The 144,179-nt window shown below is 37.9% G+C and overlaps 1 protein-coding gene across 3 annotated transcripts; it reads right to left on the reverse strand.

Moving 5' to 3' along the window:
* Nucleotides 1-12,434: 12,434 nt before the first annotated feature.
* On the reverse strand, nucleotides 12,435-95,647 carry LOC120541484 (trichohyalin-like). 3 transcript variants are annotated; one of them, XM_039773173.1, is made up of 30 exons: nucleotides 95,572-95,647; nucleotides 85,445-85,824; nucleotides 80,845-80,978; nucleotides 79,947-80,262; nucleotides 75,727-75,824; nucleotides 74,508-74,670; nucleotides 62,668-62,814; nucleotides 62,116-62,235; nucleotides 59,885-59,989; nucleotides 57,344-57,532; nucleotides 53,469-53,707; nucleotides 50,710-50,920; nucleotides 50,251-50,324; nucleotides 44,726-44,789; nucleotides 43,204-43,308; nucleotides 42,289-42,356; nucleotides 42,066-42,124; nucleotides 40,489-40,531; nucleotides 35,202-35,319; nucleotides 33,685-33,726; nucleotides 30,930-31,061; nucleotides 30,043-30,116; nucleotides 28,357-28,408; nucleotides 26,578-26,674; nucleotides 24,025-24,098; nucleotides 21,189-21,281; nucleotides 19,055-19,171; nucleotides 16,952-17,107; nucleotides 16,558-16,618; nucleotides 12,435-15,243 (listed from the first exon to the last, which is right to left on the reverse strand). In XM_039773173.1, the coding sequence occupies exons 2-30, from the start codon at nucleotides 85,670-85,672 to the stop codon at nucleotides 14,759-14,761; spliced, it is 3,864 nt and encodes a 1,287-aa protein (XP_039629107.1). In that variant the 5' UTR covers nucleotides 85,673-85,824; nucleotides 95,572-95,647; the 3' UTR covers nucleotides 12,435-14,758. The 3 variants fall into 3 exon arrangements, with proteins under 3 accessions (XP_039629107.1, XP_039629106.1, XP_039629108.1); XM_039773172.1 differs by having other exon boundaries at nucleotides 95,512-95,597; XM_039773174.1 differs by lacking the exon at nucleotides 95,572-95,647 and adding an exon at nucleotides 91,068-91,136.
* Between the last annotated feature and the right edge of the window lie 48,532 nt (nucleotides 95,648-144,179).

A 144,179-nucleotide genomic window follows, 5' to 3' on the forward strand; every position in this document is an offset into this window, starting at 1 on the left:
TCTTTCTACTGACATATTCAAAGAGCTGTACACATTTACAGCCATAAACTGGAAAATAACATTCAGTAAAAATGCATTACAACGCAGCAAAGCACAAGTTAGTTATGCAATATGCATTAATGAATGCTTATACATACTTAATATTTTTATAAGCTGTCTCGATGTTTCAACCACAGACAGGTGAGCAACACTAATAAAACTGTCTACTGCCCACCTTTGCCCTTTTAATGTTCAGAGTCCATTGTTCTTGGATTGATTAATTTATGATGCTGATGCTTCAGTGACTTCTTACAACACCAGCTCCTCGACTCTGGAGTGACTTTTTGCACTGCATTTTTCTTTAAGATGATACCAAATGGGATGTAAATCCAGTGTATTTTTAATATATTTTTTTAACTTTATATATTTTCTGTATGATTAGTTTTATTTCTTATTTTGCTTTTACTCTTTGAGACTAAATGTGTATTAGAAAAATATCCTGTTTGTAAATTGTTACATTACTAATAAAGTTGTTGAAATTAAAATGTTCTGTTTTAATTGAAAGTCAGACTTGAAATATCTTGCATTCAGCCAAAGCATTTTTATTTTGTTAAAAATACCATCAAAGATTTGAATTTTGGAAGGAGAGACACATTTTAAAAGTACTTAGGTAAGGGAAAGTATTTCAAAAAATTGATCAAGTACAGCATGTTGTGAGAATGTTTTAAATTTCATTGATTTAAAAAGTTTGAATTTTTTCATAAATGGTAAAAATGACGTAGCAGCATTACTGTTTTGAAAAGACTAATAATAGACCCAACATAATAAGAAAACATGTGACATGTGGATTTTAAAAAATATTGTAAATATCTGTTATTTATATTTAGGGGACAAATGTCTCAGAAATGGAACTCTGTTAAGACGGTCGTTCCCTGAACCACCCAAGTGGCTATCTGAATCCCTTCGTGGCCGCCATATCTTTGGAGTTTGATTGGGTGAACTGGTCACCCTGATCTGGCCTGCTGTAGGTAAGTGGGGCTGTTTGCTGGGGCGTGCCTGCAGTGGACTTAACCACTTTGCTGAACCGACTCCTGCCTTAATGCCTACTTCTGTTAAAATGTGTTGTGGCTCCCTGTGCCACTAAATGGGAGTGAACAGAACTGATGCAAGTCATTTGTAGCTATTTCCTTCAGATTCGTCAGATAGAGTTAGTGCTAGGTAACTAAAATTAAAAAAATTCAGATCTTTGTGAGCCAGTGGACCACATTTCAGGCTACAGTCCACATTTCAGACACTGAGCTGTGGGCAATGCTGAGCTGGGCTGTGAACCTCTGAGTTTCAAATGAGAGCTCAAGCTTGTAACTCTTATTGGAAGCTAAATAATTAAAACTTTAAGAATCAGAAAAGGCAAATAGTCTTGAAGTGAATGTCAGTATATTTGAAAATTATTAAAATAAAAACAAGAGTGTTAAGAATGACACCTTACAACTGCTAAAGCTTTAGAAATAAAAAGAGCTTAGCTGCTCTAAAGTAGAAAGGGTTAACTAAAGCTTAAAAAAAATATTCACAATAATCAAAATTAATGAATGATCAACTGTGTTAACTTTAAAGTGAACCCTCAGTGCTACTTCAGTCTGAGTCTAATGAAGTGTAGATTCTTAGTAAGTATAAAACCACAAAGTTGAGGTGTTAAAATACAAGCTGTACAAAATGATGTATCAAGGTGTGCAGGCACAAAGAACTGCGGTTATTTGTGATAGGGAGGTGTGTGTATATGTATGTATGTATGTATGTAAATATAGTAATAAACAAACAGAATCGCATAAAAGTTTGAGGTTTTTAGCCCCGTATACCGTAAAATAACAAGTTCAAGGTCAGTAGTTCAAATAACTCAAAGACATAAAAGGAGGGGTAGATGGACAATTCATGGGGACGGACCAGAAATTAAACGGTGGGATGCTGGGAAAATCGTGGTGCTGGATGGGTAGCTGATGTCCTCACCGGGGGACCAGAGGGAAGAAAGGAACCTGGAAGTGCTGCGGCTCTTTGGATCGTCTGGGCGGTATTACAGCGGCGTGGAGCCTCTGTCTTTCTGAAGAAATAAAGAGACAGAGAGGTTAGTATGCTGCCGTTGTCCCCTGGCATGACTTGTCGCAGTGCGGGTTGGGTCCTTAAACTGCTCCCCTTGCGTGCATGCATGCATGACATGACCCCCCTTCAGCCCAGACCCATCGGGTTGAGCGGCCCGAACCAAGAGGTCATGAACCCGGGAGAGTGCATCAGCGTTGATCTGAAGGTTACCTCGACGATAAGTGACGGTGTACTTATACGGCTGCAGGTCCAAAAACCACCTGGTAACCCAAGGATTCGAGTCCCTGTGAAGGACCATCCACAGGAGGGCGGCATGGTAGCCCAGTAGGTAGTACTGCAGGTGAGTCACTGCCCACTTGATGGCCAAGGCTTCCCGTTCCACCGCTGCATACCTAGTCTCCCGGTCCAACAGTTTCCGGCTCAGGTAAATGATGGGGTGTTCGACACCGTTGACGCTTTTGGCTCAGCACGGCACCAAGACCTGTGTCCGAAGCATCGGACTGTGGGAGAAAAGGAAGTGCAAAATTAGGTGTTCTCAAAACCTGGTGCCATTGTGAGGGCCATGTTTAAGTCACTGAATGCCCGTTCCACTATGTTGTTCCATACCACATATAAAGGGGCCCTTTTCTTCGTCAACTCTGTCAAAGGGGCGGCCATCTCAGAAAACCAAGGTACAAACCGGCAGTAGTAACTCGCTAATCCCAAGAAAACTTGCACCTGTTTTTTGACTTATCGGATGTGGCCATTCCAAGATGTCTTTTACTTTGGAGCACTGTGGTTTCACCAGCCCTCCACCTACCAGGTAGTCCAAATATTTGGCTTTGTTCAACCCGAAGAAACACTTCTTGGGTTGATGCAATACATGTTCCTCCCAGGTGCCGAAAAGATGACCACAGCATCAAGGTAGGTGGCACAATACGACTGGTGGGGCCAAAGCACTTTATCTATCAGACGTTGGAAGTTTGCTGGTGCCCCGTGCAGCCCAAATGGAAGTACCTTGTACTGCCAGTGTCCACTAGGGGTTGCTGAATGCAGTTTTCTTTCTGGTGGATGCCGTTAAGGGAATTTGCCAGTAACCCTTTGTCATGTCAAGCGTAGGCAAGTAACGAGCTGTCCCCAGCCTCTCGAGGAGCTCATCTACTCGAGGCATGGGGTAAGCATCAAACATGGAGACCTGATTAAGACGTCTGAAGCCATTACAGAATCTCCATGAGATATGAGGACGATAGGACTGGACCAGGGGCTATGACTCTCTTCGATAATGCCCATGTCCAACATCCGTTGCACCTCCAGTTCCACTTCAGCATGTTCTACCTCCAGGGGGCGATGGGGCCGTTCCCTGACAACCAACCCCAGGTCTGTCACACTGTCATGCTGAATCAGTGAGGTCTGGCCTGGTGCTTCACTGATCACCTCCAGGACAGACAGGATCGCACTTTTGAGTTTCTGTTGCTGGTGGGAAGTCAAATTGTCACAGAGGTTAAGGGTGTACTTTGTGGAGAAAAGGAAGAGGGCAGGCCCGGAAAGCGGGTGTTCTTCCCTAGCTTTCCATGGCTTTAGTAAGTTAATGTGATACACCCTCTCGCTCGGTCGCCGGTTTGGCTGACTTACCAAATAATCAACGCCCTTTTCTCTCCTTCACCTCTTATGGACCCGGCCAACAATTTTGAGTGGAAGGTGGACACGAGCACCAATACACAATCTCCCGGCTGAAATTCACGCAGGGAGGAGTTTCGGTTGTAATTCCGGGCCTGCGCTACTTGAGCCCTGGACATGTGCTGTTTAAGTAAATGTTGGATTTTATCCAATCTATCGCGTAACTGCATGATATACTCTTAAGATGTTTGTGGAGGGAAGTGTCTCCCCTTCCCAACCTTTGAGTACATCCAAAATGCCCCAGGTTGGCGTCCATATAGGAGTTCAAAAGGGGAAAACCCAGTAGAGGCTTGTGGCACCTCCCGGTAAGCGAAAAGTACCAGGGGCAAAAGTTGGTCCCAGTTCCTACCGTCTACGCTGACTACCTTGTGGAGCATCTGTTTGAGGGTCAGATTTAACCTTTCAACCAGCCCGTCCGTCTGAGGGTGATACACGGACGTTTTAAGATGCTCAATACGGAGTAATTTGGCAACCTCCCTGAACGTATCAGAAGTAAAGGGCGTACCTTGGTCCATAAGGGAAGGGGGGGGGGAAAGCCCTACTATCTCTCGTGCGATGTTCTTAGAAGCGGCTCCCTTGCGAGCAGCTAATACTGAGTATCGAGTTGCATAATCCACCATGACCAGTATATACTTATGGCCTCGTGCTGAAGGTTCTAGGGGTTCTACGAGATCAATGCCTATCCTCTCAAAGGGAACATCTATAAGGGGAATCGGGACGAGAGGAGCGCAGTCCCTCCAGGGTATCTGACAGAAACGCCAGACCTCCTCATTGATCCCGGGCCAGTAAAATCTGAGCTTTATTCTCGCCAATGTTGCATGAGCTAATTCGCAAACCTGCCACCGGTAGGTCCATGGAACTAACAGCAATTTTCATGCCTCACCTTCATGCTCCACAACTCATTACAACAATTCATTATCCAAAACAAAGTAGGGTCCCAGTGGTGTGGAATCTAGCGACGAAATGTTGTCAGTGGACACGATGTCATTCTGGGCAAACTTCAGGGAATAATCGTTCCTCTATTCTCTTTTAAATGACGCCGGCGTAGAACGAAACTGACAAATCTATGCCGGCGAGCAGATAAGGCGGCTGGTCCGGGGTAGCGTCTGTCTGCCCCGGAACCCCACCCGGTTGCACTTCTGGGTCGAAGTCCATTGCCAAAGAGGGCCCCCCGGCCCTTCTGCGTTATCAATAGTTGCCAACAAGCTCGGCGTGGGAGCAGCTGGGAGGGCCTTTTGACCCTCCATAATCAGACCCAACTTAGATGTAGGAGTGGTGACAGCTCCACCGCATTTACTGCCCGACCAGTTTTGTCCCAATATAACTGGATAGGGCGGGTCGGGCGAGCAGTTTTTAGGACTCGCCTTCCATGTTATAAAACATTTATGGACCTGTAGGACCTGGTCTCCCCATGCACACGTTACGCTCGTTCTTTGGGAGAGCCGCTGTTGCAGTAGTACCTAGCAGTGAGCAACAATGGTGAAGTTACTCCTGGAGTCAAACAATGCCACAACCGAGTGCCCATTTAACAACACCACTCCCGTATTTGTGACCACCAGATGGTTCGATAGCGCACAGTACCTTTCTTCCCTTGTGAGGCTGCAGTCCATCGGCTCCACGTTGAGGGGACAGGTGGGAAGGATATGCCCCACCTCGCTGCACTTGAGGCGGGGCAGGCACCCAGTCTCTTGCTTTCGCTGGAGCCTCTGTAATGTGACAGGTGGGTTCATGGGTGGCAACAGTCCCTGTTGGACCCCGCAAGCTGGCTTCTCAGACCGTGTTGGTTCACTGCCAGTTGTCTCTCCCTAAGACCTCCAGAAGACCATTCATGTCTTTGAACGGGTGTCTTCGGACCTGCTGGGTGAGGTAGTCCGGCATCGCGTGGACCAACCACAGGCCACCTGCTCAATCACCTGGCAGGCCTGATGAACATCTGGCCATTGCCAGCGCCCGAGTTTGCCACAGTATTCAAATGCCTGGGCTTGAGTGGCAAGATCGAGGTCGAACCTCCACTGCCGCCATGCCCTCGCCTCCCGGCCAGAGGTTACACCATAGCGCTTATAGATCTTGGCCTTCAGGAGGTCGTATTGGGCGGCTTCCTCCTCAGGGAGGTCATGATAGGCCTGCTGCGCAGGGCCCTTTAGGTACAGAACCAAGATGGTCACCCACTCCGCCTGTGGCCATTGATTGTGAGCTGCTGTCCTCTTGAAAATGCTGTGGTACAACTCGAGATCGTCCTTCTCGAGGAAACCCGGCCTCCGGTTTCATGGCTTCCGCCGCCGCCAGCTGTCCCCATGTAATTTTGCTGATTTGAAAGCATGTCACTGCTCAGTACTGATTACTTGCAACACCAAATTGGTTGGATTAGCTCGTTAAGCCTTGAACTTCATAGACAGGTGTGTCCAATCATGTGAAAAGGTATTTAAGGTGGTCAATTGCAAGTTGTGCTTCCCTTTGACTCTCCTCTGAAGAGCGACAGACAGCATGGGATCCTTCAAGCAACTCTCAAAGGCCACAGGCACAGTTGCTGTTAAACCCAGCAGGTCTGACAGGCCAAGAAAAATACAGGAGCGGCATATGTGCAGGATTGTGAGAATGGCTACAGACAACACACAGATCACCTGCAAGAACATCTTGCTGCAGATGGTGTATCTGTACATCGTTCTACAATTCAGTGCAATTTGCACAAATAACATCTGTATGGCAGGGAGATGAGAAAGAAGCCCTTTCTGCACTCGCGCCACAAACAGAGTCACTTGTTGAATGCAAATGCTCATTTAGACAAGCCAGATTCATTTTGGAACAAAGTGCTTTGGACTGATGAGACAAAAATTGAGTTATTTGGTCATAACAAAAAGAGCTTTGCATGGCAGAAGAAGAATATTGCATTCCAAGAAAAACACCTGCTACCTACTGCCAAATTTGGTGGAGGTTCCATCATGCTGTGGGGCTTGTTCAGGGACTGGGGTCCTTGTTAAAGTCGAGGGTTGGATGAATTCAACCCAATATTAACAAATTCTTCAGGATAATGTTCAAGCATCAGTCACAAAGCTGAAGTTATGCAGGGGTTGGATATTCCAACAAGACAATGACCCAAAACACAGTTCGAAATCTCCAAAGGCATTCATGCAGAGGGAGAAGTACAATGTTCTGGAATGGCCGTCACAGTCCTCTGACTTGAATATCATCGAAAATCTATGGGACGATTTGAAGCAGGCTGTCCATGCTTGGCAGCCATCAAATTTAACTGAACTGGAGAGATTTTGTATGGAAGAATGGTCAAAAATACCTCCATCCAGACTCCAGACACTCATCAAAGGCTATAGGAGGCGTCTAGACCAGGGGTTCTCAATGTCAGTCCTGGGGGCTCACAATGGCTTCAGGTTTTTGTTCCAACCAGATTCATAATCAGTGACAACGCCTGATAACACTGATCTCAATTGATTACCTGGTATTTTTTTTTCCTCTTCTCTTATTCTTCATTCAGAAAGCACCACAGCATGATTTTTACATTTATAAGACATTTAGGAATATTCCCATTTAAATGCTTAACTACCTTTTGTTAATTTCATTATATTTTGCCCTTTCTCTGGGAAGTTTGCTCCCTTCATTGTATCTTAATAACGACAACCAGCAGAGCAGACAGCCAGGCAAACAGCACTGAATAATCAAAGGCTGCAACTACTTTAGTGTTAGACCCACCGATTAGAAAGTAATGAATTAATTAAACAATTAGAACACCTGGCAAAAAAATAGAATGAAAATATTGTTAAAAAGAAAAAAAAACATTCTCATAATACATTTTTGTATTATATACATTTTTTAACCCTAGTTTTCTTCTACATTTTTCCCAAAACACAGAATCTGGCAAATAACACATCACTTAATTAGCCAAGAAGTCCAATTAAAAATTAAAGCTGGTTGGAATAAAAACCTGCAGCCATCGTGAGCCCCCAGGACCGACATTGAGAACTCCTGGTCTAGAGGCTGTTAGATTTACAAATGGAGGCTTGTGGTATAGCGGGTCCACAGCTCGTTGAGTAAAGGCCATTCATTTTAAATAATCACCGCACCCGAGGCGGCTTCGTGAGTGGGGGGGGGCGATGTTGTAGCGAGCCGCGGGCGTCGATGTGGCGTTCTCACCGTGTGCACAGGTGAGGAACTGCCCACATTCGTGATTGCTCCCGTGGCTAATGCTACAGCTGTGATGGCCCCTCACGTTATAAAAAAGAAGCGCAAGTCGGTTGAAGGGGATGAAAAGAAAAAGGAAAGAAAGGAAAAGAGGACGGAGGTTACAGGGAGCGAGGAAGTATGCGGTGCAGGAGAGACAGACACGCGGTGCGTGCGTGTGGTGAGCGCACGATCGAGGGCAGCGGTAAGGAAGCTGGGTGTTAGGCCAACACCCAGACGTTTGAGTTGATGTTGCTCCCGCTGAGTGACCAGGTAGCGGGAGTGCCTAGAGGAAAGCGACGAGACACAGAAGGCCGCGGAAAGGCAGCGGAAGTCGGGAGGCTTGGTGGTGGAGTCCCCAGTGTGTGCGTCCTGGTCATTGGTGGACATCAAGTCTCGGGGACTGGGATGAGTGCCATACCGGAGCCAGGGATCGGGAGGTCTCCAGTCTCGCGAAAGTGTAGAGGAGGGCAGCTGCAGAGAGCATCTTGCCTGCTGCTTGGCCCAAACGGGATAAGCGGGTGAGACGCTAACAGAAACGTTACCCCGGATTTGTTTGTTGTTTTAAGACTGCTACCTAAAGAAGATTTTAACCTCGTTTTAAAAGGATTGTTTTTCCAATGGTTTTAACCTCCACGTTCACTTCTGTTTTTATGGATTATTTATTTATTTAATGAAGAACGTTTTGAATGAACTGCACCATTTATTTGAACACCTGTTTTGTTGGATTTTTAATAAAAGCACTGTTTTCACTTTTAACCATCCCCTTGCTAAGATGCTCAATTATTTGCCTTCACTGACTAGCTCACTCGGTAACATTATCGACGGTGTGGGGTTCAAGTGCTTCCAACAGCAATGGGAGTGTGGAGCCTGAACACACATCGTCACAAGGCTCAACTAAGTATTGATGTCATACCTCTGTTTAGGTGCCCAAATGTGTGCACCCGTCTCATTTTGTTACGATGCACATTGCATATTTTCTGTTCATTTACTTTGAAAGCTCAGCCAATGATAAACAAAAAGCCAAGGAATTAAGAGGGGCTCCCAGACGTTTTCATATGACTGTATAAGCTCAAGTGTTAAGGTGGGGTACCACCTTCGGGATCCGACAAGGCGGAAAATTTAGGGGACAGACTGAACAACAGCAGATAAGGTGCCACGGAGTAACCGAATCTTAGGAAGGAAGCTGGCAGACAGTTAGTGCCATCACTCAGAGAATGACAGTTGTGGTCCCTGAGGTGACGGGTTCTCCAGATGATAACCAAATTTCTGCTTGTAGTAGCTGTTGAAATTTTTCTATCAAATTGACATTTCCTAGTCCAGTAGCAGCCACTCTGATTCCACAGCACTCCCATGGCCAGTATCTTGCTGTATAAACACCTGAATTCAAGCCAAATCCATACAGGGAACGGCTCTTCCTTTTCAGTCCTTGCTGCCTTCACTACATTTTTATATCAGCCTTTTGGCTGAGTGAGTCGGACACTTTGGACTTGCAGTTGTAATTAATCTGATTTATGCTGGCTTCGGGCCTGTGCTTATTTTGTTGGCAGTTATTTTATTATTTGTCCATCTAATAGCTAAATGTTTTTAAAGGTATATACAGTGGTGTGAAAAACTATTTGCCCCCTTCCTGATTTCTTATTCTTTTGCATGTTTGTCACACAAAATGTTTCTGATCATCAAACACATTTAACCATTAGTCAAATATAACAGAAGTGAACACAAAATGCAGTTTTTAAATGATGGTTTTATTATTTAGGAGAAAAAATCCAAACCTACATGGCCCTGTGTGAAAAAGTAATTGCCCCTGAACCTAATAACTGGTTGGGCCACCCTTAGCAGCAATAACTGCAATCAAGCGTTTGCGATAACTTGCAATGAGTCTTTTACAGCGCTCTGGAGGAATTTTGGCCCACTCATCTTTGCAGAATTGTTGTAATTCAGCTTTATTTGAGGGTTTTCTAGCATGAACCGCCTTTTTAAGGTCATGCCATAGCATCTCAATTGGATTCAGGTCAGGACTTTGACTAGGCCACTCCAAAGTCTTCATTTTGTTTTTCTTCAGCCATTCAGAGGTGGATTTGCTGGTGTGTTTTGGGTCATTGTCCTGTTGCAGCACTCAAGATCGCTTCAGCTTGAGTTGACGAACAGATGGCCGGACATTCTCCTTCAGGATTTTTGGTAGACAGTAGAATTCATGGTTCCATCTATCACAGCAAGCCTTCCAGGTCCTGAAGCAGCAAAACAACCCCAGACCATCACACTACCACCACCATATTTTACTGTTGGTATGATGTTCTTTTTCTGAAATGCTGTGTTCCTTTTACGCCAGATGTAACGGACATTTGCCTTCCAAAAGTTCAACTTTTGTCTCATCAGTCCACAAGGTATTTTCCCAAAAGTCTTGGCAATCATTGAGATGTTTCTTAGCAAAATTGAGACGAGCCCTAATGTTCTTTTGCTTAACAGTGGTTTGCGTCTTGGAAATCTGCCATGCAGGCCGTTTTTGCCCAGTCTCTTTCTTATGGTGGAGTTGTGAACAGTGACCTTAATTGAGGCAAGTGAGGCCTGCAGTTCTTTAGACGTTGTCCTGGGGTCTTTTGTGACCTCTCAGATGAGTCGTCTCTGCGCTCTTGGGGTAATTTTGGTCAGTCGGCCACTCCTGGGAAGGTTCACCACTGTTCCATGTTTTTGCCATTTGTGGATAATGGCTCTCACTGTGGTTCGCTGGAGTCCCAAAGCTTTAGAAATGGCTTTATAACCTTTACCAGACTGATAGATCTCAATTACTTCTGTTCTCATTTGTTCCTGAATTTCTTTGGATCTTGGCATGATGTCTAGCTTTTGAGGTGCTTTTGGTCTACTTCTCTGTGTCAGGCAGCTCCTATTTAAGTGATTTCTTGATTGAAACAGGTGTGGCAGTAATCAGGCCTGGGGTGGCTAAAATTGAACTCAGGTGTGATACACCACAGTTAGGTTATTTTTAACAAGGGGCAATTACTTTTCACACAGGGCCATGTAGGTTTGGATTTTTTCTCCTAAATAATAAAAACCATCATTTAAAAACTGCATTTTGTGTTTACTTGTGTTATATTTGACTAATGGTTAAATGTGTTTGATGATCAGAAACATTTTGTGTGACAAACATGCAAAAGAATAAGAAATCAGGAAGGGGGCAAATAGTTTTTCACACCACTGTATAGCATTTGTCTAAATGCTTGGGAACTCATAGTAGTGAGTGATGAGCTAATGAACTGCAAGTCACTGTGGACAACAAGCTACTTTAAGCATCTTTGTCCAAAGAGTCAGTTTAAAACAGGGAATGTTGTGTGTAAAGCTGTCTAAAAGTGGCACCGCACACCACTAGATAACGTAATGTGATGCAGCTGTCGGGGAACAAACTACAAAGGGGGCGACAGGGAGGTGAACTTACCGATTATGACCATTCATTCCTAGCCAAGGTCAGGTTTGAACTTGAGTGTCCATCGATGCCGATTGTCTATTCATATTCAAAACCTGACCTTCATGTTTGTAGCGTGCTGCACAACACACCTAATTGTCTCCACTTCTCCTTAAATTCATCCATCATTCAGTGGAGAGCCATTTCCTTTTCTCCGAGTCATATTTCAAATGCAGTTCTTTTTGTCTCGAAGCTCTGAATATATACACAGGGTAAGCATTCAATGACTGTGTAGAAATCTGATCTTTGCCACATGCTTTGTCCATATTTAAGTTGAAAATTCAGCTCACATCTCACATGCCAATGACCAGCGGGATGCCTCATGGGCAGGCTGTGATCATGGATACACGGTGTTAAAGGACGTGTGGTTTTTCCCGTTCCCCATTATTCAATTCACAATAAAAGGATAAACGTCACGTTCTGAGTAGGTCAATAAAGTCTTTACTGTCACGTGTACAGACTACGTTAAAATTCTTCAACATGCAACATGTCGGCACTCTCTGGTGAAGATGGTGATGATGAGTGCCTAGAACTGTCTTCATTTGAGATCTCCATATTCCTTACCTGAAGTATCTCCAGTCACACTTGTCGCGTCAGATCGAGAGAGCCCGCTGATTTGATGAGAATCTATTTTAAAGCTGTAGCGACTGAGGGTGGGTGGCCTCACTTGGGCACCAGAACTAGAGACCCTGGCTCCGTTTTACCAAAGAGCTCATCAGTGCGAGTTTGTCCTGGCCAGGCTGCACAAACGTTTTCTGACATGGCAGGCGTCTTTCATCTCGAGAGCATTTCTTTAATCGCTCAGGCCTGGATAAATGAAATGGTTTCAACCAGGCTGGATTTATTTTATACCCTGAGCTGTGAAGTGCCATACGTGCAGTTGAATCTGAAGAACGACAGAAACGGCAGTCTAGTAGGAAATTCCAGCCACGTTTAAAGTTAGCTTTCTAATTTCATATTTCCTGTATATTTTAGTGCCAGACAATGTAATTCTCTGTTACAGATCTGAAGATTTGATTACTGTAACTTGTGTCAGATTTCTATCCTGTTACAAGATGTCATACACTCATGTGGCGAGTCGTGTTCAATTTTTTATTTAATTTTTGCACATATCACATACAAAAATATTGATATACAGTATGTTCAAATTCCATGACACATGAAAATGTCTCCGTTTTAACGGAAAGTTTGTGTTTAAGTTACCATTTGAGATTTCAGCTTTGTTTTTCTTAATCAGAATCTTATAAAAAGCACAAACATTAGGTAAAAAAAATTGCTTACAAGATAAAAAAATTAAACAATTTTATAAAGCATTTAAAAACTTTTAATGGAATCAGTTTATGTTAAGTAATCAAAAAATATATAATAAAAAAAACAACACTTTCAAACACAGCTTAGGCAATTCTAGATATAAAAGGAAAATCTTTTATTCACTTACAGAGAAAATCTACACTCAGTGTGCTGTTTGCACAGAACTTGAATTCAAATACTTTATAGAAAAATAACTTTTGAGTGTATAAAATACCTTTTTAAACCTTCTTAGAGATTTGTGTGTCACCTGAGCTTATTACAGTGGCCTGGTCACTCGTGTGTACCAATGTGTCTTAGTATTTGATTGGGCATTTGGTAGATTTGTGGACCCCTGACCCGCTCCTGCTCATGGCTTAGACTGGCACTACTATGAAGGAATTGGTGGGCAGCAGCTCAGCACACTTTAACAAGTCTGGCTGGCCAGCCCATTGTGTAGGTAACAATACACGGGCGTACAGTACATTGTCACTCTCGGACGTCTGGCACTTTCTACACGTACTCGTGTGTTTAATGTATGTTGTGCTGTAACTGAAGAGACACGACACACCAGACGTAATGTCTGCCTGCAGGAGCCTCTGTGTCTCTATGGTTCTAAAAGTGAAATGGGGTGGGGATCAGGTCTGTGTTTGTGTATAGAAATTTAATATTAATTAGATAGATACTTTTTTTAATCCCAAGGGGAAATTGCTTATAAATTATTATAAATGACTTATATTCACACACACAACTTCATTAAACCACAGGAATGAATGCTAAATATAATAAGCAAATTCTAAATACGTAACTAACGGTTTGATCTTGTTAGGTTAAACCAGACAGTCACCATTGACTCACCTGAGCATAGCCAGTGCTGGAGTGATAACTGGTGCACATCACGCTTCACTTCAGTTAACAAGATCGCGTCAGTGCTCCGTGTGGCAAAGCTATGCTCTGAATGGCCACTTTCCAAAGTTCACCATTAGGATGGCTTGTTGAATAGCACTGCAATTTTACATCTGGGTGTGTGAAAAAAAGGCTCAAGTTGAGAAACAGACGTGTGATTTTAACTTCCAAATGGATGTTCTCATATTCTCCTGCTTATTTTTTTTCCCCCCTAAGATTAGAGCTGGAAATACAAGGCTTTCATTTCTCTTTTTCTTACTTCCTTCTTCCTCTTGAGATACCAAGGGTGGATCTGGTTTGTAGTTATTTAGTTTGTCTGCCTCTTCTTAAAAAATAATCTGTGGCCCTCTTTACGACTGAAGTTAAACATTAAAAACAAAGAGTAAACAGGTTTGAGATGAGATCGCTCACCACGTTCAGAGGTGGTCAGAAACCGACGATGAGCACATCTAACACAGGTTTCAGTGAAGATGCCCTTTATATACGTACTGTACATAAACCAACCATGTAAGATGAAACTGATTTGCATTTTGTCTGGATATGATGCAGACCACTGGAGGTGCGTTTTCATGCCTGTTGAGTAAATATAATCTGGATACAATCTAAACGTGTGTAGTGCAGGTGTAAAGGGGTCCGTCCGTGTGAGACAATCACTATAGCCCATTCACCAGGCTCCAACGTTCCAGCTTTTCCTTTAATATTTGGCATCATTTATCGACGGAGTATATGAATTTGGCTGCAGTGTTTACACAATATATTCCTAATATACACAAAATCCAGATCTTAGTACTGCGCATGAAAAGGTTAATTAGTGTTTTTATTAAAGAAAGACAAATGAACAAAAGTTATTTTATGGTTACTTGCTTAATTCTAAATCTGTCTGTGTAATTGAGAATATTGTCACCTTAGGTGTGCGGTAGGCTGGCGCCCTGCCCGGGGTTTCTTTCCTGCCTTGTGCCCTATGTTGGCTGGGATTGGCTCCGGCAGACCCTGTAGTTAGGATATAGCGGGTTGGATGATGGATGGTCACCTTAGGTATCTTGAAATTAGAGGAACCCTTTACAATATTTGGATGTTAAATTATTGGGAGTAAATATTCAGTATCTTTTAAAAACTGAAAACTCTTTAATAAACGGTTTTAATCCACAGTTAGACTATAAAGTACAACATTGTGTGACACCGTTAAATGTCATGCTTTGCTTGTCCACTTCAGTTCTGTTTCTTAGGGAATTGTCCCTTGTAGGGCTTTGGTGACAACAAGAGAGAATGCTTGTCTGTTAGTGACTCCTGAGACCCTCCCCAGCTGCGTGGAGTCAGGGGGGACACATCTGATGTCTGTGTGCTTAAGAACATCTTGGCAGCTGGGCTTGTAACAAGGCTGTGGGTGTCAGAAAGTGAAGGGGTCTCTAGGTACACTGGGGTGGAAGACCTAGAACTGCCTGAAGTAATACAAGAATCGGCATATTTGGCAAAATGAACAGACTCATCTCCTAGGTGTCCAACACCTTCCTCCTCTTCAGTGTGGAGAGTAGAACTGTGGACTGGCAAAGATGGATCCCGGTTAAATTCTTCAACAAGCTTTGTTGTTTGTTGACTCCTTCCACTTTCTGTCGACACCTTTGGAGCTTCTTTTCTTCTGGTTTGCTGTCCTGTCTCACGGATATCTGAAATCTGTTGTTGGAGTTTTTCTCTCACTATAGAAACAATCGCTAAAATGTCAGAAATTAAAGCAGGGCAGCAGAGCAGCATGTATTTTAGATAATTTAAAAAGAATAAACGAATGGCCACCATTCTTATAAAGGAAATTCCAAATGTCTAACCTGATATTAAAGAGAGATTTTTCACTCACATGCCCTTCGCAATTAAAATAAAGTATGCAAAGCTGATACAAAAAGATATTAAATGGCATTCCTGAACTCTGTCAATTGACCGACCTGCTTTAGCCATTTTAAATGTAACATTTTGTAGCTACTGTATATTTACATCATTACAATACTAATTTAGTTTAATTAGCCTCATAAAATTAAAAAACAATGTCATATTACATGGCTTCTAGTGGAAGGATGACAAACTTGCCGACTGCAGTTGCTGATCTCATCCCCTCAACGTGACTACAAATGGTATTGTACATGACATAAATTGATTTTCAGCACAGTTTCTCATTTTCAAAGTACTGCTAGCTTGCCCCCTTTCTAACAGCAAATTACGTGCCCCCCGACAGAGCCGGCCGGCCGGTGCCTGTGCAAAGGCTTTACATGTATGGCGAGTTCAACCTCAGTCTCCCCCACCACCTTTTATTCTTCCCTTCATTCTTACCATTCTGCCATATTACATAAAACATGCAGTATCTTCTAGACAAGTCTTTCTTCAGTTTCTCAGTTCCGGTACCTCTGTGTTCCTTATTCCTCATTGCTGCATTATTTGCATTGAAATACTAGCTGAGCACTCGATGGTTGTCAGTGCTCGCTCGCACACAAGCCCTCCCATATAACTTAAAAAGCAAAATCAAACCACCAGGGCAAGTCGCACACTGGTTGGTCTAAGTAGTCAAGGATATCAGACTTATGTGACTGGCACTCATAGGAGCGCTCTATGACTGCCTCTGACTCACTAAGATTAAATGTGAATGAAGTTTGCACCTGCAAATCGACAGAAATGTGTCCTGTGACAGGGCCTTAAAGTTATTTACTTGAATCGTATTGTTTCAACAAGACCAGTAGTAGAGTACTGCCAAGGCATCACCTTAACTGAATGTAAACTGAAAGTGACCAGTGCTGGGTAACGCCTCATACTGGTGGTGTAGTGACTGGGTTACTTTAAACTCCACACACGTACGAGTACTGGGTTACCACCTTAACTCTACTCGTGTCAATCTGATGTGGGCAAATTAGATTTTTTTTTAGGGAGATCACTATTCAAATGCCAACATTTTATTAACATATACTAATCATGAAGAAGACAGTACTTCTTTAGGTTATCAAAAGAGAGAGACAAAAGGAAAAGCTTACTTTTTATCACATTTTCATTTCTGCCTTTCAGGTTTTCAATTTCATTACTCATGGATGACATCTATTTCAGAGAAATGCAAAAGTTCTTTATTTCTGTAGTTCATATAAACATTTATATTCAGAAACTACCATGTTATACAGAGGAAGTTTTCATTTTTTTAATCTCAAGCACGTATCTGTGAGAATTCTACAGATGAATGAAAGTTGTTAATTCAAATTTAAAGTGTAGTAGTGGTATTGTTTCATGTACAGTGAAATTTCTTACTTGTAAGTCTGACCAATAGTAGATATCTCACTTAGAATTACCACTGTTTTTCTTCTTCAGTGACTTAAAATGTGTTTTTAAAAAAATGATCAATTAACAATTCAGTGGAAAACAGACGGTGCTACTTACTTTGTTGGATTTGTGCTGAAGTTCATTTTGGAGTTTCTTGACCTTTTCTTGCAACTCGGTGTACTCTCTGAAATTAGGTGTTCCTTTCAGCCTTTCGTTCTCTTCTTCAAGTTCTTGTTTTTTCCTCTCTTGGTAGTGGATGGTATCCACTGCATTCTAAAGAGGATGCATATAAGTATACTTCGCCAGAGGAGCTGCTAACTTCAGTGTAACAGCTAAGTAATAAAAGTCAGTTTTCAACAGATGTTCATTTAACAAATGAATCCTAATGTGCTGACAGTGATGCTGACGCACAGAATGTGCAGTAGCTTGTTCCAAATTTCACTAACCTTCAATGGCATCTGGAAGTTGTATGGTAAGAAATGTTCATTTCCTCTGAAAGTTTCTTTGCGATAACTTGTTTTACAGTGGAAGAGTATCTACCTGCCTCCTTCCTTCATTAGTCAAGAGCACAATTAGTCATTGTGGGATTGACATCTTTTCTGGTTACTTTAAATGCTGCCTTTCCAGGAAGTAGCTTAATTATATTTTAACAAAAGATGCATACATTTTGCATCTTTTGATCATACAAATGGATATTGGATATGTACAATATGCAACACAAGTGTGAGAAGCTTTTTCTTTTTTCCACGGAAATTTTTCACATTTTTTGACATTGTCCTGAACTGGTCATCACAGGGTCCCACCGCGTTTAAATATTTTCTTTATGAAAATATGAGATTCAAATTTTTTCTCGACTCCCACTAAAAACTAAATGGGGTAGGTAACATTTAATTACAAAAAATAATTTGTGGGTTGAGTATTACTTTCAGCTCGACTCGGTGTGACGTGTAATGGTCCACTTTACACTGTCAAGACCAAATAACACTCGGTACAGTATTCTTCTGCCATCTAGTGGGTGAAATAGAAATGTTCCTGATTTTTTGCAGCCTATTGCTATGTATTCTGCCACTTTATGGTATGGCATAGTGACAGTATCAATATTCATGATTGGGGCAGAGCCTTCAACAAAAAACATAATGGTATGTAAACAAGAAGCGGTAAGGCCAGTTTTAGAAGAGCCTGAAACCTGAACCATTATTTGAATCAAGTGATAGCGAGGACAGTGTGAACTGGTCATCAAACATGGCACTGAATGACCAAACCACCAATGATATGCCTGGTGAATTTGGGCACCTGAAGGTTCACTGTTGTGCAAGTAGGTGCATAAGCCCTCTCTAGAAATCCACTCTTGAAGCCCCTTCTAAAAAGAGGCTCAATTGGGATGCTGTATAGGCATATAAACACGAAAAAGATTTGGTAATGGCTGAAGATTATTAAACTGGTAGCACTGCAGATTTGTATTAGAGATGAGAATGGCTGTCCTAGAACTAAGTTCTCAGCCAATTGTTACTATTAGTAGTCATTTCATAGTCGCTTTAAATGTAGCTGAAGAACACACATTTGAGCATAGTGGTGTTGTTTTGTTTTTTTTTGGACAAAATTATAATTAATTGTCATTTCAATAGTACTGGTAAACACCAGTGATCTGATTAAAATTTTACACTGAAAAATCACTTTTTGCACTCATTCTTCTGCTTAAATCTATAGAAAAGCATTTTCTGGTGATGATAAACTTTATATGTCCCCATATTTATTATTGCATGAAACGCCTAAAATTAGAAGCAGGTGTAAATAATTTAAACTTTATAATTTAAATTTAAGCATCAGATTCCTGTGGCGTTGTTTCTTCTTGATAGTTGAGGTGTATGGCTATATCATGCCAAAGTTAAAATAGCCCTCTGAGGTCCTGAGAACAAATATGGTTGACACATTTGAGTTTGGAAGAGATTGTAAAACCATTTAAAAGCTATTTGTAGTCCATCACTCCATTGTCTGAAAGATCATCTACAAATTAAAAATATTTCAAACCACTGGCAAATCTATCCAATCCAAGGCCGTCCCGCCAAATTCAAACGGAGCTAACTGAAAGGTCTTTTGGGACGTATCCAGAGTAGGTAGGTAGGTAGTGTATAAATGTAACATCTTTATAAACCATTTCTGAACTGAAAATTGAAAAAGAATCAGAAGTTGTTAAGCTGATTTTCTTCTTTAAATACTTACCTGGATTATTTGGGATTTGTTAACCCATCCTTCTAAAGGAGCCTTTCCTTTCCATGCACCAGAAAGCTTATTGTAAGCTTTGCCTAACTGTTCTCGTTCTTTGAAGAGAGTCTTTAACTGGTGAAGAAAAAGTGGGTAAAACTGCATTGGTTACATTGTTGTCAGGTATATAAAAGCAAAAACCTACTCAATATGTCTGTTCTTAGTGCAAATCCATTGTGTTCCTAACAGGGGTAGTGCATGCTGGGCTCATTACAGATCTGAAGCAAAAAACATGTCACTGATGATTAAGACGACGCACAGGATGTTGTCAGCATTTTAGTTTCAGGCACAAAAAGTAGGTGCTGTGCTGTTTTCATGAAAACACTGCACAACAAAGACATGCTGCAGGTAATGGATAAGCCAACTGCATCTTTTACAGCAAAGAGTTTATGGCCGGTGTGTGGCCCCAGTGTTTAAATAGTGTTAGGACCAAACTATTTCTTTTATACAGATGAAAAATTGGACACGTACATGTTGCAAATGCCCTTTGTGGTAGAAAGAAGCAATGCCAGGCAAGAACTTTCTAGAATGTTGCTATGCAGTCCACCACCACATATGTGGCCTTTCTCCTGCACTATAAAAATATTGTTATCTTGATCATTACTTTCAGTTGTCTTTACTTGTCAGTCTGTACATTTAAAGGGGGGCAGCACTAATTGCCTATTCCTTCCATGGAAAAAAACAACACAGGACAAAATAGGCAACACACAGACACTCGGGCATTAGAGAAAAACAGATTTAACATCTTGGAATAAACATCTGATAATGAACAGGAAAGCAGCACATAATTAAGAGACGAGTCTCTGGTATACCAGGATCATAGGCAGACTGTGGCAGAGTTACTGGCTCTCTAGCTTTGTTCAGATCAGGTCCAAATATTAAACAGCTAAATGAATTCCAGCTGGCCAGCAGTCAACGAAACAAGCAGCCATCAAGCAGCCATCAAGCAGCAGGGTGTAGTTCTTTATTCAGTCTGCTGATGAGGAGCACACTAATAATAATCATACTACATTTTATTTATACACTTCTTAATTTGAACAAATCTTTGGCTACTGCATTTCTTGATCAAACATCTTTCTTACATAATCTGTCTTCTGCACCTAAATACTGTAATTAAACTGATCAGATACCTTTCCAGTAAGTAAACTGCAAGCCATCATATCTGTTCTTTATTTATTCCACTTCTCTACATTGTGGCATTGAGAGTCATTCCAGCACAGTTTATAGCCCATTTCTTGTAGTTGCTATTATCATTTGCTCACTTGTAAATTTAATAGATTTTCATTTTTATGCCAACCTTTATTCCTACTGTATATTGATGTTTTCTAGTGCTTTTCTCCCAGGTGATCCCCTCAATACACTGAACAGTCATGGTGAGATACGATAACATTGCCAAACCCCTCTTCCAATGATACACGGACCTATTATTTCTATGCAAAGTCTCACCCGTGTTGTCTGTCCCATATACAGTGCTTACATCAGTTTTCTGTCTTTCCAGTCTATTCCTATATACTTTTAAGGCATGCATCAGTTTGACTCAACTTTGTTTAAATAGAACTTTATTTGACCACAGGGGGAAGTCTGGCTATTGACAGAAGCTTTTTAAATAAATAAATACATTAATGTACACACACACACACACAAACACACAATGGTCTGATCACACACCAGATTGACTAAAAAAAGGAGAATGTAAAAAGAAAGAAGACCTCTGACTTGAGTAAGTTAAAAGTTGAATAAGTTAAGTTGTGCAGATATATGACTCGCAGTATAATAGCCTGAAATGTTTTGATTATACCTTTGACATGCAAATGTGAAAATTGAGCAAAATTACTTTTATAAATAGATGGATTGCTATTTATTTAATGGCTCACCATTGGATCTAATTAATTAGTATGCATGAAGTGAAAGGCCCTACTTCCTTATTTGAGTCCGCTTTTAAAGACTACAAAATCAAACACTCCATTAATAAATTAGATCAGCTTCACTCAGGGCATCATGTACATTTTTAAAGGTTTTAGTTTCAAAATAGTAGTACATTCTACAGTAGTTTAAAGCTTTAAATATTAATATTTTAGTTATTAAAAGGTACCTGTTCTGTTACCAGCTGATGTTGCTTCTCATATGTGTTATTCTGCGTGGTAAAATCCTTTTTCATTGGTGAGTGTTCACCACATAGAGATTTCTAGAAGAAAAAGCCAGGTGGGAATACTATATATTTTTCTAGTTAATGTAAGAATTCACGAACCAGAACCTATCGTTAAAATAACACAAAAACACAATGTTATAGATCTATGAAAATACTTGTTTTGGCAGTCACTCTTGTATACGATGTATTTCATATACTGTAAACAATTTCAACATTAAAGTCAAAACCTGCGCAACTGTAAATGAGATGTATTCTGTGAAGGAGCCTTTCACTCTGATATAAAATATATGTATATTTCAGTCAATGCCTATTAAAAGTGAATTTTACACTGGTAACTTTTTTTTTTTTTTTACTTATTTGTGTTTTATTAATATAAAGAGCACTGTTTTAAAAAGAAATTGTCAAACACTCCTAATTCAGTCTTAGATTTGTGTGGGCTGAAGGCTGTCCTGGGGGCAAAGTAGGGAGTAACTGTGAACGTGTGTGGCAGTAAATGACAGGACACACTCTTGTATATACAAGCGCACATACATAAAGTACGCTGGATCATTGACTGATATTCCCCATCTCAATACCCCGTTAATAAGCTGATCATTCTTATATGGCTTTTGTTTTTTCTCCAACACAATTGTTGATCTTAGCAGCTAGCTGGATGACTAAGGCCTATCTGTTACTCTGTACAAATCCAGTAAACCCCTCTGCCTCCTTTCATCATTGGCAAAGTGTTTTTCAGTGATAGCACATTTTTAGTACAGCCATGCACAGAGAACCCATGTAGTTTTATTTGGGACAGTGCCACTAATACCTCTCTCATTTTATCCATTCTGCTTCTGAATTGTACACAGATTGTCTACCAACCCCAGCATACCTACTTTAACTAGCACTCTGATGCTGTCAGTAGCAGAGCATTCAAGTACACAAGAAAGGCAAGCGTGCCTCATGTGGCATCTCCGTGTATATGGAAAAGTTATCAATGAAGAATGATTTATATAAAAAAAGACCCTGTATTGGTAAAGTAATAGGTTGGAAAAGCTTTGTTAATGATTTTTTACAGGGAGCATATAAAGCATAGAAAGTATGTCAATGCATCTCCTCTCATTTTCAAACCAAACCACTTTTCCTGGTGATGGTTGCAACCAACTCAGTTGGTCAGGCCATTTTTCCTCATCCCGCTACAGTCTTCAGACGTTCCTGTAGAATCTCCGAGCACATGTACAGTATGTCAGGAGAAAGCGTGCCCAGGCTAAAGAGGACATCCAGTTGGCCTAAGTAATCAGAACTGACATAACTAACCATAATCCCCCAGGGGCTTCTTTTCTCTCGAAGTGCTCTCCCCAGTAATCAGCCATCCAGCCAGCTCTGTTTCAGTTATTTAAAATAATAATAATAATATTTTCAGAAACTACATGGCTTCAATCACAGCTACTTGCACCTTTTCTAGTTTTAACACCAGCTTACTGTATATTCTGTGTGTTGCCATATCTGGCTCTGGCTTTTTGTAATATTGAATGTGATGTAACAAGCAACAACAAATAATGGATGTTTGTTGCAGAACTGTGTTGATACACCTAAACTGAACTTTAAGAGATGTATAGTTTTATAGTGAAAAGAGTTCTTTAAATGTGATCATGTGGTTAAACACTACTTATAAGGGATTATAACTAACTCATTTATAATCTCCACCAATCTCACACTCCCAATAGTAGAAAAACTGACTTCAATAAAGGCGGTATGCCCTTTAAAATCAGCTCAGTCAAAATATAATAGTCTATAATGTTCTCTATTTGTAAAAAAAAAAAAAGCTACAGAACTGAAGAAGGTGTACTTACTGTATATATGATTTTGTTAAGTAATGACATTTTAAAGACAACACTTTTATGTTTAACAGTTCTAACAATGATGCACAGTTTCCTGTATTACACAGTGCTCTATTAAAACTCTTACAGTATAGGCTCAAGTTTTTGAACACAGTTTAATTTTGATATTAGAAGGACATTTAGGCATAAATTGTCAACTATTAAAAACATGTATTTATAACTGTACTCTTGGAATAATATATTTGCATCTATCTATCCATCTATCTGTCTATCTATTTATTGATGTCAGGAAAACAATATTTATTTCACATTTCTGAAAACCCAGTTTAAAACAAGTAAAATGTTAGTTAAATAAACATAAACCCGTTTTTCAAAGTGTGCCCTCTTGAAATGTTGACCTGTGTTCCTGATTGACATTTTAAGTGCTAGCAGGTTTGTCACCTGTCTTATGCTTTTAGGATATGTTTTATTTCCATTTGGCCCAAGTCAGAAAACACACAAGTAATTGTTCATTACTCACTTTTTGACTAATTGTTTTCATTGTAAACATATTTTAATAAAGTAAACTTCTAAATACTTATTTTAAAAAATCTAAATGAAAGTTAAGTTTTTTTTTCCTGATTGCTATTATTACTAACAACACTATCCTCCTCAAGATCTGAGTTTTTTACACCTTTTTCTACCTCCTAATTTAAATGTATTAGATTTACGGTTTTCTGAAATACCATCTATGTGTTTACATGTAATGCTGCACAGTTTATATACAGGGTACTTTACATTAAATGCTCAATTGCATAGAGCAAGTTCTTGCATTATGCAGTGGACATAAAATTAACTCCTAACCAAATCCAAACTCCCTCAGCTATAGAAATGTGTAATCCATATTTTAAAGCTAGTTAAAATTACTGTGCAATTTTCCAACACTGAATTAGAAGAGCAGAATGCTCTACAGTATACAATACCATCTGTGAAGGACCACTTGCTTCCATGGTTTTATCTTTTTCTCTCTTCTGCTCACTATATTGTTTTCTTAAATCTGAAACGTTCAAAAAAAATTATGATCAGTATTATTTTAAAATCAGACTACAGAATTAAGGGCAATAGATAAACGCAGTCATTTGCAAATTTGTTGATTATGTTTATACAGTGAACATAATAGATTTCGCAAATAACTGAAGGTCATTAGTCAATCAAGTTTAATTAGTTAACTAATAGATTGTCTCCGTTTCCTACATTGACTTTTTTTTCCCCAAAAGCATAATTAGTTTAAGTTGGCCGAGAGAGTGCTGCAGAAAAGAATCAGTGAGGATTTGTGAAATGTATGTTAAGATGTTTGCTAATGGAACAATAGAAACAACTTCAGTTATAAGGCAAACAAACAGAAGCATCGGGCAAAGGAAAAGACGCTGTGTTATACATTTGTAAATCAGAAGAAGACATGTAATGGAATGTGGCAGGAAGTGAGGCAGGCATTGAGGAAATCAGGTGTGGGTGACCAGTTGCCATATAAAGTGATAAGGAAGCACGAACAACATTAAGTTAGGGCAGATGGAACAAATGGGAAAGGTGGACCTTCAACACTGATGCATGTGTTTTGTCACAATAGAGATGCCCAAAGAGTTAGAAGAGTTTCATATTTTGTGTGAGAGGGGTTTCTGGGTGATGCTGAACAGAACAAGAAAATACTGAGATAGAAAATCCTTATGGAAGAGACGAGCAGGCACAGAAGAGATGGAAGAAGGCCATGCAGCTCAAGAATGTTAAGAATTCCTCTGCTCAGTACATATGTTACTGGATATAACAGATGCAGTGGTATGATGTGTAGTCTGTATCAAGTAAATATAAATCAACTTGGCAGCGTCTGCTTGTAGTTCATATTGGTAACATCTGCTGGAATTTATATCTGCATGAAGTTAATCGTCTCCCTGCACCACAGCACCACGACTGCCGCGAGAAAAAAAGCTTTAAAGCAAAAATTAAAATGTCTATTCTATTACAGCAGCATAGTGTCAATTTTAATGGAATTATTTACAGTAACAGACTGATATGATTTGATTCTTTACATTTGATCTGTGACATTTTGACACCGTGGTAGGTACATTTTGCACTGGATGATGCATTAATAGCTGTTCTTTGTTTCCTGTTCAGATGCACTGTCACATACACCTGTTAGTCAGCTCTGCCTGGCTGAACAGCTCATCCCATCCTCTCCAGTAATACTAGTTTATGACAGTAGTTATTAAAAAAAAGTTTGATTTTCATATGTTATTCTCTTGATTACTATTTGAAGAGCTCATGAAATGTGTTTTGTAAATGACATTATGAAACATTTTAAAGACTAACATTTTTATGACTGCTCTGTTTTACTGAGATCATATTTAGTGTGGAGTCTCTTAATTCCTGTGGGAAATTTCTTTCAGTTTTGATGCATTTTTCAGTGAGTGAGAGGGATTTCACCATGGCAGAACAGGACAAGGCTAAGTCAGTGCTGAAGACCTTCAGTACAGAGAATGAGCCACTGCAGGACTGGATATTCAGTGGTGGAGCATAGGAGGCTCAATTGCGAAGTACATGCTTTACATGAGCTGCATATGCCAAAACTGCAACAGGCAGAGGCTCAGATATGAGGTTGAGTTTGCAGATGCAGGGCTCCCCTGGGGTACTAATTTGTAGATGACCTAGTAGTTGGCAGTGCTGCCTGGAGTTCTGATTGAAAAGAAAGTCAAGCCAGGGAAGATATGCCAGAGGAGGTGGGACATACTACTAGAAGGCAAACTGTCCCAGAAAGGAGCACATGGGATTCTGCTGTCCCTTGAAATAAAGCAGGCTCTATGGGAACTACCATGGAGATTTTTTACTTATGAATATAGAAACTTCATGTGCCTGAAAAGAGCACAGTTGGGAAGAAAGTGAAGAAAATACTTAACAGGGGTAGTGAGGAGGGAAGAAATATTTAAGGATTGATACAGTGAAGAGTTAGTGGGAAAGCCACTCCAGCCAAATAGAGAAGGGTCTTACTGCCATTTAGGTAGGCCAGGGGAGGCTGGATGTTACTGTTTTACAATTGCTTATTTGTACAATGTGTTTCCCTTTGAGTTTATTCTCCTCTATTCTTATTCATGAACAAAATGAGTAGATACTTAAAACTGCTTCACTCAGGAGCATTGCTCCTTCCATATTTACACAGATTAAACCAATCTTTTCCAGGAATGAACCATGACCTTCATCATAGTTGTACCACACTCATCTTCTGGGTCAAGAATACTTTATTAAAATCAAAGGATAGAATTGCATATCTCAGATAATGAAGCCAGACACTTTCTAAGCCTTGGATGCACCTTGGTATCTTTTCAATAAAATGTTTGAACAGAACAGTGCACAGTCACCTGAAACAACTTGATTAAACGTAATGCAAAGAAGAAAAGCACAATAATTATTCCTGAAATAAAACACTATATAGCCCTAGAGGTGCATACTCCTGCAGCACCTCCTACAAAATACACAAGGGTACATACCTTCCACCTGAGAAGTTATCTTTTCCAAGTCATGGCAGGGAGGACATGTGCTTGATTCTAAAACTCCTTTGGTCTGCTGAGTTTCCAACACCACTGTCTGAAAAATATTTTTTTTTCTCATGATGGAAATAAATTTCATAATTTTTCTCTATAAACTACAAGTATATAAGTGGGATTTTCATTGTAATAAAAAAATCAATGTACACTTTTTATTTAAATAAGGTGGAAAGGTAGATGTTGCTTTTTTTTCTTGAACATAATTATTGAGTCCTTTGCCCATGAAACATGAATGGAAACAAAATGTTTAGTTTTAAAGAGGACCCCTCATATAGGTAATATAAGGACCACCCACCTCTGATAAATGGTCCTATGACAAGGAGTGGGACAACTGCGTACAGTCAGGCCCTACCAATATGAACTGATTGAGCACTATAGAATGGGATAGTTTCAAAAATGCCTTGCTAAAGATGGTCTATGTTCCAATTACCAGCAGCAGGGGTAAACAAAAAGTAGTACTTGGATGTAAAGGTATTTAGGTACTGTATTTGTTCAATTCTATACCAATTCAGTATAAGTTTTAAATGTTGGCAGTTAATAGAACAGGGGTGCCCACACGTTTTCGGCTTACGAGCTAATTTTAAAATGACCAGGTCGAAATGATCTACCTACATTAAAAATGCTATATATATATATATATATATATATATATATATCCATCCATCCATCCATTATCCAACCCGCTATATCCAAACTACAGGGTCACAGAGGTCTGCTGGAGTCAATCCCAGCTAACACAGGGCGCAAGGCAGGAAATAAACCCCGGGCAGGGCACCAGCTATATATAATGAGTATACTTTATACATAAAATATATGTTGTCGTACCTTGCATAACTGAATAACCTTTATGGCACAATAACAATTCAATACATTTATTGTCACTACAGTATTTGGATTTAATAATCTTCGTGTGGGGAAAAAGCCGACTCGCATAAATACGTAGCGCCAAATAATGCAGTCAAGGAGGTAGCTCTTGGAAGGACTTGTTATGCATAATGATTGAGTGACTCACATGGAACGATGCTTCGGTGTGTCTTCCATTGCTTTTGAATTCAGCCGAGTGAAAAATGACGGCTGTACAATAAACTGAGATTTTAGTTTCCTCTCCTTTCTCTTTCTCAGATCGCTTTTTGGAAGGAAGTCAGTTTTGTAGTTTTTATGAATAGTTCAAAAGTGCCTTTCCACATTTTTCTTCTTTGGAATAACAATGATAGATCTACAGATTAGACAAACGCACTTCGATTGTGACATTGTGAGAAAAAAAATCCTCTTCCAATTCCACATCCAGCCCATACCCTCCCCCAAACAATTTTTTTTTAAATCCCTTCTTTAGTCGATATAAATTGGAAGGCTAACTAGATCACAGCCAGAGTTTTGCAGTAGCTCGCGCGTTTGATCATGAGTGCAGGATGACCAGTGTGTTAGAAGAAAAGAGATCTCAAAATGGCCTCCCTGTATGTCAACCAAGTGACAAATGCCATAGGAAGGATATATGATAGACTAACATTAAACTTTTTTTTTTTTTAATGCAATGCGATCTACCGGTCGATCCCGATCGATACATTGGGCACCCCTGTAATAGAAAACTATTATGAATACAGTTAAAATACCCTCCAGTTTATGTTCAGAAAGAGCACTAGCCTGGAGCTGCACCAGGATCCTATAAGGTCATAATCCTCTTTTCTCGTATTGTCAGGTTTTTTAAAGGCAAGTTAACAATACCTTATCCATTGCTGCCTTCTGTTTTTCTTTAATTTCTTCCAACATTCGATCCCTTGAAATCAGAAACAATACAAAAAGAATACTTTAGATTCAGTATTTGTACAACATAGTAACTTGTGTAAGTAATGCAATCAAAACTACTGTACTTGATTTTCTAATCACCAGCTAGTTTTCAAACAATTGTTTATTTATTGAAGTGAGATTTCTTTACAGCACATCCCAAAATGATATTGCATACATAAATAAGTTAAAATATTTACCATGAATCCTGAAATATCCACTTATTTAGTTTATTACTGAACTTTGCTATTCTTCAAATAAGAAAAATGGTATCTGACTCACAGCAACATCATTTAAAACTGAGGGTAAAGCCAACAACATAAAATGTTTAACATAGACAACAAATATACAAAAAAAAATTAAGGGAACACTTAAATCATCACAGTCTAACACCAATTCAGTTAAGCTTCTAGGATATCAATCTGTCCAGTTAGGAAGCATAAGCGATTGTGAATCAACTTCATCCTTTTTATGATGCAAATGAAAGTGACACCAAAGAGGCAACATCAAGACAACCTCCAAAAAGAGAATGGTTTTGCAGGTGGTAGCCAGAGTCAATTGCTGTCTCCTTATCCTTCCTTAGTGATTCTTCTCTAGTTTTGAATTTTTCCTGTGTCCTTGTCACTTCTAGTAGCATGAGGCGGTACCTGCAGTCAAATCAGTTTGCACAGGTAGTCCATAATGGCACATCCATACGTGCTGTCACATGACGATTTGCAGTCTCCCAGTACAGTTTTAAGAGCATGGAGAAGATACTAGGAGACAGAAGATACTAGGCTGAGGAGAGCCAGACAGGGCAACAGTCCAGCAGCAGGACTGGTATCTGCTCCTTTGTGCCAGGAGGAACAGGAAGAACACTGACAGAGCCCTACAAAATGACCGCCAGCTGGCTACTGGTATGTACAGTATGTTTCTGACCAAAATGTAAGAAACAGACTCCATAAGGGCTTGATGTCCTCTAGTGGGACCTGTGCTCACAGCCCATCACTGTGCTGCTTGAATGCAGTTCACCAGATAATACTACAATTGGCATCTCCACTATTTGTTACCACTGAGTACATGTTACATACTGTATGTGAAAGAGTCTGGAGACACTGTGGTGAACTTTATGCAGCCTGCAACATAATCCAGCATGACCAGTTTGGTGGTGGTCAGTGGTAGACTGGGGAGACATAACACATGTTAGGCAACGGTACCCTGACTGCTGTCAGGTGCCAGGATGAAATTCTCAGAGCCATTGTCAGACTTTACAGTAGGGTGCAGTGGGCGCTGGGTTCCTCCTAGCGTAGAACAATGCCTTGTCTTGTGTGGCCAGAGTGTGTATGTAGGCAGTTCCTGGATGATGAAGGCACTGATACCACTGACTAGCCGGCACATTCCCCAGATCTGAATCCAATTAACAACCTTTGGGATGTTACATATTTTGCATCTAACGTTGCAAGGTAGTGCCACAGACTACTGTGGAGGAGTTCATTGATGCTCTGATCCAGGTCTGGGACACGATCCGCCAGGCCACCATCACTTAGTTTTATAAATTACTGTCTAACCCAATATGTATTCAGTTTATTAATCATGACATCTTAAGATCTGAATGGTGGGTACCATGGTGGAGACAATTTCACTTACCTGTGTGCTAGCTGCTGCCGGCAAATATTTAGCTCTTGCTTAATCTTCATCATCTCACTGTTGCATTCTGAAAACTAATACAAATTTTGTATTTCATTAATGTTTTCCTTTCAGATGGCCAAAAGAAGGGACATGTCTTTATGGCATTAGGCTGTTTTTAGCATCTTTTAGTAAAGATAATTTAGAACATAAAAACATAAGACATTTAACAAATGAGATGAGACCATTCAGTCCATCAGGCTCGTTTACTTAGCTAATACTGTAACTAAGCTGTCCCAATTACTCCTCCAGATTCATCTTAAAGGTTGTCTGCTTCAACTACATGCCTCACAATGGTGTTCCAGATTCCCATAACTTTCTGGCTTCAGTTTCTAAATGCACTTCCATATAATTTCCATTGGTGTCCTCAAGTATGTGATTCACCCTCAAGCTGAAAGAATTTTGGTGGATCTACTTTATCAATGCCTTTAAAGATTTTAAATATCTGGACTAGATCCCCATGGTGTCTCCTCTGCTCGAGACTAAACAAGTTTAATTCTCTGAGTCTGTCGCAGTATGACATGTCCTTATGTCCTGAAATTAACCTGGTTGCCCTCCTCTGCGCAGCTTCAAGTGCTGCTATGTCTTTCTTATAGTGTGGTGACCAGGACTTCAGCTGCAGTCTCACTAGTGCTTTATGTAGTTTAAGTATAATGTACCTCGATTTATATTCAACAGTTTTTAAGATATAATGTAACACTTAGTCAATAAAAATGTAAGATATTCTATCCCAGTATCCGTACATTACATTGATCTTTATTATATTCAATGTAAATATTACAGAAGTGAAATATTATTAATGAGAAAATATTATATACTGTATTATGAAAATTATTGAACTGTCTCACCTGTTCACGGATCAGTTGAAGCTCTTGCTGCTGTTCTTCAAATTCTGAATCTCGTACTTTCAGCATATCCCAGACCTTTTGTAATTCTTCTCGCACCTGGAACAGCTCACTGTCAACCTCATCCAAAGAGGCCTGTTAAAGAAGAGATTTTGGGGAAGACATACAATGGAGACTTAATAACAATCCTAATCTTAAATCATAATTTACACTTTTAACCTGCTGAATCCATCATGTACACAAAAAAGAGTTATGTTACGATATATAGCACTTTTTAACAAGAAGTATAACACTCTAAACAAGAAATCTGACAAATGAGAGGTGACCCACAGTCCATCAAGCTGGTTTGTTTAGATAATAGCCAAGCTTTCCCAATTTCTCATACAATGTCTCTCTTTAAATGCGTGTATTGTGATGCAGATGACATCTTGTTTTATTTTAGCATTTGCTTTGAAATTTGTGTTTTGCTACCATTTGGGCCATGCAGAACTTTTACAGCTATTTTCTTTTGAGGAGTTTTTTGTAACTTTATCTAAATAGGAACAAACATTTTATAAAACCCTTTTTGCCTGTTTGTTGGTAATCACATTAGGTGTTCTATGATACAAAATTAACAGGTGAGGAGAGAAAGGTAAATTAAAATCATGTTCAGTGGAGTAAACAGAAATATGTAAAAAGATTTTTTTTTTGTTAAAAAAAAGTTAATTTATACTGTATACACGGGCTGGACAGGCATCCTGGCCAGGAGAGGGATTAGACCTGGAAGGAAGGGCTGGAAAGGGTGGACGTTCAGCCCAATAAAAGGAGAAGTTGTTGCTGGAGGTTTTTTATTCCCCCAACACACTAGATGGCAGCAGCCCTGGAGATCAGTGCATAGTAAGAAGCCAGCAGGGCATGCCAGGATATGTAGTCCGGCAGAGCAGCCCTGCTGGGGTCACTGGGTGCCATGAGAGGGTGCTGCAGGAAGACAAGCTCCCTATTATGGACTTCCATGTGACCTGGAAGTACTTTCATCAGGCAGTTGCCCAGGCACCGGAAGTACTCCCAGGTCTGTAATAAAAGAGACCGCACTCCCTTATTCAAGCGAGTTGGAGCTGGGAGGTAGTGGAGGAGGGCAGTGTAGTAGGGAGAAAAACAGAGCAAGTGTGAGAGAGACCCATATTTGCTTGTGCTTATGTCACATTTGGAAATAGTTAAAATAAAAACTTTTGATTATTTGAACCTGGGACTGTACAAGTATGTTCATGTTAGGGTTTCGGGCTCACTGATGCCATGGGTTTATTACAATACATAGACAAGTTAAGTCAAATACAGCAGTTAAAGATACTGAGTGCAACAATGTACAATATTAAAGTGAGAAGGAGTTAAGATACAAAGCCATAATGAAAAATGAATCAAGGGACATAAACTTTGGAGGAAACAGGCAATCCCCAATTAATGCGCAGTCTGGCACTGAGAGGAGAACCAGAGGCATGTAAAAGCTTCTGTCTGTGATACTGTAGTACTAGGGTGTTGTACCGTGTTAGCTATTATGAATGTAGTGATAAGCCAAGCAGAATGACACCTTTTATTGGCTAACTAAAAAGATTACAATATGTAAGCTTTCAAGGAAACTCAGGCCCCTTCTTCAGGCAAGATGAAATATTTTTGTTATTTTGGGGGTATAACCTTATTTGATGAAATCTTGTCTGAGCTCTTGCAGTTGTTTATCCTGGTCTTTCGGGTCTGAGCAAATACGATTGTACCGTATTGCTTGTCTGAAAATAATGAAGCGCCTTATATGCTTGGGGTGGAAGCTATCACTTCTTAGGTAGGTCCGTCTGTCTGTTGGTTTGTGCTTGAAGAAGGGTCAAGCATACTCTACAATATTATCTATCGACTTTCAAAACCTTTCTTTAAATGTACATAAAGCAGGGAGATAAGGCCGAATGCAGAACATGCAGAATTTTCTTAAACACATAACGACAGAGGAGCTTTATCTAAGTTAAATATTTCAAGAGAGGCCATGCTAGTGTTAGTATCTGGTCCACTGCTCTTTAAAACCAAACAAGATGGTGTAAAAATTTAAACAAACAGGAAGTAAAAGAAGCATTTAAAATAAATTAAAAAAATCTCAGAAGTTCTGGTAGTCTTATCACTGTCTAGAATCAAGGGCAAAGGAAGCCAAAACAGGTTTTATAGAAATGGCATAATACTGGGCAACATCTAAAATACTGTGACCAATTTCGGATCTGAATACAGGGGCATAAAAGCATTAGATAAAGTCAGAAAAGGGAAACTGAACTACAAAAGGACAATAGGGAAGATTAAAGGAGAGAGAGTTTTAAGTCTTAGAAAATGGAGATTAATAGCATTCACAATAACTAATGTTAAAATTATGATTGGAATAAATATGGTTGATCATGTCTGTTGCCTGAATCTGGGAATGCAAAGGTTTGCTGTAGTAAAGAAACAATGTAAATTATGATAACGCAATGTTTGCTATAATTCCTACCTCAGACACATTTTTTTATTTTTTATTCATGTCAGACATTACAAATTTAAAAATAAGCAATATACTATGAACTATATCATAAATAGTAATAAAACTTCATTACAAGCACATATGTGGTTCAAGGCTCAGGGTTCACATCCTGTAATTGTATTTCTTTTGCAGAACATCTTGAGATTCTTATGTCAGCGGACAGCACAAAATGACAGAGTCTATTTATTTTATAAGAGATAAAAAACACTTTTATAATACTATTAATAAACTTACATTCAAATCTCCTGACTTCTTTAACTTTAACTCTTCTAGCTCCTGAAAAATAAATCATTCAATAAAAGTACAATTTAGTGCTTTGATGTAGTGCTGCAAGTAAATTTTAGATTTTGCAAATGGCAGTTTTTAAGTTGTACTTGCAAATGACTGCTCATATTTTGCCTCAATGGTATAACTTTGACTCCATACAATCATGGATAATAAGTAAAAAATGTATCTGGTACACCCTACAGTTTGATTTACTTTGAATTTTATTTTTTGAGAAAATGTGCCCTGAACGGTTCAGGGGTAGCAGGGCGAACTCGGCAAAAAGACAACTCGGAGACATCCTTAACCAGTTAGGTAATAGTTAGGTTCAAAGAGATTTTTAGTGATATTTAAATGACAAAGTAAAGTTCATTCATCAATTATATAAATTTATTTTCAACATTTTAAATCACGTTGTCATTTAAATATAATTAAAAAATCCGAGTTGTATTTCGCCAAGTTGTTTTTTCGCCAAATTGTCTTTTTGCCAGGTTGACTGTCGCCCAGTTGCCACTGAACCGCCCAGAACAACATTTGAAAAGATGTTTACATTATTTTAAAAAAAAAAAAAAAACAACTCCTGGAAGCATTTTAATTGGATAGAATAGTAATTTGTGAAGAAGAACAGAACAAGGTCATTCAAATGCAGATGCTTTTGTTCTTTTTCAGATTGTTGTGCACACAATCTATCACTTACGTCATCATGACAATGTAGCATAGCAGGCATGTTTTTAGAATTTGCCATAGTAAACTGTAAATATTACCTAATGATTAACTAATTAAATAGGACCCTTCTCAAAAACTGCTTGTTACATAAATATGCACTGACATAGTTTTAGTGTGTATGTTTTTCCTGTATTTATAACATTCTTCTCTTGTGTTGGCATTTTTGTGAATTTGGACACGTTTCACTATGAATAATCTAAAGCAAATCCTATAACTCTACAACATAAAAATAAAATATAGAAAAATGTTTTTCAAAATGTAAAAATGACTCATTCTCTGTGGTCTGAAAGAACCTATTCTAGGCATATTTTCTAACAACTTATTTCTTCTGAAAGTATTTCATAACTGATGAAAAAAATCTAGTCCAGAAAACTAAAAGCATTTGTGCAACTTGTAATTGTTTTGATGTGTTAATAGCACTGATACATTTTTTGACATTAATTACAAATGAGTTTGAATTTTTGCATGTTATGTTTTCTTTAAAGGGTAATTTTAAAAGCACACCTTTTGATACAGTGATAATACAAGATACACGTCTTTTAAAAAACCCGTGCAGAGTAAAAATGTGATGAATGTATTAATTAGATGATAGTTAAGATACTGTATCTCTGAAAATGAAATTGTATATTGGTATGCTGTTAGGTCTGTTTTTGGCAAACATACTGACAAATTAAACAAATGACCAAATCCACATTAAAATTCAATTTTTATATTGTTCATCTTTAAAAATAATCAGGTTACAAGTAATTGCATTTACCAACCTCTCGTAAGGACTGGATTTCATCCTGTTGTGTCTTCTGGACTGCACTAGCCTCTACTAGCTGTACATTAAGGGTATTGATTTCAGCCATCATCTCCTCTGTAGCTGGAACTTGCATACTAGAAAATCAAGAGTAGAGAAGGTGCATTATTAATCATTATTCTTGCTTGCAGCATATTGATAATGCTAATTGAAAGGGTTAATTAAAAATCTACTGTAATTCACAGAACCATAATGAAAAAATGACAACCTTGTGCAGGGGGAAACGGTTTATCTTACCAGATCCTAGTTAAAAAAAATGTGGTCCATAATAATGGGCAAAATTGATGTAAATTTTTCCTGCTTTGGATAATGCTCTAAGAGTCTCGCCCCTGGTCAGCGGTCTGTATGGATGTTTTTCTGTTTTCAACTGTATCTCTTAGATTATTATTTACTTATACAGATCAATCTTTTATCAATACTGCCAAGCACGGAGTGCTTTCTTCCTAATTTCAACTAAGACATCTATATCTTAGCGCCCCTTGCCAACAGGGAATTAACTATGAATGCAGAAGAAGGAGCAAGGATCTCTTGTGAGGTAGGACTCATTGTGTAGTGATATGTTTTACTTGAATTCAATGGCAATAGATGCCAAGGCTGAAATCTTAGGCAAACATGAAAGAGCTTTTCTACCTTTAATAAGAATTCTTATCCAAAAGTGCTTCTGATTTGCATTTCAAAATAAAAAGTGAATGTATTTTAATAACAATATGCCAAACTATAATTAATATACATGCATTCACTGAGGATAGGGCTTTCTTTTGCTGTCAAAACAGCCTCACTTCTTCCTGGCATGGATTCCACAACATGTTGGAAATATTCCTTTGAGATTCTGGTCCATGTTGACATGATTATATCATGCAGTTGCTGTAAATTTGCCAGCTGCACATTCATTCAACTAATTTCCTGAACTACCACATCACAAAGGTGTTCTACTGGATTCAGATCCTGTGACTGGGAACGCCACTGAAGGACACCAACCTCTAGTGTCAAATTGGTGTCAGAACATGACAATATTTTGCTTTGTGACATGGTGCATTATCATGCTGGAAGTGTAGAAGGAAATTTTTTTATATTAGCATAGAGAATAGCAAATTAACATAAAGAGCCATTAAAAGATATTAAAAGCTTCTAAAACATTAGATTAAGGATAAATTAGACTGTTAAGCAAATAAGACAGGTCAAGCAGATAGTTAACTAAAAATCAAGTTATTTTGCATTATTTTTAAGCTCACAGCAGAATTGCTAGTGCGAGAAAAGAACAGATAAGGAAAATAAGATTGAGAACACCTGTGTCAGAGATAGGAAGCTAAAATAATGATACCACAGAGAAAAGATGGCTCTAAAAGGCACGTACAAGGCCAGCTGAAATATTGAATCAGCAAAGATGGCAAAAAGGCATTGCTTCTAAGGTCAGGTGATGTAATGCAAGGAAAATGACAAAATATGTTCTATATATATTTAGAAAATTAGTAATACTAGCAGTTAACCTAAGTACTGGAATTGAATATAAATCAAGCATGCCATGCAAATGATTAAATAAAGGCACCTGCCATAGTTCAATTTTAATTAAAGCTTAAAGCTTTAGGCCCCTATTATAAAAAGTTTGGAAAGCTTAAAGGAAACCATTATATGGAGTTGAAGCCTCGGCCAGTTAGAGAAAATGGGAACAGCATAGAAAAATAAAAATACCAGGAGGGGGCCAGTGATAGGAAAGTAAGGAAATAAAAGGGTTCCCATCGGAACGCAAGGTTCGGCCGGATAGGAGTAGATGGGAGTCAGAGAAGATGAGCAAAAGAGCTCATTTGAGCGAAAAGATAGGAAATGACATAAGAAAAGCCCAAAGATGGTAAGAGGAAGCCATCTACCCAGTCTTAGACCAATCAAAATAAGCCGAACAGACACCAAGAGGAACAATGGACAGTAAAGCCAGGTGCAGAATGAGCTAATTGAGCAAGGACAAAGTGATAAGAAAATGATATATAAGTTTTGGATTTTGTACTGTTGAGGGCTCAGCTCAATTTGGCCGTATTGGGTTGAGTCCTTGTTGTTTTTTGTGCTGATTTATTGCAATAAAGCTTTAAAACTCTGTCTGTCTATCCCGAGTCCTAATAGCCTTTATTTTTAGGTAAAAAGCCTTCTGATGATGAATTTTTCACCACGACAGAAGTAGCCATTAGAAGATGTGTCAGTTGTGGATGCACAAGGTCAGCAACAATACTCAAACAGGCGATGGCATTCAAGAGATGACTGATTGCAATTAATGGGACCAAAATATGAAAAGACACAATTTCCCATGCTACTGCACCACTACCACCAGCCTGGACTGTTGACTCAAGGCAGGTTGAGTGCATGGATTCTTGTTGTTGCTGCCCAATTCTTAGAGAGAAATGGGGATTTATCAGACCAGGTTACATTTTTCCAGTTATCCACTGCGCAGTTTTGGTGAACTTGTGCTCACTGCAGCCTCCACTTTCTTGGCTGACAACTGTGGAATCCAACATGGTCTTCTATTGTTGTAGCTGATCTGAATCAGGTTTTGGCATGTTGTGCATTCTGACATACATTTCTGATCACCATAATTGTACAGAGTGGTTATCTGAGTTACTGTAGCCTTTCTGTCAGCTTAAATCAGTTTGGCCATTTTCCTCTGAACTCTCTCATTGATAAAATGTTTCCATCCTCAGAATTGCAGCTCACTGGATATTTTGTTTATCACATCATTTTGAGTAAATTCTAGAGACTGTTATGTGTAAAAATTCCAAGAGATAAACAGTTACAGAACTACACAAGGCAGTCCTGTCTGACACCAACAACTATGTCACAGTCAAAATCACTGAGATCACATTTGTTTTGTCTCGTCTGGTGTTTGATGTGAACATTAACAGACGCTCCTGACCTGTATCTGTATGATTTTTTGACTCCTGTGAGAATCAACTGCCTTTTCATTTCAGTTATTTTTCTCTTTAACAATCATTGAACATTAGTGTCCTCTGATGCCCCAACTTTTAAGTCTTTTTCATTTCCTTTGTCCCTTTTTATAATATAGTTTAACAAAAAGCTTGCATTTTTTGCCATTAGGCAATTAGTTTTTTTTTTGCAGCTACTTGTATTTTGTTTCATCATTCATTTTTGAAATACTTTAGTGATTAATGTTATAAAACAAATTTCTTAAGCTATCACTCTTCCTCCTTTCTACATATACTGTAAATATAAGCAACTTCTCAAATGTGTATTTTACACTTGTTTCAGTCACTATTTTATAATGGAAAATAAATAAGTTCTTAAAGATCTTCCAGCTATTTAAAGGTGACACAAATTGGGTCTAATGGTGGCACAGAGTTTACACCTGCTGCCTCATGGCTGATTCAAATCTTGTGCTCATTTCCTTCCTGTGTAAAGTTTACATATGCTCCCTGTGCCCTGTGTGGCTTTTCCTCTTGATACTTTTTTTTCCTCACACATCTCAAAGATGTGCATATTAAATCAAAAGATGATCATATATTTGCTGAGAGCTTGAGAGCGTGACAAATGCGGTGAGCATAAGTGGGTCCTCTGATGAACTAGCATCCCATCTAGATTTGCTTTCTACCTTCTGCTCCTGGCGTAGGCTTTGGCCCCAGAAAGTCTGAAGTGGATGAAGCATGTTGTTATGTATTATGGCACAAAATCATTAAATGTATTCTCTGAAAGCATAACCTGATTCCAAGCAAAGCATTGTGCAATTTGTTGCATGAAATATTTAATTCACTCGTAACAGAAGACAAGATAAATGGAACACTAGTACAAGGCTAAAAATAATGAATACCATTTTTTATTTCTCTCTCTCTCTCTCTCTAGAACCAATGCAGTTGAGGTCCCTTGAGTTGAGTTGATCCCTTCCACTATTCTATAATATTCAATGTTTCTTAAAATTTCTTTTTTCTTTGCTGATTATAGAGAATAGATGCTTTATATAGTTGTGTAGGTACGGGGTGCACCGAGTGCTGACTGATACTAAGGACATTTGGACAAGCACAATGAATACCCCTACACCCTTTTCCAAACCCGTCTTAATCCTCAACACTGTTATGGAGAGCTGAAGCAAGTCTGGACAGGGTTGGGTGCAAAGCAAGAAATAACAGTGGTTGGGACACACTTCCATGCAGAACATAATCTTTTATTGGTGTTTCACCTAATGTGTGCCCCAGACAAACCATGCAGACACAAAGTCCGCACAATGACTCAGTGTAGGATTTGAACCATGATGCCAACAGTGGTAAACGGGAATGCAACTGTTTACAGGTAAAATGTTGGTATGAGTTGGCCAGTCACTTCTACGAAGTGTAAATATGACTTTTTATAAGTATGCCTTTAACATTTTATTAATTAAGACTTGTATCAAATATGACTAAGGGATGCTTTTCTTTCTTTTCTCAATAAAAAGTCAAATAAAATTAACCGTTTACTAAGTATGCATATAGAGAATAAGGTCAATGCTAACCAATATACATAGTGCATGTAATAGGTTGTTTCATTTTTATGAAGAGGCTTTAATGATTATGTAGTGTCTGATATTTGCTGATTTACTTATTTGTGGGAGGTCTTGGACCTTAACCCCAGCAAAGAGCGACAGATGACTGTGTATGCAGAATAATAATCAGCAGCACTATGTCAGGGATCAAAAAAAACCCCAAAAACTGTTCATTCATTCATTCCAAGCAGCTAACATAGTTCACAAGGAATTCATGTTTGTTTTAAGAATTAAAATTTTTTCCCAAAAATGTTCTATCAAAACTATGTATCCGATCAAACAATCCATTATTAATATTCAATAAAAATTGCATTACACTTTATCATTTTCTAAAAAATAAAAATGACTTACAATACTGAAACATAAGGTTTCATACCATGTCCACAATAGCATATCTGTATTAACATGTGAATATGCAGTATTTTATATTTTACTTTCTGGAAGCATAATAAAATCTGTCTGTAGTCTTTGGTATTCTGAAATTCAAACTGATTACTTTGCCAATATCTCTTAAGGAAATAAAACCATCACCATTTCGGTCTTTCATGCATTTTTTTTAATGAGTTCACATATACGACTTGCTCCTGCACATTTATTTAACTGGGATATTAAAATCATTCCTACATAAGTACATCATTAATATTCTAAGCATTTCTGTATTCCTACATGTGGTGTCATGATAACTGCATTACACATTCTAGGAAAATTAAAAGCTGAGCCGTTTTAATTCTGTTACCTTATTGTTTCCACGTTCTTGGAATTGGGTGGCTCATTCATTCCTGAAACAAAAAAATTAACCAAATGAATAATTAATAATACAAGTGTACATTAAAAAAAGAGTATACTATAAAATTTTAGAAGCAAAGAAGAAAGAAAAACAGCAAGTGCTAATTTCATGCAACACTTGCATTGCTGTTACATATTTCCTATAGCGTCACATAGTATAGCTCTGGTTAGCACAGATATAACTCCATAGCTCAGGCCACTGGGTACAGCTCTAGGCTTAGGGCTAATGCCTCACACCTCCAGGTGCCTGCATTTCACTTCTGGCCCATTCTCTATCTGTTTAGAGGTTACAAGTTTTTTTTCAAATCTGTGTAGATATTTCTTGAGATACTCTCAAGTTTTAGCATTCCAAAGGCATGAAATTTAGGTTTCCTATAGATTCCAAATTGCCAAGGTATTATTGAGTGTGGATGTGTACATTATGTTTTTCCTATGATGGACCGGCTTCTGATGTTTCTAGTCAGGCAACACCCTAAAATAAGGCTTTTAGAAGTAAACGGATTAACGGTAGGTACATTATAATATCTGTCAGAAAACATCATAACCTAAAATACTGCTTCATTAGTAAGGTGCATTGATTCTGTTTTGTTGCACACAACTTCATGATATAAAATTTAGATTTTAAAAAAACATACGGTATAAATTTAACTTAGTCCTCCAGTATGATGCATTCTAAACTGCTGAAGGAGTCAACACATTCCTGTTTAACAGAAAAAAGCTCCATAAATTGCTCACATAATTTTAAACTCTTGTGTTATAGCTGTTGTTTAGAAAGACATAAAATTTTGAATAGGTGCTCGAAAATCACATACAGCATCTAATAACTAAATATTTAATAGTGGTTGAATTGTTGTCTTATTTTTATCTGCCACTTGTGGTTTTACATTTCCTTGATCTTTCTGATAAAGACCAAAAGCAGACATATTGTTCTGAAATAAGTTAATGAAATGAGTTACACAATCAAGTTAATGTGATTTATATGTATACAGTAATACAGACAGTGCTGTAAACAGAGGAAGTGATGATTAAGTAAAAAGAGCAAATAAATGATTTAATGCAAAGTACATATTTAATGCTGGACACTACACATAGCCTCTTGTCTTCTCCTCTTCATTACCTACAGATTTTACTGTTCTGCATCCCCCCCCCAAACAAATACCCACTTTTCACCTGTTTGCAGACCAATAAACCACTGAGGTACCTTTATAGATTCTATGTATTATGCTGTAAGCAGGTTAATAATTCTGACTATTTACATTTAGTTTTGAATATTTTTTATGCCTCCACCAAAGTTGTTTTGTTCAGTGATTCTAATAAAGAGTACAGCCTAACATTAAATTGAATAACTGGGTTCATGTAATAGATGGATGTTGAACTTTTTTTTATTATACACAAAGACAGATTTGTACTATAGGCACACAATTTTATTAAAGGATTTTAAGAAAATTAGACTATGTGGTGAATAGATTTAAAAGATCCCTTACAAATCAGACACTCGCCTAAAATAAGATAATAAACTGAATTTACCTAGAAATTCCTGGGCTGCCTTCTCACCGTGCAAGTCCTCCATTCCCTCCACAGATGAGCTAAAAGATGAAATCATAAAGAAACATTTAGGGATGACATTACTCCCATGCATACAGTATTACTAGTAAAGTTTACTGGGAAAATTAAACACCAAGAATTGTAAAGAATAGTGTTCAGTTTAAAAATTTTGTAGTGAAAAATGCTAGTTAATAATAGCTCTCACCTGTATTTCAAGCCATGATCTGATATTCCCACTTCACTTGGACTTCTTGTCATCTTACACGATTTACACTAAATACAATAATTATTAAAGTAAGTACAAATAAAGACAAGCCAATAAGCAACAACACTAACAAATATATATACATGTATACTGTATACAGTACTGTATAAGTAATATGATGAAATGTCAACATACAAAACGCTGCTTTTCTTTCCTTTTACACAGATACTCTAGTACTTTTACACAATACAGCAGCATGAAACAGTGGCTATACTCTGTTTAGTGAACAAAGTATTTTTTAAACCTATCCATATTATTTAATACAGTCCTGTAAAATGAACTTATTCGTGAGGTTTCTATAGAACATTCTCGGCTCTGCTAATTTTCTATGTTAAAATTGCTACTGCATGACACTCAAGAAATAAGATGGACCAAATGTTACCCATTTATTATATATCCAGTTTTAACATTAAAAGGAGTTTTAGGTTGTCTTTTCTTCCTAAAAATTATAAACATACAGCTAAAGACACTGTATCCTGTCATGAGAATGCACTTCAGTATGTCAGTTAAAAAGAAAGACAGTTTGAATTCCTATATCACTTACTTTAAATGGACGCTGCATAAAATCATTAGTTGCTCTTATTTTTGCGTTTCATTTGGTAAACATTATACAAATGCATTCAGAGTAGAAACAGCTTTCAGTCTTAGCATACTGATGCATATACTACAGAATACAAATTGTAAAACAGAATCATTAGTATGTTATCTAGCAATGAACTAATAATAATAATAGCCTAACCTACCAGATTGATTCTAAAAAATTAGAGATATATTCTACTGTTAATACTGTTTAAAGGTTCTTTGGCACAACATGAAAGGTATTAAATCATCCAAGGATTAAATGGAAGCACATACAATGTTGGAATTAAGCCTTTGCTGTAGTGATTGGCTATGGCTCCTTTCCAACTCCAATTGCTGCTTACACGCATCAAGCTGAATCTTCTTTATAGAAGAACTTTCCTGTTTCATTAAAAATAAAACATTGGAGTTTAACTTCAAACAGTGTACATTTACATGGAATGATCAAAGCAATAGGAATGAAATTGCATGCAAAGCTATAAGCATACTGATATATATTAATGCTAGACAGATCCCAAACTCTAAATGTACCTTTTTATTACTGCGTTTGCCATTATGCAGCAGCTATATCCCCTCTGGGTGAATATAATGGATGTTAATTTATTCAACAACCTGAGATATTAGATACAACATTCTCAAACAGTTTTATTATGTCTGGGGCATCCCGATACATACAGTGTTCAGGTTTCCATTTATGATTCAGTAAACATTCAGCTAACAAATATGTATTTATTGAAGTCAATCCTGATCTCATCCAAATATTTTTATAACCTGCTCTTTGGGAAGCCTGTGGTAATGGGCACATCTCACACACATACTCTGTCCTAAACAACTTTCAGATAGACAGCACTAAAACATACACAAATTTACAATGAGGCAATTTAAATTTTCCAGCCAAATATTTCACCTGAACAGAAAAATCTGCCCATAGTATATTTTGATTTTGATATAATTTTTTTAATCCCCAAGAGGAATCTGTCTTTTCAAATGACCTGTGGGGGTCAGAGCATAGGGTCAGGGATTATACAGCACCCCAGGATCAATTTTCAGGATAAGGGTATCTTGGACCAATGGATCAGGATACCTTCTGGTAGTAATGGGATTTGATACCAGCACAGATCTTTATTAATCTAACATAAACTGGAATATACATTTAAAGGAAATTTTAAGAAGTAGTTAATACGAAAATCTTTATTCCCTAATCTGAAATTAGAATCACACAATGACTTGGATAGAATTATTAATGTTATCCTTTCCATGAACCTGAATTAACCTGTTGAAGAATTAGGCACCTGCTCTTGACAGATCCTCTTCAGTATCATTAACAATTAAACATGCTTACAAATCCAATCTCGCCTCATATTAAGTAGTCTATTCCAGATTATCCATTTCTGAGACTGTGTGCAAAATGTTACGAATAAGAAAGAGTATGTGTAGTCAACACATTCGTTTTAATTCTGATGATGTTCTGCTCTATTTATTTATAAAACTTACTGATGCTCTTTATGTTATATTTATTTGAACTGGCAGAATCAAAGTCTCTCCAGTGTCATCGTGGCTATGACGATAGCTAACCCTAATATCTTTTCTTTCTCTAATTGGTCTTATAGGAGTCCATAAGCAACCCCTTTTAATCCTTGGAAGAGAGCCACACAGCACAGCACATCACAGCACAGTATATGCATCATCAGAAAATGATTGTTGCATTCAGGCAAATTCCAGATGGAAATATTCACTTTTGATAATACATTCAATGGTTTCTGGCCTTAACTGACATAATTTTTCTATGATACTTTACCTTACACTTCTGCAGCTCAGATTCAGCTTTAGCTTTTTCTTGCAAAAGATTCTGTATTTCATCTCTATAAAAGTCATGACAAAAGTAAACAGAAATAAGTAATTTTGTGAATCTTGTGACAAATATATAAGTAAATTCAGATATAATGATGTGAGGTTTTTTTTTTTTTTTTACACTTTCTACATAGCATTTTATATTTTGTAAATTTTTCAATTTCATTATAGTTAAACTTATCATACTGTGATAAAAACAGCACCCAAATATAACACTGAAATACACAAATAAAAAAAAATGTGATGTTGATTTCTGTAGCTAACCATGAACAAAGAAATTTGGGATGAGTAAATTGTTAATTGTACATTCCTGAAACCACTGTGATAACCACGCTGTCTTCCAGAGGAGTTCCAAACAATGCTCATGTAAATGTCAGAACTACAAAGTAGTACATGTATATCTCTTACAATAAACAAAGGCTGTATTTTGTTTAGGTTTATTGGCATATATTTCTTAGTTTTTTCTAGATTTTTAACTAAGGTTTTTTTTTTTTACCCATTTCACAACAGCTGTAGCAATTTAGAAATAGTGGTTATGTGCACACTAGTTGCAGTGTGCTAAAACTAAAACTGCATTGTTCAATGTACATTGTGTTACAAGGTACATTTTGACAAGATATATGAAGAGTGTTTTTTATTTTCTTAGTGTTGCAAGCCATATTCTGAATTTCAGCACAATTCTACTACCTACTCTTGTTTAGAATATTCTACATGGGGCTGGGCGGCAAAGGAGATTTGTGGTTACACATCAAACGTGCATCAAACCAGGATGCATTTTATTTTTATATATATTATTTATTTCAGTCTATGCAATATTTCATTTCTGAGTTTCAGTGACTCCAGTCAACTACTTTAATTGTAAATGTAAGGAAAAGTAACAAAAAATATTCACAAATCTGGAAATTAATGTAAGAGGATGGGAATTACAGAAGTGTGCTGCTAAATAACACTATAGCACTAACTGAATTCTGTTATTTTTTGAATATGACTCACTGTTACAAAATAGTTAATAAACAAAATTGTGATAACTGACTCCTAAATGAAGTAACTACAAAAAATGAAAATTCCCCAACTTTGAATTCAAGACCCCAAATGCACCACAATGTTACACCATGCATATATTTTCTTTAACTTATTCCTATTTGATCTATTTGATCAGTCATCCGGGAGGGGCTCAGAGTAGAGCCGCTGCTCCTCCGCATCGAGAGGAGTCAGATGAGGTGGCTCGGGCATCTGATAAGGATGCCTCCTGGACGCCTCCCTGGTAAGGTGTTCCGGGCACATCCAACCGGGAGGAGGCCCCGGGGAAGACTCAGGACACGCTGGAGGGACTATGTCTCCCGGCTGGCCTGGCAACACCTTGGGATTCTCCCGGAAGAGCTGGAAGAAGTGGCCGGGGAGAGGGAAGTCTGGGCTTCTCTGCTTAAGCTGCTACCCCCGTGACCCGACCTCGGATAAGCGGAAGAGGATGGATGGATGGATGGATGGATGGATATTTGATCCAGCCCGTTTAGTAATGTAGCTTGCTGAAGAAGGGAAAATGCTTGAGGTGCTTGCTGGTCTACATGGTGATGCATTCAAATTTCCTGTTCCAGACTACTGACTGTGCCAAAATCTGTTTTGGAGTTGCCAGCTCCAGATGCAAAGTCAATGGGACAATGCAATTATGTTAGGTTTATACTCTGAGACTCACCCCTGTGCTCACCTTTTTTATGTAGGCACTTCTATTTTCCATCTATTGCTAGGCAATGCTGACTGCACTGCAGTTGCATTGTAGAGGGGATAATTATAATAAAACTGGTAGCATAGCTAGAACTCTTTGTTTTAGCATTGAATCATTTTAACACAAAACTTAACATTCCCAAAATCAATTAGTACAACTCAAAAGTTAGGAGCTGGAGGCCCTTCTGGCAGGACTGGGTACCACTACATCACACAGCCTGCTTACACACAAGCTCACACTTGCAATCACACGGGGCCATTTGGAACTGCCAACCTGTTACATGTTTTTGGGGATGTGGAAGGAAAAAGACATTGAGATTTTAGAAGAAAATTGAACACAGAATGCTGAATCTTCAATGCATAAGTTCTACCCATTCCACTGTTTCAGTTTTGCTTCTCCTTTCTAAATAAATTAGATCTGTTTATATTAGACTCATCACCATTACTAGAATTTAGTCAGGTTTCTGTTACCCTTTGGTCCAGTTTATTTATTGAATTAGTGTCCAGGCTCCTGTTCTATGTGCATATCTGCTTTTCCACTTCAAATGTGGTATGAACGTCTAGCTGAGTAAATAGAGTTATCACTCTGGTCTTTTTCTGAATGTCTTTACCATGGAGACTGCAGTTAGGACTTTACACTGAGCACTCAACCATCTATGAAGGCACAATGTGAGCTTGCCATGGATTGCCCTAAAATGTCTTAACTGATACTACTCTGGAAACCAGTGTGGCTTAACTTGACAATTTCAATGTCAATCAACATTCAAATAAATGTTAAATGAGAATACAGTCATTCCTTGTTATATAACTCTAATCTGTTCCTGAAAATGGGTCAGAAAATTAAAACTCATTTTTCACTTAATCACTTTTTCATGATTACAAGGATATTTAGTGATAGTATTTACAAGAGTGTTGCAGTGAAGCAAACAAAGGCACTGGAATAACAGGAGGCAGCTGAGACAACAGCTAATAACAGTGTGCTGGTTTACACACGCATGCGACATGACAATCAAAATGTTTTTAAAAATGTGTCACATGAATTGTGCTTTATAGTGAAATAATGGTCTGAATACCAAATTTGTAGTATAAAAAAGTCACATATAGAAGAATGACCATAAATCCTTCTTTTAAATATGTGCTTTCACTATATTATCACTATAATCTTCTCTGTCCTTAGAGAAAAGACTTACTTGTTACTAAAGTCAATGTGAAGTAACCCAAGATAGCATAACAGTCTCAAATCCACTGTTCAATTCGGGGTTATGAGGGGCTGGAGCCTGTCCTACAGCCCAGGACAGGGCAGCAGTCTATCACAGGGGCAAAATCATACACACACACACACACACACACAAACACAACCTACCATGTGTGCTTTTGGAAGGAAAATCTACGTTGATAACATCTAGGCAAGCAATTGAAACAAAGGATGCTGGAGTCTGAAGTGCTATACAGAATGATCCTATAAATGTACCTGTCCTAATTCCTTGAAGCAACCATTTATAGGTGTGCTTTCTGTAGTCAGATATGAAGATGAACCACCTCACGTAGCTAAGTCTTAGTCATACAAAGGCAGCTAAATGCAGATTATAAACAACATAAGTACAAAAATGAATTAAAGTATAAATAAAAGACCAGGGTCCTCATGTATAACGCCTTGCCTAGAATTCACATTAAAACATGGAGTACGGACAAAACTAAAAATGTGTGTACACAAAAGAAAAACAGTTGCTTAAAACAGTGTGTAAGCTAATTTCTATGCACAATCTCCCTTTACAAATACCAATCAATTTGAAATTTAAACACACATGCACATGCCTAAGGCCTTACCCTGACTCCCCAAAGAATTTAGCCTATTTGAATGTGCAAATCGGTTCGGTGGCAAGTGGGCAACAGTCAACTTGGCGAAAGACAATTCAGGGAAGAAACAACTTGGTGAAATACAAGTCGGTGATATCCTTTACCAGTTAGGTAATAGGTTTAAAGAGATTTTTAAATTATATTTAAATGACAACGTGATTTAAAATAAATTTATATAATTGGCGAGCAAACTATATTCTGCAGATGGAACAAACTCTATCTTACATTATCTTCTGCAACCAAAATTGTATTGATTGTAATCGTAGGATAACGTTATTTAGAATACAAAAGGTGACCTGCGAGTAAGGCTTAAGGAATATCTTTACTCTCAACGTATTGGGACTCTCATAAAGCAGGCGATTCTGTGGATTTTCCAGTGCCCTACGTTGTCATTTAAATATCATTAAAAAATCTCTTTGAACCTAACTATTACCTAACTAGTAATGGATGTCACCGAGTTGTCTTTTTACCGAGTTGCTCCTGAACGGTACAAATCAATATAAATAGGCCTTATTTTTTTCAGTGTTATGTTAAAAGACAATGGCAAAAGCATGTAAAAAAAGAAGAATTTCAGCAAATGTGAAATGGTGGAAGCAAGGAGAAACGTACTATTTGGTGACTGAAGCACTGGTATAAACAGCAAAAGGAAATTAATGGAGTGGCACAGCATGGCGGAGATACTGAAAAGTTCTACTTCAGAAAGTCGTACAGTGCCCGGAATAAAAAAAGAAGTGGTCAGATATCAAAGTCGACGTGAAAGGCGAGTTGCAGCCCACCTTCTGAGTGCCAACACCACTGGAGGAGGTAGTGTAATCCCGAGGCTCACATTGTTTGAGTAGCAAGCTGCTGCAATTTTTGGCGAGATACTTATAACCAGCATTTTACCACTGCCTGAGTCTGTGAGTGGATGTCATTATAATGTCGCTCTTGTTCAGTCAGTGGGTTGGCGAGCGGGGTGAGAAGCCACGTCTTCAGCGGGTACCTGCTGTCACCTAAGTAATCGTGTTATATGGTTACATCCTTCAGATAACTTAACATTTTTACTAAGGGGGTAATATTAAATGTCTTATCTTGCAGAGAAACCAGCCATCACGCACAACACCATTTTCACGTTTGTTCCCAACACTGCTGTTTCTCAGAATGAATGAATAATTGTTTAGTTGAGCCAGATCATTTTACCACAAGATTAGTGAGATGCATTTTCACATCACAGATAATTTGCACATTAATAGTGTGGAAATAGTTTCTATTTATATAAGAAAATTCATTCTCTAAAGGTGCCTATAGCAATGTGCCTGCAGTTGACCGCCCCGATTACATTTTGAAAACCGGATGTTGCTGCGAAGATCACTTTGATGTTTGCCCATTCAACCACAGTGTAAGGAAATTTTATATATCTGGATGACATGCAGATAATATCATCCCATACAGCTGGCATTGCACGACTCAGTGGTAACTGTAAAATTCCCAAATGGTCAGCCAGTTTACGTTGAAAAGCTCCTGTGGTTAAAAACTCGAGAGTGGACTGAACTTGCAAAGGAGCAGGTAGAGCACTATTCCTTAAAGTCTGCCTTTGTAAAAGTGACCCCAGTTCAGCAGACAGCTCCAAAAGGATAGCTCTTTGAAATCTAAATCAACATGGAAGCCAGTCATCATCACGGGACAAGAAATCAGTATGATCTCTAAATATGTGCTCTCTTCTAATTCTTCCATTTGCAGTGTCTTCTAACAATTTTAAAGCAGCCATGGCAGTTGGAACAGTTTGGCCATTCTGTGCACCATTATACTGTTACAAATTCATTCATTGAATTCATTGTACCACATACATATTTTAATAAAACAAAACATATTCAAATGTTGTTTGATAAAATCATTATTGACAACAGTACTTACTGATTACTTTGAACGATAGACTGTAGCCTCTCCAGCTCTTCACCAAGCTGCTTAGTTTCTTCTTTTTCTGAAATCTTTTATCACAACACAATTTATGATGTTCTATTCAAGTTCTTTATAGCATGGTTACAAATCTAATTTGCCTCTATTCACTAAGCAATTTTAATTAGTAATTTTTTTCAATAATAAATTGACCCATTTTGCTTGCATAAACTGAAAGAAGATAAAACTGAAACTGCAAAACATATCATCTCAGCATCCGTTGGATACTAAAACTCATAACACTTATTAAAAAGATTTACTTTGAGACTATTCTTAACACTTCTTTAAGTTTACTGTATATAAATATGTATTATTATTATTATTATAGTACTAGTTAATACTGTGAGTCTTTTATAATATTTGTGCTTATGATTGGACAGTAATTAGTTTTCTGGTTATTGTTTATGTTTAGTGTACCTTATCCTCATCCTTTGTTTTGAGGGATAAAGCAGCTTCCTGCCACCTCTCTTTCCAATGCTGTGCTACGGTCTGCTGCTCTTCTATCTGATGTAAAAACTCTTCCTCCTTCTGATGAAGTTCCTCATTCTTGACACCAAGTTCTGTCCGTAGCTCCTTACAGCATGCTTGCAGGTGTTCCTGCTCTTTAAGCAGTCTTTCTTCAGAATCTCTAAAAGCACACAACTAAGAAGTCTACCTCAATTTACATTAATCTAATTTATACTTAAACTATGAAAGAACAATAAAACATTTGCTTAAAACTTGCAAAACACAAGTTTCACAGTGTAAACAGATCTGTTCCATTAAGTATTAGTTCTGAGTTTTCGGTTCACACACACACACATATATATATATATATATATATATATATATATATATATATATATATATATAGTGTGGCAGATGACCAGGACCAACGCTAGGACCGGGAGAGGGACAATACCTCCCCCAGGGGGGCCCGGACAGTTGTGAAACCCTGGAGGCCAGCACTTCCACCACACCCAGAGGTGCTGGAGGCAGGAATTCCAGGGACACCCGGAGTGCTCATGCAGCACTTCAGCCACACCAGGAAGTGCCGCCGGAAGTTCATCGGAGAGCACCTGGAGCAGGTCCGGGTGATTATAAAAGAGGCCACCTTCCTCAAGTGAGAAAGCAGAGTTAGGAAGAAGGAGGCAACGCTCGGCAGGAGAGGTGGAAAAGCAGAAGGAGAAGTCCGGAGAGGAGAGAAAGGGACTGACAAACGTGTTTGGTGCAGGGGCACTGTGTTGTGTGGTGGACTTTATAAAGTAAAGAGTGTTTTTTTGGAATATTGTGTCAGTGTCTGTGCAGAGGCTGAACTACCAATATATATATATATATATATATATATATATATATATATATATATATATATATATATATATAAAACAAGATGATTAAATAAGTAACAAGCTCATGAAGCTAAAATAGGTGTAAGGGCAGACAATGTTGAATCAACTGAATCATTGCAGAGAGAGCAGGATAGCAAATAGGCTAGAGGAAATTTCTGTCAGATTATATTTAACACAAGTAAATGTACATAGGGAGTAAACATGTTGATATGAATAAACAATGGGAACTTTAAAAAACTTGTAATACAAGTACATAGGAGCTGTAGAGGACTCTTTACTTTCTGCATTTACACAGTACAGAACACAGAAATTATTGAAAAGGCTAATACGATGTCAGGTTAAATAACAATAGCAACAGCATTTATTTCTATAGCACATCTTCATAGAAAGGATGTAACTCAAAGTACTTTACAACATGTCAAAGAAGTAGTTACACGCAAAGAAAAACAAATAAAATGTAGGTAATATATAGTATGCAAAACATAAATAAATAATACATATTTACATAAGAAATATATATAATTAAGAGAAAGTTTTGAGTTTCTAAGTGACAGTCAAATAAGGTCAGATGGCCAAGGGCAGATGGGGGGGAAAAAAAAACCAAAAAAACTCCAGTCAAACTGGAGAAAAAACAAAATCTGTGGGGTTTTCAAACCAAAAAGCCCTCCTCTATTCTGTTTCACCTCTTGGCATCTGGATATGGCACTTGGTGCCACTGCTGTACTGCCAGTCTGCTCTCCTGTGTATGGGAAGAGTCATCTTGGATTAAAGAACAAGGGAATCATTGGATGGAAAGAGTCTTTCATCTGACTGGATGGCCCACCCAGCACAGATTCCACTATACAAAGCCTGGAAGAAAGGGTTAGGCAGCTTGTTGGCCGAGGTCTCCAGGACTGTGACTGTGTCAAACTTTGCTTTTGACTTTCTCTTACACAATTTAAATTTCCCCCATTCTCAAATGGCCATAGTTTCATCAGATTCTACCTTCTTCTCCAAATGTTTTAACAAATCTGTATTTTTAAATGTATTAATTTTGTATTTAGCAATTACTATATCCTATACTTGTATAGAATTGTTCAGTTAAGAGCACTATACAAGAAAAAAGTTATATGGTGTTGTACTAGGCTAATTCTTGGACTTAGAGGTATAAGCTATGAAAAAACATTGATGGAGTTAAACGTTTTCGTTTAAGCAAATAGAGATTAAGTGGGGATATTATTTAAGTGTTTTAAAAATATGAAGGGAATTAGTTCAATGGATACTAGCTGCAACTTTAAAATTAATTATTCAATAAGAATGTAGCAACACACTTGGAAATTTGTTAAGGGCAAAATTTCACGTTTTTCTTTATACAAAGAACCACAAACACATGACATAAAATACCAAAAATATAGTAGACAGCATGGTTTAGGGAACTTCAACTCCTGACTCAATAATATTTTTGTGAAATTAGACAAATGGCACCGGTGAGATTGTGGGTTACTTATTGGCCCATTCTGTGACAGAGATTGTCACCGCACCTGTTCTTTTTATCTTTAGCCAAGCCTGAATTTTTGTTGTTTTTTTATAAATTCTAGTGGAGGTTGTTGTTGCTGTTTGATATAAAATCTACTTACTCATTGTTATTGTAAACAAGTAAATACCCCCTTGACACAAATGAAGCGGTATCAATCTGTCTTATGGAATTAATTATTTAATTTCTGAGTCATGCAAAAGCCAAAACTGTGAAGGAAATACAGCACATTTTCATAATTTGAGTTGTTTTTAGTATACAAAGCATGTTGAAGGATTGCAATTACCAAGGCCAAAATGCTTCAGTCATGCTTTTGATTACATCAGCTGACTCACCTAAGTGCCTGGCATTCTTCTTTTAGTTTCTGCATCTTATCTTCACAAACTTCCTCTGTCCCCATTGTTGCAGTCATCAGCACCTCCTTTTCTTCAATTAGCTGGCAGCGTTCCTTCTCTAGAGCAGTGATCTGGTTGATATGAATCACTTTTTCTGCCTCCAGCTCGTGCAACTGTTTCAAAACAATTTCTAACTTTTGCTTTGTGTCAGCTAGGTCAGCGGATATGTGCTCATTTACCTAAAAAATAATCCCCCAGAAAAAGGTACAAGAAAATGCATTGAATACTCTTCATACAACTTTAAGAGAATTTATGATTGCTGAAATTGTGTTTCAACTTTCATTTTTAATGTTTTCATTCCATGACTATAGAGTCAGAGTCAAAAATTTTACCAATTTTTTAGTGGAGTCAGATTCGCAAAATTCTTATCTGACTCCGACTCCAGCATTTGAATCTCAGTTGTTTTACTAAACAGGACTACAAAGTCAAATTTTGACATCAATATTCCAAATGTAAATTTGTTTAAACCTAATTCAAGAATGCTGACACCCGCACCAAGCTGAATGGAAGGGACTACAATAGAATGCCACCGTTATTTAAAACACACATTACAAGCAAAACATGCAAATAAAGTTACACTAGCCAACCCGCGGCGTACCATACGCCGCATAATCAGGCCGTTTTTTATTATTTTTAAGCACAGGGAGAAAATTAACATTTGAAAAATTGGTAATGTAATAAATCAGCAAGAAAAGCAACATTGTAACAATGCACGGAACGAACCAACACACAATCGTCCATGACTGAAAACTGGCGGACCGCAATCGCGCCTTCTCTTGCCAGACGGAGGGATGGGGGTGCACGGCGCGGAGTGTGGAACGGGAGGAGAGGAGAAGGACGTCCATTCAGCTCCCTCCGTCATGCTAGTCTGCTGAATTCTCGTTCAGTATGTACTGCCCGCTCATGTGCCCACCTCCAACTCGTCACTTGAGTCGTTGAGCTGCTTTTCTATATATAATCCACCAAGACACCCGACCATAGTAGTAGCAAGGTGGGAAGGGGGTGTGCACAAAGGGTAGGGACGCGTATAAGTCGCACTTAATGGGAATTTCACGGTTTGCAGCCCGAATGGGGTTCAACGGCGTACCCACGCCTCTCTGCGCCGGGCAGACACATGCTGAATCTCATGCATAATTATTTATTGAATGCTAAACACTTCTGGAAAGACACGGTTGTCTAAAACGGGTTGGTGTGAGAATACAACAGTAAGTGAATGAAAAGATGGAACTCTGGAGAGAGCAAAATACAACATAATAGTGAACCCGCAGCATAACAAAACACCGCATAATTATTTATTGATAGTTGAACACTTCTGGAAAGACACAGTTTTCTAAAAAGGGAGGGTCTGAGGATACAACAGAAAGTGAATGAAAAGATGGAACTCTGGAGAGAGCAACATATAATTGTCCGTGAGTGAAGAAGACGCATGTTTGTCGCGGATGCGAATTGCTGTATGTAGCGTGTAAAACAGTTTGCTATGGTGCACACGGTCGTGCGTCGTAACCGAAAACTCGGTTTTTAAAGACTGCTTACTTCATTGTGTTTTAACCTCAGTTGTAAAGGATTGTTTTAAAGATCCCATGGGATACCCCTCTCAAACTGTTTTACACGCTGCATATGGCGACTCACCTCCATGAGAAACATGCCTCTATAAACAGTCAAGGTGGCTCGGAGGTACATGTGGCCTCTACGACAGATGAATATAAATGACGCCATTCTTTCTGTGTTGTCACGCCCAAGTTGGTGAGCGTGGCTCTGCGAGTTGTCGTCGTATCCAATGGTCTTGGAGTTGGTGGGCGTGGCTCCTCCCTGCGTGCGCCATAGGTATCTTACTTGTCGGCGGCTTAGTGAATCCACGCCCCTTCCGCCGTGCTTTCCATGGGTGTCTTGCCTTAGTGAATTATATATATAGATGGTGAGAATCATTGTCAGTGCAGCTCCAGGATGTGCATATGTTTTATATACTTTGGAGCTGTGCATTAGTCTGTTTTTTAATCTGATTCCATCCACTGCACAGTTTTCTAATGAACTTGGTCCAAATCCCCCAAATAAACAAATAGATATCATTTGAAAATCTATTAACAGAAAAAATGTATTTAAATAAAAAGGATAGCAACACACTGGCTGCTTAGTCTTTAAAGAGAAACTTTAAAGCATTAAACTGGTGGATGAAATTGAAATCTCAAGAATGAATGTGTCAGGATGAGCTATACTATGAATGAAGCCCATACCCTAACTGCCATGTTGATTTTTGGTATTGTAGTTCTTCCACCAGCACAATACTAAACCAGTGATTTTACCAGTCTGCTCTTTTATGGCAATTTAAAAAAGATAGCTACATTATTTCACAGAGTTTTTTTTCCCAAAACCCTTGCATGAAGAATCACTTTTCAGTATTAAATGAGAAAAATGTAACTAATGCCCTCCAACAAGGACAGTCTGCTCTAGGTTGCTTAAAACACAGCAAGACAGATGATTGCCTTACACTACATGCTGGACAAATAGGCAAGGCTTGTGACGTTTTACTACATTTGAACACATTGGTCATTTAAACATTGTCTGGGGTAAACAACTACAAATCACAATAATATCCACATTTGTAGGGCTGCTGGGAATTTAATGATGATTTTTTTTTTTTTTATTTGATTATATTTTGGTGTGCATCACATTTAGAAGAATTATTCACACATGGATATCAAATTCTGTCATATTTCTTTGGGGTGTCAAGTAGATATTGAGCAAGCTTTTACCAGCTACACAATCTTATGGTTGAGTGTCGTCACGCACAAGGTCAACCTAATTCACTATTTTTTCTTGGTTAATGCTAGCAGGTGACATTATGCCACTCTCTGAAACACAACCTGGTTTTGCTGGGAAGCTTAAAACACTGTTAAGATAATTCAGCTCCTTTCCCTCTGTATGCCTGCTCCAAATGTCTGACTTTCTGGTATTTTTTTTTTTAACTGTGTTATTCTGTCCAAAGCACATCTGGCATTTGGAAATAATAATGATTGGATTTTTAATAAGGTCATGCTTTTCACTCACATTCAATGTAGTAGATATTGTTTAACATTCTACACAATTTGCCATACCGCATTTCTAAATGCCACATCTTCACTTGCTGGCACCCTCATTCTTATATTTTCATTACTTGAAATTTTACAATTACTGTTCAATCAGAATGTCCAATATAAAACCTACAGTTAGAAACTTGGCATATACTAAAGCTGGTGTCAGAGTCATACTTTTTAAGCTTTCTGGAGTTGGAATTTTTAGCTTTCTGGAAAGACTTCACCACCTTGTTTCATTATTTTCTTTTAATGTATTAGTATTTTGTTCTTTCTATAAAGTAAGGATTGGTTAAATGTTTTGTGTTGTATTAAATAAATTATATTATTTGCACATCAAAAGTGTTAGAAAACGAAGTTGTCTGATAAAGCCAAAAAAGTGGAAATGAAAGTGAAACCAAACATATAAAATCACCCTTCTCAAGGCCGTTAGCCCATTTGCTGAAGTAAAAGTGTTTACGTGCACTCAGTAACTTTGATAGTTACTGACGCCTGTAAGTAAAGTAAACCCATTAATGTGATTAACCACAATATTCCATGATATAGTGAAAGATAGGTGAAGCATTAGAAACTCTTCACTCTAATATTTACATGTGAGTCATATTTTTAATATGATAGTCTAATAATTTCTGATGACTCTTACATCTGATTTGAAAATCAATATGGTTCCATAATTTTACTTCTTTGTTTATCCCAATGTACACCCAAAATATATATTAAAAAAGAATTGTGCCTTGGAAAACAAACCTGCTTTACAGTCACCAGTTCTTCTTTCATCATAATCTTTTCTTGATCTTGCCTATTTGCCTGGGCTTTGGCATCTACAAGTTCTATGTGTAAATCACACACTTGGTCTGTGAAACCCTCCCTTCCCATCTGTGCACGCTGCAGTTCCATCTCCAGCTCCTTAACACGCTTGTGCAGCTGCAGCTTTTCCTATAAGAGGTTAAGACAGCTTTAAATCAAATAGCAAATTCATTAACAATTGAAAATAATTTCTTAATAACAGCAAATAAATGCACAAAAGTAGAAACATAAGCAAGAAGGATGAAAAATGTGGTTCATCTTTTAATTGGTACTGTAATGTGCTCCTCCTTCTCATTCTGAAATAATTCAAAATTTTTCAATTTAGGCTCTGCACAACATAGTGCAACACTCTCAAACCCATTTAATCTAATCCAGAACAATGGGATGCTGGCACATATCCCAGTAATATTGGGTGAAATGCAGGAATCAACCTTGCATGGAGTGAATTTATATAAGCATAAAAGGCACATTATTACAAACATATTACTGTGCCATAGCCAGTGAGTATTGCCCACATGAAAGGTGTACTTGCATTCACTGTAGAGGGAGTCAAATACTTTGTGTGGAAAAACGCCAATCAAAAATGCAAAGCATTCTACTCCCTCAGTCAGGACGGATATTTGAACTGCAGTTGAGAAGGATCTTTTGTAGATATACTTTATGTTGTGGGGAAAGGAAACATACTATACAGTATTTTCATTCCACAAATGCAATAATTGCATAGATATATAATTGTATAATTGGATTTTCAGTGTTTTGCTAAAAAAAGATTTTTTTTGAAAGTTTGAATGTATATAAACTCTTTCTTCCAGAGAGCTGAAGCCCATCCCAGCAGAAGAAAATATTTAAATTAATACCAGGTGAGTTGCCAGTCCTTACAGAGGGCATATTTCGCCCTGTATAAGTGGGTTTGGTTCAGAATGCAATTTAAAGCCTGAGTCCAGGAAATTAACTGAGTATACCCAATAAATAAGGGTTGAGATTAGTGTTGGGATTAGCATTGTTAGGTTTAGGGTTTGGCACCAGGGGTGGGGTAGGTTTAATGTTGATGTTAGGATTAGATTTGAGATTAGAATCAGGGTAAAGAAAATTCTGGCGTACAAGTATTTTCAATGGCTATAAGGATAGACAATCTTTGTACTTCCTCTATAGCGATAAATAATTTATATACAATTCCATAGATATATTACATAGACAAAAGTATTAGGATGTCTGACCATTACACCAACGGGAACTTTAATGACATTGCATTTAAATATGTTAATATGGAGTTGGCCCACCCTTTGCAGCTATAGCAGCTTCAACTCTTCTTGGAAGGGTTTCCACAAGATTTAAGAGTGTTTCTGTGGGGATTTATGCCCATTCATTCTGTAGAGCATTTATAAAGATCAGGCACTGATGTTGGATGAGAAGGCCTGGCTCAAAGTCTCTGTTCCAGTTCATCCCAAAGGTGTTCAATGGGGTTGAGGTGAGGGCTCTGTGCAGGCCAGTCAAGTTATTCCACACCAAACTCATCCAACCCTGTCTTTATGGACCTTGCTTTGTGCACTGGGGCACAGTCATGATGGAACAGAAAAGGGCCTTCCCCAAACTGTTTCCACAAAGTTGGAAGCATAGTGTTGTTCAAAATGTCTTGGTATGCTGAAGCATTAAGATTGCCCTTCACTGGAAATAAGGGGCAGAGCCCAAACCTTGAAAAACAGCCCCACACCATTATCCCTCCTCCACCAAACTTCATAGTTAGTTCTCCCGGGCATCCACCAAACCCAGACTCGCCCATTTGACTGCCAAACAGAGAAGTGTGATTCATCACTCCATAGAACATGTTTCCACTGCTCCACAATCCAGTGGTAGTGTGCTTTACACCGCTCCATCTGGTATTGGGCTTGGTGAGGTGAGGCTTGCATGCAGCTGCTTGGCCATGGAAACCCATTCCATGAAGTTTTTGTGCTATAGAATCAGCAGAGTGTTGGTGACTTTTACACACCATGCACCTTAGCAGTTGTTGATCCCACTCTGTGACTTTACATGATTTTCCACTTCATGGCCAAGTTGATTTTGTTCCTAAACACTTCCACTTTCCAATATTACCACTTACAGTTGAACCTGGAATATCCAGCAGGGATGAAATTTCACAAACTGTCTTACTGGAAAGGTGGCATCCTATCACAGTACCACGCTTGGAGCCACTGAGTTCTTCAGAACGACCCATTTTGCTTCACAAAGGTTTGTAAATGGAGACTGCTTGGCTAGGTACTTGATTTTATACACCTGTGGCAATGGGTCTGATTGAAACATCTGAATTCAATAATTAAGTGTGTCCCAATGCTTTTTGTCCATATAGTATTTGAAAACAATTGGTCTTACAAAATGTAGCACCAAGGGAGAGGATAACATTACTTAAAAAAATAATGAAATTCATTAGACAAAAAGGCCCTTACAGGTCCATTCATAAACCAACAAATTATTATATGGATTTACTTGCATAAAACGATCCTTATCTGCTACTGCTGCAGCCAGCTTCAACTTCAGATCAGTTACATTTTCCTCCAGTCTTACTACTTTTGACGACAACAGTTCTTTTTCCTAAACAGAAAATATTTTAATATACAGTACATATTTATTTAGTCCAAACAAAGCATGAATTTCTAGTCCTCTAGTTTGACAAAGTTTGAGTACACTAGCTCAACTAAGAAAAATAAATAGGTGCCACTAGTTAAAGACAGTCTTGTTGTGGTGTCAGATTAATAAAACTTTATGCACAAAAAAAGGCCCAAAATGTGAATAAAAAACTTTTCACACAAAAGCTGGGATCTAAAAGGAAAACATGATGGGAAAACGTGTATATTAACAGCAACTCTGAACCACCCATAAGTAAAACATTTCATAGAAAGTGGAAAATGATACCTTTAATAAAGCAGGGAAATGTTACAAAGCCAGCTAAATGATGACTCAAGTTTATCATTGTTCATATCACCAAGCCGTTATTATAATGTGCATTAATATGAAAGGTATAGTAAACCTCAACAGTGAAGAACATGATATAATCTACCGTAGATACCTTTTAGGTGGGCCAATGTCAATTTCCTGTTGACATTTTGCAGGATTGAAAACCAATGCAATCCCTTGTTTGCAATAATTGTATTAAGTAAAAACACAGTTGTGATTCACTCTCCACACACAAAATATCATTCAATACAGCCTTTTCATAGTCTATTAGCAGTAAGCATCGACATTCCATTAATGTACAAGTTATCTGTGATGCTAAGATGAAACTGACAAACACCATAGATAGATAGATAGATAGATAGATAGATAGATAGATAGATAGATAGATAGATAGATAGATAGATACTTTATTAATCCCAAGGGGATTCAAAGCTCAGTGTCCTGGGTTAACTCGTCTATCATATATTCTGAGGCAGAGTAGCTTTGGACAACAATTTGCTGATGGTTCTGTTTGTGTTGGCCGGCTTGTTAGTAAAGTAATTGGCTGAACCCTCAGTTTTTCATATGTCCTACACTATTCATTGTAACAGACATTATGCCATTACATGTGCCAGGAGATAGTGGCTGTATGGCAGCATGAGGATGTGATGCCTCATTTCTGAAATTAATAAAAGGTGCATAGGTACATTTTCTAACAAGATCTTTTTATGGCTCAGATATTTCTGTTAGTAACCACCCAATTTCACTGAGCTCCCAGCTGACCCAGCTCACCATGTCTGGATGCACCGATACACGTGGCATCGTCTATAAACGGTTGTTTCAAGGTTTGAGAAACATATGCACATTTACAAAGTTAATGTACTTTACAAAGGCATAATTACATAGAAAATGGCATATGCCAGGTTTTATAAATGAAGATTTTTTTTTTGGTGGGTGCATTTTCCTGTTTACAGTTAAGTTGCTTTCACAGTTGAATCCACACAAAGTGTTATAAATGTGACCCCGGTGAATATTATGTTAATGTTAAGTTAATTTCTCTTTATATATTTTAAGGTCAGATGTAATATTTTCAGTTGTATATTTTAGTCAGTTTCATTATCTCTACAAAGAACATTTTTATTCAACTCTTTGTGAAATGTGGATGTAATTTGAATACTTAGTTTGATACATATATTTTGTATAAAAAGAAATGTTTATTTCTATATTTTTTATATGTCTTACAGACATTCAAGCCGTTTATATGTTCTACTCCTCTTATAATGGGCAAATTAGCCCACAAGATCTTTTGGTAAAGATTGGCATCTGTTTATGTTAAATAAGACTTTTTCTGCATACATTATAAATAGAGAGAAATGTCAGAAGATAAATAGAAACGTTATATGTGCAGGCCAAGGTAAATTCGGGAGAATTGTACATTCCCCAAACAACCAACAAGTCTCTTTTTCTGCATTTTAAGTGACTGATGGATGCCCTCTTTCGATGGTTAAAATTTTGAATGCAGATCCTTTGGTGGGTTCCACTGCTGGGAATTTATTTCTTCAAATCAACATTGAAAATTATGTATTCAAGACAGAAGCCAAATTTCCTCACACAGATTTGTGGAATCAGAAACAAACGACAAAGTCATGTAGCTGAAATTTTGACAACTTTTTAAAATTATCAGCATTAAATATTATTAAACAATTATCAACAGAAAGGAATATATATTGTCCTAATTAACAAGAACCAGAGAAAAGATTATTGTAGTTACTTTTGTCACTTACCAAACTAACATTGCTAAAGTCTGTTCGAAGATCATTCAGTTCATCTTGAAGACTGTCTTGTGCTTGGACTGAGCCCCTTAGCATTTTGTTTTTCTCATTGTTCTGGATATACCTCTGTTGCTATAATTAACAAGGGCATGATATAAGAAATTTTTCCTTTAAAAACTTTTCTAACATTGACAGTTGCTTATTCATTTTACTAATGAGTTCCAAATTAAACTTCTGCCCCATTCTCCAAAATTTGTGTCTAGAGGTCTAGATTTTTCGGTCATCTACGGTCATATATCTAAATGTTAATGGCCTTGATTTTCACTTTGAGAGACCACTGACAGAGACAGGATGATGTGAAAAGGCACGCAAAATATTGTGTTTTCTGTTATTTTGCCCAAATTAAGTGGCTAAATGTCTAGAAGGCAATGAAAAATGTTTAGAATCGTGTTTGAACATTTCATATTGAATTGACTGTTCAGAGGGAGCTTCTATAAAGTGGAGTAGGGATTATTCTTTAACTAACTGACAACAAAATAATGACACAGAACTATGCAACATTACCTTCGCAATTTTTAGCTGATCCATCATACGTTCTTTTTCTGCCTCCAATATCCTTATTCTGTCTTGACTTTTACTCAGGTCTTCCAATGCATCATGCAACTCACGCTCTACCTTCTCTTTCTCCTTCTCCTTCTCCTTTTTCTTCTCCTGTGCACACACATTTTATTCAAGAAGGACTTGCAACATTTAGTTTTATTTTGTTTTTGTAGAAAATGTACAAAATCACACACCGTTTGTAAAGCACAAAGCATCTGTTTTAACACAAAATTCAGAGGATGGCATCTTGGCATAAACTATATAAGCTCGTAGTTGTTCTGTTTTAATTTTCACTCCATGATTGGATGCTTTGTGTGAATATGGCCATGTATGTTCCTCCTAAATTTATGTAGTTGTGGTATCTGCCTACAATCAAAAGACATTATGTCAAGTTGATTTAAAACTTTATAATATTCTTTTGAGTATGTGTCAGTCTTTGCAAAAATCAGTAATACATCAGCATCTTTTAAGTTTGTATATCTACCTTCTTAATGTAACAAGTTAGGGTCTGTTGCAATGCAACTCTGAATTAGGCTGATTAACTAATTGGTACGTGATACTCATATAGGTTTACTATCTTAACTTACCCAAACAAAAATTCTTTAAAATGAAAAGCCATACATTTCCATTTAAATCAAATTGGAGCAATTACCAGCACCTATTTTTTTGCTTTTCGCCCGCCCCCACCATAACCTATCGTCTATGTGGGTTTAGCGAAAGCTTTAGAATCATCAAAAACTTCGATCTATCTAGTATTCTACGTATCTCAGCATTTTAGGGTCTCCTGATACAGAAAATATTGATATCTCAATTATGGGTGTGTGTCTATCTGTGTGTCATAGTTTCTTGAGGGTTAAAATGGCTGGATGGAAAAATACCAAACTCGAAACTTAAGGCTGTTATGAGATGATGATGTGCTGATTAGTTTTTGAGCCAAACTGTGCAAGAGAAAGAGGCACTCTAGAGGAACTCTCAAATACTGTAATTCTACATTTAATAGTGAATTCTTCTCATAATCTCAATTGCTATCATAAGGACCTGTTTTATGATCAGAAAGATCAGCATCAATGTGGTAAATATTTACTGAAATGTTATAGAATACTTCGGGTAACTTGGTTCCTTGGTTGTAAAGCCTACTGACACTCCTCTCCGAATTTTTTTTATATATAGTTCCCTAATTTATTATAACCTGGCATCTATTCTCTGAACCAGCTTTTCCCATTAAAGGTTCATGGACAACCAGGGTCTAACACAACAGTATGCAAAGGTAAGAAATAAGGCTAAAAGGAATGGCTTTATATCACAGTGTACATTCGCTCACTGTCTGCACTAGGCCAACACATGGGAAGAAACCAAACTATTGAAACTCTTGAGCTGTGAAGTAATGCCAATCCACCATCATGTTAAAAGAATACCTTTAAATACTCTTGATATATTATTGCTACATAATGGACAACACAGACAAACTTAAACTTGGAATAAGGTGTGGTATTTCATTGGAAAAGACAACATAAACACTATGTTTCTTGTTAAATAATGACCTTCTAATCTGTTACTTTTACCATTGACATACTGTATGCAAAACTGTCATTATTTTTGATTATGTACACCTCTCCTACTTTGTAACAGCCCTCTCTATACACAAAGTATAACAGTACAAGTCTCAACATGCCTTATAATGGAGGAGAGATGCATGATTAAAATGAAAAAATAGCTGGATGGCAGAAAGCCAAGAAAGTAATCAACTCAATAAATTAGTCATTGAGCTGTAGATGGCCTACATGCTTTGCAAGTACACAAAATGCACAGAAAGGAACAGAAAACCATTTATAAACCCCAGAAACTAAAAATATAAAAGGAATAAACAAACTAATAAATAAACTCCAATTTAGCTTTCCATTGCATGTATTTAAGATGTAAAAGTCACACAAGTCATACAGCAGTCAGATGAATTTTGATGCATTTCCATTAGATGGCAATGTTTAAACCTCCACGTTACATTTGGACAAATGTATCTATCCCTAATTACTGATACTTTCTTTCTACAATTTGGAACTTGTTTTTAGATAAAATGGTGTGATATATCATTTTGAACCTAATAGCCTTGAGATGGAGCAATGCAGAAACCAAGCTCTAAAGTCAATTAAGTTAGTCACTTGAAATTGACTACTATTCAGTTGGTAAAAGGTATGGCGACTGTTTAAAATCACTGGTGTGAAGGATGTAGCATGGTTGCACTCTGCTTCAGATTTCCCACAGGACCATGCCTGTGGAACTTTTGCAATGGATGAATTCTGTAGAAAAAAAATCAGTGAAAAATGAACCAAGACAACAGTAAACCCAGGTTTAAGAAGTCAGGTTGTTGATTAAAAAAACAATGATTGATCAACTTGCTTTAAACAGATAAAAGTAAATCTATTAGATAATACCAATAACAAATATATGTAGGAGTTTACCAAGCGTCTGGATTCTTGACTTGCGTTCAAATCATATTTGTCTCAGACAAATAAACTGATAAGTATCAGTAACAAACCTTTCTTTTGAGATATACAGTATGCTTATAAAATTTACACTATATTATATATATATATATATATATGACACACACTATATTGCCAAAAGTATTGAGACACCTGCCTTTACACATACATGAACTTTAATGACATCACATTCTTAATACATAGGCTTTAATATGGAGTTGGCCCACCCTTTGCAGCTATAATAGCTTAAACTCTTCTGGGAAGACTTTCCACAAGGTTTAGTTGTGTGTTTATGGGAATTCTTAACGATTCTTTCAGGAGAGCAATTTGTGAGGTCAGGCACTGATGTTGGACAAGAAGGCCTGGCTCGCAGTCTCCGCTCTAATTCATCCCAAAGGTGTTCTATCGGGTTGAGTTCAGGGCTCTGTGCAGGCTAGTCAAGCACCTCCACACACCAAACTTGCTCATCCATTTCTTTACAGACCTTGCTTTGTGCACTGGTGTGCAGTCATGTTGGAACAGGAAGGGGCCATCCCCAAACTGTTCCAACAAAGTTGGGAGCATGAAATTGTCCAAAGTGACTTTGCATGCTGAAGCAATAAGAGTTCCTTTCAGTGGAACTAAGGAGCCAAGCCCAACCCCTGAAAAACAACCCCACACGGTAATTCCCCCTCCACCAAACTTTACACTTAGCCCAATCCAGTCAGGCAAGTACCACCAAACCCAGAGTCGTTCTTCAGATTGCCAGACAAAGATACATGATTCGTCATTCCAGAGGACACGTCTCTACTGCTGTAGAATCCAGTGGCAGTGTGGTTTACACCACTGCATCTGACGCTTTGCATTGCACTTTTGGTAATATAGTGTGTATGTATATATATTTCTATTATAAAAGGAAATGCTGCAACGAGACATTCTCGGAGATAATTTAAAGTCCCGTGAGAGATAACTTCAAGTCCCACAAGACAAGACTTTATGCAAAGAGATTTTGAAAAGTCCTGCCCTCCTGTCAAGCATTTACAGTCACACACATGGTACTGTCATTTCTCATTCGTGTGAATGCTATTGTCAGACACAGTTCATGTGCTCTCAGCTCAGCTCCATTTAAATTCGTTTATGAAAAGTACTCAGTTTCTTCCTTTAAAGAAGCTTTTCTGGACAGTATTTTTAGACATACAATCTATTTGTTTCCTTTGATGTAGTCCTTTTATGGACGATAATTTTATACATTCAAGATGACACAGCAAAGACTAAGCGAAGAAGAAAAGGCAGCGGAACAAAAAGAGGCCCAAAAGCGTTGGAGAGAAATGAATTAAAAAAAGAACAATAATAATAATAAGTGGAAATTCAGAAAATAAAGAAAGTAATAATCAGCCCAGAACAAGTGGAATTGAAAACCTAGCAGGTCCAAGCGGGGTCGGAAATAAAAGTCAAAGAGTAGAAGACAAAGTAGAATGTCATAAAAAGGTCCAAAAATTTTGGCGCAATACACATGCAAAGCAGGTTAGAGATTATGAAAGTATTAAAATTCAAAAGTCTCAAAAAATGATAGTAAAGATCGCATGAGTGCTAACAAACGGAAATTATTACTCAGTGAAATAGCAGAACAGCGAAAAGAGATTGAATATATGGACATAGGTGATATGACAAAAGTATGTAGATATTATTTAGCTTTAAAGTTTAAGTCGGAGACTTTTAGATCATCTATTTCATGTTGCAATCAGGGAATAGTAGTGTTTCTTCACAACGAAAAGGCATACCCGCAAGTATTAAAAGATTTGTTGTTTGGTGAAAGTGAAATCCACAAACACTACAGACAGAATATCCAAATGTATAATAATCTGTTCATGTTTGCATCATTCAATGCTCATAACGTAGATTTACACGATTCAGGACCATATGCGATGCAATGAGAATCTATGGTCCCGCAACAATTAAAGCTAATTCACTCAAGTTTATATTTATGATCACGGAGAAGCGATGCAACATAGAATCGAAAGAATTAAATGATCAGACATTTAAAAAATTCTACAGCCAATAATGGATACAAATCCATACTTCCAAAAGTATCACACTTTACACAAAATGTATCTGCAAATCATGGACAAAGAAGTTTTCTTGGATTTCTATATGAATCCAAAAGATCATGCTCGCATATACTGTATAATAAACCAACATGTAACTAATTGTCAGCTATAATGGTTTTGAAAGATGAAGATATCAAAGACAGATTTGATATTTGCATTTATCCAAAAGCACAGCATGATTCGGCATTTCTGTCTAATAGTTCGCCTCATTCAAATCCTTTACTATTTCCTTTGCTTTTCCCTGATGGTGAAACAGAATGGTACTACAATATGAAACACATGAATTTGAATATAGCGAATATAATATAGCTGTACCAGATATGTCTGTACTGAAGCAGGGCACTGGTAATTTTCAAAGCAAATCTTTTGTATAACATATGTCTGACAGGGGAGGCCATATTTCTGCAGCTTCTAATGGAACTACTGTCTAAAGCAGGACGTGGAGTGAAACATCAGGATGAAGGGTGTGAGATAAACAACCAATGTGAAAGAGAAATTAATCTGCAAGCTCCAAAATGAATGTGTTCCCATTTCTGCCATCTGTTTCTTCAAAATGATAATGATATTAAGCTAAACTCATCAGTAATGAGATTAATTATTTTCTTTCTCATTAAAGTGTTGGGAAAATGTTACTAGAAAATTTCTTTTTACTTATTTATTTACAAACAGGAATTGTATAACAGCTATTTGTTAATGAAATAAGTCCAAAATTTCTGAATGCTATGAATTATTACTAAAGGTGCTTGCTCATTATTTTGATGTGCTTAGAATTAGGCTTGATCTTCTCTCCTGTAACACTTGATTTTGATGATAATACACAGAATATGTGTCATGTAGTCACCATTACTTTTATTTATTATACAGACAATATTCCAATAATAATATTAAGCAAATTTAATCATAATAAGAAAGTATGTATAATTTAACTTTTATGTATAAATTTTACATTAAATAAAATTGCCATTTTAAGTAGTAAAGTTAAGTTACTGAAAGCAGAGAATAACAAAGACATATTGAGGCAGTGACTGAATCATAATTGATGGGAATTAAAACAAAAGTACAGTATGTACTCTAGAATTTCAGACTCTGGAAAAAAAAATCTCAAAGAAAATCTGAAAATATAATCAAGCTATATATCATTTTTGTTATGCAGGAACTAGATGTTTGAAAAATCCAGTTATATGTTTACTATGGAATACTTTTCTATAAATTTTAAATGACAACATCCTAGATTTAAGTCAATACTTGCCATCTGTAGTGTGTATAAGAACAGTAAAGTCCATCCAAGTAGCGTATAATGAAATCTTAATAGAAATTTAGGGTTTTGATTCGAAGAGCTCCTCAAAGAAAGCATCATGCCCAAACAAACATGGGAGAAACAAAACAAAATTAACACACGGCAGGAATGAACATAGGGATCCCACTAAAAAGTACAAAGGTAACAAGAAAGTAAGAACACCTGTTACCTCTGTAAGCTCTTCAAAGGAGGTCTCGTTTGCCCGTTTGTCAGTTTGGGTGACCAACATGCTAATACAACAATACACCTGGAGGTTCTCCCCCTGCCACCCCATCTCTCTCTCACTTCTGTGTCACAAAAGTCTTTTATGACCCAGATTCAATAGGAATCTCACCTTACTTTAAAGCCTATTCTTGGTTAATTTCCAGCCAAAGGTTTACTTGCCCTTTAAGCTTTGGGTAGCTAAGACGGCATATCATGTGTCTTACTTGTTAGAGGGAAATAATGGTTCTATGTATTTATTACCTGGTAATGTGTGCAGTCTTTCACCCAGGAGATACTTCTAACACAAGTTAGAAATAAACTTGATGCATTAGGATTAAAAGTCAAGACGGAGGTAAAGAATTTAGGGGAAACTGTTGACTGTAACCTGAATTTTAAATCACACATTAATCAGATCACTAGGACAGCACTTTTTCACTTAAGAAACACAGCAGAAGTTAGACCTCTTATATCATTGAAAGATGCTGATAAATTAGTTCACGCTTTTGTTTTCAGTCGACTAGATTACTGTAACGCTCTCCTCTTAGGACTACCCAAAAAAGACATCAATCAATAGAAATGAGTGCAGAATGCAGCTGCTAGAATCCTAACTAAGAAAAGAAAATCCGAGCACATCTTTCCAGTTTTGATGTCACTACACTGGTTACCTGTGTCATTCAGAATTGACTTTAAAATACTGCTTATGGTTTACAAAGTGTCAGGGATGCCAGGGGCAATGACGCGGCCAGGACACCGTGAGGGACCGGATGTGGGTCTGCGCCCACCCTCGATCACATGGGGGCCGCCTTCCTGGTTGCTCTGGGGGCCACGGGTTGAGGGCATGGAAGCCCCACCCTGTAGGGACCTGTTACCTTAGCACTTCCGCCACATCAGGAAGTGCTGGGGGGAAGAATTAAGAGGACACCCGGGGAGCTGCCGGGAGAGCAGCCAACACTTCCGCCATATGTAGGCGTGGCCAACGGGGGTGTGTCGGAAGCACCTGGAGCTCATCCGGGGAGTGTATAAAGGGGGCCGCCTCCCTTCATTAGAGGCGAGAGTCGGGAGAGGAGTGGACTGAGCTGGAAGAAAGGAGGCAAGGAGGCGGCCTGAAGAAGTAAGGCATTGTTGTGGCCAGGACTTTGGGGACTTTTGGGGATTTTGTGGTGCACCTTTTAATTGTAAATAAACATGATTGTGGGTGAGATGAACGTGTCCGCCTGTCTGTGTCCGGGTCAACTTCCACAAAAGCCTTAAATAATCTCGCTCCATCATATATATAGGAATTTCTGACACCATATATTCCAAATCGTAACCTTAGATCCTCAAATGAGTGTCTGCTTAGAATTCCAAGAGCTAAACTTAAAAGAAGCGGTGAGGCAGCCTTCTGCTATTATGCACCTAAAATCTGGAATAACCTGCCAATACAAATTTGCCAAGCTAATACAGTGGAGCATTTTTTTATTTCTCGTTGCAAGTTCCACAAGCCCTGTGCCTATCTGATAGTGTCCCTGCTCCTGGGAATCTCTTTGGCCAACTAGGCACTCCATCACATTGTATATAAATTTTGCTCCAACATCTGTCACATTTTATTCTTGATCAGACAATACGTATATCTGCTACTGTGTATCCTATTTTGTATTCCTCATTTCTTAATAATGTTTGTGCTTAGTATGCATTTGAGAATATGTGTTTCTCAACAATCTAACACAGTGGACGAGGCTGTGGAGTTGGTATGCAAAACCCTTAACTCCAACTCCTCTTTTTGTTATTAGACTAATATATTTACTATGTTGATTGAAAACTGACAACATACAAGATGAAACTTCAGGGTAAAGCCAAACACTGACATTTGCACTCTGCATGAAATTTGTTTATGCTTTGTTCATATAATATGAATTTAAAGATGTCAACAGTATACAAAGAGGAAACAATGTAAATTATTAGCAATGCTGATAAATGAGAGCTAGATTGGCACTGTAAACAGCAGTCAGAAAAATCTAATACTAGCTAAATGCCAACTAAAACTAAGAAGTGCCTAGTATAATGATTTGTACGTACTTTTATCACTTCAGGGAGTGAACGTACCTCCTAAATCAGGGATGAGCAACGTTCATCCTGGAGGGCCACAGTGGCTGCAGGTTTTTGTTCCAACTGAACTGCTTCATGAGAAATAATTTATTGCAGGTGAAGCACTTACTGCTCAAGTGACATTTTTCTGCTTTGTTTTAGTTTTGTCGCTTATTACTATTTCAAATCATTAATTGTTTATTTTAGTCTTAAGCAGCTACATTTATTGTTTTTAAGTAAATTATTAATAATAATCTAATATTAATAATATTAGAATAAAGATACAAATGACAAAGGAACCAGCAGTTTTCCATCTAATGTATTTCCATTTAGACCTGTGTGTATTCGTCATGTACTATTTGGTTTAATAAAGAACTCAGAAGGAAACTGAAGAGAAAGTGAAGAACTGAAAATTACTTATCTATTTTAGGCTTCACATCATTTGGATGATATCTTTAGAAAGAAAAAAATAAATCTATGATTTAAGAATGAACCTGACATTGCATAGTTAAAACACTAAAAGTCATAATATTAAATAAGATCTGTTATTTGATTATTTTCTAATTAAGCAACTGGTTTGGAACAAAAACCATGACCAACGTTAAGCACCCCTATCCTAAACCAATCATCATTACAATGGGATTGTTTCCAGAGAAGCAGTGAGAGCGCAAAGTCGTTTATCTAGATGTTGCACAGTAAATGTGACTATTTGTATTTCCTTCTGGAAATGCTGGCACAAAACAAATATAAACTAAAAAGAATGTAATATGAGCATGCTTCAGATGAACCATGACATATCATATGCAAAGCTAGCAGATCTACTTTACTGACAGATTTAGAGGAATGTTTCCTTATCTAGACATAGAGCAAATAGCCCTCAAAACTGCAAGTAGAGCCTTTTGGACTCAATTGTGCCAGCTTGCTCATTCTGATTAAACATATACATTTATACAGGGGAATCTCAAATGAAGCATACTTTACTAAAAGTGCATCAAATTAACCATAGCATAATAAGAATTACAGAATTTAACCTTGAGTCTTATCAAGTAGAGAGTATTTGATCACCTAGAATACAGACAACAGCCCTCCATATTGAATGAGATCAAAGATGCATGCTTCCTGTTACTACTATATGTAACAAGGAATACAAGGATTGTTAAGCAGCCGTTTCTCTTAGCAACCAATCTCATGTTGGTTGAAAGCCTGTCTTCTCTACAAAGGCCACTGCAGCAGAAATCAACTGTTTGTAAATGAAGCAACTGTTCTTAGTGCTTAGCTAGGGTGACAACAGTAAATCTTCTCTCAAGGGTATCTAATATATTTTCTTTAAGAATCATTGTTAAATATTTTGCTAGATTAGAAAACTCATGCAAAGTCAAGCTGAAATACAGTTGGTCTTGTGTTTTACATGCCCACATTCTTAAATCTAACTCTAAAATAAAAAGCAATATATAGTAAGATAAAAATAAAAACTGAATTGCTTATAATTAATTTATCTTTTAGATCTAATGAATACATCATTAAGTCAGACTGTACACTCTGTGTGGCTTATACTTCACTTTGCATTTTGTTTCAGTACTAACGTACTCATGTACTAAACTATTTGCTGCTATTTTTTTAATGGGGTTATCATGGGCACTGTTTAAATTACTGGGACTTGTGTACCAAATTTCGTTTCGGCATATGGATGTTGGAAGTACAATAAAGATCCTTGATCATTATAAAGAGCTTTAAATGGACAAATATCAATTGTAGCCCCGACAACAAATTATTCAGTTCATAGTGCTCAAACTATGAGGACAAGCTGACAAAGTAGGAGTTGTGTGCTGTAATGCGCTGTACTTCCACTCTCAATCAAGACTCACCCAAACACCTTTCTATAAAAGCCCAAGATACTCCTTTCATCTGCTCTAAGCCAGCATGTGGCATTGGTGTGCAAACTATAGCACACAGGAGAATAAAAATCCACCAGGAGCCCCAGGTTAGAATTTTGGGTTACAAAGTAGTCTGACTTATCCATACGATTCTCGAGAGTAACTATCCAAAATAATGTCTAGATTGGTCAAAGGGTTTAGGATTGCATAGGGAACATACAGAGAGACATTTATTTTATATATGTATGTTGTGGCAGACGACCAGGGATCTTGCCCCACCGGGACGCCTGGATGAGGGTCGGAACCACGGGAGGGGCACTGCTTTTCCCTGGGTATAGGAGGGCAGCCCTCTTGGATTCCATCAGGGCCACGGAGAAGGAGCTGAGGAGCTCAACCCTGTCGGGACCCGTGGCCACTTCCAGGGGGCACCTGGACGCCCCTGGAGGACAGCATCAAACCAGGAAGAGCTGCCAAACCAGGAACTGTGTATGCCCGGAGAGCTTCCGGGTGCAAAGTGCTGCCGGAAAACCATCACCGCACACCTGGAGCACATCCAGGGCGTGATAAAATGGGCCGCCTCACTCTCGCCTCACATCCTTCAAGGATATCAATATACCTTGCACTTTTGGTTATGCTTCTAAACTACTATATGCTGAATAGCAGTGGAATCTGTAATGTTTATGTATAATATATACTAATTTACAGTTACAATGTTTTTAAGAGAACCTCTTAAATAAAAAAAAAACTTTGGCAGGAAAGAGTTATGCTTGAAGTGAAAAAAGCACTTGTTCTTGTCTACTTTATAAAAGCAAAATGTAACCAAAAATGTATTATTGTAAAAGAAGTGCTATGCAAATATGAATAGATGCTGCTCATTCTAATAACTCTTCTGCAAAAGGGACTGACATACAGTATACACTGCATTATAACTTAAGACAAGGGCACCCAGCTACTCCATTGGATTGTTAAGTAGGATAATTTTATTTTTTAACAACTTAGGAGTAAATAACCTGTGCCACAAGGGTAGAAATTCATCAATGACGTTTGGATTGTTTATTTAAATTGATTAAATAATATAGTCCCTGAAAGCATATGGATGTTAATTAAGAGATCTCTCTTAGCTATGGACATTTCTTCACAGTAATTACTTGATTGTTAATTGAAATTGTAGGATAGTATCAAAACATACTCAGACCTAATTGTTTGAACAACTACTGGCTTGAGTTGAATTTATTTACCATGGGGTAAATTTCCTCCACTATTGGTTTTAAATCAATTAATTAAGGCCAAGTCCTTCTGGAAGGTGAACTAAGCTCCAGTTTTCATTTACCATGTGTGTGAAATTTTCATGAATGTTGAATTTTTCCACCTCCATCCTTCCATTCTCGGATACATTTCCTCAGTTCACGTTCATGAGGACTCTAACATTGCAACAATGAGCTTAGGTAGGATACAACTCTGGACAGGCAACAGTACATCCCAGACCACACTGATAGACAAACTCACTATGAACATTTTAGAATCACCAGTTAACCTAACATGCACATCTTCAGGATGTGAAGGGGAAAAACACTGAACTGCCGGAAGAAAATCCCACTCAAACACAGGGAGAACATGCAAACTGAAAATATGCAGAATTGCTTAATTTTTATGGTATATTTTAACTTCAATTCAATTGCTAAGGTTTTATCCTTCAATTATTTTCAAAATAGCCATGACTTAACAATAAGTACTAAACAGTATATCTAACAATGCATCTTACAGAAGATTAGCTAATGTGGAAATGATAGTGTTGTACCTGTCTGAAAAAGTCATCATGTGTTCTGCTGAAGAAGCCGTTTATTTCTCCATTGGTAATCAGTCGAGAGTTTAAGGCTGAATTGTACAATGGCGAAGAACTCACACTGTTTCTTTCTAATACGGTTTTCACCTTCAGCATTTCCAGCTCCAGTTGTTGTATTCTGAGATTAGCACAAGTAGAACACATTACTGCAATAAATGAAAACTAAAAAAGTATTTTTTTCTGCCATTAATTTGTTCAAAATATGTTTGTCTTACAAATTAGTTACAGAATATAATTTGAAAACTAAAGAGTTAAGTAACACTATAATATTAAAAGAGTATGATGAACCAGAGACACAGTAATAGAGTATATGTTGGTATCATAACCACAGGAACTCAGTTTATAGTCCATTTCCAGTTAGAGTCCAATTCCTTGCTGATCAACTTTTTACTGATATTGCAATTAACAATGAGTAATTATTAACGGCATGTTCCACTTTGTGGCAAACAAGTGACATGTAACTGAGCATTTTAGGTGCAAATAAAATAAAGGCCGGAAAGGGGAATTCTTCATTCAGGTTTGGAAATGTTTGATGAATCCTATCTCCTGAAGTGGCCTCATTGTCTGCCAAATTGTTCATGTGAATGGTAGGGACGACTCAGCCGACTTTGTCTACACATTGATGCTAAAGCTACTAGAAGTGGAGATATCAGCCCTCTCCTGACTACTGTATGTATAAGGTCATTCTCATTGGTCTGAACTGCAGTATTCTGGGTTTGTTCAAATTAACTGTTATTAAGAGTATTTTATTTTAATTTCAGCGAAATAGCATATTTTTGCTCATTTTTAGTTATTCTTTTCACTGCACCACTGGGACCTCATTCTGAATGGCCATCTCATCTGCAGCACAGTAACACATCAAATGTACAATCTCATCAAAATTACCTACTAGGCATCTTTTTTGATTGTGCCCCACCCATATCAACCACTCATTTTACTTTTAAATGTTTTTTATTTAGGTCTGATTGGATAGGTTTATAATTATGAGGATCATAGTGGGGTAGGAGTGTGTGCTGGATTGAAGATTACACACAACACTCGAAAAATGCACAATAGCCATTTTAAAAACAAATACATAAACTCCCCTATGTCTTTGTTATAATTTAAAGCAAATAAGTAAGCAAAGTTCATATTTTTAAATAAATTATGTATTTTTACAATAAGTATCACTCACTTCCTTTGAAGGTCTTCTCCACGTCTTGACTCTTCAAAGCGAGACAATTCCAACATTTCCTTCTCTTGTTCCAGAGAATTTACTGCCATCTCCAGCTGCTGTTGGGAGAATGAAAAATTAGGTTGAATAGACAGAGTGTACAGCCTCAATCAAAATGAATGAATCAATATTTATGAACTTATCATTTACATTATTACCACAGAATGTACTTTATTTAAGCAAAAGTACATACCTTATACAATTGGCATGATAGATACAGCAGAAGTGAATTTAGCATTTTTCAGAAGCTCAATAACTGTTTTAACAAACACCCCCAACAAAAATACGCAGAAAAGCTCTGACTTGGCTAAAGATAAAAAGAGCAGTCAGTTACAGTGAGGGCATTAATAAAGGTGTATAGGTATAAATGAGCCCCAGTAACGTTCCTTTACACACTTCTGCTGAATAACTTGTTGGCTAAAAGCACTAAAAGTGAGTGTGTTAGAGATAGGATGTGCAGCTTTGTTCATATTGTCAAACAGATTTGTCTTCATTGTTTTCCTCTCTACTATCTCAAGTGGATCAAGATGGCCTCCAACAACTGAGCCTGCCCTTACCAGTACAACACACCACAGCAAAGATAATTGCACAGGCCATTCCTGAGTTGTAGAACATGTACAAATGTCACCACCTGCATTAAAAAAGTGCAGTCTCCTATAAGAAAAGAGTCTACATTGTCATACATACATAATTGTCATAAGATCAGTCCAGCATGTCACTGATGCAAACCCCTAAAAAACTGTAGCAGTGTACCACCTCTGAATCCCCTCTCTTAATAGTGACAAGGAGTAGAGGCTCTTCTGTGCAGCTTACGTCAATAACCAGTTTCTTGTTTTGCTGATATTAAGTTGAATGCAATTCTTCCTGCACCAAGAAACAAAGTTCACCGTCTGACTCTTTCTCCTCCCCTTATCAATACACCCTGCTAACGTGAAATCATCTAAGAATTTCAGCAAGGGATATACACAGGTGTTATATTTATATTTTGAAGTGTAAAGGGTGAAGAGAAATTTAGACGAGACTGCTTTATGTGGTTTGCCATTTCCCTCATATCCACTTAGATGCCAAACATAGGCTCATTCACATGCATATCTCTGAGCTTACCCCTTAACAGGAATGGCTCGGTGGTACTTAAGGCACTGGAGAAATCAAAAAACAATCCTTGCATTACTGCCGGCTTTGAACAGCTAGGAATGAGCTTTGTGGAGCAGACAGATAATTGCATCTTCCACTGCAATCTTTGTCCAATAGGCAAACTGCAGTAAGTCCAAGTGGTACTTCACAGGAGGGCTCATATAGTCCAGCCTCCCAAAGGTCTTCATTATATAAGGGCCATTAGACTGTAGTCATTAGATAAAGAGATGCTGGTCTTCTTTGGAACTGTAACAATATAGGATGTTTACCACAGCAGTGACACTTTCTGGAACCTTAGTGACAGACTGAACAGGTAACACAGGTAACATCAAGTTGGTCAGCACCGACCTTTAGTATTCAAGGACTGATTCCACCTGGTCCCAAGACTTTTCCTGTGTGTTACCTCTTCAATTGTCTCCTTACCTGGTCATCAGTTACGGACAGTGAATACTGATGTCAGGGGCAGACTCATCACTAGGCATACCTGCAAAAGTGGTAGTAGTTGTTGATGCAGTAGGGACGGTGTGAGGGGACTGGTTATTGGATGAAAGTGGTGGTGGAGGAAGGAAAACCTATTAAAAATTGATTCTGAGCAGCACTCACAGAATTTCAAAAGATCTCTGGTCTCAGAATTAATCTGAATAAAAGTGTACTCTTTCCAGTGAATTCTCAAGCATATAATATTAGATTAGACACCCTACCTTTTATCACTGCAGAACAGTTTAAATACCTAGGGGTAAACATCACAAGTAAACACAAAGCTCTTTATCAACAAAATTTCGCCGGCTGCATGGAAAAAATTAAACAAGACTTGCATAGATGGTCAACCCTTCATCTCACACTAGCTGGAAGAATTAACACTGTTAAGATGAACATTCTTCCTAAACTCCTTTTTTTATTTCAAAACATCCCAATATACATTAATAAATCATTCTTTAGGCAATTAGATTCAACAATAACCTCATTTATTTGGAATTCAAAACATCCACGCATCAAAAGAGCAACCCTACAAAGACAAAAGGCAGAAGGTGGCATGGCTCTACCTAACTTCCAGTTTTATTACTGGGCAGCAAATATACAGGCGATAAGAACCTGGACACAAATAGAAGAACATACACAGGCTTGGACCACAATAGAAGTAAAATCCTGCAGTACTTCTTTGTATTCCCTGCTATGCGCTCCAATAAACACACGTTATCGGCAATACACAACCCAATTGTGCTCCACTCACTTAGAATCTGGAACCAATGTAGAAGGCATTTTAAGACGGAGAAGCTTCTATCTGTGGCACCCCTGCAAGAGAACCATCTCTTTCAACCTTCACAAACATATGCAGTTTTTAATATCTGGAAAAATTTGGAATTAACTTGCTTAGAGATCTTTATATAGACAACGTCTTTGCTTCCTATGAACAATTACATTCCAAATTTAACATTCCAGCTACACATTTCTTTCACTATCTTCAAATCAGGAACTTTGTTAAACAGAACCTTCCAGATTTTCCTCATCTTGCACCCTCATCCATGCTGGAAAAAATATTGCTCAATCTCAAGGACTTAGACTCCATCTCTGCAATATATAAAATCATTTTACAATCCCTCCCTTTCAAAGATCCAAGAGGACACTGGGAAAAAGATCTCTCAATTAATATATCAGAAGAGGAGTGGAAAGTAGCAATGCAGAGAATTCACTTGAGCTCCATATGCGCAAAGCATACAATTACACAACTTAAAATTATTTATCGAGCACATCTGTCTCGACTAAAACTCTCCAAAATGTTTCCAGGGCATGATCCAACCTGTGAACGCTGCAAACTAGTTCCAGCCTCACTAGGTCACATGTTCTGGGCCTGCACCAAATTAACATTATTCTGGACAAAATTTTTAATTACCTCTCAGACAGCCTTGGACTCACAATCCCTCCTAACCCATTAACAGCTGTGTTTGGGGTTCTTCCAGAGGGGCTTAAAGTGGAGAAAGACAAACAAATTGTGATTGCATTCACTACACTCTTGGCACGCAGACTCATTCTGATAAACTGGAAGAATCCAAACTCTCCTCTTTTAAGTCAGTGGGAAACTGATGTGTTATATTATTTGAAATTGGAAAAATCAAATATTCAGTTAGAGGATCCGTACGGACGTTTTTCAAAACATGGCAGGATCTAATCAGTAATATTTTAAAATAAGTTCATGAAGCATAGAGAATTTATTAATTTAGGTATGTTTAAAAGCTGTAAAATTTTTATGCCGTTTGGCTTGCTCTCTCTCTCAAGGGTGGGGATCGATCTGTTCTTAACTCTATTTTTCTTTTTGTAAAAACTTGATTGCTTTGTATGGAGTGAAATAAAATTAATAAAAATAATAAAAAAAATTGATTCTGGGTGTTAGCTTTGTTTGCATGCCCTTCTAGCACATAGATTGTTTGAGTCCCGTTATTATGTCCTGTCCATTCCATATATATTTTATGTTATTAGAGGGAGTTTTTTTCCTATATTAGCTCTGTAAGCTTCCTTCCTTCTCTCGGCTTTCTTTTCAGCATTCTCTGTACACCCTTTAGAATCTCTTTGCCGCCAGAACTGAATGCTCTCATCTTCTCATTCAGAAGACCACATAGCTCCTTAGTAATTTGGGGCTTATTGTATGGAGAGATTTGACTTGTTTCTGAGGGTACAATAGTGTTGACACAGAAATTAATATAGTCTGTAATGCAGTGACTAAGTCCCTTGATATTGTGCCCATGTGACTTGCACATTATTTTCCAGTCTGTTTTTTGTAACCATTTGATGAGGGTGTCCAGTACATTCATAATTTATATAGGTGATCCCAATGGGAAATAATTAATTCATTTAATTATTCAATTTACCCTGAAATTTACAATCTAGAAACTCAACTCTGATAGAAATATACAACAATGGCTTTGCAGTATTAAAACAAGAACATTTTCATGAGGACTTAAATGTGTCGTTTATATATACTTATTATCTGTAAATCTTAAGTCTCATGTCAAATGTTTAAAAGGTACACCAAAAAATGCATTAGGACTTACTTTCTGTTTTAGTACCATCAACTCAATCTTGACTTTGTTGTTTTCTAGTTGGTCATCTCTGGTTCGCAGCTGATCTTCCTGCCCCTCAAGCCTGCCATATGCTTCTCTCAATCTTTTGACAAGCTCAGTTCTTCGAAGACTACTTTCTTCAAGTGCTATACGTAATTCATGATCAGTTGTAGATCGCATTTCACGATCACTCATAGCACTGGCAGGTGATAAAGGTCTTTGACTTAATTGTGTCAGTGAATGCCATTTTTTTAATGGCACAACATCGGGGTCTGCAGGATTCAGCCATTTATTAGTCCCTAATGAACTGTAAAAAATAAAAAACAACATTTAAAAGTCTTAATTTTTATTTAAAATGTTTTGTCCAAATTTCCTTATAAAGCACAAATGTACACTACAATTATGTATAAACTGATAAGTATTGAGAAATGGCAGATGATGCGAGTAGCTAAAGATCACACATTAAGATAGAGACAGATATTAAACCATTAGCTTTCCTTCAATGTTGTTTAACAAGTTGATAAATTTTATAATGGTGGTCCAGTGTATGAGCGATTCAAAATCTCTGTACATCTCACATCTCATTTTGCAATGTTTTTCCAGACAATTACATTTTACATTTCACTGAAGTATTTTTTTTTAACTTTGTCCTTTTCTAGAACTTTTTTACTGCATACTTAAAATGCTTAAAAGTAGATAGTTTTAATTTTCAGCTGCCCAAGTTCCTGCATAATATTAAATACAGGACTGAAGACAGAATAAATATTTAAAACAATGAAATAAGCAATATAAGATTTGAGATTTTATTTTTTTGCTCTGTATAAAAAGAAGCAACAAGTGTAATGATTACGTAACTCACCCTAAATTAAATAGGATACAAGTATCTTACCTTGAACTGTCAATAGAAAAAGTGCCTCTGGTTTGTTTTTCAGCAATTCCTTTCTTTTCAGAGTTACTTTGATGACTTGCACAAGATACTATGGAACTAGTGGCGTAGCTTGAATCTGTGAATTCATTTCTATCCTATGAGAAAGAAAAAAGGGTAAACATTAAAATAGTATTAAAGTACAGTATATACTGTACATGCATAGACTGTATTTAGGACTGTATGCAATCAAGTAAAAGCATAACAGTGTTGTTTATATTGTCACGGATGGCCAGGAGCCTTGTCCAGCTGGAACACTAGTATTGTGGAATGACTGCGGGAGAGAGCATGGTCAGGTCATTATCTCTCCCGGGACACTAGAGGGCAGTCCCCCTGGGATGCTGTGTAAGCACGGATTCCCTCAGGTCACACTGGGAGTTGAAATGTACTGCAGCCTTCGTGCGTTCCGTGGCAGCAGCCAGGGTGGAGCTGTAGAGCCCTACTTTGGGTTTCCACCACACCTGGGATTGATTACAGACTTCCATAACGAGCCACCTGCAATACTCTCAGGCGCGGCTTAAAAAGAGAGAGAGGCCATTACTCTGAGAGCCAGGGTAGAGAGAGAGAGACAGACAGACAGACAGGCAGACAGGCAGACAGGCAGACAGGCAGACAGACAGAGGAGGAGTTGAGGCAGAAGAAGAAAGAAGAAGACTGCGTTTATTGTACCTAATACTCTGCTGTACATGGTGCATTGGTGGGGAAACGAAAGGAGGCCCTTCCTTCAAATAAATGTGTGTGTTGCTGAACTTGTGTCTGATGTCTATTTGTGTTGGGTGTTGGGGAGCTGGCACGCCTCCTGGTGGTCACAATTTGTAAATGTAAGTGTATACAGTAGACCACCAACAATTTATGGAAGGTAAATTTAACTTGGATCCTATTAAAGTAATACATATTACAAATCCTTTTCACAGGGTTATTAGTATACATTTTGTTGTAGTCACAACAACAAAAGTAACTGGTTTATATAATTTATTTAAATAATTGCATTCTCAAAATTTTTTTGCAATTAATAAATTACACATCAGTAAGACATCCAGTGGTTTATCGTATTCAAGCCAAATCAAACACTCTTCATATGAAGTAATCACTCTGATGTATTGAAATGTCAAAAAGCTTAGCAAAAACAAATTGATTCTTTCCTTACAAAGTGAACACAGGATGTATGTCCCATTTTAAATAAAATGCTATATTTACACTGTAGTATACTGTAAGTAAGTCCATTTATTAAGCTGTAATGTCCCACTAAGTGTTACCCCAAATAGTTGTTAGAGAATTAGGGATGATTGCGAGCACAATACTGTTGGATAAATAAGTAAATATTTTATTCTAGTAAGCTCTGAGCAGGGTAACATGGCTGGGGACATTCCCGAAAAAGTGAGGTAGATACGTAATTGCATCTTTCACAAGTCGGGATTTAACTTAGTCTATCCAAAATGTTTTCAAAGTCAACATAGATGTGCGTGGTTTACATTTTTGAGTTGAGTCTGACCATCATATCACAGAAACTGAAAAAATAGTGTATTGTATTCTTTACTTGAAAATTCAATTGAAAGGTGCTCTTCCCAACCCTGTATAAAATTATCTAGAAATAGATATTTTACTGCAATAAGAAAGTATCATTTCTACAACAGATAGTGAGGAAAGGTTATGACAAATTAGTACAAAATGTTTTTAAAGGTAAAATTGCGAGTTATACAATATAACAAATCACTTAATCGATATTATTACTTTATACATTACTAGCAAGATAATGAAATACCAGTTAGATCATTAACAGGCATTAAGTCAGATATTTAAGTGAAAATAGAATAGAATATAATTGTTTATTGTCATTATGCATACACATAACAAAATATTTTTGTTGGTAGGACTCGGCTTCAAGGCAGAATACGTAAAATACACAATACGGTACACTATAAATAATAAAGTAAACATAATAGTATAAAAGATAGCAGCAATAAAACATCATCAATTCCAGACCTTTCCTGAGGTAGTACGCCAGCAGAGACCAGTGATCTGTGTGCATGGGTCTGCAGGGGAGGAATACGAGTGTGTGTGTTTGATTACGAGGGAAAGTATGTGGGCATGTCTACAGAGGGGCAGGTTAGGGGTAGATGTAGATTTATGTGTGTGTATCAGCAGGGGAAGATGGACTTCACAGCTCTGGAGAAAAAGCTGTCTTTCAGTCTGCTGGTACATGTTTTTATGTTTCTTTGCTGCTTTCCCGAAGGCAGTGGTACATATAGTCCATTTCCTAGATGGGTGAGATCCGCAGCTATATATTTGGCCCTCTTCTGCACGCTTCCAGCATATACAGAGTCCAGGTCTAGGAGAGGACTTCCCACTCTCCCTTATCCTGTTCTTACCACCTGTGCCAAGTCCTTCCTGTCCTGTGCAGCTGGCGTACCACACTGTCATACTGTGACAGAGAATGTTTTCTGTAGCGGATTTGCAGAAGTTTGTGAGCAGCTGAGAGGATAATCCAGCACGTCTCATCTTCCTGAGGAAGAAGTGTCTTTGTTGGGCCTTCTTTACTAGGCGAGAGGTGTTCAAAGACCAGGTCAGATCCGATGTGATGTGGATACCCAAGAACTTGATATTGTCCACACACATTACTGCCTCCTCATGTATGAATATAGTAGCATGTTCTGTTCTTCTGGACCTCCTATAGTCCACAATGACCTCTTTGGTCTTGCTGGTGTTCAAGATGAGGTTGTTGGCTGAGCACCATAGTGCTAGGCATTGCATCTCCTCTCTGTTGTGAGTCTCATCATTGTTTGATATGAGACTCACCACAGTCAAATCATCCGCAAATTTCACAACCATATTTGTGGCATGGATGGCAGAGCAATCGTGTGTAAATAATGTGAAGAGTGCTGGGCGTGCCTGTGTTCAGAACCAGTGTGGCTGATGTACAATCTCCAATTCTAACTACCTGAGGCCTGTTGGTGAGAAAGTCCCTGATCCAGAGACACAACGATGTGGACAGACCCAGATTATGAAGCTTTTGTACCAGCTTGTCTGAAAATCGATGAATAGCATCCTAACATAAGTGTTAGGGCACTGCAGATGAGTCAGGGCTTTGTGAAGTACTATTGAGATGGCATCCTCTGTCGATCTGTTCCTCCTGTAGGTGAACTGATGGTTGTCAAATCCAGTGGAGATGGCATCCTTGATGTACTTTAGGAGGATTCTCTCAAAGCACTTCATTATTACTGGGGTAAGATCCACAGGGCGGTAATCGTTAAGGCAGGTGACCGCTGATTTTTTAGGCACTGGCACAATAGTGGAGGATTTGAGGCAGACAGGGACCATTGCAAGTTGTAGAGAAATGTGAAAAATGTCCAGAAAGACTCCTGTAAATTGATCAGCAGATATTTTCAGTGTCTTACCCGACACTCTGTCCAGTCCTGCAGCTTTGTTGGTGTTGATCCTCCGCAGGGTGGACCTCACTTGGTATAGTTGCAGGACTATAGGCTGATGCTGCTCCTCCAGCCAAGGGAGATGTACAGTCTCCCTGCTGCTAGATGCATCAAAGCATGCAAAGAAACTGTTCAAGGTGTCAGGGAGACTAGGGTCATAGCTGACCTGCTGATCGCTGTGCTTATAATCCTTTATGGTCTTTAAGCCTCTCCACATGTTCCGTGGGTCGTTGTTATCAAAATACTCCTCGATACACTGTTTGTATCTGTATTTTGCCAGGCTTATTCCTTTTTTTAGTTCTTTTCGGACTTTGCTATATGCCAGCCTGTCACCTGACCTATACGCAGCATCCCGGGCTTTAAGAGGGAACCTCACCAAACTGTACAGCCACAGTTTCTGATTTGGAAGCACCCTAAAGGTCTTCATGGGCAGGATAGCATCAGTACAGTCCTGCACATAGCTGAAGATGCCTCCTCAGTCCATACCTGTACTGTTCTGGTAGTCGGTTTCATCTTGCAGATCATGGGAGTATAGGCTGGGATCAGCTTCATTGCGATGTGGTCTCACATGCCCAGATGTGGGGCTGCTACAGCCTTGTATGCTCCTGGGATGTTGAAATAAACTTGATCCAGAATGCTATTGTCTAGTTGGAAAGTTTATAAATCCTCGAAATTTGGGAAGCACTTCTTTTAATTTTACATGTTTAAAGTCAACAGCCACAATCACAGCCACGTCTGGATTGGCATTCATTTGTCTGCTAATCAGACAGTACAGCTCTTCCAATGCTAATTTAGCGTTAGCCCACAGTGGGATATAAACAGCCATTATCAGGATGGAGGAGAACTCCATATTCTTGAAATATTATCCATCTTTAACTGAGGCCAAACTCCAACCTGTCAGTACACCATAGAGGGCTGCAAATGTGATGTTAGACAAAGCAGACGTATACCAAGGTACCACTGTATGTATGTATGTATATGTGTATATATATATATATATATATATATATATATGATCCTGAGGACTTAAATTACACAATAATATAAGACCTCAGGATCAGAATCAGAAGTGTTTTTTGTTCATCATTTTGTTAATTACTAGGTATTTTATTATAAATGTTTAATAAAGAGTATCCTACCAATATTTTGACTGGAGAACTCCTTCCTCCATATTTGTCTTCATACCTTCTACCTAAGTTAGCAAGAGAGTTACACCCTGATATTTGCAGCAGAGGCTTGCTTTGTGAAGGTTCCAGTGTCTTCTTCAAGGTTGTTTTCCAGTTCCTCTCATTCCATAGTTTGCTCTTTCCAGCATTCAGGTAATGTGGAGGCCAACTTTCATTGTAATTCCTAACCAAATGAGACATTTTACAATTTCAACCTACTTATGTACAAAATTTTAGTAAAGCAGTCTTCCTTTGTTAATTTTGAATTCATCTGGTAGATAGTAGCAGCATTTTCAAGCAGGGCACATATTATTTCACCGTATTATCCATAAGCAGAACAAATTCCACTGGACCTAAAGTATTAAAAAATAAGAACAATTTTAGAAAAAACTCTTCGAGTGTGTATTGCAGATATGTCTCACATCATGATTCTAAAAATGCATTTTTCTTCAGCTTCAATATACAGTTCAACAGAATTTATGACAACATTAAAAGATTACAGGAATTTGAAAAACTGTTAGAAATCAAAAACATTATCACAGACAGTAAAAATGAAAAAAATATTTAAAGTATTTTTAAAATGATACATTTTTATAAGAACATAAGAAATGTATATAACAGAGGCCCATTTGGCACGATCATGTTTATTATTCCAAAAGTTTATATTAAGTCCAGATTTACTAGTTGTGTATTGTACCAAAGAACACAGATAAAAAAAATCTAACTCCACAGAAAAATATCTCAAAGTTTTGGAGTAAAGGAGCCTTTTCAACCTGGGACCACTGACAACATAACTGAGGATGAGCCAGGTAAATGACGACACACACAGTCAACTAGGGGTTGGTGCAAAATACAGAAGTGCTTTTATTTAAAAAATAACTTTATTTCAGCAACCAGCTCCATGACCTGGACCTGCTGGACAGTAAGTATTTGCTTATAAGCTTTGCTATTTTCAAAAAATTAGTAAAGTTTTGAGTCTGATTTTGATGCACTAAATTAACAAAAACAACATAATCATAATACTTGGTATAATATTGCATAGTAATATCTAGAAATCAAATTAGTGTAAACTGATAGAATAAAAATAATCCTTGAATTCCTTAGTGTGTGGTTCAGAGCACAGCAGCCAGCTACAGCTGTTTATTAACACCAGTAAGAAAAGAAAAATGAATTGTGTTATTTTTCAAAGATATTACTTGCTTGCTGGCAGTATCATTGATTGTGTTTAAATACACACATATAAAGCTGGATTAAGGTGAGTAACTTGGTTAAGGCAGGAACCTGGTAATCTTCTGGAGTTCTCCTTTGTCAAAACACTACAGTGTGATTGAACTGTGCAAAAAAAAAAAAAAAATCTGGAAATGTTCTCATGTTATATAAGGTAAGTATGTTTATTCAAATTGACACTTTATTTATATCTTTCTGCTACAAGAATGAACACAGCATACCTTTTTCTGCTTAGCTGTGTGACTGAGCCCTGCAAAAGACCCAATACATGTGCTTCTTGCTTTATACCTAGTGCTGTTGGAATAATAATGCAAGCATTTTTGTTTAATAAGCTAAATATTGTATTAGGATACTCATTACTTCAAAAACCAATCGGATTACAGGACGTGTTACTTGTAACACATTACTTTTTTTTACTAGCACTCTTGAGATTGTGTTGCTGATTTTAGCACTTGTGACAGGCGGCTGGGTCCCATGCCCAGCCGGGATGTCCCTTCTGTATATGTTCAGGGGGAGCAGCTATGGACATCTCACTACCTCCCCCGGGACACTTGGTGGCAGCCTCCCTGGCTGATGATGGTGCCTCAGTTTCCCGCAGGGTTTCATGGGAGATGGAGTTCTCCACAACCCTGTGGGGAGCTGGGGTGGCCGACAGGGGATGCTGCATAGAGCCAGGAACCCACCTGGACATCTCTGCAGCCCCACCCGGAGGTGCAATTAGCCACAGGTGATCAAGCACCTGGAGCACTTCCGGGTGGGTTATAAAAAGGGCCAGCATCCACCACTCAGGAGCCAGAATTGGGTGGAAGAGGACGAGGTTGCCTGGGAGGAGTGGTGGTGCCGCCAAGGTGGAGAGAAAATGGTGTTTTGTGTTTGTGTATTAAGTGCTTATGGGACTGTGTTGTGGCTGGAGGGATTACAGGGAAGACGTGCCCTCCAGCTGAAGAAAAATAAAAAGACTGTTTATTTTACACGTGCCTCTGCGTAAGTCTGTGCCGGGTCGGGCGCTATATAGCGCCTTTCACACACTGTACATTCAACTCATTAAGATAAACTTAGCTATTTTTGAAAAGAGACAGATTATTTCAGCCAGAATTAGGAATAATGTGATCACCTAAGCATGTGTCTCTAGAAATGTATTTTGTGAACGCTTCAATTCATGGCTACTGAAAGCGTGAATAAAGCTAACACATGTGCAGGCAGCCAGAGTGAAACAGACATAAACAGACTATAAAATCCTTAACAGTAACTAAGGATTAAAGGTTTACATGGCCACAAAATCAGGTTATCTGTGGAGAAATCTGCCTCTGTTAACAAGGTTTCTTCTCATTGGGCAAAAGCCCAATTTCTCTAACTGGATTAAGGGTTGACATGGCATTTTTCGTAATCAGGTTTCTCTGAATAACTAGGTGATTGAAGGCTATGATTGCAGTGATAGATGAAGCAGTTGAGTAGCATGCAATCAATGTTATCAATCAAGCCAGTTACTGTAGCCCATGTAAAATGCACAGATTGCAGTGACACATTAAGCAGTTGAATGGCATGCAATCAGTGTTATCAACTGAGCCAACATTATAAGTTTACATTTATTTTTAATCAGATTATTAGTTCAGATGTTTTAACAAGAGTAGGGCGGTGTTGCAGAGTAAGTTCCTGTCACATTGCACCATGAGCTCAGGTTTGTTTGCTAGCCTGAAGAGTATCTGTATGGAGTTTGCATGTTCTCCACATGTGCACATGTATCAAGCGTGCTTAACTGCAGATGTTATTATACAGCTGGATATCAAAAGTGTGTCATTAAATACTCTCAATTGCCAAAATATGTTTATTCCTACATGTGTTGTTAAATAGTTTAAAGCCAGTTTAGGGTTACAGGGAGCTTCCCAGATTTTGTGTGTTGTTTATTAAGTGAATGATCTGACATGTATTTAAATAATATGCTTGTAGAAATGCATGAAAAAACTGTAATATGTATTTCTGTTATTACTATTATTAACATCAGTTCATTCAAGAAGTTCAACAGTATTTAAAAAATAGTCAAGAAGAATTAAGAATTCCCCCCAAAAAAATATCCTTTAAAGTTTGGAAATAGGTAGACAACTTATAGTATCAGGAAATATCAAAAATAAATATAAAATGACAGTATGTGTGTGCAGTGATTTTACTGCTTGCAAATGGAATTTCAAAAAGGAAAATGAAAGCATTTTGGAAATTAATCATTTGCTTAAACTTAGGTTAAAATAACAAATGACATCAGAGCATAATACCTATTTGATTCTTGCATTTTCTGGATACCCTGGAAGCCCGAACTGTCAAATTACCGTGAATAAGTTGAGCTCTGTCACAGACAGTCAAATTGTATGTTTTAAGATGACAGGAACAGAATACAACATGAATGGTATATAATTTGACAACTATAAAGAAAACTGTGTTTTAAATTTGCAAAACATTGTCAATGTGGATATTTTTGTTGAGTAATGCAAAATGTATAAAATGTGACAAAAAATTGCTGACAATAAATAAATCTCAAAAATGGTGAAAAGCTAAAACTAAATAAAAAATAAAATCAAAAACCAAAATAACAACCAAAAAATATTTTAAAACTAGAAACACATTGAATAAAAAAAAACAATAGGTAAAAAATAAATGTAGTGTCTTAGGAAGAAGAAGTTCTGAATTTAAGGAATTTGAAATAGAAGAGTCAGATGTGCATGCAGGCCAATGATTAAATACCAATAAAAAAATCCAGATCTCAAGAAATGTTACCAGTTGTACTGAAGGAAATGAAAGACATGATCTATAAATCTTTGTTAAGCATATTTCAAAAGTCACTCCAGATAGACGAAATATCAAATGGCTAGAAAGCTGAAGATGTGACTCCAGTATACAAGCAGGAAGAGAATACAGATTGCGGTAATTAAAGACAAATATACCATACAAAATTAGAAGCTATGATAAGAAATATATTTTAAAAGTACCCATATCAAGACAGTATACTAAACAATAACCAGCATAGGTTTGTGACAGGAAATCAGCCAGGCCAACCTATTAAACCTTTTAGGAGCAGGCTACAGGAAAAGTTAACTTTAACAAAGCATGAGACATAATTTACTTAGAGACTTTTAAAAAACCTTTAATACGGTCCCACACCAAAGATTCATTTAAAACTACTGACATCAGAGGTAATCTACAAAACTGGATTAAAGCTTGTTAACTGTCAGGAGACAACGAAAAAAGGAGAGAGGTGAATACTTAATAGGGAAATGAAGTCATCAGTGGAGTAGCTCAAGAGTCTGTCCTCAGACCTTTACTTTTTTAAATTTATATTGACATTTATTACAGTATAGTTAGTAAACCTGCAAAATTTACAGTAGAATTACAATATGACAAGTGTAGCATGCCCAAATTTAGAACAGCTTAATAAAATATGATGTAAAAATATGCAAGAACAAAAGAAGCAATAATAAGATAAAGCATTTGCTTTATTTGGACAGCATGGTGGTGCTGTATTTATTTATCACCGTTGCCTTATGGATCCAGAATCCCGGCTTAGCACACCACACCCAGAAAATGTCCTTGTAGAGTTTGCATGCACTTCCCCTGTCCACTGTTGAGTTTTACTCTTGGTTTTCCTGCATCATCCTAAAAAAGCATTTTAGGCTAACAGATCATTCAAAATTGGTGCTGTGTAACTGTGGATATGTGCATGAGTTGGCACTGCAGTGTACTGGTGTCCCCCTCCCTCACATGCACGGTTGGGCCCCTACTTTGCAGCCAGTGCTATTAGGGTAGGAACCACTCAAAATAACCCTGATTTGACTTAAGGAGGATTGAGAATGGCATATTACTTTCTGTTGATTTTTTCACATGCTAATCATAAATGTTAATGAAACTTTTACATCTAAAATATACAAATAAGAGCACAACCCAGAGCTCTTTATGACTATATCTAGGTTGAGCGATTTAATTGTAAACATTAATTAATGCTCTTTAATTATTATTTACTATTGGAATATGCAGATCATAATGGAACTTGTAAAAATATGAAAAAAGGTTTAATCCCAGAAACATAAGACAACACTAAATGAATAATTAAGTAAGTAACTGTAGTCATCAATTAATCCTGTTTGAGGACAGTATATTATTGTTATCATTGATTTGGTCAAGTAGAGGGGGAGGAAACAAGCAGCATCATAATCTTTTAAAATTTCATCACAGCTCTCTTTTCAATAAAAGGAAATGGAAAACAACTAAGCTTAATAAGCATGTAATGAAAAAAGAACCCTGAAAATTTGCCACAATCAAGAACTTCTGAAAACTCCAAGTTCCATATATTGTAGTCTTAAAATAAACCGTCACACACACCTACCTAGCATAGTTTTCTAAACAGCATGCATCATCTCAAAAATGCACTTCTTTACCGACAGCTTCACTTCTATCCTAGGCATTAGTATCAAGAGAGAAATACCATGTCTAAACTGTCCTAAGCAGTCAGCCTGGAGGATACTGTTCTTCCAAATTGCCATTAGATAAAGACATTCCAGCAAACCACACTTAGCTGGAATAATCAACTCAAGCAAAAGATAGAAGGAGCTCCACTTAGCACTAGGTTAAAATGAGTGACCATGGAAACTACAGAAAACAGCTTGAAGTACAAGGATCACTCTCACATTACACAGTAACCACAGGCATGTCAGTGAAGTAAAGAGAACAGAAAAAGGCAAGATAAGAAATTCATCAGATAAGATATAGTACTTGGCTACAAACAAATCAAATGCCTTACACAGATTAATAACATTCCCTGTTACAATCTTGGCAAAGCTGTCTACTGTTGTTGTAAGAAACCATTTTGTGTATCAGAGTATTATAAAAACTAAATTCACTTCTGTACTGTAAACAGTTTGACAGATTTCTGCCTGTGCCTTGGTTTTGTTTTCATTTGTTATTTTAAAAAACCTGTATATAAGGATCTCTCTTATTTATAATTTTGTTATCTCTCTGAACTGAGTAAAATTATGTTTGAATTTTTTTGACAGTGTCTTAAAGCACATATAGTAATGTGACTTTAAGCTCAATAAAAGTTAGTAAAAAACATTTGCAAGATGTTTAGTTTTTTAATATAAAGTATGGTGTTCAATTGAGATAGGTTTAACTGATAGTTAATTTAATTACATTAAAATGCATTAAGAAGTGGTATGTTGGAGATGGTATTTACAGTACTTGGACTCCAGGTGGATTTCAGTTTTGTATGTTTTTTTTTTCTGCCAGTAGAAGAAGAAGTGTATGTTGGTGCTGGTACTTTAGTTTCTCCCTACTATTGCTGAAATTAAGTTCAGCTGACTGGCAAATCTAAACTGACCCAGTATGAGTGTTTTTAAATATGTATGTGAGCCTTTCAATATACGTGTGCCATTGAAGACCAGTTTCTCCTTTGGGTCCACTGTAGTCAGGTTAGCCATTGGACTCCCACAAGGATACACTAGCAAAAGCAGGCTCAGAAAAAAGATGGATGGATAAAATCATATTTAAGGCAAATTGCTACATTTTCTTACAGTTGTTCTAATTATTTTTGTTGCATATAATGAATTAACTACTTTCCATACCTCACGTAGTCATTATGAAAACAATACAGGCACATTTTGGGACATAAAAATATAAATTATTTCTCAAAGTACTTGGGCTTAAACAGCATATGTTCACAACTTCATTACAGAAAAATAACTCTGAAGCTGTTTTCAATCAAATGTGAAGATAAGCACTTACAACAAATTCTGCAGTCAACTGAATGAAAATACAGAAAAAACTGTTCCTCTATAGAAAGTAATAATTCCCTTTGGACATTCAAATGTACAGTATATAAGGCCCTACAAGATACTAACTTTATTTAAATGAGATTTTACCCATTATTCACCCTGGGAAAAACATGTAACGTAAAAATGAAAATTACACTTTTCAGAGCCTTTTAATTATTAATAAGAAACACAACATAATCAGTTCAATACATTTTATATATATATATATATATATATATATATATATATATATATATATATATATATATCCATGTCCTTTGCTGGAATAAACATAAACTAGCTTTAGTGCAACCAACTTTTTTTTAGAAGTCACCTAATTAAAAAATCTCTATATATATACATAAAATGTTAAGAGTTGTCCGTCTCTTACACAAAAACTCACAAACCACTGGGCTTTGAACCTTAATTTTGGTCTTAATCGGGAGCTTATGATGTGATGTACATAAGGCAATTGAAGAACTGGAGGTGTGAGCTACCTTGGCCATGTAATTGGGCTTCGGCTGCTTCTTGCAACAAGCGGTGGCATGGCTACATACTATTGCTGACAGGAAGAAAACAGAACTGTGGCACTGGCACTGGCACAGACACCAGTCAGCATTGCTGACAGGAAAAGAACTGTGAGGAGCTCTGCTGACAATGAAGCACACTGCACAGGCCGATTGATGGTTTTCATTGAAAACACAAGTCATGCATCCCAAGTGCAACAGAAAGTCATAAATGCCTAAAGAATTGGAAGTGCAGGCTTTATTGGGTTTCTGGACCTCCAAAAGGCAAACAGCAGCACAGCCAGTTGACATGGCTGATGCAGAATGGCTATCAGAAAAAGAACCATGGCAACATCTGACGGTAGAGAAGCACATTGCACAGGCTAAATGATTTGCATGACAAAGCTGGTAACAACATGGCCAGAGTGACCTGGGGTGCTGTGGTTTGTGAGAAAGCACCTTTCTTAAAGGACCAGAGGTCAGTGTCTTTCCTTGTTTAAAAATAAAATCTGGGATAGACTGTGAAAAGCATCAGCCATGAAAAATACGTAAGAATAATTTCCAAGCAAATGAAAATTACCACAAACAAACAGAACTGAAAAACCATGGTGTACTTTTGTACCTGCATTGAGCAGTTCATTCTCCAAAACCAGGAATTCAGGCAATATGCAAAATATCTTTTGACCAGAATGAATTTAAAAAATGCAATGAAACTAAATCTAACCAAAATATGCATAACTAACAAACAAAACAATGCTGACCTGCAAATACAGTATCGTTGCACAAATACATTAGAAATAAAGGATTAAGAATGTCAGATCTGGAGGTATTTTGAAAACCTCCATAGGTTCTGCCAATAATTTCAAAATATAAATGCATAATATGGTTATCTTAGAAGCCCTTGACACAACATGGGAAACTATTCTTGGATGAATTGCCAGTCTATCACCAGGCACACTAGCGGAGATACCCACACTAAATTATACCAGGCCAGTTTAAAGTATGTAAATAGTCTAACATGCATGTCTTGGAATATTAAAGAAAAAACAGAGTACTGCATAATTGAATAGTAACTGTAAACAGAGCCATCAGTTGAGTCGTTCTGGCTCTAGCAGGAAAAAAATTAATTTCCCTCAAGAAACATACATTAACATAAGGAAACAATCAAATTCCATATATATTGCATCTTATTGCAAGACTAAAACTACAGCACAAGTGTTTGGCAGTAAACTTAACAAAGAAAATATTGCAAGCAGAATTGAGATTACAATGAACAAATGGTCAATTTGCTATACTAGTATCATACTATGTTAGTTTAAATTTTAATTTGTCTCCTATTCAGCCTGTACTTTATAGTTCAAAATTATTTTAAAAATTAAAACTTTTAGTATACTTTAGTGTTACAAGAAAGAATCATTTAAACCTGAAACACCACTCTGTCAAAAACATCGAACATACTGTAAGTACAAAGTGTGTACTGTGCATGCCAAAGCTATTTAAGTTAGGGAGACTTTCAACGACATAAAATGAAAAAAGCAAAAGTTACCACCTGATGCTAAGCCCGCTTGTTTTTTGTTTTTTTTTTTGTTCATTATCACACTTTTTAAATAAATGTCCTCTAGACAATGTTATAACTGTCAATATAAGACATTGTTGGTTCAATGAATGATATTCTCTTTTAAAAGGGGATGTGTACACAGTAATTCCTTTGCTTTACACTGCTACAACAAATGTTGATGTCTTCAGCCTCCAGTTGTTACAACATACCAAATACAGTACTTCTTTCAGTTATATGGATAATTTAAAGATTTATCAATAGTAATTTTTAACTCGCTAGTCTGAAAACAAAGGCTACTTTCAATTTGAAAAGTTAATATAGTTATTTTGCTCATGGACGCCTTTGATTATTGTATTTGTTGAAGGTAATAAACACATTGTCCGTCAAAACATATCATACCACCAAGCCTTTTAAACAAACATACGTTTTATTGTATAAATCACCTTAAGACAGTTAACAAAATTCCAATGTCCAAGTACCTAAATATAGTACAGTGTAAATTGTATAGGGCTCAGATCCACTCGGAACGACAGATTGTCACATCATGCTAGTTGTCAACCACAGTGAAAGCGTCCCTCTAGACTGATGGCTCTTTATTGCTTTAAAACACATTTTTTCGCACTGAAACAACGTTAAGTGCACATAAATATCTGCGTTGCACTTAAAAAGAAGGCATTTGGCTCGTTTACTGGAGTTTAATGCAGCAGTCGCAATACTCTCCATAGAGTTAGACCTACTGTTGTCAAAAAGAAAATTAGTGAAACCCCTACATCAGTTTGTAATTAACATTACATCCATTTCACCTGCGTTGTGACAGGCGACAGCGTTTAAAATGAACAACGCAACCTGTGACAACAGGAAATATTCAATTCTTAATTAAAACGTTTTCGTTGTTTAAGAAAAATGAAAAGCATTTTCATGGAAAATCTCGGTTATACAAAAGGTTTCGTAACTTACCTGTTTATCCATTAAAAATTAACAACGGTTAATACTATGCAAGTTGTAGTGCTTTTTTACCTGCAATCTCGTCCAGTTACTATGATGCTAGTCACTAGGCTCATACACGCGGACGCAGGCGCTCATCCAATCAGACTTTTAGATGGAGTAAAACAATTCTATGTCTATGGAGTAAACGGCCCGCCTCCAGGAAGTCTGTGAAATGAGAGGGATTACGCCCGAGGGACACTGGTTAGAAGTACGCATGCGTTTCGAAGGTGTCGACTCAGGCGGCGTTAGACGCGGGAGGCTTAAATCTCATTTCAGTGTCACTGTTTACACAATACCACTACTCTTCCTCATTTTCTTGTAACAGGGACTCTGTTTTAATACCGGTATTTTCGTGGGTGGCATCCACTTTCTGTTTGAAGTCATTAAAAATTTTAAAAAAGAGCTTGAGTGATAACCGAAATAAGGTGACCTCATTAAGAAAGACAAATAAACGTAATCCACACGAAAAAAAGCTATGAGGAAATCTTCACTGTCCTGATGAATTATTGTGGCAACTTTTCTGTGCTGTCATTTCAATAAGCGGCAAGTAAAAATCGGTGCATGATTCGGTTTTGGAAAAAAATATATCAAAGATTGGGTGTTGTGCCCTAATGTAGCACATACTGAACTGTGAAATGGAAATATGTTCTGTCGTGCTATCTTTAAACACCATCTGCTATTGATATACATTCATTTACTTTGACACCTTATTCACTTATATGTACAACTAAACAAACTGGTGTAAATGATATTTTCTAAGTTTATGTGGGATGACTAGTCAACCTCAGTTTCATCAGTCTTGAGATTTGTTTTTGCGTCCCTCTATCACAATACGTCTCCTTTCATCTCACATGACTTATTGACTCCAACCTAAGCAAACTGATTCAGATCTGCATTTCTCTGCCCTGGGAGAGCGGGCTAGAAATAGGGACGAATGGAATTCTCCTCTGTAGTATAAACATTCTGTTCAAGATCAGAGATACGTACAATACAATCCAGCTGCTACTGTTTGATCTGAATCCAGTTTTGAGTTGTAAACATGATATATGATGATTGGAAAAGTCTTAGCATCCATGTCAATGAATGGTTAACTTGTATGAAATTTTTCAATTCATTTCATTTTTTTCTTATTACAACAATGATCAACAACATCTGATTTGGCTATAAATTATGATCACGTAGTACTGATGGGGGATTTTAATGTACACATTGATGTGGAAACTGACTTTTAGCAAATGTTTTACTTATTTGTTAAATTCAGTAGGATTTTGTCAGATTGTCAAAGGTCCAATTCATAATCATAACAACACATTAGATTTAATTATAACTTACAAAGTTGAAATTCAAAATTTAAATATTACTCCATTAAATGAAGTTATTTCCGATCACTTCTTAATTACATTTGATTTAGTTCTGCCCTGCCAACGCACTCACAGATTAAAACAAAGACAGTGCGGCATCTGGATTGTAATTCTGCTTCAAAATCTATAGATACCTTGAGTAAGTCGAGTGTAATTGTGGAAAACCATTCAGATCAGTTAACATCAAATGTAAACGTGGAAAACAATTTAGATCAGCTAACATCACATTATAATGTGACCTTGAGAGATGCTCTGGACACAGTGGCTCCCCTTAAAACAAAAGTGATCAAAGTACATAGAAACTCTCCCTGGTTTAATGAAAACTCTTAAATTAGAGTGTTGAAAACTGGAGCGCAGATGGAGAACAACAAAGCTACATGTCTTTCAAATTGCATGGACAGAGAGTGTTAATAAATATAAAAAAGCCCTCTTTAAAGCTCGCTCAGAATACTATTCTACATTAATAAATAGCAATAATAAAAATCCTCGGGTACTGTTTAGAACAGTGGCTAAATTAACAAATGGGAATTCAGATCAACAGTGCAAAATACCAACAGATATTAGCAGTACAGACTTTATGAACTTCTTCAATGAGAAAATTAAAAATATAAGATCCCAGATCTCAGCATCACAGTACAAACCAAATACTAGCTTAGCAGACCCTGTCTCACATTGCATTCAGCACTTTAATAATTTTAATCCTGTAACTGAGCAGGAAGTCTTAACTTTAATTACTAAAATGAAGCCCACTACTTGTTCCCTAGATCCAGTGCCAACAAAACTAGTAAAAGTGCAATGGATGTTCTTGCAGCCTATTCTAACATTATCAATAGTTCATTATTGCATGGCACAGTACCTGATGCACTAAAAGTGTCAGTCATTAAACCATTACTTAAAAAGTCAGACCTAGACCCACACATACTAAATAATTATAGGCCTATTTCAAATTTACCATTTCTCTCTAAAATACTAGAAAAGTAGTCACCAGTCAGCTTCAGTCACACCTTACGCATTACAATTTATTTGAGAAATTCCAGTCTGGTTTTCGAACTGGTCATAGTACAGAAACGGCACTAACACGGGTTGTAAATGACATTCTGATATCCTCTGATGAAGGAAACTCCACTGTAATTATGTTGTTGGACTTAAGTGCAGCATTTGACACCATTGACCATTCTATTTTACTGCACAGGCTAGAAAATGATGTTGGGCTTACAGGCCCGTGCTCGCTTGGTTTAGTTCTTATTTATCAAATCGATTCCAATATGTACAGAAATGTGCTGACAGTACTCCATCATTATACACAGAAGTTCAATATGGTGTCCGCAGGGCTCAGTACTGGGACCTTTACTGTTTTCACTTTACATGCTTCCACTGGGATCTCTCATTAGGAAACATAATGTTAATTTTCACTGTATGCAGATGACACCCAGTTATACCTTTCATTTAAATCAAATGAAGTTTCTCCGATGTTGTCTTTAATTAGTTGTGTTAGTGAATTAAAGGAATGGATGAATGAGAACTACTTGTCTTTAAATACAGATAAAACAGAGATGTTAATTGTTGGAGGGAATGACGCTGATCACAGCAATATTTTGTCATCATTTAACTCAGTTGGAATCCCAGTTAATTTTACTGAATCAGCTCGCAATCTCAGAGTTATCTTTGACTCTAGCATGTCATTTAAAGCGCATATTACAAAGTTGTCCAAAACATGTTTTTCCATCTTAAAAATGTTAGGAAATTAAGGCGCTTTCTAAATAAACAGGATTGTGAGAAATTAATTCATGCATTTATCTCTAGTAGGATTGACTACTGCAATGCGGTGTTCACTGGCTGTTCAAACTGTTCTCTATACAGCCTCCAGTTAATCCAAAATGTGCTGCAAGAATTATTACAAGAACAAGAAAATATGAACACATAACTCCAGTTCTTAAATTCTTACACTGGCTCCCGGTAAAGTTTAGGGCAAATTTCAAAATCCTCCTTTTAACATATAAAGCATTAAATGGCCAAGGTCCGACTTACTTGTCTGAACTTATCATGACTTACAAACCTGAGCGCACATTAAGATCTCAAGATGCCGGTCTGCTTAGGATTCCAAGGATTAATAAAATAACAGTGGGAGGTCGAGCTTTTAGTTACAGGGCCCCTAAACTGTGGAATGGTCTTCCTGCTTCTAAGAGATGCCCTTCAGTCTCAGCCTTTAAATGCCGGCTGAAGACTCACTACTTCAGTTTAGCATATCCTGACTAGAGCTGCTGATTTACTGTACATACTGCATCTCTGTTGTTAGTCATTAGCACTAAAACATAAGTAACATGAAGTTATAATTTGAATACTAACCCTCACCTATTCTGTTTCTTTCTCGTACTCAAATGTGGCATTGGTGCCACGCCCACCTGCCAAGTTGTTTGCCTGCCTATGGTAAAGTCATCCCTGATGGAGGATCACAGGAATCATGGGAAAGAGGGGTCTTTTCATCGGATTTGCTGGCCCAGCACTGTTTTTAGCCATGGAATGGCCAAATGGGGGAGGCAGCTTGATGGATGAGGTCTCCAGGACTCTAAAAAATCCAGATCTTATTATATGACTAGCAAAATACCCACGCTTCACAGCGGAGAAGAAGTGAAAAATAAAAGGAAATATTTTAAAAATAACGTAACATTTGCTTTCTATTTGTCTGCATAAGCATAGTCCTTCACCCGCGAATATTTAATGTTAGCTCAGACCCAGCACTTAAAAGTTTCTCTCGCACTTTCGCTGAGTTTGTGCCAAACACCACCCTGACCATCTCATCTTCGTTTGCATAAGCACAGCCCTAAACCCGCGAATATTTAGTGGCAGAGTGTTTCTATTGGATTGCTGCTGATGGACGGCCTTATATGGGCAGGCACTCAATTACGTGGGAGGCGTGACGATGAGGGACGCAACTCTGCCTCACACGGCCATCGAGCTGCAGTCTTTTACAGTATATGGACGAAAAAATAGGATTCAGTTATGACCGTTACGCGTTGAATTTCGAAACGAAACCTGCCTAACTTTTGTAAGTAAACTGTAAGGAATGAGCCTGCCAAATTTCAGCCTTCTACCTACACGGAAAGTGGGAGAATAATCAGTCAGTCAGTCAGTCAGTCGGTTGGTCAGTCGTTCGGTCAGTCGGTCAGTCAGTCAGGGCTTTGCCTTTTATTACTGTCCAGAACGCAGAAAATTTGAACAATTGTTTCTTAACAATGCACCTCACGAGTTACTTAGCTTTAACCTTTTTAGGTTGTCAACTTTTCTTGTTCCAGTATATTTTATAATTCATGTTCAAAGTTATTAATAAGAAATAAACAGGTCTGCTTTTACTAAAACTGGATTTATTTGGTAAAAAATACAAAAATACAAACAATTCGCACTAAAAAGCTGAAATGTCCCCCGTTGTACAACAACACAGCTGCTTTGGCTGTGCCAGGATGCCATGGTCAGTAGAGAACTAAATCTGAACACAAAGTGTTATATTATAAAACTAGCAAAATACCCGCGCTTCGCAGCGGCGAAGTACTGCCTTAAAATTTTTATTAAGAAGAAAATGAAACCTTTTTAAACTTAGGTAAATTATATACCAATAATTATTTGTTAAGGATCTCTTTGTATACCACATTGTGAGTTCGGCCCTCCGGTTGTAATATGACCAACCCGCGTACCAAATTTCTTGAAGATGGGCCCATAAGTAACAAAGACTGTTGAAAAGTTCAATATGGCGGCCGACAGTGGCATCATACCACTGAAATAAGTACCAAATTTCAGGCTTCTACCTACACGGCAAGTTGGAGAATTAGTGACGTTGGAAAGTTCAATATGGCAGCTGACAGTGGCGTCATACCACCAAAATAAGTACGTACATTTTTTTTGGTTAGCGCAGGGAAGCCGCCTACCAAATTTCATGAAGATGGGGCCATGAATAAGAAAGTTCAACATGGCGGACGTTGTTGACCGTTATGACCATTACGCATAGAATTTCAAAATGAAACCTGCTTAACTTTTGTAAGTAAGCTGTAAGAATGAGCCTGCCAAATTTCAGCCTTCTACCTACACGGGAAGTTAGAGAATTAGTGATGAGTGAGTGAGTGAGTGAGTGAGGGCTTTGCCTTTTATTAGTATAGATATCATCAACTGTTAAATTCTGCTCCGTACTTCTAAAATTTTTATTTTTATGCTGTATTGAGGATTTGTTCTGTTCTGTGTATTGTATTGTATTAACCCCCTTCTTTTTGACACCCACTGCATGCCCAACCTACCTGGAAAGGGGTCTCTCTTTGAACTGCCATTCCCAAGGTTTCTTCCACTTTCCCTACAAGGTTTTTTTTGGGAGCTTTTCCTTGTCTTCTTAGAGAGTCATGTCAAGAGGCAGGGCCTTTTAAAGCCCATTGCGGCACTTCCTGTGTGATTTTGGGCTATACACAAATAAACTGTATTGTATTGTATAACATCAGATCCATCGGGTTCAGTTTTAAAAAGTCTCCCTGTTAGTTTCTGGTTTAGTTGTAAATTTTAAAATAAGCTTTTGCAAATGTAAGATACTTGAAAAATCATCATTTTTAAATTTGACAACCTAGTTTAACAGCAGATTGAACCATTGATTTAGACTAGCACTTGCCCATCATGAGTAAGGAGTTGCAAATAAAAAAAAAAAGAAAAATAGCTAAATTATCTTTATTTGCAATAAAATACATTTGACCTTTACATTGGCGGCACGGTGGCGCAGTGGTAGCGCTGCTGCCTCGCAGTTAGGAGACCTGGGTTCACTTCCTGGGTCCTCCCTGCGTGGAGTTTGCATGTTCTCCCCGTGTCTGCGTGGGTTTCCTCCAGGCACTCCGGTTTCCTCCCACAATCCAAAGATGTGCAGGTTAGGTGGATTGGCGATTCTACATTGGCCTTGGTGTGTGGGTGTGTTTGTGTGTGTCCTGCGGTGGGTTGGCACCCTGCCTGGGATTGGTTCCTGCCTTGTGCCCTGTGTTGGCTGGGATTGGCTCCAGCAGACCCCTGTGACCCTGTATTCGGATTCAGCGGGTTAGTGGATGGATGGACCTTTACATTTGATCATCCTCCAATGGTCATTTGCACTGTAAAATTATATATCAACAACAATGTATTTCGTGCATAGCCCAAAATCACAAAAGGAATGCCTCAATGGATTTTAAGAGGCCCTGTACCTTCCAGGTTTTCATACCCAGTCTTTGTTTCATATAGAGCATAGTGAGCTTCATTCCAAGGAGAGAAATACAATATAAAGCAACAGATAATAGCAGGACTGATGAGAGAGGCTAGTAATATACATTACAGATTCATAACGGAAATATGGAGACTGCATCATACAGCCAAGAAAATCACAGAGTATGTAACAATGAACTTTTAAGTATAGGCAGATGTTGAGTCACAGCACATTAAAGTAGATTTAGTAAGTCATTTTTATATGTTATTGAGTTTTATATCCTATTATTGTAACAACTAGTAGCCTCAATAAGCAGATGTTGAAAAATGTAGCTCTTTTTAATCTCTCACACCTGAAGCCTACCACAGCTTGCTGAAAGAACTGCTTATCCCGAAAGCAGCAGACCCTGCTCAATCTGCCTGTACAAATACGTGAAAACAGCAAATGCAGCCAATTATGTTTTAAACATAATTTGATCATCCATGGTAGATATCTACTTTTTATACTTTTTGGCTCTTTTCTTGGGTCAGGTTCATTGTACAACATTATTCTGAGGTCATATTGCTATCTTCACATTCTCATGCTGCAGGGAATCTTTATTTCCTCTCATGCACACATTCTTGCTGTCTACTTCAGCAATAAAGATTAAGTGGATTTGTAGGGCTTACACAAGCCAATTGCATAGTTATTTGATAACACGAGTTTGACGACAGTAGGACATGTGAGAAGTAAAAATATTATAAACACCCTTTAAGTGCAGGAGACTGATGATGAATGAGGGATAACTGAATGGACATGTAAATTTTTCTCACTATGATTTTGATATTTCCATTGTTTTAGGATAAGTTGCAAATTTCAAAACATGTTTCAGAAAATATTAAAGATATTTTTGCTCCCATTTTTCAAAAGGCAATGTTGCAATGTCTTAGGTGGTAAATGTTTAAGAACAGCAGACCAAAACAGTTGAAAACATTAAAAAAAAAGTTCAAAAAGATTTGTAGACCTTTTCTACATTTATATGAAAGATATTTTCAGAAATGGATACTTCTAGGGTTAGTTAAAGAAACAGAAGTCAAATTTAGCAAAACTTAACATTTCATTAACCAATTTTGCTAAACATTAGCCAAATATAATCACAGTTTATCTTTTCATGATTTATGTATGAAGCAGGCAGATATCTCATTGAAAAATATGTAAATCGAACAAAAAGGCAGGTTGTCAACCCAGTACAACCATTTTTTCTGTGTTTGTATAGAGTCAAAAGCACTACTGAAGGACAGAGTGGAATCACAAAAAACAAAGATCATAAACAAAAGAGAAAAAAACAAACCTTAAATGAACAGAAAATTGTTAGATGATAGAGGCATCTTAAAGACTAACATCATCCAAGTTTGAATGGGACCTGTGATGGTTAAGTTCTCACTGTCAACTGGCAAAGACAAATGTAGACATGGCAACTGGCACAGTTAATGCCACAAAGCATGACATAGCCAAACAGTGCCTGGGGGGGAAAGTACTTGAACTATTGTTGGGCTGCCAGTCCCAATAAATGTCCAGAAGAAGCTCAATTTTGGGTATCTCAAGTGCATGTTATCATATGTGATGAATTACTGAACTACCCTAAATTTTGGAAAAATGCTCTAGACCGCAACACCCACCCAACATCACAACTTCAATACTGTAACCAATTTTAGGAAAATGTACTGTAGGTGTTAGTGTGTTGTACTAGTGTAGGGGTGGGCAAAGTCAGTCCTGGAGGGCCACAGTGGCTGCAGGTTTTTGTTTTAACCCAGGTGCTTAATTAGAAAATAATCCTTGCCAATAATTCACATGAACTGCTTAGCTAGTTCTTTAACTCTGCCATGTCATATCATTCTTACTGTATATCCTGGATTTTTTTTCCTTTCTAAGGATTTCAACAAAACGATTTGTGGCCTTATGTGGATGAGCAATTCTCTGTCCTTCACTTTTTTTCTCTTCACTTTCCTTCCAAGTATTTAATTAAACTCAGTAGTGCATGATAAATACACACAGGTATAAATGGAAACAAGCTAAATGGGGAACTGCTGGTTTCTTTTGTCATTTGGTCACTTATTGGTAATAAGGAGCAATTAAAAAATGAGAATACAGCTATTTAAGACTAAAATAAGCAGTATGTGTTCCAAATCTTAACAAGTAAGACAACTAAAATGAAGCAGAAGTGTTACTTGAGCAATTAGTGCTTCGTATTAAGCAAATGGGTTGGAACAAAAACCTGCATCAACTGCGGCCCCTCCAGGATCGACTTTACCCACCCCTGTACTAATGGATCAGTGTTATGTTTTTTGGTTTCATACAAAGACCAGAGAGAGGATGTGCAAAGCATATGGATCTGCCAGGTATGATGTAGTTCACAACTGTAAGCTGACATTGCTTAGTGCTTATCTAGTACCTCCCTTGGAGGTTTGAGGTTTAAGGTTTCTTTATTTAGTCATGTTCACACAAGAAAATATGAAATTGCCTAATCTAATAACAGACAGAATAATGAGAAGCAAGGCTTTTTTATCTTGAGATTTTAATCTATTTCTCAATCATTCCTATACAAGTTTTGCTGTTAATGATAAAATACAAACCAACTAGACCAAATTTGTTTTGAGATAAATATGAAAGTATATTTGTATTTATATTTTAAACAAAAACACGAATATAAGATCTATAGATAGATAGATAGATACTTTATTAATCCCAAGGGGAAATTCACATAATCCAGCAGCAGTATACTGATACAAAGAAACAATATTAAATTAAATAGTAATAAAAATGAAAAGAATTAAAATAAAATTAATGTTCGCATTTACTCCCCCGGGTGGAATTGAAGAGTCGCATAGTGTGGGGGAGGAACGATCTCCTCAGTCTGTCAGTGGAGCAGGATGGTGACAAAAGTCTGTCACTGAAGCTACTCCTCTGTCTGGAGATGATCCTGTTCAGTGGATGCAGTGGATTCTTCATGATTGACAGGAGTTTGCTTAGTGCCCGTCGCTCTGCCACAGATGTTAAACTGTCCAACTTTAATCCTACAATGGAGCCTGCCTTCTTAACAAGTTTGTCCAGGCGTGAAGCGTCTTTCATCTTCATGCTGCCACCCCAGTACACCACCGCGTAGAAGAGGGCACTCGCCACAACCGTCTGGTAGAACATCTGCAGCATCTTACTGCAGATGTTGAAGGATGCCAGCCTTCTCAGAAAGTATAGTCTGCTCTGAGCTTTCTTACATAGAGCATCAGTATTGGCGGTCCACTCCAGTTTATCATCCAGCTGCACTCCCAGATATTTATAGGTCTGCACCCTCTGCACACAGTCACCTCTGATGATCACAGGGTCCATGAGAAGTGCCAGAATATTGTCAGGTGTAGAAAATACACCGTGATAGCACAGAATACAGGATTGGCTCAATAGTGACTAAATAAAAGTAGAGGAACCCAGTGCAGGTGAATGGAGAGCACCTTCAAACGCTAGTGTGGTTAGACATTGGTCACCAAATGGCAATAAGCCTTATTTCATGCTCCTAAAGTTCTGGTAGACCAAAGGTTTCTTGGATACTTACTTCTTTAAACAAAGAGGATCAGTGCTGTAGTTTTTCTCAGGAGTCACCAACAGCCACAGTGAAATAGCAGCCCTGACATAGTTTGAGACACTCTGGAAAAAAAGTAATTATGGAAATGGTCCAGACGTTACCTTTCTACTAAGTGCCAGTCTCAGATTATGTTTTAAGTTATGGTGAGTGGAAGTGAGTTAAGCCCATGGTCTTGCTGAAACGTTTAGTAGGTAGTATGACCAGAATTTGATATAATGAAAACTTTTAGTGAAATAGAAACCTTCAGAGACTGTCATGTACTCCATTTGCTTAGTTAGGGACTGAGATATTGCTGATCCAAGTGTAATGTGGTAGACCAGCTTTTTTTATTCCTTGGATCCTTTTTGTTTTCTCTTTGCTAATCCTTCCATTCTATTTTCTTATTTACTTTTAATAGGGCTTCGTGACTGCATAGTGATGATCAGTGATACATCACAGCTTCAAGGATGCAGACTGGATAATAGGCACGGGCATTTTCAGTGTGCACGTTATAAATTTACTTGCATGTTTTTTGCCATGTTCATGTCATTTTCTCCAAGTAGTAAGACTGCCTTCCCACTCAAAAACAATGAACTCCACTTTGTCCCAAAATGAGTAGGTGTGAACTTGTTTGCATGTATGTGTATGTATAAGTGTGTTGTGTGATCTACTGATCTTCCTATCCTGTGTCTTTTCCTGTCTTCCATGATAGTCTCAGACCTTCTACATCCATGTTATGGAAATGCATGCATCAGAAAATTAGTTGAGATTTCATTTATTTTTTAACACATTTTCCTGTCTCTGAGTCTTTTCTTCTTTGGGTTGCATTGAACAATAGGAGACTTAACATATCTAGATAAATTTTCACATTTCTTATGTTTATTTCACAGCATTATTGATATATTTAGATTTTTTTATCTTCCTGAGAAATGAACAACCTGTAACATGGAATGATTGCAAATAGAGTATGAGAACTAACAAAACATAAATATAATAAATAAAATAAACGAAAAAATACTTAATGCTTCCCTTTTAGATGTTTATAGATATTTCTTGTACAGTACACTTCCGTATATTTAAAGTTTTTTTTAAAACATGTTAAAGTAATGAAAATGTCCTGAATTCAGTCCAACCAGAGCACATGGAGCAACAACAATGCAGTCATGGGGAGAACTTGTAATGTGCATACAGGCAGGGACTAAGTCAGAACTCTAACCCATTGTCATGTAGCTGTGAGGCTGTAGCACCAGTCACTGTGCCACCATGCCACCTATAATAGCATCCAAAATGTCATAAAATAGTCTTGTGCAATACTATATGGAAATATTTGCATAAGGACAATCAGTAGCCTTTGGAACATGACATATAAGAATGAAATGTTAACTAAAATCCTTTTTAAATAGATTAATTATTTAATAAAGCCTAAAACAGGGATGTATGGCCTAAGCACTTAAAAAGTTTCATTTTTGGTCTTTGTGGGTAAAGCAAGATGAGATTTCAAAGAGCTGTGTTTTGATATTTTAGCATCCAACAATATTATTTCTGTGTAATTTGTGAAGCAGTTTATTTTTTAATACAGTATTTTCTCTTTTTTTATTGATCAGTAGTTATTTTTTTTTATAAAGTTGTATATTGTGGTATGGTTACACTGTCGTTACAAATGTTGCCTTCCAGTCTGAGTGGAGTGTGCTGTGCAGGGCCTCCAGTGTCCACATGTTTTTTCTCTGGATATTCCTACTTTCTTTTACATTCATAGCACCTCACTAGATTTACATTTCTGTGTAATTCATAACTGTGTATCTTTTTAACACTAGTGCTCATACTCAGGGTTATATTTATTTTCTGTCTGTTAGTTTCTGTCATACTCCAGACTGACACTTACTTAAAACATTCTGAACTCCAGCACTGCACCAGTCTTCAGTCTTTACCCAAATAAACACGAGGCATATGAGATCTGGTAATGCTCACCTGTTACTCCTACGCTTCTTGTTGAACTCCTTAAGTTACAGTAGATGGCACAATTGCTCTGGGAATCTCTTAAAATTGTCTATAAAACCCATTCACTAGTAAGTTTCGATTCAAGGATAAAAGCAATTTTTGCATATTATACAGTATTGTGAAAATTGCTTTTTCCATAATTAAACTGTGACACTGGTTCCTCTATAGTACTGTCAGTATGGATGTCTGGTTCTTTGATTCCATATTTGAATATGCCAGCTCAGAAATTGGATGGCTACATCATGTAAGTTTCTCAGGCTTGCGAAAATTAGGTTCCTAACTAACAGGTAGTGTATTATGCTTTTTTTTTTGAGGTAGTTTTTTGTAGTTATTTAGAATGCTTACTGATCTGACTTTCTAAGTGAATCTCATCCAGATTAAGCTCATACTTGCAAATATTTTACTTTATTCAAATATTACTATGCCACTCAATATCTAAACTCTGGGTTGAGGTAGGGTGGACTGTCTGTTTATAAAATGTTCATTTATCTGTGCCTCTCTCTCAATAAAATATATTATTCCACATGGAATATTAAATAGACTATTAAAGGATCCCCAGTAAAAAGGGAAGAATGGTTCAACTTACTTCTTTGAAGGATTCAGAATTCTGCTTTGAAGAATATGCCAGGCACAGTAACAAAAATCAACATCCAACTGCTAGCCAAAAAACGTGGTAGGGAGTTGCTGACTATGCTAACTAAAATAAAAAACAGCATGCCTGGGTTAAGTAAATTATGCCAGTCTAGACTCCAGATTGCCAAGTGTCACATGATTGTATAGGCACATGTACAAATTTGTATATACTGTATACCTTACCATATATGCATTTGTATGGGCATGTAGAGTCTTTCTCACTTTCGTTTTGTCTTTGTGATTATACAGATGTACATTATCTGTCCTTGGTTTATGAAAGCACTTATCTACTCCAAGGTGCTTTTTAAAGGCATCTTATCTTATTCTTATTTTGCCCACTAGTTTGCAGTAGATCTCTATTTCACTTACATTGTTTTCATTTTTTTTTTTTTTTAATGAAAACTGATTTTTTTTCTAATGTCCCACAGAATGGCTTCTTATAGGAAAACCATGACTCACTTTGAAAATGCTACATTCAAGAACTCGGCCATTAACCATAACTTTGTACAAATGAATAAAATATAGTATTGATGTGTATATAATATCAAATCATACTAAGTGCTTATAAAATAAACCAACATTAACACAAGCATTAAGACTGAAACAATGATTGTCAATTACGAAAACTATTGTTCCCTCAAGTAAAGCTACTGGATATTTATTAAACAACTTGAAGTCAGAATACAGTGGGTGAGGTCGTTCTGAGACAATTAACGCTCCTTTAGTTATTAAATAGGCGTAGGTAGACTAGCAGCACAGTGGTCTAAGTATTCAATAAGATTTGCACTTTTATAACCCACTTATGAAATATTTTTTCATGAAAACCAAATATATTTTCTCTATTACAATGATTATTATTATTAGTATTATTGCTTTTTCATTAAATTATTAAATAACAAATTAGCTTTTTTGTTTCTCAATTATGCTGTATCAGAGAGTGTGAGAAATGTTTCTTGAACTGCACTGGGAGAAACTACAAGAAAGTTCTTTGTTTCCTGAAATTTCATGGCTTCATAGGGGTTCATAGATACAGTGGTGTGAAAAACTATTTGCCCCCTTCCTGATTGCATGTTTGTCACACAAAATGTTTCTGATCATCAAACACATTTAACCATTAGTCAAATATAACACAAGTAAACACAAAATGCAGTTTTTAAATTATAGTTTTTATTATTTAGGGAGAAAAAATCCAAACCTACATGGCCCTGTGTGAAAAAGTAATTGCCCCCTGAACCTAATGACTGGTTGGGCCACCCTTAGCAGCAATAACTGCAATCAAGCGTTTGCGATAACTTGCAATGAGTCTTTTACAGCGCTCTGGAGGAATTTTGGCCCACTCATCTTTGCAGAATTGTTGTAATTCAGCTTTATTTGAGGGTTTTCTAGCATGAACCGCCTTTTTAAGGTCATGCCATAGCATCTCAATTGGATTCAGGTCAGGACTTTGACTAGGCCACTCCAAAGTCTTCATTTTGTTTTTCTTCAGCCATTCAGAGGTGGATTTGCTGGTGTGTTTTGGGTCATTGTCTTGTTGCAGCACCCAAGATCGCTTCAGATTGAGTTGACGAACAGATGGCCGGACATTCTCCTTCAGGATTTTTTGGTAGACAGTAGAATTCATGGTTCCATCTATCACAGCAAGCCTTCCAGGTCCTGAAGCAGCAAAACAACCCCAGACCATCACACTACCACCACCATATTTTACTGTTGGTATGATGTTCTTTTTCTGAAATGCTGTGTTCCTTTTATGCCAGATGTAACGGGACATTTGCCTTCCAAAAAGTTCAACTTTTGTCTCATCAGTCCACAAGGTATTTTCCCAAAAGTCTTGGCAATCATTGAGATGTTTCTTAGCAAAATTGAGACGAGCCCTAATGTTCTTTTGCTTAACAGTGGTTTGCGTCTTGGAAATCTGCCATGCAGGCCGTTTTTGCCCAGTCTCTTTCTTATGGTGGAGTCGTGAACACTGACCTTAATTGAGGCAAGTGAGGCCTGCAGTTCTTTAGATGTTGTCCTGGGGTCTTTGTGACCTCTCGGATGAGTCGTCTCTGCGCTCTTGGGTAATTTTGGTCGGCGGCCACTCCTGAGAAGGTTCACCACTGTTCCATGTTTTTGCCATTTGTGGATAATGGCTCTCACTGTGGTTCGCTGGAGTCCCAAAGCTTTAGAAATGGTTTTATAACCTTTACCAGACTGATAGATCTCAATTACTTCTGTTCTCATTTGTTCCTGAATTTCTTTGGATCTTGGCCTGATGTCTAGCTTTTGAGGTGCTTTTGGTCTACTTCTCTGTGTCAGGCAGCTCCTATTTAAGTGATTTCTTGATTGAAACAGGTGTGGCAGTAATCAGGCCTGGGGTGGCTACGGAAATTGAACTCAGGTGTGATACACCACAGTTAGGTTATTTTTAACAAGGGGCAATTACTTTTCACACAGGGCCATGTAGGTTTGGATGTTTTTTCTCCCTAAATAATAAAAAACATCATTTAAAAACTGCATTTTGTGTTCACTTCTGTTATATTTGACTAATGGTTAAATGTGTTTGATGATCAGAAACATTTTGTGTGACAAACATGCAAAAGAATAAGAAATCAGGAAGGGGGCAAATAGTTTTTCACACCACTGTAAATATTGATTGCTTTATTATACAGAAACAATATATATTAAAGTTATAAAAAAAATTAGATACCACACCCTGGCATGGAGGATCCACAACTGATGAACCATGGGCACAGCACAGCACTTGGATGGGAGAACAGCATTGAAGTCAATTCAGAGTTTTGACATATCAGGGGGGGCTTTCTGCTGTTCTAGTGACAAACTAAAATAAGATAATAAAAAGAAAATAGAGCTCAGCTGCTCTTCAACATTTTTTAAGTCTAACACTAATACTGTCTGACCCAGGAGTTTTTTTTGGCTTTAAATATACTGAAAATGTTCCCTGTGTACCTTTGGCCAAAAATACCTTATAAGTAACCTTCTGTGCAAGTTCTGCACTTACTAATATTAAATAGAATTTGTCAAATCTGTTAAGTAAATCAAGACTAGTGATAAGACCAGCAACCCTGAAATGATTATGGGTATTACATCAACCAATTTTAAGTAATCTTTTAGGTTGCATCCTACTTTTAAATATTTCCTGTTTTCCTTCTCTTACTCACTTATTATCATTTTTTCAGCGGAACCACTTAGTTGTCAATGCAGGTCTTATTGAGTTTGGGGTCACATGTTGCAAAGAGCAATCAATTTTTAATAGATTTTCCCTCCCACTGCCACCTTCTTCCAATGACAAATCTCATACTACATCAACAACTCCTACCACTTCAACTGAAATGGTCAGTAACAAAGACCACCGCTGACCATCAGTGTGGACTGGCCATAACTGAAGACCAAGTAAAGACACCACTGAGGAAGCTACACACAATAAAAGCTGCATGACCAGATTGAGTCAGTCCTTGAGTTCTTAAGGCCTGTGCTGACCAACTTTGTGGAGTCCTCTGTCACCTGCTTAATCTGACCTAAAGCTTCAGAAAGTGCCACTGCGTTGGAAAACATCCTGCATTGTTCATGGTCCAAATGAGTACAGACCTGTAGCACCTGAAGACCTTTGAGAGACTGGTCCTGGGCTATATGAGTCTTCTTATGGCAGACCACCTGGACCAACTGCAGCGTGCCTATCGGACAAAGATTGGAGTGGAGCATGCAATTATCTATATTCTCCACAAGGCTTATTCTCACCTGGAGAAAGATGCCAGCACTGAGGATTATGTTTTTTGATTTCTCTAGTTTCTTCAATACCATCCAGCCATCCCTGTTAAGAAGTAAACTCAGAGATATGCAAGTGGATGAGGCTGTGGTGTCCTGGATAATGGACAGACCACAGTTTGTGAGACTCAAGGACTGTGTGTCTGATACGGATATCAGAAACACTGGAGCACCACAAAGAACAGGTCTGTCTCATTTTTACTTCACTCTGTACACCTCAGACTATAAATATCATACCAGGTCATGTTACTTGCAGAAATTCTCAGATGATTGCTATTTATGAGGTGTATCTATAAAGCAGATAAGACAGTGGACAGGAGTCAGGTGGAAATGTTTGTTTCTTGGTGCAAAGAGAATTCTTTGCATCTTAACTTCAGTAAAACCAAGAAACTTGTTACTAACTTTCACCACACCAACGAGCCTCTATGTCTGGTCACTATTGAGAGAGTGGATGTAGAGGTGGTCCACTCCTACAAGTACTTGGGGTTCCACATTAATGATAGGTTGGACTGAAACACAGGGGAACTACTGTATATCAGAAAGGGCAGAGCAGGCTGTTTTTCGTTAGGAGACTGTGTTCCTTTAATGTGTGAAGTAACGTCCTTCACATCTTCTTCAACTCCATGATGGCTAGTGCTGTTTTCTAAGCTGTGGTGTGCTGGGGTTGTAACATCACCTCAAGAGAGGTCCACCAAATCAACAACCTAATTAAAAGCACAGGTTTAGTTGGAGGTCATAAAAAAGGGAGAAATAAAACAAACCTTAGAGCCATTATGAACAATGATGCACAACCTCACCCTGACACACTAACACTGAGGACTTTCATCCAACAAATTATTCAGGAGTTTGTGAAGAAACACTACCGGGGCTCTTTTATTTCAACAGCAATACGTCTGCATAATGCCTCACTGGGACTGTTACAGCCACGTCTGAACTTTTCTTTCCTTTGAATTTTTAGTCATTCTGGGGTGTGTTCAGACCAAAGTGTGTTTGTATATTTATTTATCTATTTATGTATTTATTTATTTAAAGAGTTTCTGTAAAAAGCCAAATTTCCCCCTGGGGACAAATCCTCAGGAACTGCAGGTGTGACATTGTGGTCAGCAACACAGGAGCACCGCAGGGGACTGTACTTTCTCAGGTCCTGTTCAGCCTATATACATCAGACTTCCAATACAACTCGGAGTCCTGCCACGTGCAAAAGTTTGCTGATGACACTGCTATCATGGGCTGCATCAGGAGTGAGCAAGAGGAGGAGTATAGGAGCCTAATCATCTACAACTGAACACCAGCAAAACCAAGGAGCTGGTGGTGGATTTTAGGAGGCCCAGGCCCCACATGGACCCCGTGATCATCAGAGGAGACTGTGTGCAGAGAGTGCAGACCTATAAATACCTGGGAGTACAGCTGGATGATAAATTGGACTGGACTGCCAATACAGATGATCTGCGCAAGAAAGGACAGAGCCAAATATACTTTCTTAGAAGGCTGGCGTCCTTCAACATCTGCAATAAGATGCTGCAGATGTTCTATCAGATGGTTGTGACGAGTGCCCTCTTCTACACAGTGGTGTGCTGGGGAGGCAGCATAAAGAAGAAGGACGCCTCACACCTGGACAAACTGGTGAGGAAGGCAGGCTCTATTATAGGCATGGAGCTGGACAGTTTGACATCTGTAGCAGAGCGACGGGCACTGAGCGGGCTCCTGTCAATAATAGAAAATCCACTGCATCCACTGAACAGGATCATCTCCAGACAGAGGAGCAGCTTCAATGACAGACTGCTATCACCGTCCTGCTCCACTGACAGACTGAGGAGACCCCACACTATGCGACTCTTCAATTCCACCAGGTGGGGGTAGACGTTAACATTATTCAAAGTTGTTGTCTGTTATACAGTACCTGCATTTTTATCACTGTTTAATTTACTTTTTTTTTATCATCAGTATGCTGCTGCTGGAGTGTGAATTTCCCCTTGGGATTAATAGAGAATCTATCTATCTATCTATCTATCTATCTATCTATCTATCTATCTATCTATCTATCTATCTATCTATCTATCTATTAGTTTGTTTCAGTATTGGCTTATTGCTTTACTTTTTCTATAAACCTGCTCAATTGCCTCATTAGTAACAACCCCATCTATTAAACTATGCCGTTCCAACAATGCCATTATGATATACTGTATGAATTCTGTAGAAGTGTTTGGAAATTGCTGTGCCAACTGTAGACAGATCAGGTTTACTAATGCCAACTCTTCAATATTTGTTTTATGCATCTGCAAATACTGTATGCTGAATCTAATGTTTTATCTTGCTACTATAAACTAAATTCCTGCATTCTTTGTAAAGTATCTTTGCTTTCTGAAAGGTTTCATATATGGTAAACATTGATTGATGTTCATCTTATTAATTATTCCTTTCTTACAGCTGCTACCATTCAGATGTGTTGAAAGGTGAATTAGAAGTCAATCCAAAAAAGACTTATACACAAGCATCACGGTATTTAGTGACACCAGTTAACTTATAAACTTGTTCTATGGAGAATGGCTGGAGAGCATGGCAAATTGAGTGAAATGCAGAGGAACAGGGGAACAATAAGCAAATTTCACGATAAAGGAACTCTGCCTCTGTTTTTTTTCTTTATTCAAGTACAAGTAGCTATGTCAATTTGAATTGCCAATCTGCTCTAAATGTATGCACTGATATGCACTAATGTTTCTTTGGACTCAGTAATGCAGTGTTCTCCAAGCATTTCTGTCTGTTGTCAGTTGCTAACTGCTTAGCAATCACCTTACAAATAAAATAAAGATATTTGGTATCTCTGATTTTCACACATTAAATATAGATACAAGTTATTTAATTAAATACTAATTAAAGTCAGCAACAGGAACCAAAAGCAGCATCCAGAGAGCCTCCTTATCCTATTCTGGAATGTCAATTGCAACCTATAGGATCACTTGATTGTCCGGGTAGTTTTTGTTATCAATGAACAAAGAACAAAAAGGCATTTTTCTTCTGAAATATCTTTTTGACAGCAGATATAATGATAATACATGTATAAAATTACTTTTTGTTTTAACTCCGTAAGGCCTGTTCCTTCTGCTTGGGCTGCAGTAGTCAAAGAAGACCCAAATCCAATCAATGGTACTGGATAGTGTTTAATTTAAAAAAAAATTAAAATTTCTTTTTGCTTTACGCTATAACCATATCAATAAAACCTGAATTCTTTAGACCATGCTAGACTTCAAACGTTCAGTCATTGTACCTAAAGCTTGCCATACACCTGATGTGTAATGCACAGGGAATACTAATTTTAGCTTTAAGAGACTAGATCATATACTAATGTAACCTCAGTGGTGTGTCTTGATTAATCATACATATTATGCACAGGGGCAGCATGGTGGCGCAGTGGATAGCACTGCTGCCTCGCAGTTAGGAGACCCGGGTTCACTTCCCAGGTCCTCCCTGCGTGGAGCTTGCATGTTCTCCCCGTGTCTGTGTGGGTTTCCTCCCACAGTCCAAAGACATGCAGGTTAGGTGGACTGGCAATTCTAAATTGGCCCTAGTGTGTTTGTGTGTGCCCTGCGGTGGGTTGGGATTGGTTCCTGCCCTGTGTTGGCTGGGATTGGCTCCAGCAGACCCCCGTGACCCTGTGTTCGGATTCAGCGGGTTGGAAAATGGATGGATGGATTATGCACACATTTTCTTTTGATGGTGCCCAGGCTCAGATCAAGAATATTGACCTACCAATGTCCATATCTAAGGAGGACTTTCACCAGGCAGAGGAGAACATTTCCAGGGTTTTGTGGAGCACAATCATTTTAAGGTGCAGCATGTGGCCTGTTTAGTTTAATGGAGGGTACTAGACAAACTGAAGTGTGTTGGCCGTCTAACCTAAGCTCAGTCCCAAGCAGCCTCTCTATCTTTCAATCTCTGTCTCTGTCTCTGTCAGTCTTTCATTTCTGAGATATCCAGAGAAGTGGAACTGAAGTACCACTAGTAAAGATGAGTGCGGGCAGCAAGGGAGCACACACTGTATAGATGCTTGACACCTTAAACAAAATAAAATGTTAGAAGAACAGAGTTCACATTTTGTCATTTTCAGGGAATTCCTTAACCCTAGATATCTATGTGGTGATGGTGGGAACTCACTGTTTAAATACAAAATCAATGAAAACACTACAAGTGCCACATTAATGTAGAGTAGGCAATAAATGTGGAGTGTAGACTAACTAGCATGAAAGTACTGAAATTTTCAGAAAACTACAGAAGAGACAACAAGGTTGGTAAAATGTTTTGAGGGGGGCAAGTAGGCAAGCCAACCAGCCTGCGAGACAGAGTCAAACACCACATTTGAACTCAGTAAGGCAACCAGGTTTTGTTATGATTTTGTTTATTGTACTTCTCTCTTTTCATTCCTTCTTTCTGCTTAAAATAAAAAAGCTATTTTTAGCTACAGGAGCTCTGATACCATAGGCTTGGGTGTTATCCAGAGGTGCCCCTCCGTCACACTTGGATGAAAATAACTTGGAATGTAACATTAGCTGCTATTTATTACATAAACAATAGCTGGAATGGAAACAGTGATCAGAGGCTCTTTTCTGTCATTTGGTGTAGGTTATACTGAAATCCTATCAGACCTCACCTTCTTGTTCTTTCACTCTACTTGCAAGACAAGAAAGATTGGCATGTTACTTTTGAGTTTACTGTTGCTAGGAGACAAGTGTTAAGGAATGCTACTGAGAATCAAAAACTTGCAAAGATGAACAATACATTTTGATTATATCACTTCCTATACTGTCCCAAGTGTCAGAAGCACTGAGTATAAGCATCCCCCACACACTGTGCCACTAGGTGGCAATGCTGCCATTACTTTCAGCTGTATATCGTACAGTCGATTTTGGCTTTAGTTCCTTACTTAGAGAACCATGGTGTCAATCTCCAGGCTTTTTATGTGTAATAATGCTTGGTGACCTCCCGTGTTTTATAGATTTCTTTGCTTGATTGCTTTTGTTGTTTACAAGTTTCTCCATGCACCACATGAATTTCAAATCAACCTAAACCTTGGTTGTTGACAAGTTTAATAAAAAAAACATTGATGTTGGCAGGAATCAGCCCTAGGACGGAAGCCAGTTTATTGCAGGGCGCTCTCCCAAACACACCTGCACTTACTCACACAGGCCAGTTTGGGCAGTTAACCAACCTAACAGTATGTCTTTAAATGATGGTACAAAAAAGACTTAGGAGGGATTCCAGGCTGTACTGTAATAGGTTGCTCAGTTAGCAAGGGGCTACCAAGAGAAAACTGAGACTTGAGTGTGAAAAAGGATAAGAGATGATTCCAACAGGGTCCTTAGAGATAGTAGGTAAACCACTCTGGGATCTGGGAACCCCCATGGGATTAGATGTCTGCCCTGTTCCTTTAGGATGCTGCATGGTAGCAAGCAAATCCCAAAACAGACACCTGGAACCCAGGCCGGCAAGCAGGAAGTTGCATTGTAAATATGTCATTTTAAAGACCAATGGTGCAACAGCTTCTACAGTCCTTTAAAGATCCGTCTATTCCCACTCTTCACTTATCCCATAAGTGACCCCTTGCTGGTGGTCTAAAAGCCAACGCTTAACTTAATGACTCTGATATCAGGAGATGAGCTGGGGAGATAAGGTTTCAGATTAGTTCCAGAGTCTAAAGAAGGGGCCTGAGTTGTCTCGAAAGCTTGCATATTGTAATCTTTTTAGTTAGCCAATAAAAGGTGTCATTTTGTTTGACGTCGCACTACATCCATAATGGCTAACACAGTACAACACACTAGTATTCCAGAGTCTGCAAAGAGTAGAAGGAGGTGCATTGTTAAAAGGATGTACTGTATCATTGGAGTATTGTATTATGAATCTTACTGTATGTGGATTAAGTGTATCGACCCATGCCTAATAAAGACACATATGGGGGTGAGGCCACTTTGCCACAGATAGCATTATTTAACACACCAGCCCTAATTTAGAGTTTACACTTTTTAACTTGGTTTTGCATGAAATTGTATCCAGGTAATTCAGTATTCCTCTTACATCCTAAAGATATGTTTGTTAAATTAGTGGGCAGTATGATGTAGTGGTTAAGGCTTTGAATCTCAGCCCCTGAGCTTGTAGGTTCAAATCTTGCTACTGCCACTGTGTGACCCTGAGCAACCTGTGCCCCAATTGGAAAACTAAAACAACAACAACATTAATTTATATAGCACATTTTCATACAAACAGTAGCTCAAAGTGCTTTACATAATAAAGAATAGAAAAATAAAAGACACAATAAGAAAACAAAATAAGTCAACATTAATTAACATAGAATAAGAGTAAGGTCCAATGGCCAGGGGGGACAGAAAAAACAAAAAAACTCCAGACGGCTGGAGAAAAAAATAAAATCTGTAGGGATTCCAGACCACGAGACCGCCCAGTCCCCTCTGGGCATTCTACCTAACATAAATGAAACAGTCCTCTTTGGATTTAGGGTTCTCAAGGAAGGACTTGATGAAGATGGTCATGTAGACTTCTGCCCTTTAATCCATCCATCATTGTTGGAGCATCATGATGCTTTGAGTAGGTGGAGGTGGCGCAGGCCACCACCACAAAGAAACCGGAAAAAGAAACAGAAGAGAGAGTAGGGGTCAGTATGGATTTTAGAGCCACCATGAATAGTTATTATGATGAATTGAACATATAGAGTATCAGGATTAAGTTAAAGTGAAGTTATGAAAAGGCCATGTTAAAATAATGTGTTTTCAGCAGTGTTTTAAAGTGTTCTACTGTATTAGCCTGAAGTGTAACCAATTGTATCATAAATGTTTTAAATTGCCTTGGATAAAGATGTCAGTCAAATAAATTAATTGTTGAACGTGTTTAGTATGAGCAAGGATGATTATGAGTGTGAATTTGCTTTAGGGACTTATTGGTATTCTTTATGGGTTTTGTTCCTGCCTTACATCCTCTGCTGCAGAGATAATTTCAGTGTGGGTGGGTGTATTTGAATGTTCTCTACAGTGAAACAGGACCCTGTCCAGCATTAAATCGTGCTATGTGACCAATGTGCCTTGGATATGATCCTGACTCCATGAAGTTATGTTAATTGGGTTCTCTAAATGAATTGGTGGATCATCCCTGGTACCCATGACTATACAGTGGAAATAATGGTTTAAGAAAATGGATTTGTGGAAGAAAAATTACAGTTAGGTTTAGGGTTATGAATATTACAGTAATATATTGTGTGAATAAACAGTTCAATCGTTTCCAATGCACTATATGAAAAATATTGGATATTATTCAATAGACAAATTAGCTCCTTGTAAAGGATATAAAGAACAAATAAAAGTTCCCAACATGAGCATATTTTTCAGGTAGTCAATTTTTATTAACTAATAGCAAAGCTGACTCCTTCAGCTGCCTATTAAAAGTGACCTGTTAACTATTGTCCTTTATTGTGCATCTATGTAATTTAGTTCCAGGTCCACCATATACTTTTCATATCGTTTTTACTTATACAATGTACTTTTGTTTCTTTCCAAATGTTGTTATCAAGTGTATGTTATATACTGTAACTAAATAAAGGAACAAGTATGTGGTTTCCACTTCAAATCTTCATATTCAGTTTTTAGCGTCTTACTAATTCTGTAGACTGAATCCCGAACCAGGAACACAAAGCCTCAAACTCTACTAGATGTTCAGCTAAATCTAAAAAGTGGCCACTGTGTGGAAGAGAGAAATTTCAATTCATGAATAAATGTTTGTGGGAAGGGCAGTTGGCTTACCTTCTTACAAATGAGACAAACACACTTGGTTAAAGAAACAAAATTATTTATTCATAACACATGGAATTTAGAAGTTGCATATATATATTTATGTGTATGCAGATGCAGATCAATAGCAACACAAAACATGTATCTTGACTTAGATTTCTTTCACTCTTTCATTTTTAAGGAGGGCACAAACTTATTCCTCTTTTTAATTCTTATAAATAGAATTACTGAGGAAACACTATTCATTATTATAGAGGGGGACACAGGCCTTTGTTGCACACCAGGCTGATGGGTGTTTGTGTTATACTTCCTTAGAAGGTTGGCATCCTTAAACATCTGCAATAAGATACTGCACATGTTCTACCAGACAGTTGTGGCGAGTGCCCTCTTGTACGCGGTGGTGTGCTGGGGAGGAAGGCAGGCTCTATTGTAGGAATGAAGCTGGACAGTTTAACATCTGTGGCAGAGCGATGGGCACTAAGCAAGCTCCTGTCAATCATGGAGAATTCACTGCATCCACTGAACAGTGTCATCTCCAGGCAGAGGAGTAGCTTCAGTGACAGACTGAGGAGACCCCACACTATGCGACTCTTCATTTCCACCCTGTGGGATTAAACGCTAACATTATTCAAAGTTATTGTCTGTTTTTACATGCATCTTTATTACTCTTTAATTTAATATTGGTTTTTTTTATCAGTATACTGCTGCTGGATTATGTGAATTTCCCCTTGAGATTAATAAAGTATCTATCTATCTATCTATCTATCTATCTATCTATCTATCTATCTATCTATCTATCTATCTATCTATCTATCTATCTATCTATCAAGAGCAGAAACTGACCCAAAGCTGAGCTGATGGAGAGAGCAGGGAGCTAATGCTGAAGCTGGGCTATAAAAAAGAAGTGGACATTCAGCCATTGCTTTCATGGGTGCTTATAAGTCCTAACATTGGAATGATAACTGATGTGTAGGATAATCCATCAACATTGGGAGAGGTGAGTTATGCTGACACTCTATGCTGATCAAGCTAATAGAACTAGACTCCCCAGGGTCTGGGATGTGCCAGCAAGAGTGTCATGTAATCTGCCTTATCAGATAGAGAGACCCTGAAGTTTCATACTGAAGAGGCCCACTTAGTATTCCAAAGAAGTCTTTCTTTATCTTCTTAAAGAATTTTACTCTGGTTGTGGCTAATGCTATGAACCTTTGTTTAAATATATATAGGATTGTTATTTCCTCACTCTATGAGTTTTTACCAGGTTTTATTCCATTGTTTATTGTTTTAATCAATATAATGAAGATTTTTAAAGTATTTTCTTATCTGTGCTCCGCTATTTTTTGGTGTAGATTAATTGGTACAGTCCATTTACAGTTACATACTATACTATAGTGGTGGTGCTGCACAACAAGGTGAGCACTGAGTGACAGAAAGCTCAGCTGCCATCACCAGAAAGCTCACAATGTACAGTAGTAGGAGCTGCTATCCACATATCTGAACAGTGCAAAATATGCAACCTGGGTTGGATTGTGATGTGATTCAATGGCAAAACAGACATTGCCGGGCATGTGATGTAGAAATCACTACATGCAATGTGTCACCATACTCAGCCTATAAAAGACAGTTGCCCACAATAGCTTGCCAACTGGTCATTGGATTTGAAAAAGAACAGATCAAGAACTATACTATTACTTAGTGGAAAATAAAACAAGCAAAATGAGGATGTTTCTGATTAATCTTTTGCATTTTGCATTTTGGTTTAGAAGAAAAAACTTTTATTTTTTCTTAAATTCTTACATGTTTTCTTGACCATGATCCTGTCTGTCATTTTTGGCTCTCTCCACATTTTTAACATTATCTTCTAAGCAATTTAATATCCATAATCACTCTCTCTGACTGAAGTGACCATGAAAGATGTGGGCTTGATATTAAGTAGTCAAAGACTGCAGCTCTGGTCTGAGAGCTGTAACGAAAGGCAAAGGAAAAAGTGGGCAATGCCACTTTGTGTTGCACTGCTAAGCACTGAAACTACTTTGATTCTACAGAAACCTGGTGCTTTAGCAGATCAATTACAGGAGGAAGGTGTGGAGATCGGTACATCATAATCCATGCATGCAGATGGGATGCTGCTTAACTAGGCCCAGTGTGTGCTTTTTACAAGCAAAGCTGGGTTTATTTCTCCTTAGACACAACAATTCTAGGTAGAGTGAATGTTCCTTCACCTCTTCAGGCTGATTTACATGTTTTTTAATTCTTAAAACATGTTATTATGAATTAGGAGCCCAAAATGTAATAATAATGGCATTTCTTAGAAGAAATTAGTTTCCTTGTTATATGATGTGCTAGAGTGCGAAAAGAAAAATTTAGCTTTAAGGTTAAGGTTTGGTAGGTGGTCATTGATCATTAAGTGTCTTGAACATGGGAAAGGTGCTATATAAATACAATTTATTACTATTATAAAAATGTAACCACTTAACATAAGATTAATTTTTTTTCAATTAAAAAATAAATCTGTCATAAAGTAAGATAACAATGTTAAATAAGTAATCAACTTTGAATAGCATCTTTCTTGGAGAAGAGATTTATTCAGTTAACTAATTGTCTGCTTATTTCCCCTTTAATTTCCTATGTTTTCTTGCTTGTCTTTCGTCACTTCTTTTCATTTCTGACTCCCATACCTTCTCCTCTGGTGTCCCACCTCCTTTCACAGCCTGTCTCCTTCCTCTCATTGCTTTTCCTCACATGAGGAGTGACAGGTTTCCACCCACACCTATGTCGATCACAATTCCCTTATAAATATCACTGCTCAGAAACTACATTGCTTATTGAAAGGAGACAGTAACAAAAGATAATAACTGTCTCTCTTTGAGAATAACCCCTGCCACACACACAATTTTAATGCCCCTTAACTATTGGAACTGGTTTTCAATTAAACTCCCTAAGGTTCAAAGATCAAGTTCATTTAATTATATAATCTAGAAACCTATCTGAAAGCATTTTTGAATCCTAGACTTATAATAAGAATACAGCTGTCTCCATATTTGTTAAAGGTTAGCTCTGTCAGCACCTGCTCAAAGTCACTCAAAATGTCACTAGTGAAGGCTGAACCTACAACCTCTTGGTTACCAGTACAGACTCATGCACACAAGTTCACACTGTCTGTTCAGCATACCACCTGAGCTGATAATGGCTGTGCAAGAAGCAGATACAGCTTACGCAGAACAGAATATCCATCTGTTTTCTGCTTTTGCTTTTTCTTAGTTTGAGTAGCAAATAGTCAAAGCCATTCCAGGCAACAAATGTCCCAAGGTAATAACCAGACCAGGAGGTGACACAGGAGAAATCAGTCTGGTGTAGGTCACTCAAACGCAAATTCAGTTTCATGTTAACCAATAGCATGATTTTGAACTACTGTATAATAATTATGCCCGTGCCCAGATAGTTTAGTGATACCAACATAAAGAAGGAATTGTGGAAGAATTAATTAAGAAGTGGCTTATTTACTCAGCAAACAACTGCAAAAGGAATACCTCTTCTCTGATCACCAAAATTGTAAAGCGCTGTGATTACTGCACAAAATTGCTTATTTGGCAAGCAAATTTTTAATGGAAGATTTTCCTTGAAAACTATACAGTTCTGTATATGAGAATATAATTTTCATGCATCAGCCCTGTTTACCCGCAATCATTATCTTCCCATTATATGCCCTGTCATCAAGTAATTTCTTAAATAACATCACATCTCTCCAGTTTTAATGTCATTACACTGCTCACCTGTGTCATTTAGAATTGACTTTAAAATCCTGCTTATGGTTTGCAAAGCCTTCAATAATCTCGTTCCATCTTATATTTCAGAATGCATAACACCTTAAACTTCAAATCGTAACCTTAGACCTTCAAATGAGTGTCTACTTAGAATTTCAAGCTAAACTTGAAAGAAGTGGTGAGGCGGCCTTCTGCTGTTATGCACCTAAAATCTGGAGTAGCTCACCGATAGAAATTCACCAGACTAATACAGTGGAGAACTTTAAAAAGCTGCTGAAAACACATTATTTTAACATGGCTTTCTCATAGCTTCATTTTAGTTTAATCCTGATGTTCTGTATATGCATTTAAATATCATTATCATTCCTGGTGGCTCCGCATCCCGTACCAATCCCTACTTTCTCTTCTGTTCTTTTTCTGGTTTTCTGTGGTGGCGATCTGCGCCACAACCACCTGATCAAAGCACCGTGATGTCCCTACTTTGATGGATTAAAGGCCCGAAGTCCACATGACCGTCATCATCAAGTTCTTCCTTGTGAACCCTGAATACAGTGAGGACTGATTGTGAGGTCATTTACAGTATGTTAGGTAGAATGCCTAGCTGGGCGGTCTTGTGGCCTAGGAACCCCTGCAGATTTTATTTCTTTTTTCTCCAGCCATTTGGAGTTTTTTTTGTTTTTTCTGTACTCCCTGGCCATCAGACCTTACTTTTATTCTATGTTAATTAGTGTTCCCGAATTCTATTTTCTTATTTATTTTGTCCTTTTTGTCTTTCTTCATGTAAAGCACTTTGAGCTACATTATTTGTATGAAAATCCATCCAACCCGATATATCCTAACTACAGGGTCACAGGGGTCTGCTGGAGCCAATCCCAGCCAACACAGGGCGCAAGGCAGGAAACAAAGGGCGCCAGCCCACTCATGGCACGCACACACACACACACACACCAAGCACAATTTAAGAATTGCCAATGCACCTAACCTGTATGTCTTTGGACTGTGGGAGGAAACCGGAGTACCTGGAGGAAACCCATGCAGATTCGGGGAGAACATGCAAACTCCACACAGGGAGGACCTGGGAAGCGAACCCAGGTCTCCTAATTGCAAGGCGTTACCCACTGTGCCACCGTGCTGCCCCTTTGTATGAAAATGTGCTATATAAATAAATGTTGTTAAATCTGCTTACTGCTAACAGTTATCATGGTGGGACAGGGCCTGCTCTGATGGGATCTTACTACAGAAAACTAGAATCTTCATGGAAAAAACAAAACAAGCATGGGGAAGGCATTCAAACACTACACAAAGGCACCCTCAATTGGAACTGAACTGGTGTTCAAACAACATGAGGGAGAAATGTTACCTGCTCTTCCACTGTGATGCCAAGATTAGCCTTTTAGCCTCCACTTATGGTCCTTTTTATCACACTGAGACAGAATTGCTTGTACGCTCATATGGTCCAACCCACTTTTAATTAACTAAAAAAATGTTAAAAAGTACCTGTTCATGAGTGACAAAATGGTGCAATGATTAGAATTGCTGCCTCACAGCTCCAGTGTCTTGGACTCAGATCCTATCATGGACCCTGACTGTGTGGTATTTTTAATGTTCTTCTTCTGTGCACTTGGGTTTACGTTCATACTTATTGTTTCCCTTTACATTCTAAAGATATTCTAAAATGAATGACTGGTGACTCTAAATGGCCCTGAAAGTATGAATGTGGAAATCACACCTAGCACCCAATGCTGCAGGGATAGACCCCCGACTCCTGCACTGAAATAAGTGGATTTAGCAAATAAATGAATGAGTGTCTTTTCACTGTAAAATCAACGCACAAGCAAGGCAAGCAGCTTGCTTATTGTCACACAATGTACTGCAACCTGATGCTTTCCATGCCAACTCTTTAGTTACTGTAGGCTGCATGACAGCATTTATCACTTCTTTGCGCAAACAGAAGTTATCATATCATCTCATCTCTACAGACTAATTCTGGACATTACATTACTAAGCTCTTTTATTTCAGTTTTGGAGGGTCTTTGAAGACATGGCTCCACTTCTAACACTGAGGATCAGTGGCATTCAGCCTGTTGTTTTGCCTTCCTTTATCTATGTTTGTGTCTCACTGACTCCTGCTTTGGGCCTCTGCCAGGACCTCGCTGATAACTAACAGTTCAAAGGCAGGAAATATTTTCCCAAAGTGCATACCATCTGAGATTTAACTTAATTCAGTCTAATCTCCTTTTCTATAAATTGCCATAGCTTTCAAATAGAAATGGAATACTGTAATATAATTTAAATTAAATACCATATATGAACGTGGATAACTATAAAGAGAAGCACAATGGTGCAGTGGTTAGTATTTTTACCTCACTTCTCCAGAGCTCTGAATTAGAAATGTCAGTTCGGACACTACCTTTGTTGAGTTTACATGTTCTCTCCATATTTGCAAGGGTTTTTGTCCAGGCACACCAAGTTTCATCCCACATCCTAAGAAGGTGGAAATTTTGTTAACTGTTGACTTTAAATTAATACAGTATGACTGAGTGTTGGTGTCTGTTTGAATGTGTTATCCACGTGCCTCTTGCCCTGGCTTAACGTCTGATGCTGATAGAAAAAGTGATGGATGTATAAAATCTATTGACAACACACAGACGTTCATAATGATTCTTAAGTATAGCTTTTAATAACTGTAAAATCTGTAAAAACTGTTAGTTTAAGAACTTCCTTTTCCCTTCTAAAATCCCACCCACTAACAGTCTACTGGAAATTACCAACAACAGGAATGTTAATCAGCATCAATATAAATTTAACTTGTTACTGAACATACAAGTACTCAACACCTTTTTCCCCCAGTTTTAAATATCTTTGTAATATTTTGGCCTACGGGGCCTTAGTGACACCATAGGCTGTGGGGTCTTAACATCCACAGGTTTACCAGTTTCAGTAGTTGGTGTCACTACTGTATCATTATCTGTAGTAGATTCAAAAGAAGTTGGTATTTCTGGGCTACCAGGAGGCTGCTGCATTGACTCTGCTTCGGGCACTGGCCCTATCCTATCCTCGTCGACAGTACAAAATCGATTGACGACACACAGACGTTCATCATGATTCTTAAGTATAGCTTTTAATAACTGTAAAATTGTGTCCGTTTTCTCATTAGGTTATCTCAGAAAAAAAAAACAAAATACCCTTTTTGTAAGAACTTCCTTTTTCCTTCTAAAATCCCACCCACTAACATTCTACTGGAAATTACCAACAACAGGACTGTCAATCAACATTAATATAAATTTAACTTGTTACTGAACATACAAATACACAACAGGATGGATATAAAAAACGACTAGTAGATGAGGAAAAAAAGATGTTAATGGTGAGTTAGTTTCTTTCATTGGATTATTGAAATGATGGTTACATGTCGAGGAGCGAGAACAATCCTGTTTAGCAAGATAACAGCGTCTAACTAACACCTGTGACCTACATTGCTTTAGCCTCCTATGTACACGAGGATGTCTACCCACCTAAATGGCCAGCCAAAAATCGATTTTTAGATATTGTATCATCAGCTGAGATTGAATGTGCAATGCATGATTGGAGAGATAAACTTAATTACTGTAACAGTAACTACCTGCATGCTTCTTTAAGTATTATTAGCATCAGGAAATGACCTGCACAGAAATCAGGCCAGAGCCAAAAGAAACAATACTTCTTTCATGTATGGGATGATCCCAGAGGATCAATAGATAAAGAGAAATATGCAAAGTCATGCCACACAGGCAACAATGAGCTCTCATCCGGAAGCCTGTGTTGGCAATATGAAGGCACTTGAAGGAGTATCCATTATATATGCTTTGTTCTCAGAAAGTAGACTAATATAATACCAAGATAAAGAGGCATATGCTGAGTGGTTCCAGTTTTTTGTTGGTCACAGCAGGAGATCACAGTATGGACATACTAGTAACTTCTTCTTCTTCTTCTTCTTTCGGATGCTCCCATTAAGGGTTGCCACAGTGGATCATCTTGTTCCATATCTTCCTGTCCGCTGCCTCTGCATCTTGTTCTGTTACACCCATCACCTGCTTGTCCCCTCCCACCACATCCATAAACCTTCGCTTAGGCCTTCCTCTTTTTCTCTTACCTGGCAGCTCTATCCTTAACATCCTTCTCCCAATATACCCATCTCTCCTTTGTACATGTCCAAACCAACACAATCTCGCCTCTCTGACTTTGTCTCCCAACCGTCCAACCTGAGCTGATCCTCTAATGTACTCATTTCTAATCGTATCCATCCTCATTACAACCAATGCAATTCTTACCATCTTTAACTCTATCACCTTCAGCTCTGTCTCCTGTTTTCTGGTCAGTGCCACCGTCTCCAACCCATATAACATAGCTGGGCTCAAACCATTGTGTTTCTTCATGCCAATCCCAAGCCCATATAAATGGGGTGGGTTACGTCAGGAAGGGCATCCGGGAAAAACTTTTGCTGGATCAATATGTGGACAACAATACTAGTAACTATTAGACAAAAAACTGTGAACAATTAAGAATGACCTTTGAGATTTCGTGGTTCTTCAGGATTTGCACTCTTTGCAGTGGTCTTAGAACTTTGTGAAATGTGTCATGACCCAGAAGTAATTCTGAAGTTTTTCTGGTAGGTAACCTGACATAGTAGTAGTGAAAATAGTGTTCTCCTGCCTGGAAGGGAGTGGAACAACAGATCACTGGCAGAAAGGTGACAGGGGTTTAATTATTTAGTTTTTCTGAGGTCTTGCTGCACATCCTGGTGCTCAGAGCACATATATAAAAATTTCGGCAGTACAAATTCACTAAAACAGTTACCTGATAGGCCAATAGCTACTAATATACAGTATTTGTATCCAGATATATCATATTCTACCTTATCAGCATACTGTTTATAGGCCACATCTCAGCATTTAACACTGTTGTTGCTTTAAAACTAATCAGCAAGTTCCTAGACCTGGGTTTTAGTGACACCATCTGCAATGGAGTCTGGCGTTTCTGATGCACTAGATTATAGCAGTATTCTGATTGCGTGGCCGTACTGGGCTTAGTCAGTCACCTGGGTAGCAGTACAAGATAATCTATCTGAATTATTTCACTTAAACAGTGAATTATGCAATTGATTACATCAGGGGAAGTTAAGAGTTAATTGCATGCATCATGAAATCAGACAGGCTAAAATATTAGAACAACATTTAATTTTATAGCACATTGTCATACAAATGATGTAGCTCAAAGTGCTTTACATAATGAAGAAAGAGAAAAAAGACAAAATAAAGAAGAAAATAGAATTAGGGAACACTAATTAACATAGAATAAAAGTAAGGCCCGATGGCCAGGGAGGACAGAAAAAACAAAAAAACTCCAGACAGTTGGTAAAAAAAAATAAAATCTGCAGGGGTTCCTTGGCCACGATACTGCCCAGCCCCCTCTAGGCATTCTACCTAACATCAATGACCTCAATCAGTCGGTTCACATGGAAGAACTAACTTGATAAATCTGCAATTTTGCCAATCAATCTGCTCAATAACCTATAATGACAAAATAAAATATGCTTTCAGAAAAGTATGCAAACTTATTAAAAATGAAAAACTGAAATATCTCATTTCTGTAAGTATTCAGACCCTTTTCTGTGGCATTCCAAATTGTGGTCAAGTGCATTCTATTTGCTTTACTTGTCCTTGAGATACGTCTAGAATGAGTCTGGAAGGTCTCCTGCCATTCCGTGAACTTGAGCTAGGTTAGCTATATAAGGCAAATTGAATGGAAAGATTCAACTCCTCCTGCTCATTCATTGATACAAATCCCCTTTCACAGAATTGCAATGGGCATGGTGAGTCTGTTCAGAACACAGGCATAAATAACTCCTTGTCATTCTTGATCATGCTACTCACTATCTTCAAGTCATTCCTCTTCAGACAGCACATGCAAAAAAAAACTTTGCAAAGGGATAAGAAGGAGTATTTGTGTAGGCTGGAGTCCTGAAAGAAATTCTCAAGTATTATGTGACTCCATTTAATTCTACTATATTAAAATACAGGGTGGTCCAGATCTAATTATGCAGATCCAGATCGTCTGGATGACTTTGATTTATGCAGGGACGATTCCAGTTCGGCGCAAAGGTGATTCTTCATGTCGTCAGTTCACACTCTTCTTGATGGTCCGGGATTTTTAAGGTGATTTTCTATGTAAGAAACTTAATAAGTTAAAGCGTAATGAAAATTGCATAACTAGATCTGGACCACCCTTTAGACAACTAGACTCCTACAGATTAAGCACTTAAAATGGCCTATGTGTCACCCACAGTGTGACTTGTAAGTTGAATGTTTCAATGAAACCCTAAAACAGATGTTGAGAAAGTTAGTAGTGCTCTATGAAAGACACAGGGACCTAATTCTGCCTTGCATTTTATTGACTTATACAGAGGTGCCTTAAGTTTCTAGGGAATGTTCACTTTTTATGAGCAAGAATCAAAAAGTAAAGGCAACTTCCAATTTCAATACTGGTAACTGTAAGCAGTTGAACATAACATTTATATCACTTGTAAACATAGTCTCATTGTATTCTGATGCACGTCTTATATCGTTCCACTGTTTTCTTCATTCCTTAGGAGAAGAAGTATTTCTGTTGCTTCCAAATGCATGTCTGCACCGTTACCTTAACCTCATCATCAGCAGAGACCCTCTTTAAGTGGAACAAAGATGTGATAGTCGCATGGTACTAGATCAGAGCTGTAAGGGGGATGTGGAAGATGTTTAAATCACAAATGTAGCATTGCCTCCACCATTGCGCCCACTACATGGGAACATGTGTTGTCATGGAGTAGTAAAACTGTTTTTAACAGCATTCCGCTTCTTTTGCTGGAAATTTCAGGTTTCGGTTTCTCTCTAAGCATAGCACAGTATGTTGCACTGATTGTCCATGTTACTGAAAATGTGCCACAATGAGACCCTTCGCATCCCAAAAGAAGGTCTTCATGATTTTCTTGGTGGAGTGCTGTCATTTGAATTTCTTCTTTAATGGAGAAGAAGGTTGTTTCCACTGCATGATTTGTCTCTTGCTTTCCGGCTAACAATGATGGACCCATGCCTCATTTCTGGTGTCAATCCACTCCAAAACACATGGATCTTCTTCATAACATTTCAGAAATTGAGTCATAACCTCCATGCACTGCTGTTTGTGCAGATCAGTAAGCTTTTTGGGTACCCATTTTGTGCAAATTTTATGGTACCCCAAGTCAGCATGCACTACGGCATGTTCAAATCCATAGCTGACATCCAAATGTACAGTGCACATTGTAATCCATCAGTCTTCACTGATGAAGGCATTCGCCATGTCAACATGGGCTTGTATTGATGGTCGACCAGACTGAGCTTTATTGGTTACACTTGTTCTTTACATCTTAAACCTTTCCTCTAATTCATGAAGTTTTCAGGAGTCATGCTGTTTTCACTTCCATACTGAGCTAACATCCTTTGGTGAATTTTGTTGTGGCAGAAACAAAGCTGCTCAAAGAAGGCTCTCAAAGAACCGTCTGAATTCAGTGAAATGAGTGCCCAGCAACGGAGCCATCTTACTTTTCTTATTACTTTAATTTTAGTTCCTATCAAGAGCTTTCCTCACTTAGCTCAATTGTCACCCTGATCTGACTGCCAACACTCCATGGTCCTGCCTCTAATTAGTTCCACCAACATTTCCCAGTCTAATGAATGTAGTACTCTGTTCTATCCATCATGCCCACTTGACAGGCCATCTTCCCACCTTGCACCCATCTTGTTCCTGCCACCATTATTTCCAGTCCTCAGCTCACCTTCACCAAATAGAATGGTGGGGGGGGGGTGAGGTTAGGTTGCCTGTCAGCTCCTCACTGCATACCTCACCTTAACCTATGAAATATTGGTGGATTCCAATATACAGACACAAGCCTTTCTGTGAATTAACCCTTACTATACTACTAGGATATAATGCTTATTTTCATATCTGCTCATAATTCTCTGAATACCAGAAAAATCTCACTACAGTGCGTTACTCAACATTTAGTGGTCACATGATATCCAATATGGTGTTCCACAAGGCTCTATCCTGGGTCCGCTGCTCTTCTCAATCTATATGCTTCCGTTAGGTCATATTATCTCAGGGCACAACGTGAGCTACTACAGCTGTGTGGATGAATAGTAACTTTCTCAAGTTAACTAAAGAGAAAACTGAAATCTTAGTGATTGGCAATAATGGATACAATGAGGCTATTAGAAATAAACTGGAAATAAACTGGATACATTAGAATTAAAAGTTAAGACAGAAGTAAAAAGCTTAGGGGTAATTGTTGACTGTAATCTGAATTTTAAATCGCATATTAATCAGATCACTAGGACAGCATTTTTTCACTTAAGAAACATAAGTAAAGTTAGACCTCTTATATCACTGAAAGATGCTGAGAAATTAGTTCACGCGTTTGTTTTCAGTCGACTAGATTACTGAAACGCACTCCTCTCAGGACTACCCAAAAAAGACATAAATCGTTTGCAACGAGTGCAGAATGCAGCTGCTAGAATCCTAACTAGGAAAAGAAAATCCGAACACATCTCTTCAGTTTTGATGTCTCTACACTGGTTACCTGTGTCTTTCAGGATTGACTTTAAAATTCTGCTTATGGTTTATAAAGCCGTAACTAATCTTGCCCCATCTTATACTGTATATCGGAATGTCTGACACCCTTCGTAACCTTAGATCCTCAAATGAATGTCTCCTTAGAATTCCAAGAACAAAACTTAAAAGAAGTGGTGAGGCGGGCGGCCTTCTGCTGTTATGCACCTAAAATCTGGAATAGCCTGCCAATAGGAAAATCGCCAGGCTAATACAGTGGAGCACTTTAAAAAACTGCTGAAAACACATTACTTTAACATGGCCTTTTTATAACTTCAATTTAACTTAATCCTGTATGTTCAATCATAATAACTATTCATGGTGGCTCTAAAATCCATACTGACCCCTACTCTCTCTTCTGTTTCTTTTTCCCGTTTCTTTGTGGTGGTGGCCTGCGCCACCTCCACCTACTCAAAGCATCATGATGCTCCAACAATGATGGATGGATTAAAAGCCAGAAGTCTACATGACTATCATCATCAAGTCCTTCCATGAGAACCCTAAATCCAAAGAGGACTGTTTCATTTATGTTAGGTAGAATGCCCAGAGGGGACCGGGTGGTCTCATGGTCTGGAATCCCTACAGATTTTATTTTTTTCTCCAGCTGTCTGAAGTTTTTTTTTTGTTTTTTCTGTCCCCCCTGGCCATTGGACCTTACTCTTATTCTATGTTAATTAATGTTGACTTATTTTATTTTCTATTTTCTATTCTTTATTATGTAAAGCACTTTGATCTACTGTTTGTATGAAAATGTGCTATATAAATAAATGTTGTTGTTGTTGTTGTAGTGAACTCCTGCAATGGAGCAGCCATGTTCATTTCACCTTGGCTTTGACTAGACTAATGGCAGAATATTACGCTGTGTATGTTTGAACTACCCAAAAGCCGGCATGAACATGTTGCATCTCATGAGCTTCTATCCATTACGTGTTACAGCATAATTTTCAAATTACCTTTGCTTTTTGATTTACCTTTGTATATTGATGAATGTGAAGCATCTTATGTGGAAAGGTTGAGATGAGAAGTATGATAGTCAAAAATTGTGCTGGACTATATATTTTCTTTTAAAGGAGTAATTACAGGCAATGTTATACAATCGTGGAGCACAACTTCAAGGTGTTGTTTGAAGTAAAGGAAAGAAAATGACTGGCAGATTACAAAATACATTGTACTAAATAAATGAGAAAAGAAACCAACTTTAATGCTGCTATATATTTCCTATTTATGTTTTTATACTCTTAACCTACTTTTAGTAAAATTTCAAGATTAATAATCCTAATGAGTGATCCTCAGGCACTGGTTATTTAATAGTAACACACCGAAAAAGATCTGTCACTGTACTGTCACTGCCAGATTTCTGGGTCTTTTAGTGGTCAGAATTTCATACTATTTGCTGTATATAAATACATAGCAACAGACCTTATTATATTAGAAGCCTTCTTCTCTTTCACGTCTTGTTTAGGAAGAAAAAGATATATATGTATAGAACATGGTAAAATATGCATCAGCAATACAATAAATGTTTAAATAATGGTTTTAAAATCAACCAACGCAATACAGTTCAAACTTTAAGAGAAGATCTTTGCAGGTTTCCCAATTTACTAACTACCTTAAAATATACAGCATATGCGTGATCATGTAAAGCAAGACGGATGAAATACATATCCCAAGTTTGGCCTCTTCAGCTGTATTCATTTACAGTCTTCAATAGTGCAGTAGAGAGAGCACTAGGCCAATATAGCAAGTGAATGTCACAAAGTCACATTCTATACAAAAGCTCGATTTCTCACAGAACTGTGTAGACTCTGTGAGTGTGTCAAGGTCCTGCATCTTGCCTAGATCATTATCAAGATGTTCTTTCCATAGGATGACTTCAGTGGTGTTTTCACAGTGGCCTTGGGGGCAGGCAGCTCAGGGACAGTTCTAAGACTGTGTGGTCCTTATATACAGTATGTTAGAAGGGCCTTTGAGATATGGTATGCCCTGTAGCTACCTCGAGGAGCACTCTACTTTTGTTGTACAATCTGAACTGGCTACACAGTTTAGTCCCTTCACATCTATGTCGTTGATGTGGATTGATATGGTAGAGCTTAGTGTTATTGGCTAGGTAGTAGTGTTGCGACTATAAAGACCTGCCTTTTTAAAGTAGAAGTGGTTGGGAGAAGATTAAAAGAAACGTTACTGTGTTGTGTTAGATTAAAAGTCCAAATAGGATTAACACACGTTAACTATGGAGTATAAATTAAGGAAGACCATTGGTTTTCAAGATAGGAGCCAAGCAGAATAGTATACCTTTAAATGTTATACACAAAAAAGCCTTATTGCCTTTGTTGCTTTTTTTGTGTTTAAGTCCATTTGTTTAAAAATTGTGCTTTTGCTTCAGTGTGTATTCGTATGTGCATATCTTGTAATTTAGCTGGGTAGTTGAATGACCTAAAAGCATTACAATCTGGGGCTATAATTTTCCTTTTCTCTTCTTAATTATTATTTAGAAGCTGTAATGAAATTTTCAGTATTTAGAAAAATATGGGGCAGTGACATACAAAAGGTAGAATCAGAACTTGGTGTAAGTTGCACGAATCCATGGATCATTCTGCATTGTGCCAATGGCACAGACTGGTGTGGAACTGTAATGGTGTGGGAATATTTTTTTGGCACAAATTAGCCCTCTTAGTACCAACTGAGCACCATGAGAAATCGAGTATGTGTCTAAGGATGTTTATGGACCTTGTGCATCCCCTTGTTCCTAAAGTTTATCCTGTTTTAAAGGAATCCTTACAACATGATAATGCACCATGTCACAAGGCACACATCTTCACAGTCTTGTGCTTTTAACACAATTTCAGTTTACTCCAGTGACTTGCACAGTTTCCATATTTCAATCTAGCATAGCACCTTTGGCACAAGATGGAAGGTTAGGTTCACAGAATGGATTTGGTTGATTTGAAGAACCTGCATTATAATATCAATTCAACATGGACTAAAATCCCTAAAAAATGTTTCCAGCACTTTGCTGAATCCATGCTTGAAATAATTTTTCTGTTTCTATAGATTGTGAAAGCTGGCCCGGACACACACAGACGGACATCTTAAGTTCACCCAACACACTGTTTATTTAAAATATTTACAAGTTTTTAGTGCATCAACCCCAGTGCCTCTTGCACCGATTACCCCAAAGTCCAAGGCTCACAGTCTCTGTGCCTTCTCTTCCTGGCCGCCTCCAGTCCTCTCCCCAGCTCTGTCTCGCTACCTCCCGACATCCACCAATGACTGGAGGGAGGCGGCCCCTCTTATGGGAACCCGGATGGGCTCCTGCTGCTTCCCGGCAATTAGTCTTGGCCACACCCCTGTGTGGCAGAAGTGCCGGCTGCGCACCCGGAAGCCGTCCGGATGTCCCCTGTCATCTTCCCCCCGGCACTTCCTGGTGTGGCGGAAGTGCCGGGCTCCCGGGATAAATAGGCACTGGGGCGCCGCCTGGCGGTGGCCACGGGTCCCTACAGGGCTGGGCTTCCAAGCCCTCTACCCACGGCCCCCAACATAACCAGGGTGGACGCCCCCTCGCGGTCTGGAGGAGGCAAAAACCCTCCACTCATCCTCCTGGGCGTCCCGGCCGGGGACCACAAAATGTATTTAATAAAGTATTCACTGTGAGTATATATATATATATACTGTATATATATATATATATATATATATATATATATAAATAGTGTATATATGTATACTGTATAAATACACTGTAAAACAAGACATTAGTACAAGATAAAGGCTTAAGGACTCTCTATGATAATCTCTGCTTAATAGATAGAAAATCAAAAGAATTGAAGTGATCAATATAAGTAATGGTGGACTGTTAGGGTCCATCAATAAACGTAAGTACTTTTGTTGAGGAATAACATCTCTCACATATGCAGGTTCTCAATTAAACACAGGCTTCTGGGTTGTCTTGTCTTTACATACTGGCAGAGGTGACAGAAATGAAGCTACAGGGGATGAACAGGAAGTGATGTCAGTGGTCTTCCAGTAGTTCTTCATCATGTCTAAAGATCAAAAGAGTCAGGAACTGCTTCCTCTGACAGAAGGTATAATATTCTTAAAAGAGTCTTGACAATACCCCCTATTCTGATATGTCTGACAATATATATATATATAAATACATACTGTGTGTATATGTATAAATATTTGGACAGAGACAACTTCTTTCTAATTTTGGTTCTGTACATTACCACAATGAATTTTAAATGAAACAACTCAGATGTAGTTAAAGTGCAGACTTTCAGCTTTAATTCAGTGGGTTGAACAAAAAGATTGCATAAAAATGTGAGGGAACTAAAGCATTTTTTTAACACAATCCCTTCATTTCAGGGGCTCAAACATAATTGGACAAATTAAATAACTGGAAATAAAATATTCATTTCTAATACCTGGTTGAATTCCCTTTGCTGGCAATGGCAGCCTGAAGTCTTGAACTCCTGGACATCACCAGATGCTGGGTTTCCTCCTTTTTAATGCTCTGCCAGGCCTTTACTGCAGCGGCTTTCAGTTTCAGACTTTCTGTCCGAAGTTTAGTCTTCAACAAGTGAAATGCATAATCAATTGGGTTAAGATCAGATGACTGACTTGGCCATTCAATAATTTTCCACTTCTTTGCTTTAATAAACTCCTGGGTTGCTTTGGCTGTATGTTTTGGGTCATTGTCCATCTGTATCATGAAACGCCGCCCAATCAGTTTGACTGCGTTTAGCTGGATTTGAGCAGACAGTATGTCTCTGAACACCTCAGAATTCATTCGGCTGCTTCTGTCCTGTGTCACATCATCAATAAACACTAGTGTCCCAGTGTCATTGGCAGCCATGCACGCCCAAGCCATCACACTGCCTGCCTCCACCGTGTTTTACAGATGATGTGGTATGCTTTGGATAATGAGCAGTTCCACGCCTTCTCCATACTTTTTTCTTGCCATCACTCTGGTAAAGGTTGATCTTGGTTTCATCTGTCCAAAGAATGTTTCTCCAGAACTGTGCTGGCTTTTTTAGATGTTCTTTAGCAAAGTCCAATCTAGCCTTTCTATTCTTGAGGCTTATGAGTGGCTTGAACCTTGCAGTGCACCCTCTGTATTTACCTTAATGCAGTCTTCTCTTTATGGTAGACTTGGATATCAATACGCCGACCGCCTGGAGAGTGTTGTTCACTTGGTTGGCTGTTGTGAAGGAGTTTCACCATGGAAATGATTCTGCGATCATCCACCACTGTCGTCTTCCGTGGACGTCCAGGTCTTTTTGCGTTGCTGAGTTCACCAGTGCTTGCTTTCTTTCTCAGGATGTACCAAACTGTAGATTTTGCCACTCGTAATATTGTAGCGATTTCTCTGGTGGGTTTTTTCTGTTTTCGCAGCTTAAGGATGGCTTCTTTCACCTGCATGGAGAGCTCCTTTGACCGCATGTTGTCTGTTCACAGCAAAATCTTCCACATGCAAGCACCACACCTTAAATCAACTCCAGGCCTTTTATCTGCTTAATTGATAAGACATAACGACGGACTTGAACATACCTGCCCATGAAACAGCCTTTGAGTCAATTGTCCCAGTATCTGATGATGTCCATGAGTTCAAGACTTCAGGCTGTCATTGCCAGCAAAGGGAATTTAACCAGGTATTAGAAATGAATATTTTATTTCCAGTTATTTAATTTGTCCAATTATGTTTGAGCCCCTGAAATGAAGAGATTGTGCTAAAAAAATGCTTTAGTTGCCTCATATTTTTATGCAATCGTTTTGTTCAACCCACTGAATTAAAGCTGAAAGTCTGCACTTCAACTGCATCTGAGTTGTTTCACTTAAAATTAATTGTGGTAATGTACATAACCGAAATTAGAAAAAAGTTGTCTCTGTCCAAATATTTATGGACCTAACTGTAATTAGTTGCAGTTATACTTGGTGATGGTTTGCAAAGAGCGTCACAGTGGACTGCCACAGGGTTGATTCAACAAGGAATGGGTCTTGAAGATACTAAAAGGACAAGACTGGGCTGCAACAACAAAAAAAAGTTTAACAAACTCCGGCGTAAAGAGTTGGGGATCTAACTAAACTATCTAATGGGGCCATTTAATAGTCATGACTGCTGATTAAAATAAAGCAACTGAAAGGAAGATAGGTACTTTAACCAGAAAGGAGTAAACACCTCACCTCACCTTCCGGTCAAGAACTGATCAACACTTGTTGGTGTTGGGCTTCTTTATAGCTCCAGAGGCAAAAGTACCTGGGTCAGAGTTGAAGGCAGACGTAGTCTGCTGGCATCGATATATATACATATAAATACATGTATGTATGTATATACTGTATGTATGCATGTATATTTACAGTTCATGGTAGCTTGCAATTCTGGTAAGTAAAAAAGACACCAGGTCACAGATGAGGCGGCAGTCTAGATTCCCTAAGTTAGATAGGAAACACCCAGGGTTTCTAGCTCTTTAACTTTGCCATGAGGATCAAGAATGTAGGCACGAGAAAACCAGGTGTTTCTGGACATATTCCTGGCCTCAGAAGTGGTCCCAGTCTGGATCTCACAATCTTTATCTGGCCAGAAGCCCAGTGAGCTTAAATTTGGAACAGGGTTGTAGGAGATAGAAAAAAGGAGGCAGAGTTATAGAGAAACAAAAGTTGGAAGGTGACAAGGGCAGTTAGCATAAGAGGTAATTTGTGGTAGGGAAAAGGGAGATGTTTTGGCCAGCAAAGGAAGTGAGTTATTTTATTTATCATCACTTTTCCCTTGTTACTGTAGACTTCAATTACTTTCATGATGTAAATGAACCATTTTGGTGTGCTTAAAGTTGAATTTATAATAAATTTTTACACAGTTGTCCCATCTCTCACTGTTAATTATACACCCACTGTATCACATAAAGTGATTATAAAAGTTTGTAACTTTATTAAATATTTATAACCGAACATCTTAAACACATCATTACTGGATACATATGTTGCCTCTTCAAAAGTAGCTACATTTAGGTCTTGTTAGGGTTAGGGTTAGACAATAGTTGTAATAAACATGCCAGTTTCCCCCGAGCAGGAAGGCTGTGACTTTAATAGCTAACTCTATCCCACTCTGTGCTTCATCTGCTAAACATTTTGATGACTCTAGCCATGCAGCAAGACAAAGAGAGAGTTAGGCTGGTTTGCTTTAATTGAGTGTGCAAATAGTTATAATCAGGAAAAATGCATCATTTAATGATGTGAATTCTTCTAGCCCTTATTTTACCACTTTACAAATTTCTACCTGTGTATATTTTACCTACTGGGAAAATGAGCAAAATGTTTTGTAAAATGGAAAGAATGAATATCCTTCAATCCCGCAACGTTTATAGCACTTTAATCCTCAGATTTTCTGAACTAAATTTAAATATGTATTTAATTAACAGCATGTGATATACTCCCAGGTTTGAGCCCCGGGTTCTCCCCAAGTGGAGTTTGCATGTTCTTTACCATGTCTGCATTGGTTTCCTCCTGGTGTTCTGGATTCTTCTCACTTTCCAAAGACATGCAGATTGGGTGAATTGGCAATGCCAAACTGGCCCAAGTGTGTCCTTGTTATGTGTGTGTGCTCTTGGGTGCATGTGTGTTTTCCCTATGATGAAATGGTGCCCTGTCCAGGATTTATTCCTGCATTGCGTCCTATGATAGGTGGTTTAGACTCCAGCCCCCAACACGACCTTGTTCTGGAGACATGATATGCCATGACATTTGATACACAAAGTCTACTTTTGTCATATTTTTACAAACATGAGGTGACATCAGCATGCTTGAATAATGAATGTTTGTATTCTCTGGGTGCTCTCCCGGTTTACCTTCTATTATTTTGGTTGTTGAACTCAGTCATTTGGCTGATTAACAGAATAAGTAGTTGATGAGCAGACACTTTAAATGGACTTCCTTCAATCCAAGGCTCTCTACGTCTGTGCTCAACTAATCATGTAGGTAATCATGCTTAAAGAAGTTGCAATGTGTGAGTGTACTATTGACCTTGGTTAGTAACGTGGGTCCAAATGAACTAGCAATGAGCTAAAAGTAAAAGCAAAAAATTCAAATCTGTTTAAAGAAGATAAAAAACACAAATCAAGTGCAATTAATCTTGCATTACTGCTGGAGCAAATCTGAGAGATATGACAATAAAATATATTTTTGACTTCTGAATGAACCTGTGAACAACAATTAATGTCAGGAGGTATAACTCTTTGAAGGAAGAAAATAGTTAAGTTTTCAAGTGTGAAATAGCTTTGATTCTGATAGCTATCCCCAAAGTATATCGAGGTAAGAGCTGATGAGTGTGTTATAAATTGCATACAATTTTCATTGATAACATTAAAGTTATAAATTATATTTTTTATATGTTACTTACCCCATGTTGCTTGTAGTGATGGCCAAGAAAAATTTTAATTTTATGTTTTCACAGAGAAAGCACATAACAAACAAAGTATAGATAGTGGTGATCAATGCTGAACCACAGCAAACAGTATCAAAAATGTCCATGAAAAAAAATCTCACCTTACTCATGTTGAACAATTTACATGTCATGTCAAGTCAAAGTCTTTTACATGTATGTTCAAAACGGACCAAACATAGATGTTTTTAGCTAAAAGTTTGTTAAATGAAAATGAAAGTAATCCACAAACAGGAGTCTCCTTCACATGCACCTTTGAAATGAAGAGAGGCCTGTTGACCAATTAATGAACCAGGGAGGTGGGTCTTCAATTCAAAGCGTAACAGTAGTACTGAGCCATCGTTACTTCCATATGTCTGTTTTGGTTTGCCTCAGATTTTCCTTAAAAGCAGTCATGAAAAGTGTTGTACAGTTCTGGGTATATGTTTTTGTCAAATCTAAGGTACTAAGTGCTTGCCAGGAGAAGATATGGTGGTTTACCTCCTAATCCTGTTCTAGAGGCTTGCCTTGAAACAGCAGTCTCAGGATTTTTGTAACACCCTTGAGTTAGGACAGTCTGCGGCATAAGACATAACTATTCCCTCCTGTGCTGTTGTATGGATGTGCTTTATTTCCCGTCTTTATTGGACTTACTTGTAGATCTCTAAATGGGACATTGAATCTTACTCAGAACTTCAAACATGAAGTAGACCTCCAATCTACCTGCTACCTTCATGAGTCTGGTGACTGTTAGACAGCAAATGAAAATTGATGGATAATGTTGCATGTATGGAATGTACAGCATTCTCCACCGATTAGGTTAAGTCCCATAATTATAAAGTTACAGCAATTATTAAAACGAAAACTTGCACGAATGGCTTCTAATTCTTTCTTAAAACGAACTCTGATGCCTTGTACATATATGGCGTACATGAGTCATGCGCGGATCTTGTTTGTAAGAACAATAGATCTAAACGTTCCGTCCGCCAAAATTTCATCCCTATATTTGGCAGTGACAATATGTGCAGGAGAGTCTGGGTGTTAACTTACACTAATCTGCCGGTTGTTTAGTTGTTTTAATCTTTTGAGGTCTTTTTTTCCACTTATGACAAATCAATCTTTAAATGTACTGATTTATTGAATGCAAACAAAATATTTACTTCCTTGCAACCTTTCTTGTTTTTGGTTGCTCAGCTGATTAGGTTCTTGAAGAGTATTTTGCCAAAGTGTTTTCTCCTATGCCTACTATAAAATGATTCTTCTAGAAAGCCTGGCTCAAGAAAGTGCAAAGAAGCAAGCTGAAATACAGTGGATTCAGACCCCTTCACTTTTTTCACACTTTGTAATGCTGCAGCTTTAAGTTAAAATCATTTACATTAATTTTTTCCCTTATCAAATGACATTCAAAACAAAGTGAAAACAGATTTATTGAAAATAAAAAACTGAACTATCACATCAGCACAAGAATTTAGACTCCTTACTCAGTAATTAGTTGGAACATCTTCTGCTGCAATTACAGCTGGGAGTCCTCTTGGGTCTGACATGACAATTATCGTATACCTGGATTTGGAGATTTTCTTTTATTCTTGTCTGTAGATCCTCTCAGGCTCTGTCAGGCTGGATGGAGAGAGTCAGTGGATGTCTGTTTTTAGGTCTCTCCAGTGATGTTCGATTGGGTTTAAGCTTGAGGTCTGGCTGAGCATCTCAAGGACATGCCCAGAGCTGTCCCTAAGCCAAACCTGTGCTGTCTTTGCTTTGTGCTGAGAGTCATCTTCCTGTTAGAAGGTGAACTTTCAGCTCAGGGGCAGGCTTTCATTAAATATATCTCTGTACTTTTCTTTCTTCAGCTTTTCCTCAACCCCTTAGTCTTTCTAGTCTCTCAGTCCCTACCGCTGAGAAATAAACCCACAGCAGGATTGTGCCACCACCATGCTTCACTGTTGGAATCGTATTGTGCAGGTAATGAGTGGAACCTTGTTTCCTCCAGTCATGACATTAATGATGATTTCAACAGACCAGAACAATTTCTTTTACACAGTCTGATAATCCTTTAGGATCCTTTTTGCAAACTCCAAACAGGTTTTCATGTGTCTTTTGCTGAGATTAGGCTTGTGCCTGGCCACTCTGTCATAAAGCCCAGATCAATGGAACTTTGCAGTGATGATTGTTCTTCTGAAAGTTTTCTCCCATCTCCACACAGGTTCTTTGGCACTTAACCAGAGTGGCCTTCGGGTTCTTGGTCACCTCTCTGACCATGGACCTTCTCCCATGATTGTTCAGTGTGACTAGGGGCCTAATGTATAAACGATGCGTACGCACAGAAATGTAAGAACTTTTCCACGTTCAAATTGCGATGTATAAAACCTACACTTGGCGTAAAGCCACGCACTTTTCCACGGTACCTCATACCTTGTCATACGCAAGTTCTCCGCTCAGTTTTGCAGATTGGCGGCACCCAGCGTCAAAGCAGTGCTACTGTTCTTGTGTGGTTACTCCTTATTTTCCTGACGCGGCATTATAAATACACCGAAACTAACCGCATATTGTTTATTAGTGTAATGCATCTGATTGTAATTAAATTGTAACAATATAATGGTCCAAGGAATAGCCATAGTATTCCAAATACCATAACTGTTTTAGCGTTGTTACTCTCACTGCACCTTCTTCTTCTTCTTCCAGCTGCTCCCGTTAGTGTTGCCACGGCGGATCATCTTTTTCCATATAACTCTCACTGCGCAACGGAGTATTTAAATAACTGTATCTGAGTGTGAATCACAGCTGCAGCTGATCGGAAAGAGAATTATCGGTATACAGCTTCAAGAACACGCTACCTCAGCCATGGCAAAACGTTTGAAAGCCTTTCCTATACGGACCTCGCGGTTCAGAAACAGTTTCATCCCAAGAACTTTAAACGCACTCAATCAATTGCTCCTTGTAGAACGGTTTGTACTTATAAGTACAATCACCCCACTGTAAACTTGCACTACAGTTATAATATTGCACAATCTGAGCCACTTTATAAAGCGCGTATTTACATATGATGACGATATTTTTAAGATGAAATGCAGCAAAATATGTTCATTATATTATACAGGTAAAACTTTAACTTCATTTATATAATCCATATTCTTCACTGGGACTGGCGTGAAGGATAGAATAATTAAACACGTACTACGAAGATAGTTCAATGTTCCTTAAACGTTTTGAAGAATCGGCACTCTAAGCTTACAGATGGCTTAACGTCTATTACAGAGCTGATTGTGTGGCGATCGGTTATTGGAAAAAGAAAAGCACTGACTGCAGGGGCGGCCACGCCAATATATATTGAATATAAAACAGAAAGAGAAAATAACGACACAGCTAAAAACGCAGCGGCAAATTTTTACAAAAGGTAAACGCTTGTGTCATAAGCACGAGGCGGCTATGCAGTGTTCACAACAGACATGGCCATCTGCCATGCATAATATACC

Source organism: Polypterus senegalus, chromosome 12, assembly GCF_016835505.1.
Source record: "Polypterus senegalus isolate Bchr_013 chromosome 12, ASM1683550v1, whole genome shotgun sequence".
Lineage (NCBI taxonomy): Eukaryota > Metazoa > Chordata > Cladistia > Polypteriformes > Polypteridae > Polypterus > Polypterus senegalus.

Bases quoted from the DNA above. Each gene is read 5' to 3' on its own strand.
- LOC120541484 (XM_039773173.1), bottom strand. From the start codon at position 85,672: ATGTCTCATTTGGTTAGGAATTACAATGAAAGTTGGCCTCCACATTAC. The intron at 59,990-62,115 runs GTAAGTGACAAA...TTTTCTGTTTAG, and splicing joins ACTTTAGCAATGTTAGTTTG to GAAAAAGAACTGTTGTCGTC. The intron at 53,708-57,343 runs GTTTGTTTTCCA...ATTATTTTTTAG, and splicing joins AACTGGTGACTGTAAAGCAG to GTAAATGAGCACATATCCGC.